General features: G+C 41.1%; 2 protein-coding genes and 1 long non-coding RNA gene across 3 annotated transcripts; 1 reads left to right on the top strand and 2 right to left on the bottom strand.

Annotated features, from left to right (window-relative positions):
- The first annotated feature begins 27233 nt into the window (after positions 1-27233).
- On the top strand, positions 27234-45723 carry LOC124278002. Its single transcript, XR_006898953.1, has 3 exons — positions 27234-27244; positions 29653-29664; positions 45645-45723. It is a non-coding gene; the product is annotated as an uncharacterized LOC124278002 (long non-coding RNA).
- Positions 45724-46227: 504 nt separating this feature from the next.
- On the bottom strand, positions 46228-48578 carry LOC124278001 (leucine-rich repeat-containing G-protein coupled receptor 5-like). Its single transcript, XM_046713728.1, has one exon. The coding sequence runs from the start codon at positions 48390-48392 to the stop codon at positions 46734-46736; it is 1659 nt and encodes a 552-aa protein (XP_046569684.1). The 5' UTR covers positions 48393-48578; the 3' UTR covers positions 46228-46733.
- Positions 48579-64872: 16294 nt separating this feature from the next.
- LOC124277913 (chaoptin-like) lies at positions 64873-108394 on the bottom strand. The gene is made up of 4 exons (XM_046713639.1): positions 104568-108394; positions 80188-80248; positions 71623-73151; positions 64873-67842 (listed from the first exon to the last, which is right to left on the bottom strand). The coding sequence occupies exons 1-4, from the start codon at positions 104678-104680 to the stop codon at positions 66174-66176; spliced, it is 3372 nt and encodes a 1123-aa protein (XP_046569595.1). The 5' UTR covers positions 104681-108394; the 3' UTR covers positions 64873-66173.
- Positions 108395-126384: the final 17990 nt, after the last annotated feature.

Below are 126384 nucleotides of genomic sequence, written 5' to 3'. Positions count from 1 at the left end.
TGGGGATCTAACGCCGAATGTCCATGGGTGTTGATTAACAAGACATTTCGATGGAAAAGGGGATGTAGATATGAGAGCCAGACTGGATATTGTGGTGGGTGACTGGATATCGTGGTGGGTGACTGGATATCGTGGTGGGTGACTGGATATCGTGGTGGGTGACTGGATATCGTGGTGGGTGACTGGCTATCGTGGTGGGTGACTGGATATCGTGGTGGGTGACTGGATATATCGTGGTGGGTGATCGTGGTGGGTGACTGGATATCGTGGTGGGTGACTGGATATCGTGGTGGGTGACTGGATATCGTGGTCGTGGTGGTGACTGGATATATCTGGTGGTGGTGGGTGACTGGATATCGTGATATATGGTGACTGGATATCGTGGTGGTGACTGGATATCGTGGTGGTGGTGGATATCGTGGACTGACTGATATCGTGGTGGTGGGTGTGGGTGACTGGATATCGTGGTGGGTGACTGGATATCGTGGTGGGTGACTGGATATCGTGGTGGGTGACTGGATATCGTGGTGGGTGACTGGATATCGTGGTGGTGGGTGACTGGATATCGTGGTGGGTGACTGGATATCGTGGTGGTGGGTGACTGATATCGTGGTGGTGACTGATATCGTGGAGGTGACTGGATATCGTGGTGGTGGGTGACTGTGACTATCGTGGTGGGTGACTGGATATCGGTGACTGGGTGGGTGACTGGATATCGTGGTGGTGGGTGACTGGATATCGTGGTGGGTGACTGGATATCGTGGTGGGTGACTGGATATCGTGGTGGTGGGTGACTGGATATCGTGGTGGGTGACTGGATATCGTGGTGGTGGGTGACTGGATATCGTGGTGGGTGACTGGATATCGTGGTGGTGGGTGACGTGGTGGGTGACTGGATATCGTGGTGGTGGGTGACTGGATATCGTGGTGGGTGACTGGATATCGTGGTGGGTGACTGCATGTATACGGATAATGCATTTAGTGGTTCATAAGTAGAAACACGGTTTTGATCGGGTCAGATGGGCCAGATGAATAACGTCATGGGCTTGTACTGTTTAAGAGAGTAACGTGTTGGTGCAAGTTTAGGGAATTTGGGTCGTTTGGGTTGTCTGTTGTTTGGGCCATAAACGCCGAACTCAGCAACATTCCATATGACGGTCTTACAATATGTCATTATCGAGTATGGACCAGTGCAACTGACTAACTATCACGAGCAACGCCCCACGCCGTCACTGAATCTGATCATCCTATCGACTGAGTTGGACGGGTCGTGGTGCAGGTGAAAGCAGCTGTGATAATCAGGACAGCTAGGACACAGCATAGATTAATTAGGTTAAGTCGGGAGTCTCTGATTATAATTTGGTTTCGAGATACAGACGTCAGTGGAGATGTCAGAAACTTCGATGCTGATTGGTTCGTTAGAAAATTCACCTGACCACGTGACCTCACCTGGATGCGTTCTCTGATCTTCACACAAAAAGGTAATGATAAGAGTTGACAGCCGGCAAGAATGAAAGTGGGTTCTGTCAGGTTGTGCATGGTTGGTTTACAATCACAGTTACAAAAGCACGTTATTAGATACAGGATGCGAATTATTGTTTATCGGGGATTTTTTATGCTGATGAGTGTGCCACAGTTGTGCTAAAGTCACGCCATGTTAAATCTTGGAAACGGAATCACATACTTGACATCAAGAGCACTGGTCACCGCCGCCAACGCCGTCGCTAACAGTAATACAGTCTCCACCAAACCACTCATTTTACCACCCGAGGCCCCAATAATTGTATAACATCTTTATGTATGTTTCACACTGGTATACCATGAGGTTAGACTTGCCGGGTGTTACTACTTGAATGTCATCTGTGAGTGAGAGTGAGTGAGTTTAGTTTTACGCCACACTCAGCAATATTCCAGCTATAGGGCGGCGGTCTGTAAATAATCGAGTCTGGACCAGACAATCCAGTTATCAACAGCATGAGCATCGATCTACGCATTTGGGAACCGATGACATGTGTCAACCAAGTAAGCGAAACTGACCACCCAACCACCCATCCCGTTACTCGCCTCTTACGACAAGCATGGGTTACTGAAGATCAATTCTAACTTGGATCTTCACGGTTGAATGTCATCTGTAACAAAATTCAACCTTATATACATAAACACGTTTAACATGTAACACGTCTTAACACTAATTGTTGTAACTACAGTGGCGCTAGACTCAAGAAATTGTCAATCTCTGGTAGTTTCAACTATTCAAAACTCTCTTTGATTGTCTGCTAACCGTAATGTTATGACGTCGAGCCATATATGCTACTCAACATTTGACAAGAATCGCCACACATTTGACGAAAGCTAACTACTTTGGTGCTTAGTAAATGTTGAGTAGTGTAGCAATGAATGGATGATGAGCGTCTCACACATACACACATACCTACATACTCACACGCATTGCACGCACGCACACACACACACATACATACATATATATTAACATGCACTGCCTGGTACTGGTACACTTCCACATAACTTCGGTAATAAAAGTTAAAATTAAAAATTAAAATATGTAGGTGAAGGGCACATACCTTAAATTAATTGTCTCTGAATGTGCATATAAAGTTATGGTCACTCTTTTCTCAGTCAAGATTCCTTACTTATCCAATAATGTGCTCTACACACATGCAATATAGTCAGGTCCTCTGCGACAATCGAAGTTGGGTTCGAGGTTCTAGACAAGCACAGTTGTGTCATTGTTTGCCGCACTCGGCCATATTCCAACTATATGGCGGCGATCTGTAAATAGTCGAGTCTGGACCAAACAATCCAGTGATCAACAGCAGTGATCTCTAGGCAATTGGGATATGATGACATGTGTCAACTAAGGCAGCGAGCCTGACCACCCGATCCTGTTAGTCGCCTCTTACGACAAGCATGGGTTGCTTTCGACCAGTTGTAACCCGGATCTTCACGGGTCACATAATCGACAGAAGCTAGCCCAGATGTGTTACAGTGTACTTCAGGGCTCTGGTTTGGTATCAGCGAACCATGGAGGATACATAGCCCATAACGTAAAAACCTTTGTTCCTTTACCCATGTGATGATATCCTTCTTATATACCAATAAAGGGCTAACGTTGAAAATGTCTGAGGCTAAGAAAACACCATAAGTCCGTCAAATCAATTAAGGCGTATACAAATCCGATTAAACATGCATATAGATCGTAGGCAGAAAGAAACTGGGTTGTACAGGCATGCTTCTATTGGAAGTGTTTTATCTTTTTCAGTGGCTCTGTCAAATATGAAACTATTTAATAGCGTGCATGCTTTAAAAACACTTACGATGCTAACATTGAATACAAAACTAGATAGTCTTAATCACATATAGATTCCACGTTGATTGTCGTGCCCAGTAGAAGGCTTTTACCTTTACGTTTTGTCATGGTCTGTCATGATGCACGGTGCATTTGCCAGGTTAATGATACGACATCGTTAGACTTCGTGATAAAAGCTTAGCATCTCTTATCACGAATACAGCGGGAAGATGAGGCGATGTGGAGCAGGAACAGAAGACGCTACTTCCCAGTGACAGAACTCGCCGTGCTAGTTTATTGTCGAGAAAGTAACCAGTGTGATTGAATATTTGTTCTAATCAAAGGATCAAGTTTCGGCATGAGATCTGAACACAAGTGCTGATTGTTTTGTGCCTTTCACGAAGCCACAGACTGATTGGGTTCTGCAAACGGTGAGACCTCCCATTAAGCTCTGCCAGGAAATTCTTTGGGAATTATCCGCGATATGATGACTGCGGCCGAAATATGACGACCTGCAAAGTAAGGAAAGGTCTCGTGGGGGATGAAAGGTTTATCTGGCTAGAGAGTTCATATTATTAGAGCCTTCGAAACTTTTTGAAGTTCTGTAGAATGAGGTTGTTAACACTGAATTGAAGCAAGGTGTACAATTTTGAAATACCGAACGTGCTGGTAAACTATCTAATACTGAAACTGCTGTGAGGCGAAGAATGAGCCCAAACCTCTGATGCCGGTCAGGAGGCCAAACTAAGGATGTTCATCTCGAGCTGTAACTTCGCTCGTAATTAACTACAACTAATCTATGCTTTCTAAATTTAAGGGTAGATTTAAGCTGATACTTTGAAACATATACTCTCCGAAAAAAGAAACGCATATAGGAATTTCAACTGTATTTTTATGTTTATTTTGAAACATCTTGTGGGCTTTATAAGTCAATGAAATATAGCGAAATTGCACACTGGGAATGCAGACTTATCCATCTTTGGCACCAACTCGAGGAAAGTCAGTTTGAGTGTCACATGGAGACGTGCGGTGGCGCTGAAGTCAATACCTCGTGTGACCACCGTGGGCATCCAGAACTGCACGGCATCGCCTCGGCATCGAACGAATAAGTCTCAGAATCTCGTGTTGCCCAATCGCAGCCCACTCTGCCTGTAGTGCCTGTGCGAGTTGCTGAAGTGTCTGGGGCTGAGGGTTACGGCGCCACACCCGTCTGTCCAGGGCATCCCACAGATGTTCGATCGGGTTTAAGTCCGGTGATCTTGAGGGCCAGGGGAGCACATTGATGTGGTGGTACTGGAGGAAGTCTCTAGTGTGACGTGGTGTGTGGGGCCTGGCATTGTCCTGTTGAAACAACTCCCTCTGGCGATCAATGATTGGAAGGAGGTGTGGGCGTAGGATTTCGTCACAGTACCGTTGAGCTGTCAGGTTGCCCTAGATCATCACCAAATCACTTCTCCTACGGCAGGTGATTGCTCCCCACATCATAACACTGTCCCGGCCGAGTCTGTCCACCTGGGGAACGCAAGCGTCGACGAAACGTTCACGTCGACGTCTGTACACCCGCATTCTTCCATCGCGTCGTTCCAATAGAAATCGTGATTCATCACTGAACCAGATTCTACGCCAATTCGGTAGGTTCCAGGCCTGAACGTTGGTGCACCATTGAACTCGATGTCGACGAGGTTGTTGTCGAAGCACAAGGCCAAAATAAGGTCTTCTGGCACGTAAACCAGCCTCATTCAACCTGTTCCTGACGGTCTGTGCAGAAAGCCTCCTCAATCCGGGTATTTGTCGAGCGGTACTGGTCGCCGTATCTGTTCGATGACGCAGGTGATGTACCCGGATGTAGCGATCCTGCGCCGCAGTGGTCGCTCGAGGTCGCCCACTACGAGGGGCATCTGCTACCGCATTCTGCCGGCGATATCTCTCCCAGAGCCGTGAAATGGTGCTTTGGTGAACATTCATGCGTTCAGACTGGCCAGCTTCAAGCAAACCAATGGCGATATGACGGTTGGCTTCACGTAGACGTGGCATTTTGCGTTCGTCAACAATATTCCAAATACAGTGAATAATCGACAGACAGCGATCAACCTTTTATACCCATCATTGAGACTATCTGATCCCCAACTTTCACGTGCATTGCATGTGAATTGTGTATTCTGTGACACTACACGCCGAAATTGAAAATCATGCTGTTAAATACGGGTATTTTACGGATGGTGTGTTTTGTTGTGATGTTTCAAAACATAAACACCATAGGACTCATAAACGGAGCAAACCTTTTGTAAAATGAATAACGTTTTAATTCATTGCTACATGAAATTACTATTTTCATGATGCGTTTCTTTTTTGGGAGAGTATATATTGACAGTATAAGTCGTATTTTGAATAATTCAGGAGTGGTCGAAAGAACTAAACTTGAATAATCTATAGAAAGCTCATAAACATGAATGTTTGAAAGTAAAGCTGATGCAGGAACTCTCCAACTGTAATCAACTTTCATATGGAGTTGTACATTTTGGATGACGAAACTAAGGGATGGTATCAAACTATTCCAGGATTGCTCAACACAGTTAACATGTGGTAGCTTCCTGATCTGTCAAAGCGTTCTTTAGTGAGGTCCACTAATCAGATGAATAGTGAAACTCCGTTTTTCCGGACTCACGTTAATACGAACACCCGGAAACAGTCGTGAAAGTCTGATGGTTTTATAATGAAGATATTTGATTGAATCAGACTTTTCATAATTCAGGTGGATGTCGGATCACCATGCTGGACACCCGGTGTTTACAAACTTAAAATAGTAGCTCGAGGTTATGTATCAGATATCCCATACCAAGGACCGACTATTAAATATTCAGGGATGAAGCTAGGATACTTGTTAGAGACTGAATAGCATTTCGGTAACAACCGCCTTCTTCCGACATATAAAAATACAACCGAAGAAACAGGCACATTTTTTTACACATTTCAGTGCGTCTACATTTTTCAGCAAAACAGTTTTTATGTTGGAAAAAACCTGATGCGAAAACATTTAAAAAAGAATTTCCTGCAGCTTCGAAACATTTTACTTTTTTCCAAGATAATCTCTGGTCTTTGGCATCGTGAGGTATCGGTTTGAAAACTAGGCGACACACTGCTCAGCCATTCGTCAATACATGGATACTTAATGCAACGTTCGGACTATGACAACTGGACGCCAATACAAACAATGAAGGGATGTGCATTAAACAATCTATAAAGGTGCCTCAGATCCCATGTAATGGACAAGACGTCCAAGACTGGTGCTGAAAGGTCAATGCGTTCCAGTCTGAGAATCTACATGCAGTATTGATTGGCCAGCGATTACATTGAACACTTTTGTTTCACAGCGGAGACTGGCATTAACGGATTTAAAGTCTCTGGCTATGTAAAAAGTGTCTAAATTCGAAATGTAAACCCTCAATGTGGAACCCAGCTGATATCAATTAATTGCTCCGGTCACAGTTATCTCCCCTTGGGCAATGCGTATTTCGTTGTTTTATGCTACACATACGAAATGTTTTATAGGTGAAGATTCATTACTCGATTCAACGTTGAATTATAAACGTGGCTGGATAATTCTTAGGTTATTCAGGTTTCTTTCTCAAAGCAGGATAAACTCTATGTTTGACCGTACAGTTTTTGCCGACATACGACCGAATAATAGCTACAGATGTTGCAAAACCCATCTCAGCTACTAAACACAAGTTGATACTGATCCAAATTCTTACAGAGAAGTGAAATAAGAATATTTTCAGTATCGATATATTTAAACCCGGTAATTACAAACAAAAAATCAGTTAATTATATACGGTTTGTGGTTCACATTCATTTATTACATGTTATTATAATTAATTATTAAAACGGATGGCATGTGTAGTTGCATTGTTTCGCTGTTGTGTAGGTCAAAACATTATCGCAGAGTGACTTGGCAGAATTCAGCATGAGGTGTATAATGTGAATATAGGAATTATTATGTCTTGACTAATGAGCTACACATCATTCAGAGAATCTATACGGTAACAGCGAGTATTGCAGTATTGTCTAAAATAACGATTCGTTACTTAGCGTTATGACACCTATAGCCTTAATCAGATACTACCTGGGCCGTCCTCATAATCACATTCACAACACAGTGTCCCTTCATCTGACACCCATTGTTTGTGTATACACAGGCAGGGAGTATAGATCTGGTATTCCAACGGAGGAGTCTACTAATGCCTACAGGGAATAACGCCTACAGGAAATAACGCCTACAGTCTTATATACACAAGTTTACACACCAATGGTTTTCAATTTTACTGCTTTCAACCTTTCATTAAAGTGACATATCTCCCATTTGAGTGTGCACTTTTGCCTACAGTGAGGTGAGGTGAGGTGAGGTGAGGTGAGGTGAGGTGAGGTGAGGTGAAATTGGGTTTAACGTCGTGCTTGAGAATATTTCGCTCATATGACGACGTGCATGCGTGTGTATGTGCGGCTGCTTGTACTAGCCCAGACTGAAGCTGGTTTTATAGTGCTAGCCCACTGATATACCATGCCGCAGTGAAGCATGAATACCCCACTCAGACACATTATACTGACTCCGAGCCTACCAGTCCTTGATGTACAAGTACTATATTTTAACGTCTGTTGGTATGACGCGGCCAGGGATCGAACCCGCGACCTTCCGCTCCCCGGGCGGACGCTTTAACCACTACACCACGGACACGGAGGCGGTCCTTTGCCTACAGTAAATACAGAGCAAAAACTTTCTATGTTGATGAACCATTCATTCGTCATTCATCAGTGTTCATTTTTTGTTTTCATTCATTTTTCGTACAACAATTTTATAGACCTATTTCACTCTATTGTGAAAATCATTTTTATCTTTTATTCTTACACATTTTTCACACTGTCATAACATTAATGTTTTACACAATTTACATATATTTACGCTAATTTAATTAAGTGTCCGGCAGCTGACAGGAATTCCAGTGGTGTCTTCACCCCAGATGTCAGCCGATCCTTAGAGTCGTATGAGCCTCTGGTCGAGTTCTGTGTACTGCCTCTTGCGGAGTGGAGGACGGGCACCATGCGCCATCTGGACCAGCTTGTTCCTTTCAGTCTTCCCCATCCTCTGTATCACTTCACAAAAGAGAAAATGTTCGGGTGTGCTCGTTGGACGATCTTGTTGAGGTGTGAATGCTATCCCTCGGGATGATTATTCGTCCTCATGCCTTGGGTCTCATGGTGATTCCACAATCCGGCACGAAACTTGGTATCTTCGTCAACCCAGGTCACGTAGTCATGGAACTCATCTTTCTGTCGAATGTCAGGGGCGTTGTCCATGATCTCAAGCCAAGCGTCTTGGAGGAGGGGAAGCATGGCTACTAGGAGGAGGGGAAGTGCTGCTGCTCTTCTTATCCATCTATGAATCTCCGGATTCTGCTGATAGGCTTCACTGAACCTTCCTCCAGAGAGCCTGTGTGTAGTGGAGGTAGCATCCACGGACGTCAAAGTTGGGGAAGACAGTCGCAACAGCGTTGATGGCGGCGATTTCAAAGTCCGTCTGGATGACGTCAGACTGAAGGGGCGATCATGTTGCCTGGGGCACCTTGTCGTTCAGGAGACGTAGTAGACGTTCATAGGTACGGCGTTGACGATTTGGCAGTAGAGAGAATACCAGCTGGGTCATCTTTCCCCTGACTAGTCCATGGACGACATGCAGCTGATCCCAGAGAGGAGGACAAGAGTAGAACGTGCCGTCCATGTAGATGGTGTCCACTTCTTGCAGGAGGTTGAGACAGTCACTTGTGGCGAAGCGGAAATCTTGTTATCGTCTCCGTCGTCTATGCAGTGGAAGGGCAGTCCTCTTTGAAGCACCCTAGTAGGTTCACCTCACCGAGCGTCTGCGGAAGTGGTGGCATCATCTTCCGTCTCTGCTTGTAGAGTGTGCTCTTCATGGAATGGAAGGACTTGACTGGTGCCGCTTCATCTCTGTCCAGTCTCGAAATCTCCTCATCGTAGATGACTTGTACTGGGGTCGTCTCAGCAAAGACCCGGCTTCGATTCCCCACATGTGTGAAGCCCATTTCTGGTGTCCCCCCGCCGTGATGGAATATTGCTAAAAGCGGCGTAAAACTAAACTCACTCATTCACATAGTGAGTAAACCGGCTTTACTTACATACCTTCACTCACGCACAAACTATTGGAAACAAGTCCTAGTGTCCTGCCAGCACCAGGTACCGGGGCTGTGGTCCTATGACACAACTACACACGTAATCGTATCTCAGTTGCGTAGTTCACTCACCATCATTCTAATCATAACCGACTCTTGAAATCTGGACTCATCTTTTTCTTCTTCAGTCTGGGTTATTTCCTGAGTCGACATGCACGTCGACACAAGCTACAACAATGATAATATGTGGAAACATTCTATGTTATCATGTGGTAAAATGTGGGTTTCTTGGCGGATGTTTTGACTGAGACAATACAAAAAATACAAGGGTTACAGGAAACGAAAGTATATTTTGCATGCTTTTATTGTATAACCATTTTGGTTGAGTTGAAAATGGTTTTGAGCTACTTTTGTTATGCATTTAGGGAGAAACGCTCAAACCAAGTCAAAACATTGATTACACAACAGGCTCGTTTCCTGCTGACTGGGTTCCGTCCTATTACGCAACTTAGAACAATAACCAGTCCAGAAATTTGAGACCAACTGATTGATACATAAACATTAATCAGTATTATTTGATACATCTAATCACTTGTATATTGCAACACAACGCTCCTTCTAATTCTTGCAAACACGTCGTGTAGTGTGTCCTGTCGTACAGCGTGCTCTGACAAATCTGGAAATCGTGCAAATCTCAAAACGAGGCTCGGCCGCTAGAAAAGTTTGGCGGTCTTGTACGAACTTGATATTATATCAAATCACATTGTACGTTACAAAACTACACTGAATAAGCGCAAAGAACACATAACAGGTGTCAGCCAGAATCATTTTGCGACCTCTTCAAACAGGGACTGTCAATGACGTCTTAGTTAAAATCATGCTGCCTTCACCTCGCCATAAAATATAGAAATACAATTTGTTTACAAGTTTAAAATTAAAGTTCATTTGTAAATACCATTTTCTTATGAAACAAGGAATTGGAATTTCGTGTGACCATAGTTGTTTGTAGTGTCTCTTTTCACTTTCACACGAGAAAATTCGGATCGGCTGAAACGTAGGTCATTGTCTGAATTGGTTCATGAGACTGATGTTTCTGTTTGATTGCTTTAAAGTAATGTTACTTAGATTACGTGGATGTTCCTGAGGATGATGGCTGTCAACTGAAGGGCTATCGTGTCAACTTCGTAAAAACGGTTCTGCGAGGGATCTAGTATAGACTAACAACTAGTCTCTGAAATGAACATATTTTACAGAAAATAAAGCTCACAGTGAAAAGAAAAAGTATAATGAAAAGGAGCCCTGAGACTTTCTTCATTACTCGAGTTGTGAAAATCTAGACTTGCCACATTTTCTAGACTTGCGAGGGCTTTCTTGGATATATTTACTTCAGAGTCTGTATGACAGACTACGAGGGATCCAGTGATCGGGCGATTGACCCAAGGGTTGAAAGACTTAGAACAGCAAATGACCATAATTCTATGCAATGGAATTTACATACTCCACCAAACATTGTGTTATAATTTCCACTTTGGACATTGACTAGAAAACTTTGAATGACGCACTTAACAAATTTGACGCATCAGTGACAGACATGAAGTCATGAACGTATTTTGACATGTACCATATTATATTCCTGTGATATTTTCTGATGTTTCTGGTGGGGAAGGGTTGTTGTTGTTGTTGTTGTTGTTGTTGTTGTTGTTTTCTTGGGTTTTCTTTGTCTTATTCAGGGGAAGAATTATCATCATGTCCTCAACTCTCCGTCTTTAATAACCCACTGGTTAAAGAATTCACCGTTCACGTTGTCCTGTATTCGATTCTCTACATGGTCCCGCCCGTGAAAATCCGGGTTAGAATTGATTTTCAGTAACCTATGCTTGCCGTTAGAGGCGACTAACGGCATCGAGTGGTCAGGCTTGCTAACTTGGTTGACACATATCGTATCCCAATTGCGTAGATGGATGTTCATGCTGTTGATCACTGGATTGTCTGATCCAGACTCGATTATTTACAGACCGATGCCATACAGCTGGAATATCGCTGAATGCGGCATGCAACTAAACTCATTCACTCTCTACATGGTCCCCAATTATAGGTGACTCCCACCTTGATATTGCGGGAGTATTGCTATCTGAGCAATCGTCTGTATGTTTAAGCGATCATGTTGTTCTCAGACACCGGGAGCAGGTGTTCCACCACTAGACGCTCCGATCGAGACAAGACAAAGACAGTAATAGCGTCACCGACACGTTACGTACAATGTGAACCCACTTGACCCATATACCCCAGAGAAGCATCGCACGGTGAAGAACGCCAAGTGGACCACAAAGAGGTGTCAAAACCTGACAATGCAACCTTTGCAAAAAATGTTTGACCTATATCCTGCTATGTGTGTCACTGGACTGAAAAACTCCTCGTCCCTCTATCACTTGCACTGATATTGTTCGTGGCAGTTTTGCCATCTGTAATCATTCTGACTGGAGAGCTCCAACTTAATTAAAATCAATTAGTTTGCACAGGCACATTGATAATGGTGATAAACGAACAGCTAACGTTGCAGTTTGATTAAAACAGACGGCGGAGGTTTGTTTGCCTCTGAAAAGAGGGATTAATCATGGAGACCAACACACGAATGCCAGGATACTTCAGAGAAACTCTAAGATTTGGACTATTAGAAACGAAAATAGATTTGAGAATTCTTGTCTGAAGGGGTTAGAGAAAATGTGTATTTGCCTTTCCTTTTAACGGATAGAACTAGGGTAAAATATTTCTAATAATTACTAACCCGTGGCAAGATCAACGATTTAATTATTATACTTTTTAAACAGTGTTTAATAATATCACACGTGGAAGGACCTATTTTTGGGCAGCACCAACGGCGTCCTCGGTAACACCTGTATAGTCTACCTATTAGACGGATAGACTCCCGAGAGACGCTGCTACTTCACAGAAGACCAGAGATACACAGGCACCTACGGAATGCTCTTAAGTTAATGTTATTGGCATATTGTCACTTGAATAGGCTATACCAATATATTGCAGTTGCCAACCGCAGATCTCGTGTATGAAGGACGATTGAAATACACACAGAATATGGACTTTGATTTTGCATTTGTACATGACATTGTATTCTCTTGTCGTGAATTTTTCGTGTTACGAAATTGAGCACATGGTATACGACACAAAAATCAACTCGTGTGAAATCACAGTGCCAACATTATTCGATGTGTCCACCTTCTCCCAGGCTACCCCCAGCGGCTCTGACCCAAGTTGGAAGCCAAATTACCCTTTGAAGGGATGGTCGAATCATTAGCTACGAGTAGTGAATACATACGCGACACTTTTACAAACGATATCGTTTTCAACTTGGAATATAGATAATATGCAAAGTTTAAATGAGTCTCAGAGAAATATATTGATAGCCTTACCCAGTAAGAAAGCAGTTAGAAATACACTCTAAATAAATAGCTTATGCGAGGACTCGTATGTTAATGTATACTTCATATTATGTCACCAACATAATATTTTTCAGTTAGAGTTATCCGCCCCTGTTACCTCTCAAACAGACATGGCGGCAAACACGGCATGCGACTCGGAGTGAATAATAACAAGTTTATGTTTTAACTGTTTACTTGATCTGGATTTCATGTTTTTTGTCAGTTATTCAAAGAGACTGAAACAACTTCAACTTGTTTTTATTTCATATAAACTATACATTCATTTGGGAAATGACTTTAAATGCGACAATTCAAGGAGAGAAAAATTCAAGGGAGATGGCTTTTGTCGTGATGTTAAAGCGTCGTCACTCACTGACGCAGCTGGCCCATGTTGGGGATCAAACCCGGGCCTACGTTTGACGAGCTCACCAACGACTACGTCAACGATGAAAATTCGCCGTCCAACTTCTGCAATGTGTGTAACTGACAGAGCGTTTCTCCGCACCGGGAACATTGGCCACTCGGTCTTGGTGCCAACCTGTACCAACGCGACCATTATTCCCTAACTAAAATAAACATGGCTGCTGTCGTTATCAACTCCAACCCCCGAATACCCTGAACTACCAACTGGGGCCAATGTTCCCAGTGCGGAGAAACGCTCTGTCAGTTACACTGCAGAAGTCGGACGGCGAATCTTCATCGTTGACGTAGTCGTTGGTGAGCTCGTCAAACGTAGGCCCGGGTTTGATCTCCAACATGAGCCAGCTGCGTAAGGAGTTGTTAACTGGCATTTATTGATAATTTTGGGTCATGCCCGAAGAATTTAGATGCACTTTGGAGATATATTGAAATAATTAAGTTTTTTGAATACATGAAGTTTTAAACATCTTATCGAATGGTTTGCACTATAACATTTCTAACAGCGGCATAGATATAATCACTGGCTTACTCTTTCAATGCGGTAGAAACCCGTGGATGAGATATGGCTGCTTGTGTCTTTGGTCTCTTAGTAAATTGTCTGAATTCGCGGAATTTATCCATTACAAAAACATTTCTTTCATATAAATGTTATTTGGTAATGAGAAGTTGAAAGAACAAGAAACTTGAAATTGTAACTTTATTTTCATCTCACCAAAATGCACTGTAAAACATTACACAATACAGCGGCCAGAATAATTAATGAAACGTCGTTGGGAAAGGATATGACATCCATTAAGTTCCGTGTCTTCATCAACTTTAATTTTTCAAAGAGGGGCCTACCCAATTGCCAAACCGCTTTCTGCAGGGAAAGTGAGACGTGTGCATTCTCGGATTATGATTCGTGATACTTCAATACTCCAGTGTTGTCAATAACAGGATCGGGTAACTTGCTTGATAACGGTGTTAGAACCCACACCGAAACGTGGCTCTCACAGCAATACAGAAGTTGTTCATCCATATGTTGTTATCCTTCCTAACATGATCGGGATACATCAGTATGGCAATGTAACCACTCTTCTGCCAGAACAGCCTAAGTAAACTTAGGCTCAGTATTATTCGTTACACTGCTATACTGAGTCTAACAAAACCTAGTAGAAGGTCGAGTCAGCTAACCTTTGAGCGACCTATGACCGCGCAATCAAACGTGAGACGGCCGAACTGATTTAACCAATCAGACAGCGACTACTTGTTAGGGTTCGGCGGGACTTACAAAAGGGTTTTGGGATTTTCTCTTCCCTGGTCGCTGACTCTGATCTATCAACAAACGGAAATCCGCATAAAACACAGATATTTGACCTGCAGTATACGTTTATGGGTTTCTAATGACATGGTTACTATTTGCTTATATTTTCGCAAAATGATATCCATGAATATTGACAAAAAAGCTATTTTCAGCGACTGTTTACTCATTGCATGTATCACTCGGAAGCGATCGTGAGGAAAATAGCATTCGGAATCGTTCGAGTTTTTTAGGTAAAGGTTCAAACGGTATGTGCGAATGTTAACTTTCGCGATTTGGTAAGCTGTGTTCTGATTGGTCAGTCCAAAAGGTTAGCTGTCGCGACATTCTACTAGGTTTTGTTAGACTCAGTATAGCAGTGTAACGAATAATACTGAGCCTAAGTTTACTTAGACTGCTGCCAGAACCGCGTACCTCAGAAACCATTAACGCTTTACTGCACCTTCTTAGACTCTCCTACCCCATACTTTTCAATATATTGTAAAAAGTTAACAGTATTGTCATATTTGTTAGTTTGTTTCGTATATTACGCGGCACTTAGTAATGTTTCGTATATGACGCGGCACTTAGTATTGTTTCAGCAATATCACAGAGGGACTCTAATAATCGGGATCACTAAACCGAGTGTTTATTGATATTGTGGATGACGTCCAACGCCATCTGTGCACTATGACAACTCACTACAATCCTGGCCATCTGATCCAGTCGTGACCATCTGATCCAACCCTGGCCATGTGATCCTTTCCTGGCCATCTGATCCAAACATGGCCATCTGATCCAAGCCTGACCATCTGATCCAAGCCTGACCATCTGATCCAATCTCGTCTCCTCCATTTAAGCAAAAGTATACTGGTGACTTAACCATGGTGAAATGTGGACCGGATATGATGTGTCTTCGTACGGCTCGTGCTATCAACCAGTGGTTTGCCTTGTCCTGACGACGGGATGAAGCCAGAACATTAGCAAGCATCTAACGACCCAGTCTATGCAAGGGGAAACGGAGAGCCCTAGACAGTAGGCACAACTTTGTCACGTTAGATGTAAAATTGAATTAATTTAGATACGAAGGGCAATATATGTATTAATTAATGGTTAGCAGGTCTGTTGTTTAAAAACTAACAACGGCCTTGTAATTCTGAAATGTTTCATTTTAAACACACACACCACAATTGAAAACGTGTGCCTCTTTTCATTAAAAATGTGGTGTTATTTCGAGAATAGTATCGATCCTGTCCGTGCAGCAACACGTGTGTGAGATGCGGCAAGATCCTTCCTCCTTTTCAAGATGAGAGCGAAAACCTTCTTTCCTGGAAATGACCTTCGTGAGGATGTATTGGGAAATAGTAATGAGTTTGGTATCATTGATTCACTTTGACCAGTGAATCGTTTAAAGTCCTAAAGGTGTTGGCTGTTAAACAAACCACCATAGTGATTATTTAGACATGGGAAAAAACGTCAAGCAGATTTGACATGAAGACGCGGATTATAGATTTGGAGACACCGTGGAGAGCAATAAACATTGATTTCAGGCTTTCAAAATACTCGTGTACGTCTTCTGTACACAGAAGGGCCCCAGAGGATCTATTTACGTTGTTGTAATTGCAACCACAGTTACATAATAATAGTGAACAATCAGGTTAGAATTGGACTTCAGCAATCAATGCTTGTTGTAATAGGCGACTATCGCAGTCGGATGATCAGGGGCCCGTTTCACAAATCGATCGTAGCGCTACGACTGTCGTAAGTGTACATGTATGTAAAAGTATGGGAGTTACGATCACCTCAGCGCTACGATCGCTTTGTGAAACGGGGTCCTGGGCCCCGTTTCACAAAGCGACTGTAACACTACAATAGTTGTAAATCACTACAATCCAATTGTAACTTTAACTTACAATCACTCCACCGTTCCTCAAAGCAATTGTAAGTTACAATAGTTGTAAGTTACAACCACTTCCGTACGTTGCTTATGACCGTCTATAAGTTACTTACGATCGATTGTTGTGTGTGAACAAGTTGGCAGTGTTTTGTTGTAATTCATAAACAAAGGAGACAGAAATTTGGCCCTGATAGGATATTTCAAGACCATAGTCGTGTTCTGGATGTTTACAATGACGCTGAAATATTTTCAAGGTACAGAATGACAGGGACTACATTCTGAAACTGGTAAGTATGCTAAAACCTGGGTTGTTCTAGGACACCCAGTATTTACATGCACTATCCGTAGAAAGCAAGGTTTTAATTACTTTGCGATATCTTGCTAAAGGTGGATTTTTTCTCAGAATTTGGAAAGGGGAAGCAACTATCGCCAACTGGAAGTAATGTAAACGCATTATTTCTAACTTTCGCGCAGAATATCACGATTGTAATATACGATCGAAAGATTTACAATCATGAGAGTTACAATTCCCTTACAATAGCTTTGAGGAACAACAATAAATTGTTATTTACGATAATTGTAAAGTTGATCGTAGGGCTTACAACTGGTGGTAGCTACGATCGCTTTGAGGAACAGGGCCCAGGCTCGGTGACTTGGCTGATGGATGTCATCGTATCCCAAATGCGTCAAGCGATGTTGATAATGTCAGTCACTTGATGGTCCGATCCAGACTCAATCATTTACAGATCGCTGGAATACTGCTGGGTTCGGCGTTAAACAACAAATAAACAAATAAATATACACTGTTCTATACCATCTGACCAAGAGTAAGAGGCGACTAACGGGATCGGGTGGTCAGGCTCGCTGACTTCGTTGACACATGTCATCGGTTCCCAATTGCGTAGATCGATGCTCATGCTTTTGATCAGTGGATTGTCTGGTCCAGACTCGATTAGTTACAGACCGCTGCCATATAACTGGAATATTGAGGCGTAAAACTGAACTCACTCACTGTGATATTCAAAGCAGCGTTCAATTCAACCCACGCGTGCATGCATCATGTGCCAAATAAATTTTGTTACAGTTAATCCTCTACGTATTCTGCATTCTGTGTATTATTCAACGACATATGGATCTAATGAAACATCTCAACAGTAAAATATAGTCCCTTTACATAAATTGAGTTTACCTTGTCATGCGTCATCTTCCATGAAATGTCTGGTGTCAAACAATTATCGAAAAATCAAATAAATCTTTCTTTTGAAGAAAACTAAGTTTCCAGATTCGTTTGAACAATGTGACGGTATAGAACAAATTAAATGATCTCATTTCTATATTTTTCATGACTTTAAGCTTTAAAATTTTTAATAAACAGGCCAACACTTATCCCGGTGTTTCGGAACATAATTCCGTAAGTAAACGGAGGAAGCAAGGAGATGATAAGTAGAAGGCACATGACATCTTCTTCCCTCAAGGGATGATGTGATGGGTTCAGGGTTAACCCAGTACTTCTACACTTAATCCTTTTGAAGAACACGAGCTTCACTTCATATAAATCATTACAAGGTCACACAGGGAAAAACGGTCAACTGTCACGTTCCTACAGTCTCCCTTTGGTCACATGCAAAGCGACATTCTGAAGACGCTCTGTCAAAGAGCTTTAAAATCGATAGAAATGTTGTGTCAGAACATCTTAGGTCTCATTAGTACCGCCGACACGATTGATGCCGCTGGTCAGAGGTCAGTGTTCCCCCTTGGCGTTCCCTTATATTTCGGTTAACGCTCCCCAGTTGTGCCTCTTCATCTTCAGATGCCATCGCTAAGTGATCACAGGGACAACCAGTCGCTAGTTTTCTTGTGCTTGCGTATACATGCTATATTATGTTTGGAAAACACTGACATTAAATTTTGTGCGTGTCATTGACAAGAAGTCAATTGTAGCTGGTTGAACACTTGCAAAATTAAACACAGATTAAAGGTTAAAATCATGATTAATGGCAATGTTTCGTGCCTCAGCCATGCAACCAATGCCTTTATCATTGAGGGTTCCTGGCACAGTCAGGCTGGTAATGCTCATCATCAGCCCAGGGCCCTTGCCCCTCTACACGCAGCCCAGACAGCGAATAGGACTTCTCCCAGGAAACGCTGCTTAGTCGAACCAACCAAGAACTTACAGGACAATATGTAGACTCCACAACACTGCAGCCTTCTGCATTACCCAGAGTGTCAGTAGGACTGTACTCCTGGTGGAGAACCCGGCCACTTTCCTGATCTGCACCAAGAGATCAGGAGGTACCAAACCAAGGCACCGAGAACAATGGGGAGCCTGACGACGGTGTACTTGGGATGCAAGTGAGACATTTCAAAGCCGAGGTCCGCATAAGAATGCTTTCCTTCTTATTATTATCATCGTCGGGGTTCGAGTCCGCTCGATCACTTTCGAAGTGGCACGGAACCAGGAACTGTGTAAAACTAACGAAGGACAGTTGTGTGGCTTCGTCAACATTCCAGCAATGTCAGGAAGCCTGTAAATACAGTATTCCGGTCGAACAACGACCAATTTGATCGAGGTACGAAGTACACAATCAGTACATTCAAATTGAGGAGACGACCATTATACATTCTGGGGGTTTGCATTTTTTACACAAAATATTCTGGTCTGGAAAATGGTCCAATAATGCGTAATTTCCCCACAGGTTTCACCCACACATATCAGTGGGTCACTAGACATTCGGGGATATCTATAAAAATACATCGCCTCAGGTGCAATCCATGTTTGGCAAGTTGAAAAATGGGCACGTTCTGGGGCACTAAGCAAACATATCACACCCACGCTCACCCCTCCTCTAACCTACACACTAACACACACACACGTACGCACGCACGCACAAACATGCAAAGTCTCTCGCTCGCTCGCTCGCTCGCTCTGTCTCTGTCTCGCTCTGTCTCTCTCTCTCTCTCTCTCTCTCTCTCTCTCTCTCTCTCTCTCTCTCTCTCACACACACACACACACACACACACACGAGATGACAGTCGTGAAGTCAAAAACTTAACCATGCCGATCCTCTCTTACAGCCTTATCACGCTGTTCCCATCACTGAATATTGCATACTAAATGACGCGTCCTTTCTCCTTCGATAAACACCCAACGCCCGTGGAGACTTTGTTGTCACTTTCCAGACGAAGATATGGATCTTCATATAGATTTCTTTATCCCATAATTACATGAAGACGGGGATATTGCAGTTGTTTGAAGGGTTTAGCGTTGTGAGCGTTCAATCAAACTATCATTAAGCAATGATTCTGGAACTGAAAAGGTTATAATAAACCGTGATTGATCATGATTACAAGCTGTTATTAATGCCCATTTTCGTTATATATTGTGAGAATACTGCGTGTTTGTGCGCAAAAACGACTATGTATTAAGCACTTCTTTGGTGGATACAACGTCAATATTCACAAGCTATCTAAGCTCTGATGCTGTTGAAAATATGTGATAAATTATAGGCTTACAGTAGGCGATAAGGTCTTGTCTTCGACCATGACTTAATTTTTGATCCAACGGTTTTCGAAGAAATCGGTATTTTTAAAATGATGGAATAACCTAGTGGCTAATCTCTCGTCCCTCGCGCCAAAGACTCGGTTTTCATCAAAAACATGGATACAATGTGTGGAGCATATTTCTGGAGTTCCCCGTCGTAACACGAGTGGAATATTGCTAATAACGGCGTAAAACAGTCATTACCCACTCATCCAAATGACACACAACACATCTTCTCTCTATCCGACTGTGCTTCTTAATTCCGGAAGGTCATTACTCTGAACAATTTCCACAGAGAAGGTAACAACTTGGATTAACCATTTTTACCGTCGACATTGGGGGAATGAAAGTGGTGGATTTTTCTGAAGAGTTTAAATTGTCGATTTTCCATAATACCGAACCGCGGGAGATTTATTACTCATTGAAGGGTATGAAACTGACCCATTTCCTCAGTAATTGCAACTATTTCTCTCTTGAAAAACGCCGTTTCCATCCTCTGGTTTAAAGGTTCGGCCGGGGAGCCGGAAGAACGGAACAGCTTGTTCTCGTGGGTTGTCAAGAGATTATCGACCTGAGATAACGAACCCGTTCAAAGTCAATCTGCAGCTCTTTATGCCATGCGTCGTATCTAACGACCTCATCTGGCGATAGCCTGTGAGTTCATAGTCACACGGATGTTTAAGGTATCCGTGACGTTTCCCATGGTAAGCTGGTATAACACATACGTGTCGACGAGTAGAAACACCGTTCGTCTTAAAGGAGAAAATGGTTGTAGTGAGTGTGTGTGGTTTTATGCCGCTTTGAGCAATATTCCAGCAATATCACGGCGGGGGACAGAAATGGGCCTCATACATTGTACCCATGTGGAGAATCGAACCCCGGGTATTCAGGGTGACGAGCGGACGCTTTAACCTTTAGGCTACCCCACCACGCTCTTCAGGAAGCAGTTGTAATTACACAGTGTATTATATTTAAGAAATACAGTTCGCTCTTCCACCCTGTACAGTGTAGTAAAGTACACTTTTGCCCTGAGCTGGTATAAAGTACGAGGAAGCTTTTCTAAGATGCCAAGGGGCGGTGGGGTAGCCCAATGGTTAAAGCGTTGGCTCGTCACGCCGAAGACCCGGGTTCGATTCCCCACATGGGTACAATGTTTGAAGCCCATTTCTGGTGTCCCCCGCCGTGATGTTGCTTAAATATTGCTAAAAGCGGCGTAAAACCAAACTCAGTCAGTCAGTCTAAGATGCCAAATTTAATACACACGGGAATTTATTTAGGCTAAAAACAAACAAAAAGGCGACGGTTTCGGTGACCTAAATTAACAATCCTCGTTCAGGGCTAACTGACGGGCTCTTCCAGTGACGTGTCTACCCTTACTACGTTGAAACGCACGTTGCCGTGAAAACAAATGATAAACAGTTTAATGAGGGTTTACGTTCAGGTTAAATATCTTCTCTAAAGTACTTTAATTACATCTGTGATTAACGTAAACCACGTGGGGAAATATGAACGTCGCATTTCCACTACCAACGTATGTTTAGAACAGTAAATCCAGATGAAGCTGACTAGTCATCCGACATTCCACGGTGCATAGAGGGAATGTTAGCATCGCCTTCGTTCGCGAACATGGCCGTGTCGCTGTTTAATTGTGAGTCGAGCTGAGGCATTTTATTCCGTCGAAAAAGTTAAACGTAATGTCTCCACCAGTGACGTTTGCAGTGTGAAGCAACTGCAAAGCAAGAAACAGGCGTTACGGAGTAGTTTACTGTAGGAGGCTGTACGAGGCGATGACAACTGGTTTCAAAATGATATTGGAGATGAATACCATTACTTGTAATCATTGCAACGATCTGAGAAAGAAACTACTTCCAACACTGTATATCAAGAGACCATCTGTATTTAAAATGATAAGTTTATTTCAAACTAAAAATGTCTCGTATTTTGATTAAATTGTCAACCTTTTGTTGCACAATGTTATCCAATTTTAGATAGACCTAATATATGGTCTCTGATGTTACATTTGACAACTTTCTAAATGGCAGTGTGTATTTATCAGTGGATAGCATGGCTACGGGGAGTCCTATGGCTGACTGACTGACTGAGTTTGGTTTTACGCCGCTTTTAGCAATATTCCAGCAACATCACGGCGGGGGACACCAGAAATGGGCTTCACACATTGTACCCGTGTGGGGATTCGAACCCGGGTCTTCGGCGTGACTAGCCAACGCTTTAACCATTAGACTACCCCACCGCCCGGGAGTCCTATGGGATGCAGGAAAACGAACATTTACAGTTTTTAGAACCAGTGATCATAATTAAATTTTAGCCATCGTAAGTAGCATCCACATACAAATCTATCTGTGTCCTGTTTTCTTTATCCCGCGATTAAATATAATTCTTAGGGCAGCAATTTTATTCCCTGTGTTTCTCATCTCCGTACCCATCCTTCTAAATGTATTGCCATTATTCAGATAATTTTGTCTTTTGACCCATGTTCAGAATTTGGTGGTTACGTAAAACACCTAAAAAATAATGCCCTAACAAAGAAATCCACATGCCTAGAATGGCTTCAGCTGCAGTTTGTTGACACAGCGGTGAATCTGGGCTGCCTATTGTCCTACCCGTCTCCTAAGTGGTGAATCTGGGCTGCCTATTGTCCTACCCGTCTCCTAAGCGGTGAATCTGGGTTGCCTATTGTCCTACCCGTCTCCTAAGCGGTGAATCTGGGCTGCCTATTGTCCTACCCGAACAAATAGCTAAACAGCCTTCAACAGTGCGAATGTTACAGGGGTTAAAACCTATCTGCTACCTAAAGAACGTATATACTTCCTGGATAACCTAACTGCTACCTGAACAACCTAACTGCTACCTGAACAACCTATCGGCTACCTGAGAACCTATCTGCTACCTGCAGAACCTATCTGCTAACAGGAGAAACTATCTGCTACCTGAAGAACGTATGTGCTACCTGGAGAACCTATCTGCTACCTGAAGAACCTATCGGCTAACTGGAGAAACTATCTGCTACCCGAAGAACCTATCTTCTAACATCAGAACCTATGTGCTACCTCAAGAACACACCTGCTACCTGAAGAAGCTATCTGCTACCCGGATAACCTATCTGCTACCTGAACAACCTATATGCTACCCGGAGAAACTATCTGCTACCTGGATAACCTATCTGCTACCCGAAGAACCTATCTGATACCCGGAGAACCTATTTGCTACCCGGAGAACATATCTGCTACCTTGAGAACCTACCTGCTACCTGAAGAACCTATCTGATACCCGGAGAAACTATCTGCTACCTGGATAACCTATCTGCTACCCGAAGAACCTATCTGATACCCGGAGAACCTATCTGATACCCGGAAAACATATCTGCTACCTGGAGAACCTACCTGCTACCCGGACCACCTATCTGTTAACAGGAGAACCTATCTGCTAACAGGAGAACCTATGTGCTACCTCAAGAACACACCTGCTACCTGAAGAACCTATCTGCTACCTGGAGAAACTATCTGCTACCTGGAGGAACTATCTGCTACCTGGATAACCTATCTGCTACCTGGATAACCTATCTGCTACCTGAAGAACCTATCTGCTAACAGGAGAACCTATCTGCTACCTGGATAACCAACTGCTAACAGAAGAACCTAACTGCTACCTGGATAACCTATCTGCTACCTGAAGAACCTATCTGCTACCCGGAGAACATATCTGCTACCTGGAGAACCTACCTGCTACCCGAAGCGGCTTCCTGGAGAACCTATCTGCTACCTATAGAACCTATCGGCTCATTGAGAACCTACCTGCTACCTGAAGAACCTATCGGCTTCCTGGAGAACCTTTCTGCTACCTGAAGAACCTATCGGCTCATTGAGAAACTATCTGCTACCCGGAGAACATATCTGTTACCTGGAAAACCTATCGACTCCCTGGTAAAACTATCGGCTACCTGAGACCCTATCTTCTATTTCACAATCGTCTACTGATGCTTGCACCCGTTCTGTGGGTGTTGCTGCAACATCAGTATATTCCACAACGTACTTGGTGTAGCAACAACCCCGCAATTTTGTAATTGACTATAATATATATAGTTGGAAGCAATTCTGTCAAAATAAACTACCGGGCAAAGAGAGTGAACACTTTTAAAGTAACTGCATAAATCTCACACGCACGCACGCTCGCACGCGCGCGCACGCACACACACACACACACACACACACACACACACACACACGCCGGTACAGGTTTGTCCCAAGCAGATAACATTCACCAAAACGCAACATGGTCCCGATAACATCGCAGCTGTCCGAACACTCCTTACGAATCGTGCATTTTTCGAAACGTGAAAACGTGCATGATTGTGGCATTAATACCGATGTTGAAGAGAGCAAGCATGCAGTAACCAAAAATCCACCACGAATGCCCAGTCTTCCACAAGCGCAACGAGACAGGGCGATCGGTATGGCCAGTATGGGTCTTTACAACATTGGCTGACAAGAACCTTCAACTCCAGTCAGGCCACCATCAGCAAATTGATAAACCGCTACTAGCAAACAGGCCAGACCCAAGCCCGCCCAAGATCGGGAAGACCAAGTCTTAAAGTCACGACACCGGCCGAAGACCACTACTTCCGGCAGATCCACCCCCCGAACAGATTCGTGACGGAGACGTCAACGGCGGGGACAGCACTAGGAAACGCCATCAGCAGACGAGAAGTCCTTCGACTACTTGGTATGGTTGGTATACGAGCCTACCGCCCGTTCCGTAGAATGGCCTTGACCCGTCTACACCGTCAACACAGACTGAAACGGACACGAGGCGGCAGCGACGTGACTGGGAGAAAGTGTTCTTTACAGATGAAAGTCGGTTCATTTGGTTCAGAAACGATGACCGAGTTGGAGTTTTTCGACGTAGAGGAGAGCGAAGGGCGTCAAACTTCTTTCATGAAGATCATCCGTTCGATGGAGGAGGCATCATTGTATCGGGCGGCATTTGTGTCTAAAGAACAGCGAGGCTGGGCATCAACGGAGGAAATCTGAATGCTTAACGATATGGGGGTGAAGTGTTGATACGTTTTGTGATGCCCTTTATTCGACAACAGCCAAGAGGAGTAATTTTTCAGCACGACAACGCAAGGCCTCACACCGCCAGAATTGTACGAGAATACCCGTACAACGTTAACGTCAACGTATTGCTTTGGACAAACTGTTCTCCAGACATGAACCTCATTGAACAGCACTGGGATCATCTTGATCGTCGGCTGAGACAGCGTGTACCACCTCCAGCGAACCGACTGGAACTTGAACAGACTCTCTTGGACTTATGGAACATGATTCCTGCTGATGTCATCCTCCGACTGATGACGTCAATGACGAGATGTGTTTGGGCGTGTATGGATGTCCAGGGTTGACAAACTCACTATTGATGACATGTCCCCCGATGCCTACCTCATTATGTGACTCTTTATTCACTTTTTGAATAAACTCAGATTTGTGTAATGTTATAATTTGAACCCCTTGACTGTTTCTTAATGAATTGCGGCAAATGCAAGACCAGCATTACAATGAATTTTCAGTCAAATTAATCTAAAATAATTGTGTTTGTAAAATAAGTATCATAAATCTCACATACGTCTTTGTTTCTATTTTTTGGTGAAGTGAACTCGGTGATAACGTTCGTTTGCCCAATAGTTCAGATAATTTTACGTCTAACGCTTAAATGTCGGTTGCTTGGGACGTACTCATTTTACCCTCACCTTTAGGTCTGTTAAAAAATGGACGTGTTGCGACTTGGGTCTGCAGTATATTAGGTTATTCATAAAAAGACTGTCCCCAAAGTCGTGATACAGATTATATTGAAACAAACAGCATTGCCCATACACGATATCGTGTTTCTTAATTACGTAGCATGATGCATCATATGCAAAAACAATATTTGATAATCATTCATACGATCCGAGGTCTTTATTCCATTCCCTTGATCCACACAACCCAAGTGTTTGAAAGTGATTGTATCATCAATCCAAACATTGATCCCTTCAATACAGGGTGTCGTTCACACAACAAGTATCCGGGCTCCCAGGCCAGAAATCCATCCATTCCATCGATGATATCTTCCAGCTTAGCTAGAGCGGTGTTTCTGCTGTAAACTAGATCAGCATCTGTCGGTTTGATTTCGGTAATAGCTACTGGCGAGATGTGGCTCATAAATTCACCCATCTAAGCGGAGGATAAATTTGATTGACCAAATTGATTTTGATTCGGTGTCATGTGTGATGGGTGAAATATAAGCGGTAATATCCACTCCACATCCAACTTACCAGCGCTTTGGGAGATGAAATCAAGCTCAAATTACAGGCCCTATCAGCGCTTGGGTGTCTGCAGATGACCTGGTATGAAAAACGTAAATCAACAGATTATTAATAGCGGGGAATCGATGCCAGAGTGGGGAGGGTTTCTACTCATATTGATAGCATTACACTGATTTTGGATGGAACATACCTGCTTGAATCGCAGCCAAGAGCTGCAAGATTGCTAAATCCATAATCAATAATCACAGATTTACTCATTATCTTCTTATAACACATAATACCCTACAACCTCAGTTTTAACCAGGCGTGCGCCCCCATGGATTTTCCAGGGAAAATAGTGTTCCAATACCCAGTGTCTGGCGTTCGGAAGCAATGTCACCGCGACGGTTGCTCATGCTATCAACCACTGGTCTGCCTAGTTCAGATTCGATATATACATGCCGCCATGCTGAATGTGCTACAAAAAACATTCACTAAAAATCTCTGATGCAAATCTGCATCCCACTTTACTTCTTGTTGCAAAGTGTATGGGTCCTGACTCATGAACATGCCTTATATCCCCAGAGTTCAACGACGAATACTTATGTTAAGCCAATCCAATGATCAACAGCATGAGCACCCATTACGTACATCGATGGTCACGTTGTTGATCACTGAATTGTCTCGTTACTTCCATCTCCATAGGTCGGTATATTTAATGTTGACAAAAAGAATCCGTGGTAAACATTCAATTAAAGTGCAAGCAAAATTTTTATCGGTGCTCCTTATGTGTCGAATAAGGATACAATCAACATATTTTGTCGGTCCTCTTTTGAGTTAAGAGACCTTCCCATTTCAATTATTCCGGCAAGTCATCTGAACAGTGTAACTAAATTTTCGCACCAGTGTAATTCTATATTGGCTCCTAACAATACATAGTTAATATTAGTTCACGTGACTTCTCGTAACGTCCACCACTTTTTATATTGTACCTGAACTAACAGTTGAACTAACTGCAATAAGTTCCGCCAATAACTGGCTGAAGTACATCTTGTGGTGAATAAAAGGTATTCCTCTTTAATAAATACATTTAGAACGTAAGTGCAAAGGAATGCCCAGTGTTTACTATCCTCAGAAACAAATTCCGTTTTGTGTAAATGAAACTTTAGCTATGAAAACTGTATGAGTTGATCTATGAAAACTGTATGAGTTGATCTATGAAAACTGTATGAATTGATCTATGAAAACTGTATGAATTGATCTATGAAAACTGTATGAGTTGATCTATGAAAACTGTATGAGTTGATCTATGAAAACTGTATGAATTGATCTATGAAAACTGTATGAGTTGATCTATGAAAACTGTATGAATTGATCTATGAAAACTGTATGAGTTGATCTATGAAAACTGTATGAATTGATCTATGAAAACTGTATGAGTTGATCTATGAAAACTGTATGAATTGATCTATGAAAACTGTATGAATTGATCTATGAAAACTGTATGAGTTGATCTATGAAAACTGTATGAATTGATCTATGAAAACTGTATGAGTTGATCTATGAAAACTGTATGAATTGATCTATGAAAACTGTATGAGTTGATCTATGAAAACTGTATGAATTGATCTATGAAAACTGTATGAGTTGATCTATGAAAACTGTATGAATTGATCTATGAAAACTGTATGAGTTGATCTATGAAAACTGTATGAGTTGATCTATGAAAATCAGTGACGGCATTATTAGTTTCACGAAACAATGTCCCACATTGTCATCATACTCTTTAACACAAACAACCCATGATATGATCTAAGGTTCATTTGTAGTGCTGGTTGTAGTTTATAATCAAGGAGACGGATATGACCATGTCTGGAAGGAAGACGTCTCAGTCTGACAAACTGACGTCAACATGGCGTGGCTCAGCTCCTGGCGCTGGCGAACTAGATTTAGGCTCTCCAGTTGGGTTACATTGTTTCCCCGGTGGCCAGGTCTGCCATTATTTTCAAACTTGACACTCAGCTCGGGGGCTCCCGTTTGTGGTGTAAATACAACTTGTAAACATGTTATTGTCTTTGTGATAGATCACATTTTTTGGTTGGAGAGAGAGAGAGAGAGAGAGAGAGAGAGAGAGAGAGAGAGAGAGAGAGAGAGAGAGAGAGAGAGAGAGAGAGAGAGAGAGAGAGAGAGAGAGAGAGAGAGAGAGAGACAGACAGACAGAGAGAGAGAGAGAGAGAGAGAGAGAGAGACAGACAGACAGACAGAGAGAGAGAGAGAGAGAGAGAGAGAGAGAGACAGACAGAGAGAGAGAGAGAGAGAGAGAGAGAGAGAGAGAGGAAAGACAGACAGACAGAGAAAGAAAGAGGTGGGTACAGACAGAGTGTGTGTGTGGGTGTGTGTGGGGGGGGGGGGGTTCAGGTGTGTCTTCTTGTGTGTTTGTTCTTTTTGTACATAGTAATAACGTAATAAGGTGGAATAATGTTTGCCAACAGATATAGTATGTGTACAATATGCGTAATCTCATTTCAGTAACATGCACAATCTGAATAAGGAGAAACACAATTGGAATCAACTCACTCTGTCCAAACCAGTTGCCATTCCAAACTACAGCTGCCCGACATATAGTTTCTCAGGAAACTTTTCACCAAACCAAATCCAGAACATACGTAAACAGTGTCATTCATGTAACGTCCATATGTTTGTAGAAACTATATAAACTAGCATGCGTCTCCGGGGCGCTTGTAAATCTACACTAAGGCCTTGAACTATTCCCGTGGGTCTCGCGATCTTAAATTAACCGCCCTAGTTTTTCTTTGACATTTTACCAATTGTTGTTTTTCTTTGACATTTTACCATTTGTTGGTTAACGCCCCATTCAGCAAAACGTCAGCCAATTGACGTTATGGCGGCTGTTTGTATATAATGTGGACCTGGCAGTTCTGTGATGTTCATTAGGAGCATCGATACACGTATTTTGGGATATGATGACATGCATCAACTAAGATAGGAGTCCTTGTTAATGTCGTCTGCTATGAACTCTGCTCGGCGCGTGTTACAGCGTAGCTATGGGGTTTATGGGTAATTCCCGGGTATAAGCGAGTGAGCATGTATACAAGGTGACATGACGGATAAAGAGCGTATGTGAATGAATACAGTGTTGGTTATCATGGAGATGAATTAACAGTCCTGTCCACCCAATCCCCGTCAGTCGCCACTTACGACAGAATTCAGGCCGACCATACAAACGGTAAACAAATCATGCTCGGCGACCGCCCTCGCGCGCTCTTGTAGCTGATACATGAGGTTTGTTTCCATGTCAAACGATTACTCTTCCATTACAGATGTATTGTTTCGGTTTTAGAGGATATTGGTACAGTTTGGGAAGTATATTTTTTGTTTGGGTGATTTTTGTTCTGTTTTGGTGTATATGAGTTCAGTTTTGATGATTTGTTTACCGTTTGCATGGTAGGCCTGGAGTTGCCTTTTAAGACATACCCGGGTTGCTTAAGTCCAGTTCAAGCCCGGATCTTCACGGATCAATTACCGACTAATTGCACGTCGAGATAAGGAAAGTGAAATGACTAAGGGAGGTGAACATGACGACATCCTTTTCTTCCATCAAAAATATTCTGAGGCTTCTCGAATCAATCATTACCATTCCGAAGGATGCAGTTCCAACGATCATAATAAATTAGTCAGTTTCAGTTTCAGATACAACATATGTTGCCAACATGCACTATCAAGATGAATATGAGCTCAATGTTTGACTAATCTGAGAAGAACACTTGATGCACAACCATCTGATATTGTGAACGCAAAATTGATAAAAGTTCTCCTCCTCCCACACTGTCCCCGCGAAGATCCGGGTTGGAATTGATCTTCAGTAACCCATGCTTGTCGTAAGAGGGTAACCGGATCGGGTTGTCAGGCTCGCTGGCTTGGTTAATTGATGCATTTCATCGTATACCAATTGCGTAAATCGATGCTCTTGATGGCAATCACTGGTTTGTCTGGGCCAGATTCGATTTTTTACAGACTTCTGGAGTATTGCTGAGTCCTACAAAAAATCTTACGACGTGTATCATCACCTGTGAGGCTCACGGGAATACGGTTCTCCAACGGCTCTCAAAAATGACACGTGCTCTAACCTACTTGGTTAATATAACAACACTCTAATACAATCATCTATCCAACGTAACTGCTGAATACTACATACACTTTAAATATGTGGTCCAATAAGTCGTCACAAGCTCTCCTGTGTGAGTGAGTGAGTTTAGTTTTACGCTTTTAGCAATATTCCAGCGTTATCACGGCGGGAGACACCAGGATGGGCTTCACACAGTGTACCCATGTGGGGAATCGAACCCGTGTCTTCGGCGTGACGAGCGAACGCTTTAACCACTAGGCTACCCCACCGCTCTAGCTCTCCTGAAGTTACATTTAGTGTAATTCCCCTAATGATATAATAATAATAAATGGATATGTCTTGTGCGACATAGTCCATCCTGAGCATGCTCAAAGCGATACAGAGAAAAGAGTCACTAGAGTTCATGAGGAAAATATGACAGTTCGTCAAAAATGACCATGAGAATATTTGGCAGTTATAGGTTGTAGAATGTTTTTGAAGAAGGAGGTTTTGAATGCCGATTTGAATGCTTCTAAGGATGAAGCATTTTTTTATGGGAAAAGGAAGACGGTTCCACAGGGTTGGTGCTGCAAATCTGAATGATCTATGGCCAAAGTGTTTGGGATGAACTTGGGGAACTGAGAGAAGATCTTGATTCTGGGAGCGGAGAGAGTGAGTGAGTGAGTTTAGTTTTTACGCCGCAATCAGTAATTTCCAGCTATATAGAGGCGGTCTGTAAATAATCGAGTCTGGACCAGACAATCCAGTGATGAACAGCATGAGCATCCATCTGCGCAATTGGGAACCGATGACATGTATCAACCAAGTCAGATAGCCTGACCATCCGATCCCGTTAGTCGCCTCTTACGACAAGCCTGGGTTACTGATCAATATTCTAACCCGGACCTTCACGGGTGGAGCGGAGAGAAAGGGCAGGCATATATATATATATATATATGTATGTATGTATGTATGTATGTATGTATGTATGTATGTATGTATGTATGTATGTATGTATGTATGTATGTATGTATGTATGTATGTATGTATGTATGTGTATGTATGTATGTATGTATGTATGTATGTATGTATGTATGTATGTATGTATGTATGTATGTATGTATGTATGTATGTATGTATGTATGTATGTATGTATGTATGTATGTATGTATGTATATGTATGTATGTATGTATGTATGTATGTATGTATGTATGTATGTATGTATGTATGTATGTATGTATGTATGTATATATATATATATATATATATGTATATATCAGAGAGGTATGAAGGAGCTAGGCCGTGCATGCAGCGGAAAACAAGAGTGAGGATCTTAAACTGAATTCTGGGTTCAACCGGCAGCCAATATTGATTGAATACAGTATTTCCACATGTTGCATTCAGAAAATGGTATCAACATTAGGTCAAGTATTATTTGAATGGCTTTAAAGTTGAGACAACCTCACGAACATATATCTCCAATGGCTCTCAAAAAAGAAACTTACTTGTTGAAAATAACAACACTCTAATACAAAAATCGCACCAACGATCTATCCAACGTAACTGCTGAATACAGAATAGCGTAACTTTAAATGTGTAGTCCAGTAATTTCACGGAAGAATCTTCCTTCAAGTCGTAACAAGCTCTCCTGAGTGTGTGAGTTTAGTTTTACGCCGCTTTTAGCAATATTTCAGCCTTATCATGGCGGGGAGACCAGAATGGGCTTCACACAATGTACCCAGGTGGGGAATCGAACCGTGTCTTCGGCGTGTCGAGAAAAACGCTTTAACCACTGGGCTTCCCCACCACTAAGCTCTCCTAAAGTTGCATTTAGTGTAATTCCCCTAATATTGATTGAATACAGTATTTCCACATGTTGCATTCAGAAAAAGGTATCAACATTAGGTCAAGTAATATTCGAATGGCTTTAAAGCTAAGAAAACCCCACGAACAAATCAAATTCTCACTTTTAGTTCATGCTGAACAGTTTTCGCGAATAACAGAAAATATCTTGTCACTAATAAGAGACAACAGCCAGCGATTCCATCGTCATCCCCTGGTATTATGCGATTCTCCCACTCAGATCATCCAATGCCTCTCATTTAACACGATCACGTGGCAGGGGTGTTTTTTTTACAAGACCTCTCGGTACATCTGCACGTATGCCCTGCAGAATACTGTCAAGTAGTATCGGCATAGCATCCCACTTAATTTTCAGTCCTGCATGTGTCATAATCCAATCCAGTTTCAACACCTTCACTTTTCAGTGGCTGTGTGAGGTTAACTTTAGTCAGAAGGTTTGACAATACCTACGGACCGCCGCTAAATAGTTAACCGGGTTGTTTAACATCGGCAAGATGGCGTTGATCATTCAACCGAATGCTGCGTTCATGGTGCCGTTAAAGAACCAAGGACAAGAGAAAGTTTATAGAGCTTACGATTTAAACATTCTAGGCTATTCGGACAGTGAACTGCGTCTGCGTTACAGGTTTGGAAGGAGGTCTATCGAGTATTTGGTGGATACTTTAAGAGACGATCTTAAAAGACCAACAAATGGCGGACACGCACTTACAGTTGAGCAACAAGTTTTAATTGCCTTGCGATTTTATGCGAGTGGGAGTGCTCTCCAAGTGGTTGGGGATACCTTGGGTGTGGACAAGAGTCTTATAGAGAGTAGGGCGTAAGAAGTGACAAAAGTGTGAATGAATGAATGAATGAATGAATGAATGAATGAATGAATATGGCGGTATTTTACCATTGACTTAGATTTAAGCAAAAACAACCATATATATCAATACGTGATAATAGAAATAAATGCCAAGAAATACAACATGGCTTCACTGTACATTTATAAAATGTCCGTGTGTTTTCTGAATAAAGTACCCTTCAAATGACGTTGTAAAACACATTTTATTGGCACTGAACATGACTGAAGCAAGGCAACAACAAACAGTGTTTGTAATCAGAGTCTATACTATACACTTCGACTACATGACAAGCATAATGCGTCTTTTAATCACTATCAAATAGTGACGATACTTGGTGCTGCACCGGTCGCCGTGACACTGTTGTGACCATGATCACAGGTAACCTAATTTGAGGAACAGTCACATGACGCTCCTTGAAATCTTCGTAGAAAGAGTATGCTGGATTGTATCTGTAAAACGTTGAAATGCAGTCACCAAAGGCTGGAGGTGATAGAATATTGTTTGATATAAAGTGGTAGGTTTCTGCATGTCGTCAATTTCACAAACTCTCTTTGTGTTGTCCAATGATAGTCTTAAATATACATACCCACATCACATGTCTCACACCATCTGAATATTTTTTTAAAATATGACGTCAATATTCAACTTTATAAAAATGAGCTTCTGTGGCAAACACTCGTACAGATCTAACGGAAACGCGTGGTAAAATACATTTCAAAGGGATATGCTACTTGAACTACATCACAGAAACTCCAGGATTGTTGTTAATCCATATATAAAAAAGAGCACACGAACGGTTGTTTGTTGTTTAACGCCGCACTCAGCAGTATTCCAGCTATATAGCTGCGGTCTGTATATAATCCAGTCTGGACCAGACAATCCAGTGATCAACAGCAAGGCCATAATGGAAAGTGTGAAGCAAGAGTCAGCAAGTTTGACTACCCGATCCAGTTAGTCGCCGCGTGTGTGTGTGTTTGTGTGTGTGTCTTAGAGAACATATTTTACTGGATTAACTAATTTCTAATCTATATTCATAAATAAATATATAAGGATTCCAGATACATTCTTTATTTCCTGAAACTGTGGTAATCTGGACCTACCTATTTTAGACTTTCATGGGCTGAATTCGGTATATTTGTTTCATGATCTGTGTGGCTGACTATAGTCCGGCCAAGTACCATCCTACCGAGGCACGGCTACGGGTCTCACCGCGATAGGAATACAAGGACATAGCTAATGTGCCTATTTGGTACATTACCAGAGCGCCCCTCCCCGAGTCCATATGCCTATAATGGGATCCAGCTGAAGGATTGCACTATTAACGGGGGATGAGATGTCATTGAAACCATAGAATGGGCACACGACGGTGGGACGTAACTGGGGTCATTGACCAGCTATGAAGGATTCCGCTATTAACGGGGGGTTGAGATGTCACTGAGCCTGAAGAATGAGTCCACGAGGGTGGGACGTAACGGGGGTCGGTGACCTGGGAGTGGGTCAAGTTGGTGTTGATGGCCACTCTATCCACGAGGGAGGAGGAACATGTCACAATTGACCATTACATCATGTTTACAACGTTCGAATGAGTAGAACGTTTTGGGAGTTAGGAATGCTCTCAACGCTCCTGTCGACAGAGCGAGTTAAAGTCAAACGTCACATCGCCCGTATTTCTGTCATAGATCGACCACGCCTTCTAACCAACAGTGTGTATTGAATAAACTGTTCCATTTAGAGGGGTAAACAAAACAATATTTTTGGGCACCAGGGAGGATTCCATAGGTTCTGTGGTCCTAAAAACATGAGGCACAATGCCAACGCTCGAATTGCAGATGAACAATAACATCAGCTTTAGGTGTTCACAACATCATGCCCAGCTTTCAGATATTTAACCATTTCTACTGGTGTTACTCGTAAGTGGACACGCACTTCGATAGTCCAATTCACCGAAAGCAATCAGTAATTAATCCAGTTAGATTGAAACCAATCTTTTACCAAACGCCATTAACTCGGTGTATAGTTTAAGATGAGATGATTTTATTGAGATGTTTCCCGTTAAGCGAGCCTAAGACAGCCACTAGTGTGTGCTACGCCATGGAATAGATGACTATCTAAATAGGATGGTTGGATAGCTTAGTAGTTAAAGCGTTCGCTCGTCAAGCCAAAAGCTCGGGTTCGATTCTCCAAATGGGTAGTATGTGCGAAGCCCATTTCTGGTGATTTTGCTGAAATACTAAAACCTGCCTAAAATCGTACTCACTCACTACAACAATAAAACAAGTAATCCCTTCTAATAATGACTTGTTTCTATTTTCAGAGTGTGGTAGTGTAGTTTGCCACATAATCTAGAGCTGCATTGACTGTACTAGCTATATTGGTTTCAGAGTCTGCATGACAAACTATATATAATCGTCAACAGCGCGAAACTCAACACATGCCGATACTCTAAGTAGCTGAATAAAGGATAGTTTCCTGTTTGGGATTTGGTGTTTGGTGGAAGGCTACGCTTCGCCGATGTACTGACCCGTGAAGATACTTGTTAGAATTGGTCTTCAGTAACCCATGCTTACCGTAAGAGGCGACAATCGGGGTCGTGTGGTCTGTTTCGCTGACTGGGTTGACATATGTCATCGTAGCCCAGTTGCGTAGATCGATGCTCATGATCACTGGTTTGTCTGGTCCAAACTCGATTTATTTACAGACCTCCGCCATATAGCTGGAATATTGCTGAGTGCGGCGTTAAACCACAAACCAACCAATCGATGTACTGACATTCCAACACGTTCGAATAAGTTTGAAATGAAATATGCTCAGAACATTATTTCTTTCGTACCAATCTTCGAAATGTTTTGGGGTGCTGAACGATCTTAAATCCGGATATTATTCCCAGAAGAAGTGTTGAGGATTGTGCTCCTTAATGGAGAAACCACATGATAGGAGAACACGAGTACATTTGTGAACGGTTTGTCTGAATGGATGAATATAAAAAATGCAATGCAGACCAATAAAATGTAAAAACAGTTGTCACAACAACTCGTACGCGGAGCTGTGGAGACTTTCTGTGAATGGCAATGTGCAATAACATCTCTTTAATACTCCCTATGCTTACAAAAACTATTTCGTTTAACACTGAAGTCATATTGAACCACATGGAAGGTCTTGCGTTTAACACACTGGGGAATAAAAGAAATCTTCTTTAACCAGAACCTGCAAGTCTGACACGCGGGATTAATAGGCTACTTCATGATGATGATCAGATAAGGGGTTCATGAAAATCCACAGAGTGACTAGTAAATGTCTATATGGCGGTAGTCTGTAAATAGTCATGTCTGGGCCGATGAAATGTTTGATTGTATTGAAAGGTAAATGGTTTGGGTACCATAAGATACAACGTTTCAAAGGTAATCCTTAATGCCCACTCAGAAGTGTTCGTCAAGGGCAGAGCAGAATCAGCATCGGAGTCTATTTGAACGTTATGTAGGCGTGGACGGATCTGTTTATTATAGACCAGTAGATGTCTGATAGTAAAGGCCAAGCGTACATAGCTACGACATACCTAATAACATCTGACAGACCTACTCAGTTTGTATAGTACGTCTTTTCACAAGGGCACATTCCCCTGGAGAGGCCAGACACCATTCAGACAGGGTAATTGTCCTGTGACTAATTCAGTTGGTCATTGTAACTGTAGGGGTGTATTTTGGCTGTTCCAGAGGTGTATTTTGGCTGTTCCAGAGGTGTATTTTGGCTGTTCCAGGAATTGTTTGTTTTGTTAGATGCCGGGATTTGCTGATTGCCAACAGATGAGCAGTATCTGTGTGGAAAGTGAAACTCATTGGCATCAGTGCAATTCTTCGACATGGGAGAGAGTTTGTGGCCGATGTCATACATCACAATCTGGTACAGAACCAGGGACGTGCCCGTTGACATCTGGGGCGGTGGGGTAGCCTAATGGTCAAAGCGTCCGCTCGTCACGCTGAAGACCCGGCTTCGATTCCCCACATGGGTACAATGTGTGAAGCCCATTTCTGGTGTCCCCCGCCGTGATATTGATGGAATGTTGCTAAAAGCGGCTTAAAACCATACTCACTCACTCATCCTTGACATCTGCAACACGTCACTGTGGATGAGGAAAGTACACAGTCTCTCTTTACCATCATATGGCTCATTTGAAGATGCAATAGTTTATGTCTTGTACAAGGCACCAGGGGTGATTCAGGCTGAGTATAGTTCCACAGGAACCCGTGTCTGACATTCACGGACCCTGTCGGTCCAACGGTCACGTTAGGTGTTGTGGCAGATTGTGTGTCACCCCGACAGTGTGGGACGTTGTCAATGATACCAATCACAGGTCTGTCTGGTTGAGATTCGACTGTTGAGACCCCACCGTCGTGTTGTTTTGGGGTAAACTAAGCAACCGATATTTCGCACAAAACTAAAATGTCAAAACTATTGATCTGACTTATTTTAGCCTGGTTTCGTAACGGATTTTCTCAAATCCAGGCTGTTGAAGAACTTTTTATTTAAATGCAAAATCTATTTTTTCTAAGCTGTGAACAACTTTGAGTTCTCTATCATCAAAAACAGTTCGCCATCATCGATCAACCAGCTCTGGAAAACAAGTAAAAAATACTCAACCACAAGAACGGTAAATGTCGTTAATGACCCTGACGCATGAAAACAACCTAATGTCACGTGGTACCATTATCATTTTCTGGAAATGCAGATTCTGACAGTTCTTAATATTTAAAGATTTCATTTTGTAAAGAAATGAACACATATATAAGAAATATATGGTTTGAATGCTTCAAAGTAATGATAGGGGGTTAATATTATGTTTTGAACAGTCATGCCCATTCTACAAATATTTACTTTATACTAAAATGAGATAGCGTTTGTCAGAATTGGTAATACTTAAGAACACTTGCATCCATTTAACGATGCTTCGCATTCAATCAAACGCTAACTGAACATTTGACAACATATCTCGACATTTACTCAAAGAGCCGTCTTCTATGACAGTACGGCCTAGAGGGGTAGACACTGTGAACCTTCGTTCGTTCGTATATGCTAGTGGCGTGGCATCATGCCTTCCTGTCAAGTTCCAGCTCGGGAAATTTCTTCAAATAGCTCCAAGGCCGTGTTGGCCTCTAATGGAAATAGCCACAGATACTTTATTAACCAGCTATATTATTAAAAGCGAGCTTGTAAATAAAATGTAATACCTTTGGGAGTTCAGGTGGAAACGTGTTGCTGTGTGATGTTTAATGGTTGATCTGTAAGGACAACATGACCTCCGAGTAATATTTCATTTCACTATAGTTTTATTTGAAGAACAGAACACATCAGAACTATTACTCTCAGGCCGGGAGACTCGACATAAGAGGTACAAATATACATTTAAGTGTACATAGGATGGCGGGATGGTTTCCATGGAAGATTGTACAGTTTTCCTGATGCTATTACGAAATATACACACACAAAATAATAACACTAATTCGTTTACAGTTAAACAATTCGTTAAATCTTAACACACTGGGTTTTTAACATAATAGTTTTGGATATAAGTTTTCCGATGATGTTTGAAGAAAGGGCAGAGAAAAATGTAATGAAATTCGTCGCCAGCATCATACGTGTCGCAGAGGAACAGCGTTATGGTAACAAACATAATAATAATAATGTGTCCATTTATATAGCGCCAAACTCCACACTAGGTATGCTCATAGCGCTAACAATCAAGGCACAGCATTCATGTAGAGATACCTTCCATAATACAGTCTGGGCTATTTAGTTGAAAGAAGATGTCATGATGGTTCTTGAAAAGATTTACGATCGTAACGGCTCCACTATTTGCTATTCTGGAGGTTGGGGGTGGTCTTGGGGTTTTAAGGAAGACTATAATATAAGCGACAACCAGATTCTTTTGGTAATTAAACTATCAACCTAAATATGTTTTTACTAAATTACACCTTGCGACAATCCATAATTAGTGGTTTTTAATGTTGTTTTTAAAACAGTCTGAAGCACGATTGTATTTAAGCATTTCGGGGGCAATTTTATGGGTTTTTTATGAAATCGTATTACAGTTTTAGATCTCCAGACCATAGTTAGATTTCTACGAAAAAGCTTTTGAAGCATTCTTTTACATTATCTACATTTTTTCCTTTGTGAAAAATACAAATTTCCAGTTCAACACTCTGAACATGTTGGACATCCACTACAACTTCATGTCAATTCCTACCCGTGAAGGTCCGGGGTAGAATATTGATCTTCAGTAACCCATGCTTGTCGTAAGAGGCGACTGACTTGGTTGACACATGTCATTGGTTCCCAATTTCCTCACTCACTCATGTCAATTCCGTTCAAACTGACTGACTGAGTATGGTTTTACGCCGTTTTTAGCAATATTCCAGCAATACCAAGGGGGGACACCAGAAATGGGCTTCACAACTTGTACCCATGTGGGGAATCGGACCTGGGCCTTTGGCGTGACGAGAGGACGCTTTAACCACTAGGCTACACCACCGCCCCTCGGTTCAAACGGTTAAAGGTCGAACACTTCAAGTCTCGATCCGAGTTAACGGACATATTTTACCGCAGCTTCAATGACCAACCTCGGCATAACACCAAACGAGCGAGTGTGGGCAGTATTCCAGCAATATCACGACGGGGGGCAACCAGAAATGGGCTTCACACATTGTACCCATGTGGGGAATCGAACCCGGGTCTTCGGCGTGACGCGCGAATGCTTTGACCACTAGGCTACCCCACCGTCCCTATCACACCAAATCCTTACTCCAGTACTAATACTGTTTTCATCAAAACATCACCACAATTTTACGTTATGTACAGCGTTAATCCGTACCGGTATCGTCGGTTCAGGCTTCAACTGATTGAATAATATAACTTTGATTTTTTTCAATAGCTATCATGACCCTTAATCCGACATCGTCGAACCTTTCAAGATTGTCAGTGAAGGTTTGTCGTGGTGTATGCCTGAGATCAGCATCTCCGGTGACTGTCTCCCACACCCAGCTGACGTGCTGTATAGTGTCTGAAGCAGCGTTATACCCACGTCATCTCCATCATCATTAGCATCTCTAGCAGATACGTGACTGGTAACACTCTGGTGAGTGTAACTTCCGTAACATATCGTGACGAGCGAACGCTTTAACCACTAGGCTACACCTCCGCCCACTGTGCAGCAGAGAATCTCTAAATAACTATTTTGTAGCATTTGTATATATTACATACCATCACAATACGTACTGACTTCAAACATATATAAGTGAGTGGGTGAGTTTAGTTTTATGCCGCAATCAGCAATATTACAGCTATATGGCGGCGGTCTGTAAATAATCGAGTCTGGACCAGACAATCCAGTGATCAACATCGTGAGCATAAATCTATGCAAATGGGAACCGATGACATGTGTCAACCAAGCCAGCCAGCCTGACCACCTGATCCCGTTAGTCGCCTCTTACGACAAGCATGGGTTACTGAAGATTAATTCTTACACGGATCTTCACGGGTATCAGATATATAGTAAGAAACCAGAGTCAACAGAGGTACGTGAGCTGGGTATTCTACCATTGGGGCATGGTATATCATTGGTCCTGCACTATATAAACGTCATAACTGCTGAAAAACTGTGACACAAGTAAAGGGACATAACTCTGTTGATACTAGAGTCGTGGACCTGTCAGTTGTGTTTAGCACAATCTAGTACTATTTGTGTTTGTTTGTTTGCCAGCAATATTCCAGCTATATAGCGCCGGTCTGTTAATAATCGAGACTGGACCGAGCAAGCCGGAGATCAACAGCATGAGCATCGACTTGAGAGTGTTGGAATACAATGACATGTGTCAGCCAAGTCAGCGAGTCTGACCACCCGATTCCCTTAGTCCACTCTTTCGACCAGCATCGTTTGTTGAAGACCAAAGTTTTTAATTAAAGCATAACAGGTAAGGGACGACTAACGGGATCGGGTGGTCAGGCTCGCTGACTTGGTTGACACATGTCGTCGGCTCCCAATTGCGTAGATCGATGCTCACAATGTTGATCACTGGATTGAGAGGGGGGTGACTGCCGTGAAGCCAAATATGACCCTCAAACCCGGTCCGACTGCAAGTTTATTTTGTTGAGTTTTATTCCTATTTATTTTAATTTATATGTTATATGATATACGGAGAGTTTGGTCGATACCCGATGTATATTAAATTAAACAAAAGACTTATATGTCTTTGGCACAAAATGGTAACAAACACCCGCCAAGCTAAAGAAATCAATGTGTTTCCCTGGATTGAATTTGTAAGAAAGACACTAAATGACTGTGGTTTAACTGAAATATTTTACAATCCATTTCTCTGTCCAACTAAGTTTCTCTCTTTTAAGATGGAACAGATCCTCAAAGACCAATGTTTACAGAAATGGCACACCTCCATGACACAGAGCTCCAAATCTTCTATTTATCGTATCCTAAAAACCAACATAGAATTTGAGAGATACCTCTTTCTGCCAAAACATATCTATTTCCGGATTTTAAGATTCAGAACAAGTAATCACCACCTCCCTATAGAAGTTGGCAGTTGGGCAAATGTTCCTAGAGAATATCGTCTGTGTAATTTATGTAACTCTCATGCAGTTGGAGATTAACTCCATTATATGTTCAAATGCGATGCTTTATTACTGTATAGACAAACATATTTACCTTCTTACTTGAATTCAAAAACCTTATCGAAAGTCGTCAAACTGTTCTCGTCTAAACAAAGGCGCAATCTTGCTATGTACATTAATGTAATATTTAAGTCTACAAAGATACATTAACCTTTGGTTCTATTTCGCTTTTATCTGCCATCTTGACATGTATATATTTATATGACTATAGTAATATTGTATTCTCATGTACCACCGTTCGTGGTGTTTTCAGCAATAAATTGAACTTGAACTTGAACTATTTCTGTTCCTTTCAGTTGTCATGTCATAGGTACAGTAAGTAGGGGAAGTTTCAATAGGGTTTTTTTGCCCAGCAGTCTCGAACCAATCTGAATAAACAAACAAAAAGTAAATTCCCACTTTAGTGGAATTCCCAAAGAAATACATAAAAACACTACATTTGCATTTGGGGGGCATTAATAATTCCCCCTCCCACACTTGCGGGACACCCAGAGAGTAGCGAGGTTGGAATGCACTGGTAAGGAAATTCCCGCGACTTGCGTAAAGGGAGATAACTGCGTAAGTACTGGCGTGTGGGCATTTTCCTCAACCGGCGCAATTTAAATGATCACCGAAAGGGGTTTTGTACAACATAAAATTATGGGAGTGATTCGCTGTACATGCATTACGATAAAGCAGTCATTCAATTTCTTCCAAACTACTATTAAAATTGATATTGTGTACTGTGTTCGTAACACACGCCATCAAAATTCCATCCGTATCATGGCGCACCTAGCCTGAGACAGACACATCAGTACATACTGTGACATATTATCCATCCAATCCTCATAAGATATCTCTAATGACAAGCGCTGGGTGCCTGTTTGTGCTGTAATACCATATGGATGGGTTGCTACTGGAGAATCACTTGTTTCTTTCTACCCACCCACTCCGACAAAACTACAACCATATTGGACACAGGAGAGAGTTTGTGGCCGATGTCATACCATCACAATCTGGTACAGACACAGACCCAGGGACGTGCCCGTTGACATCTGGGGTGGTGGGGTAGCCTAATGGTTCAAGCGTCCTCTCGTCACGCTGAAGGCCCGGGTTCGATTCCCCACATGGGTACAAAGTGATAAGCCCATTTCCGGTGTCCCCCGCCGTGATATTGCTGGAATATTGCTAAAAACGGCGTAAAACCACACTCACTCAAATAACGTTTCTATTTTATTTTGCCCGTCAAAATGCAAAATGAAGTAATCAGGCCGCGTGATACATTAGAATCAGGGTTACTTTGTTATGTCTCATCATCTAAAGGAATGTAAATAAATATACAAGCATTTTATATCCCCCAAACAATCAAGTTTTAAAAAACAGTCTCCTTGGAAGTGTTTGTAATTGGCTTGCCCATGGGAATTGGATTGCTCCCCTTGGTAGTCGTATTTAAAGAACATCAATATCAATAAAAAAAAACTAAAAAACACGGACATAATTCGGGATTTGATTTTATTCTCAATAAAAAGCAAATAACGAAGAAAACAGTTTTCGTGTAATGCGTCTCGCACCATTAGAGACATAAAAACCCAAAGAAACACACTGAACTATGTAACAATGAACACTCGTGGTAGGGTATCTTCACCATGGACAGGTAGAAGTGCTGTGTGGTACACTTAGCGATCTAAGCGTCCAGCTGGATTATGCACATCATAACTATAACATAATCAACATACATATACATCTATAATGTGGACAAAACAAGGTAACGCTATGTACCGGTATCAGTATTAGACACAACAAAATCTCGCTAAAAAACAAATTGAGTCCCTTAGCTGAGCCAGGATCCGCGATCCGTACAGGTGCAGATTTGAATTCAGTTTGATCCCTGATGTTTCCCTTCAAAAAGCTTGTTAGTTGGTTTCTGTAAAGTGTTTAACATTTACGATTTCCGTCCGTTTGGTCATTCCATACATAATATAGTTACTGGTAGCACATAATTACTGCTCGTAACGACGTTAAACGTCACTCATTCTGCACTGCTAAACACAGACATCACAGAACACATCTTTAAATATATTACGGAGTCAAATAGAGTCGTATATACATATGCCTTTTAAAGCATCAAACATTTGAATATATACATCGCTGCCCCCAAAAATAATAAAATAAATAAATAAATAAATACATAAAAAAAAATATATATAAAAAAAAAAAATAAATAAATATATAAAATATAAAAAAAATAATAATAGTTAGCACAAAAGAATATATTTCATAAAAGTTAAACATATGAACGTGATCGAACACTTCCCTTAATATTTAACCGATGACGACGGGGTTTATACGGAGTAGGTTTCAATTGTGTATACTTGTGTAACAGTGACTAATTTTTCTTGCGAAATAAACTAGGTCACCAGCTCAATTTCCGTCCTGTTTCCTTGTTTCCCCTTTATGACTAAACAGAATACATGCATGTAACCTTCATGCCGAACCACTGCTGATGTGAAATAGCTGTACATGCACGACAGACAGTGTGAGTCAGTCACAGTCCCTTCAAAAGATAAGAGTTACAAATATTCATATGGTACCACCATGTCAGAATGATGAGATCAATTTAGAGTACATAGACTTGATAAAATACAAAGAAGGTCGCCTGGGAACGAAATACATTTCTGAGCGGGAGAAATAAATCCCTTATACACTGTTTAGAAGAAAACAGTTTGGATTCTTGAGTGGGAGATTAAATGACTCGTGCCTCGACTTAATTTAAGTCACGTGGCACGGCACATTTCTACCTCAACTCAGTCGAACCGCAGCCTTCTATCAATTTCAATTCATTTTTACTTTTTAACAACGGAAGATTGAAACATGCAAAGATAAATTCCGTGATGGGTATACAACCTAACGAGAAACCAGACGATATATAACTGCTACAACTTCCAATACACAACATCGGGCCCAGTTGCACACGTAGAGCGTTTATAATGCAAACGCTTGTTGAACACCTGCTGTTATCAGTGACTTCAGCGATTTTCATGTACTTGTCACTGCAGTTTTACGTTTTGTGTCCAATGGAAAAAGTTTAATATTTACAAATATCGCTGCACTGCGATTGCTCTTTATGCGAGTGCGTGCGTGTGTGAGTGAGTGAGTTTAGCTTTGCGCCGCTTTTAGCAATATTTCAGCAATTTCACAGCGGGGGACACCAGAAATGGTCTTCACCCTTATGCAAGGTCCCGTTTCATTTAACGATCGTAAGACTACAACTGCCTTACGTATATGAAGGGTAGCCTAGTGGTTAAAACATTCGATCGTCACGCCGAAGACCCGGGTTCGAATTCCCACTTGGATACAATCTGTGAAGCCTATTTCTGGTGTCCCCCGCCGGGATGTTGCTGGAATATTGCTGAAAGCGTCGTAAAACCAAACTGAATCACTATGTTAAAGAATGTAAGTCGGGTCGTGTGGTTTGAACTCATTCGACCAAGTGATATTTGTGCTACTATAATCACAACGTATATTCTTCAACACATGTGCGATACTCGTGGCCCTAAAACGACGCCTTTACATTTGTTAGCTCTAACATATTGTCTCCGTTCCCACACAGCATCAGTATCCCACTGACACACCACAACCATTCAGTATTATACACGGACAGCAAACTAGTAGCATGTTGTATACATCCGGACCCAGTTTTACAAAGCTCTGTCAGTATTTATATGACTTTCTCACAGCCCCATTAACAGAAAAATATTAATAGTCATAGCACTGGGAGCGCTTTGTGGTATATGAGGATGTGAGGCAAGTGCAACAAGGAAAAGTGAGGAAAGAAATTACATCTGTAACAAAAATGAGAAAATAAGGAATGCATCGGCATTGGGCCTGTTTTACACATAAATTGGAATGAAAACAATCCAGTTTATGTAAACGGGTATGGCAAGAATATCACTTAGGATATTGTAAAACAAGAATACAAGTGTACTGTATATTCATCAACATACTCGGTACAGTATATAGCATGGTTCTGGCAGAATTCTCATATCAACTATGTCATGTCACACTGACCATATTATTAAATCATACAAACCATCATACTGACCATGGCATTACGCCATATGGACTATCATGTAATAAGTAATATGTTGGGTAATTTTCCATTAAGACCAAGAAAATTGTAATAAATGCATTTTCAGCCATCTACCCTATTTGAAATGTTGTAAAGTTACTGCTATTAAAGGTAACCACCGGGAGGTATGAGTCATGCATAAAATATTATGAAATTTAAAAGTTAAATTCAATTTATATATCTTTTTTATTCACATAGGAATATTCCTTGATAAAGCGCCAGAAGGGTTAACGTTTATCTTTATCTGAACTTCCCTCACTTAATTTTCAATCGAAAGTCAAACATATTGTAAAATCAAGAGATATAGTTTCTTTTTCCCGAAGATAATCATAAAATTTATGTCATTATACATGTATTTAGGAAATGCGTTGACGAAACTTTGTCATTTCCGAATTACCTATACACCAGTTCTAGAAGAAGTGATTCTTGACACATTGTTCGGGGAACGAAGAAAAGAAACTCTTCTGTCAATAATGTCAAATATGTGAACGGTCATATATTTAGTGATCAAATATAAGACAGAGAGGCTTAATATGCCACAAATGAACATTTGTTTGAGCTGTGAGACAACGGAATACCGTTTAGGAAAGTTTATGTCTAAGGGACGAGGAAATAAGCGAGAGTAGGTCATGGAAAAGAGAGAAAAAGCCATTGGAATACGATAGTATGTCATGGAAACAAGATATTAAGTGTTGCAAAGGCATTGATTAACGTTTATAACCTCTTCTTCTCATGTGATCAGTAAAGCGTGTTATGTTATTTTTCCGCCAACAATGCCAAAAAAAGTAACGACATTATCAAAACTACCCAGTTAATAGAAAACCTACTCACACCATTAGTTTCTTTAATTTCGGTCACTACTTGGTCTACTGTTTCTGTCTTCTTCTCCTCCACAGTACAGTTGTTCTGGAGGAATTTTTTAAACTCATAGTCCTTTAAGTCCTTGGACTCCGAGTTCAGCAGACACTGTCCTTCCAGTGTCCACGGTTCAGACACCCACATGGCATCAAACACAGAACAATCGCAGTTCAGATCTAGTCCTTCTAGCCAAATCTGTTGGAATGTTTTCTCTTTATATTGTAAAACAAAACGTACATCAGTCATGTTGGTTCGTTTCAAAGCCAACGAAATACCTCGACCCTTTCCATCAAAAACATTGTCTTCGATCCTATAGAGGCAGTTATCAGAAAAATCGTAGGAATTTGCTCCGATTCCCTTCAGTGAATCAGTTTTCAAAACACATATTCGGTTTTTGTTTAGTGAAACGTGATGAAGCTTGGTCAAATTGGACAAGAAATCTCTAGGTACTTCTGTCAAACCCCTGTCGTTAATAGATATTGAAACCAAGCAGTTTTTCTGTGGTTCAAGTATGGACGCTTCTAGGGGCACTAGCGTCTTGCTGATGTCCAGGGTTTGGAGACAGTAAGATCCTTTTAGCGACGTAGATGACATGTCTACAAGTGGGTTGTAGCCTACGTTTAAGATCTTCAGAGCTGCGAGACTCCACATCCCCGCTGTGGGCACATCATCCAGTTCGCATGTCCTCAGTGCAAGAGACTCGAGACTCTTCTCAAGCCCAGCGAGAGATCCTTCTTCAATTTTCAGGCCACCATTATCACTGAGGTCAAGGTCACGTAAGCTTGACATTCCTTTAAAGCTATTGATGGATATTGATTTAATGTTGTTCAATCTCAGGGTCAGTTTCTTGAGATTATACAGATCCTTGACGGCAGAAGGGACCTCTTTCAACCAGTTAAACGTCAGATCTAACTCCTCCAGACTCTCAATACCAACAAACGCTTTATCCCCAACACCTGCAATGTGGCAATTGTACATGGAAACGTCCTTCAGGGCGGTCAGACCAAGACCTTTGAAGATGTTTGGCGCAATCACACCGTCATTTTTCTGGCTGTTGTAGTTCAGTATCAACTTCTGCAGCTTTGAGAGCCCTCTGAGGAAGGTGAAGGGAGAAGTGAATTGCAGGCGGATGCTCTGTAACCCCAAGAACTGTAGCGACCCCGCAAGGTTTATCAGGGCACTATCTTGCAGCTTCACGTTGTCATTAGCTTCGAGAAACAGCATGGCGACATTCAGATTGCTGGGGAAGTCGCTCCGTGATATGGACATGAGCATATTTCTTGACAAATCCAAACGTTTTGGGAGAGCATTTTCACTTAAAGATGAAAGATCTGGAACCTTCATGAAAGCTCTGCCCTTACAATTTACGAAGTAGGTATTACCTAGTTTGGGCACTCGACGAGTCCTACACACACATCTCTTAGGGCAGCTTATATCAGATGTATACACACAGGAAAATAAGGAGAAAAATAGAGTTGCATAAATTAAAATATGTTCCATCTTGCTCCGAGGACCCACGAGGATTCTTAGCATATTCCCGTTTGGTATTTTGGTCATTTCTGTTTTTCTTCAGGTTAAGAGAAGAGTGGTCGTCTCACATGGCCATGGTTTCAAGAAAAATCTGAAAAGACATTTGACATGGGTATTAGAAAAAAATATAACATGCGGCGTAAAACACAACTCACCCACTCACCACCCACATGAATAAAAGACACGTTCACGAGATACAACCAGATGGTCCAAGAACTGCTTCAAAACATACAAGGGGCGGTGGGGTAGCCTGGTGGTCAAAGCGTTCGCTCGTCACGCCGAAGACCCGGGTTCGATTCCACACATGGGTACAATGTGCGAAGCCCATTTCTGGTGTCCCCCGCAGTGATACTGCTGGAATTTTGCTAAAAGTGGCGTAAAACCTTACTCGTTCACTCACTCATAACACACAGTTTAGTAGTACCCCCTGACAAGATGGGAGAAACCAAATCATTTCTTCGTGCCGTATTCTGTTTTCAGGACGAGTATATTTAACGAACTTTCCTTCTATTTTTCAAAATTGGGCAAACATATCTATTCAAGTACATTATAATTATCAACCCTATGTTGTTGATAGGGCATGACCAGGTTCATTCGTCGTCGGCCAGGAAAATAAGTGTGAAAGTACTTGATATTGTTAAGCGAAATCGAAACAGATCTGAAATATCAACGAGTATGGTTATAACAGTTTCACTCAAGAAAACTTGAATAGATCTCATCACAAAGTACAGCGCAAACTCATCTCTGATTGATACATAACACAGGCGTATTTTTGTTTTCTCTCGTTACATAACATCTTCACCACACTGAGTGATCTGACGAATGTTGTCAACAGTGGGTCAGTCACGAGAAACAAGAACATTTCCAGGTCGCAATCGCACCTGGCTTTCAAAATAGAAGTAACACTAAGTTATATTAAAACGTAGTTTAACCTCACGTGAAACAACTTAACTTTACTGAAATATCAAATTTATTTAATGTTTGATAAACCGTCCTACCGTCCTGCTCCAGCAGATATGTGAAAGGAAATAACAATTAATTCCTGGTCCGTATTCCGGCTGATTCATGTTGCAGTACACTTTACTCAATGTCATTTCCTCTGTTTATGGGTCATTTTAACAAGTTGATATTAATGTCTCCGGGCTTTCCCCCGCAAAAACAACAACAATAACAATGAGAGTTTTCAAAGCTGTTTCAACAATGAAACAACGTATTTGGGATCATATGCTTAGTTTTACTCCATCGAATAAAACTTGTTCTTTTCAACACTTGTAATTCTAAAGAGTTTCACAACAATAACCGGTGAAGATCTGGGTTAAAAGTGATCTTCAGCAACCCGTGCTTATTATAAAAGGCGACTAACCAGATCGGGTGGTCAGGTTAGCAGACTTGGTTGACACATCGTATTCCCATGGTTTACTCCCTACATTTGAACTACACCCCAAATTAACTACAGGGATTATTAGGGATTAATTATCTGAGCAGAGACACCCCATGGCATGTAATGAGCACAGCCCATCAGCTCTCCCAGAAGAACTACATGCTTAAAAACTCCCATTTGTTACACACCCCAATACACATAAGGTCACAGACCGCTGCACACACCTATTACCTATTAGTGAAAATGGGATAGTCCATACTCGTTACAGACATAGAAAGATAACGCAACACAATTGATTAGCACTGCATATAATTTTATTGCATTTTATATGCATTTGTTTGCAAATCCATGTATATGAAGTTCATCATTCTTCGATGTCTTTTATCATTTATTTCCAAACCACTGACCGCCTCCGTGGTGTAGTGGTTAGAGCGTCCGCCCGGAGAGCGGAAGGTCGCGGGCTCGATCCCCGACCGCGTCATACCAAAAGACGTTAAAATATGGAACTTGTTGCCTGGCGCTCGGCATTAATGGGTACAACAAGGACTGGTCGGCTCGGAGTCAGTATAATGTGTCTGAGTTGGGTATTCATGCTTCACTGCGGCATGGTATCTCAGTGGGCTAGGCACTATAAAACCAGCCTAAGTCTGGGCTAGTACAAGCAGCCGCACATACACATACATATACACACACATGCACGTCGTCATATGAGCGAAATATTCTCAAGCACGACGTAAAACCCAATTTCATCTCACCTCACTAAACCACTGATTGGAAAATAGAAATTTTGAAAGAGGGGTGTAACTACACAAAAAAAGCATTAAGGGTATTAAGGGAAATTTGAATTGGAGGACGAATCAAGAAGGTAAAAAATATGAAATAGGTAAAGAGTAATAGAGGAATTTGGAATTTGTAATTTAATATAGAAATAGTGTAATAAATGGTTATTGTTATTGTGTTCTTTGTTTTGTGAACCAACCCATGTTTAAAAACATATTTATCAGGTGAATAATGATAAACATATAAAATGTGCAAGGGTCAACCCCAGCCATTTATAGTAGATGATGTACTTTCTCAATATAATTAAGTTAACTCTACTAAATAGTTAATCCTGCCTTGAGAAGATGAAATCATCTCAAGAGAGAAACAACTGAATGTACATATTAAATGCTAACTATGAAAAACATCTTTAATCAAACAAACATTTCTTGAGTAAAAACATCAAAACTGCTTGCTCTTAATCCCTTTGATCCATTTGACAGTTTGGGCTAGTCCATTATTGTTGTAGGCATAGCAGTAATTAACCCCCAACCTGACTGTGTAACAACTGGCAATATCAGAGTGTGTACTGGCATGTGTAACAAATGGGAGACAACCGGGTGAATGGGCTGAGGAAAGGGATCAATTAATTTGGTGAGATCAATTACCAATGAGTCAGTGGTGTGAACTTGAATTGTCACTGTAGACCATTACCGATGCAAAATGGAAACTCCACCACCAATCACCAACTATTATTGTGATAGTAGTACAGGTATATAGATTGTACTGAAGATAATAAATCCAATGATATACATATACATGTAAATACAGAATTATTTTTGCCCCATTTACTTACCAAGAAAATAGCTATTAAGCATTAATTTCATGATATAAGCCAGTTACAATGTATAGTACTGTTTGAAAAGTATTCAAGCAAGGAGACATTGAATAATCCGACACTCTGTATAATCCGAAATATTTTCCCGGTCCCAGTGAGTGTCGGATTATACCGGCTCTCAGAAAAGATATTACAATACGTATCGTTTGAAAAGCGTATTTCGGTATACCGGTTATACCGTGCAGTTCTCCAAGGAGAGGTCACATTCGCTATTGACTTCTCCTGTTCCAACAGTTTTATCACTGTGAAGTTTATCACTTTTCGTCGTCCTTATTGTTAACTGAATGACAGAAACATAACACGTATATATTTTTATGATAATGGACACAATGCGTTCAGTTGACCAAGTGTTCAATTTTAAGTGTTTTCTTTCAGTTGAGTATATGTTGTCGGCCTTTTGGTAGGTGATATATTTACAGTCAAACGACGATGCGACTACTTAAACACTTCGAGGTTCGACACAACCGAACAATAGAGCCCGTAAGTAGGTCACGGCAATTCGCGAGACCTTAGTACTTCCGGTGAGAAACAACGTTTCATACTTTTTCAGTCTCATGGTTGTCAGCTGACAGTAAGGAACTGATAATTCTTGCAGGAATAACAAAAATTTCCGCAAATTAGCTAATTATTACGACTGTCAACAGCTGTGACAGCCATGCATGATTGTACACTTGGTCCGGTCTAGTGAAATCATATTTGGTGTTCTTGAACATACGCTTGTCACCTGAAATCTGGTACCGGAAGTAAGCTGAGCCCCGCCTCCTATATTGCAAGTTGGCGCGCACAAAGGGAGCCGGGAACCAGCACAGTACCGGAAGTAGGGCCTCGCGAGACTTACAGCTCCTATGATGACGAAATAAGGAATACGTGGGAGCTAATTGTTTACTTTGAGACACATCGAGATTCCACACAAAATTGTTTGACAGTATTTAACTACCACTCATCTTGGTAGAATACAGTTACACCCAGATATATTCCACAAACCACGATTTACACATTTGTAAAGCTCAGGTGTCGCTAGTATATTTCTTAAAACAGATTGTTTTGATTTTGAATAATGTCCATTTCATCACAAAAACTCAGAATACAACAGTGCGGACAACCAACAAACAAATGACAGTCAGCAAGTATGCGTGTCCACGAACACAATGAGCTTCAGATGTGGGACATTCAGACAAATATCCTGGAAGTTTGGCATCTCTAAGATCCATCTGGGTGACCGTGGCATTGCAGGCCCCGGTCAACGACACTCCCTGATGGATCAGGCGGGCGATTGTACAATCACATTCTAGGGGCACTCCTCTTACGTTTATGGAACCAAATGTCCCAGCATCGTATTCAAGGGTGAAGCGTAAATCTGTCAGGAGAGTTTCAGAGAGTTCGAGGTACAACGGGTAGGTCAGATTCTGAAAAGCACCTTTTTCAATTCTGGCTAGAGGGTTTTTGGCCAACACCAAGAGGCTGGCTTTGATGCCTGCGAGAGAGTCTTTGCGGAGGACTTTGATCTCATTTTCATCCAGAAACAAATAGTGAAGTTTCTTTAAGGATCTCAGCGATTCCGCGGGAATATCATCTAAACCCATGTCTCTCAGAAACAAGTCTTTAATACAGTTTTCTTGGCCTTTGAAAATGTTGCGAGTTAGTTTGATATGTGTTTGGCTGATATACAGACCCTTTAAACAGAAAGATCCAGACAAAGAACCATCAGGAATTGTTGCCAACGGATTCAATTTTACGTTCAACTTCTTAAGAGCAGTTAAATGTTTTAGAGCATCGGTGGGGAATTTTGACAGTTTACAGTCACGCATGTCTAGAACTTGCAATGATTTCTCAAGACCAACCAATGCGTCGGCGTCAATCGTAGTAACTTTTGAGTACAACATGTTCAACGTCATCAACTTTCTGTTGTTCACGAAACTCTTCCTTTTTAAAGTTGTGAAGCGTGAATTACTTAAGTCCAGATCTGTCAGGGCAGTGAGGCGGGCAATACCGTCGGGTACACCAGGCAGTAGGTTCCCCGCTAGGTCCAACTCTTCCAGTGTTTCAATACCTAAGAACACATCTGTCCCAAGAGACTGAATGTTACTGTTGTACATTTTCAGTTTTTTCAAAGACGACAATCCCAAGCCATAGAAAAGACGGCTGATAATGTTCGGGTCTCCAGATTGATAGTGGTACTTGTTGTTGAAACTCAGATCGAGATATTCAAGCCTGCTAAGTCCTCTGAGAAATGTTAGGGTCTTGTTGAAGAATATTTTTGTAATTTCAAGGTTTAGATATTCCAAAGAATTGTGTAGGTTGCTGAATGCGCCATCTTCAAGTTCCATTTCCCTGTTGTCGCTTAGGATGATGCGCGTGATTCTAATTCCCTTAGGAAAGTCCGTTTGTTTGACTCGAGTGATGGCTCTTTTTTTTAACCTCAGGAGTTTAGGTTGAGGGTTCGAGATTAGTCCAGAAAGATCCGGAATTCGGGTCATGTTTCTCAAGTTGCTTTGGATTATGTACCCATTTTTCCCGATTCCGATGATTCCGGTGTAGCACTGACATTCAGCCGGACAGAATGTTTCCCGGGGAATAACAGAACTAACTAAACACGCTGCGTAGATGAAAAGGAACCACATTATCGTCACGAGGACCTGCAACGAGAAGAGTACTTACATTACATAAATAACAGATTCTTCATAAGCGGATATATCACGTCATTGTGTTTCATTGCATACACTGTAATCAACGTTTAGTGTAATGTTTGGATCATCTAATAATGATGTAATAAAGATGATAAGACTATATTTTTTAAAGAGTACTTTTTTTTCATTGTTCGTACTTCCAGCTATTACCTCGGTATATATCAGCTTAAACAGAATCGCATTCCTTATATTTACATTCATTACGTTCATTCATTAACTGTAGCATCTTCCCGTCCATCTATCTGTTCCACAATGTAATCATCAATGGCAAGTATCTCATACTGCCTTTTCTTGTCACTTCGTAAGCTAATTTGATTTTTTTATTGAATATTGATTTAATTCAAATCAAATGAAACTATTCAATTGTTCTTCTTGGGTGAGTCTTGTGATGAACATAATCTGAACTTGACGTAATAACGTTAGCCTGCTCCTCACAGTTTCGTCGAAAAGAAGTGCGGTTTGAAACATGGCGACTGGCTCCCAAAAATCTCAAATTGACAAAAGAGATTCAGCGTTCAAGTCCAAGACACTACGTCTTGTGTGAGTGAGTGAGTGAGTGAGCATGATTTTACGTCGCTATTAGCAATATTCCAGCAATATCACGGCGGGGACACCAGAAATGGGCTTCACACATTGTACTCATGTGGGGAATTGAACCCGGGTCCTCGGCGTGACGAGCGGACGCTTTAACCGCTCCTTGTGTCTTAGACTTCCACATGCATCATCAATTATTTCAAAATGTACAGAATGTTTAAAAGACAGCTGATCTATCTTTTCAGCATATAAAGAGAATGACGTTTGAATTTACTCGGGAAAACAGAAAGGAAACATTTAACACAACACTGTGTGACCGCCAGTGAAGGGGGATAACTCTACAAGTGTGTCCGTTTTCATTCAGTTAGTTGCACTTACATAGTTTCGCTTTCAGTGGACTACGGTTCTCTTTAACTATGCCCTTTGCTGCATGGAAATACTTGGAGTTCAAGAAAGGGTTCTAGAAGGAGAAATCCCATGTTTACATGGAGTCGTGATTCTCAAAGTGAGTTGGGTTTAACGTCTCGTTCAACAGCCTTTCAGTTACACCAAAGCGTGTCACCCACCAGCACGGGTGTGGTGCAGACAAACCTAGAAACATAATCAGAGCAAACCGGGATTCGAACACACGATCGCACACAGAAACCTACGTCCTAATCATGTACAACACTAACCACAATCTCTATAGTGAATCGGTATGTTTCAGTTCGTGTAATACGACTAGTACTGACATAAACTAAACCATTGATAATAACAGGGGTAATTTCATACAATTCACCGTTATAACAGGGGTGATTTCATACAATTCACAGCTATAATAGTGGCAATTTCATACAATTTACCGTTATAACGGGTGATTTCATACAATTAACAGCTATAATAGTGGTAATTTCATACAATTTACCGTTATAACAGGGGTGATTTCATACAATTCACAGCTATAATAGTGGTAATTTCATACAATTCACCGTTATAACAGGGGTGATTTCATACAATTCACAGCTATAATAGTGGTAATTTCATACAATTTACCGTTATAACGGGTGATTTCATACAATTAACAGCTATAATAGTGGTAATTTCATACAATTTACCGTTATAACAGGGGTGATTTCATACAATTCACAGCTATAATAGTGGTAATTTCATACAATTCACCGTTATAATAAGGGTGATTTCATACAATTCACAGCTATAATAGTGGTAATTTCATACAATTCACCGTTATAATAAGGGTGATTTCATACAATTAACAGTAATAACAGTTTTGGTTTCATTCAATTCACCGTTATAACAGTCATGGCATACGAGTTCATGCAATAACCCATGTGAGCACATGCCAATTTCTCTATACTGTTATGGGGTTTGTCTGCTATAACTGTTGTGGTGGTGTATATATATATATACAATATTGTAAACATCAACGCCCGATGTGTACAGTAGCTCTGTTAGTGGTCTTGTATAAGTGCCTTTGTCACAGTCATAACACTAAACATGCAAACAAGAATTCCGCATTCGTCCATCAGAACAAGCTATGGAAGTGGGAGGAAAGACTAAGCTCGATATATACTCAACATGAAATGTAAAACAAGGAATGGCGAGCAAGGCCCAGTTCCAGAAATCGCTCTTTGGTTTACAATTGTCTTGAGTCTATATCAAGCACAGTCTATTCAACATGGTCTTTCCACATAATAAAACCATGTACAAAACACTATAAACTGAAGAATAAAAGAAACTATACAACCATGGTCGAAATTGTCTAAAACAACAAATGGTCATTCCATGGTGATGCATTTGAAACTGGAGTCATAACTGTATTTGGGGCTATTAGTCTCCAGTGTTTCACAGTCCGCTTTTAGCCTAGTAAAGTTTTGATAACAATAAAGGCAAGATACTATATGGACAATAACTTATATATCATAGATGCACTACTGTTTTTGGATGAATGCTCCACAACAATTTAAGAATCTATATCGAAATGTCGCAACATAATATAATTTTCCCTTAAATTGTTACTCACCAACTTCTAAAATGTCAGTTAAACAGTTCAACGTTTTGATAATATTTGAAATAACTTGCTTAAATTCCATTTCCAAGTGTTTACTTTCTTTTGTACGGCAGATGTCATTCACAAACCATGGCTACTCATTCTCTTCCCACAGAGGTTACTTGTCATATCTTCCTACGAAGAGGCCACAAATATCCCTCCTCTGCTGGGGCCTTCGGTTTATGAGACACACAAGACATTTAATGGCTAGCTTGTCCGTTGTCACCCAGGGCGATGGAGACGCCATTGATCCGCCATTACATGACTGAGTTCTGTCTAGAACAAACGTTTGCGCATCGCGCAGGGGAAGAGGTTCTTGTTTTCCCGAAGCATACAGAAATTACCGATCACATTTGAAACAACGTCGCTGATTGCACAACCAAATCTGATTGCAACCAATCACGAATCCTGAACACTCGCACCATGAAAGGGCCGTATTAGAACAGAAGTTCGTAGGAAGATACAGTACAACCAGAAATTTTTGAGAATTTAAGATTGTAATTTTTTTTTCACTCATTACTCACGTATTAATATGTGAATATTAGCAGAAGACAACTCCAGATTCAAAGACAGGTGAACAGTTAGTATTTTGTCAAGTCACCATGGGCAGCAATGCATACTACTGATCAAAGAAGTTAGAAAGTCGTGGTCCATGCTGTCCCAATATCAGACCACCTCTTCTTTCATTTCAGCAATATTTGTCAGATTTTTCTTATTGACACTTTCCATCATAAGTCCCCAAACATTTTCTATTGGATTTAGGTCAGGGCTATAGCTTGGCCAATCTAATAATGTCATATTTGGGTCCGAAACCAGACCTGTGAATGCTTTGAACGATGTTTTGGGTCGTTGTCCTGCTGGAAAATCAAAAAAATTCCATAGAACACGTGAGCAGATGGAAGTAAATGTCCCTCGAGAATATCTGTGTACCGCTCACTGTTCATATTCCCTTCAAATACACAGAGGGGCGTTGCCCCTAACACAGAAATGCCACCCCACACATTAAATTTCGGAGTGTACTTTGGGCGCTGATACAAAGGTTTTTCAGTTTGTTTGGTCCAGAATTTCAGTGTATTAGGAAACAGCCACACAGAATTTTAATCTGAGAAAATCGCATTGTCCCAGTTAAAATTTCTATGCTGTAAGCACCAGTTCAACCTTCGCTCCTTTTGTTCAGGTTTCATGATCGGTGATGGAATTCCTCGACTTTTCTGCCAACCCATTGCATGCAGCTCAGTTCTAATTGCCTCCTTACAGACAGCCACAGTTCCTCTATCAATCATATCCAGCCTTAAGTTTTCTAAACTCCTTTGTTTGTTTTTAGAAACAAGAACACCAAGCCGCCTCCTGTCACCGACAGTCAATTTTCTGGGCCTACCTGCGCCTCCCTGGTGCTCAATGCCATATCCATCTGCAATATTTTTCCAAACACGATAAACAGTGGACAAAGGGATGCCTGTTCTACTTGAAATCACTTTAGCTGATCTGATGTCCTTGTTATAATACTCTAAAATCAACTTCCTCTTCTCTAAATCATCCATACTGAGGATCACTGAAAAAGTCGTCTGCTAGCAAGTAAACAAAGGGGGATAACTCTGCACAAACTAATGACAAAGGATTAACGGAGTTGTCTCTCTTGAATGAAACCAAGCACTTGATAGCTGGTCAAGGTTGTTTATACTAGAAATCCAATTAAACATATTTCCTAAAATTCTCAATAATTTCTGGTCATACTATATGACAAGTAACCTCTGTGGGAAGAGAATGGTGGCTACTGTAACAGTTAATGAAATGTACACTGCTATATCAACGTTATTATGTATACATGTATATAATAATTTAAAACGTATGTAAACATGCATATAATAAACGCAAATGCAGTTGTACTTACTCCAATGTTCTTGCGTCCGCTGGGATCTACAACAAGGCAGCAATAGTCGCAAATATCCACCAGGAAAGTACTTGAAACTAGGGTAATGGTTTCGGTGACATTTGTGCGCCTGTCACCCCATAACCCCAAAGAGAAGCCATTTTGCAATTAGTATGTGTGAATAAATGGCAATGCTGAAAGGTTAAAGTGTACATATTTAGATAATCTACTGATATGTACAGCACTATTAGTATCGATGAAAATGTAACTATCCTCATACTATCCTCCAATATGGGTTTTCGGAGGCTCAGGAAATATTCATTGTTTTCTCACTAATCACATGAACAACTGTAACACCTAACTTGTTTAAACAGCAAACCATCATCCAAGTAGTAACACTTTCTACGTGACTCAATATGTCCAATTTCAGCGCGAGCAAACACTGCCGTCCGAAAACACATAATTCGATATTAGATAATTCACAGTTGACGTGGCCGAAATAAACATTCCGATAAATCAGCTGTCAAAATAATGAAATCTTAGGTTTTTGAAATCGAAAAACTCGTTATCTTTTGGTTTCTGAAAAAGTGCAAAATCCTTAAGCGTAGCTTTGTATGCAATATTTCAAATATATATACATGTGCACAAAATATGTCTTACCTTTTTAAAAGTTATTTTTTGCCTAAATGTGTGCATTTGTGGAAAGAGGTGTGTACGTAAAAAGCAATCTACCTGATATTCCTATTCAGGGGGTGTTTGATGGAACGGCTCGTTGATCAACCTTACTTTAAGATATCAAGAGCTGTAAATGACGTGGCAAGGGGCTTCAATGTACTGAAGTGGCTATTGCAACACTAGACGTAAAACTGTTATCAATGATAATTATACAAATAAATATCCAGCATATTATCGGCACATTACATATTTGCAGCGGTATCTTTCATTAACGTCTCTCGTCACTGAACAGGATGAACTAATCTATCTCCCAGACCGTACAGTATTTAAAAAGGGACTCCAACTCAAGCCTAGAATGAGTGGGGAAGTCTACATTGGCTCAGCTCTATGCATTAAAGGCATTAATCAAGAATTGTTCTGGATTTGATTTGACTTTTTGTAGGGATGTATTTTTTAGATGATTGTATTTCTGAAGCTAAATGCCAGTCTACATTCAGAGCAAAATGTCATTAAAGATGAGTTGCGCCATGGATGCACTTGGGGGTCATCTTTGTCTTCTAGCCGCAACTCCTTGTTTCCGGGAGATTTCGCTGCCTTACATCTTCACTGATTCATTTATCTTGTAATTTAAACCGCTTCACAGCTGTTTACGCGACCCACGTGAAGTCTTCGCCTCAGCGGTAATAGGCTACTTACGTAAATTTGCTCTCCCATGTGTCTTGTTTTCCAATGTTTTTGCAAATAACTGTCATAACAGAGCTATCTGAATCGATCGTACATCCATTACGCTAAAAGATTGGATATTTTAGTTCTCTCTCAACTTAGTCTTATTGGTATGTAACGTTGTCGGCAGCGACGATGTTGCACCAGCACCTCCGTTACATTTACACAGCAGGCACCGAAACTATAGTTACAGTTCTGACATTCAACCCAAATAACAGGATGGGATTATGTGTCTGGGACTTCAAGGGGAATTCTTCAAGAGTTCCAGGAACATTCAAACAAATCTGACCACCCGATTCCCTTAGTCCACTCTTTCGACCAGCATCGTTTGTTGAAGACCAAAGTTTTTAATTAAAGCATAACGGGTAAGGGACGACTAACGGGATCGGGTGGTCAGGCTCGCTGACTTGGTTGACACATGTCGTCGGCTCCCAATTGCGTAGATCGATGCTCACAATGTTGATCACTGGATTGTCTGGTCCAGACTCGATTATTTACAGACCGCCGGAATATTGCTGAGTGCGGCGTTAAACGTTACTCACTCACTCACTCACTTCTACTACTGCTGCTGCCGCTGTCACTGACCGCCTCTATGATCTATGCTGGTAGTTCAATTTCCTGCTACGTAATATGAAATGACGTGAAGAGTTGGTACTTGTTGTTACCCTGTCTGCCAATCTGTATTAGGGGGGACTGTTCCGTTGGGAGAGAGAGAGAGTGTGACTGCCGTGAAGCCAAATATGACCCTCAAACCCGGTCCGACTGCAAGGTTATTTTGTTGAGTTTTATTCCTATTTATTTTAATTTATATGTTATATGATATACGGAGAGTTTGGTCGATACCCGATGTATATTAAATTAAACAAAAGACTTATATGTCTTTGGCACAAAATGGTAACAAACACCCGCCAAGCTAAAGAAATCAATGTGTTTCCCTGGATTGAATTTGTAAGAAAGACACTTAATGACTGTGGTTTAACTGAAATATTTTACAATCCATTTCTCTGTCCAACTAAGTTTCTCTCTTTTAAGATGGAACAGATCCTCAAAGACCAATGTTTACAGAAATGGCACACCTCCATGACACAGAGCTCCAAATCATCTATTTATCGTATCCTAAAAACCAACATAGAATTTGAGAGATATCTCTTTCTGCCAAAACATATCTATTTCCGGATTTTAAGATTCAGAACAAGTAATCACCACCTCCCTATAGAAGTTGGCCGTTGGGCAAATGTTCCTAGAGAATATCGTCAGTGTAATCTATGCAACTCTCATGCTGTGGGAGATGAACTCCATTATCTGTTCAATTGCGATGCTTTACTACTGTATAGACAAACATATTTACCTTCTTACTTGAATTCAAAAACCTTGTGGAAAGTCGTCAAACTGTTCTCGTCCAAACAAACGCGCAATCTTAAAAACCTTGCTATGTACATTAATGTAATATTTAAGTCTACAAAGATACATTAACCTTTGGTTCTATTTCGCTTTTATCTGCCATCTTGACATGTATATATTTATATGACTATAGTAATATTGTATTCTCATGTACCACCGTTCGTGGTGTTTTCAGCAATAAATTGAACTTGAACTTGAACTATTTCTGTTCCTTTCAGTTGTCATGTTATAGGTACAGTAAGTAGGGGAAGTTTCAATAGGGTTTTTTTGCCCAGCAGTCTCGAACCAATCTGAATAAACAAACAAAAAGTAAATTCCCACTTTAGTGGAATTCCCAAAGAAATACATAAAAACACTACATTTGCATTTGGGGGGCATTAATAATTCCCCCTCCCACACTTGCGGGACACCCAGAGAGTAGCGAGGTTGGAATGCACTGGTAAGGAAATTCCCGCGACTTGCGTAAAGGGAGATAACTGCGTAAGTACTGGCGTGTGGGCATTTTCCTCAACCGGCGCAATTTAAATGATCACCGAAAGGGGTTTTGTACAACATAAAATTATGGGAGTGATTCGCTGTACATGCATTACGATAAAGCAGTTGTTCAATTTCTTCCAAACTACTATTAAAATTGATATTGTGTACTGTGTTCGTAACACACGCCATCAAAATTCCAACCGTATCATGGCGCACCTAGCCTGAGACAGACACATCAGTACATACATATTATCCATCCAATCCTCATAAGATATCTCTAATGACAAGCGCTAGGTGCCTGTTTGTGCTGTAATACCATATGGATGGGTTGCTACTGGAGAATCACTTGTTTCTTTCTACCCACCCACTCCGACAAAACTACAACCATATTGGACACAGGAGAGAGTTTGTGGCCGATGTCATACCATCACAATCTGGTACAGACCCAGACCCAGGGACGTGCCCGTTGACATCTGGGGTGGTGGGGTAGCCTAATGGTTCAAGCGTCCTCTCGTCACGATGAAGGCCCGGGTTCGATTCCCCACATGGGTACAAAGTGTGAAGCCCATTTCCGGTGCCCCCCGCCGTGATATTGCTGGAATATTGCTAAAAACGGCGTAACACCACACTCTCGCAAATAACGTTTCTATTTTATTTTGCCCGTCAAAATGCAAAATGAAGTAATCAGGCCGCGTGATACATTAGAATCAGGGTTACTTTGTTATGTCTCATCATCTAAAGGAATGTAAATAAATATACCAGCATTTTATATCCCCAAAACAATCAAGTTTTAAAAAACAGTCTCCTTGGAAGTGTTTGTAATTGGCCTGCCCATGGGAATTGGATTGCTCCCCTTGGTAGTCGTATTTAAAGAACATCAATATCAATAAAAAAACTAAAAACACGGACATAATTCGGGATTTGATTTTATTCTCAATAAAAGCAAATAACGAAGAAAACAGTTTTCGTGTAATGCGTCTCGCACCATTAGAGACATAAAAACCCAAAGAAACACACTGAACTATGTAACAATGAACACTCGTGGTAGGGTATCTTCACCATGGACAGGTAGAAGTGCTGTGTGGTACACTTAGCGATCTAAGCGTCCAGCTGGATTATGCACATCATAACTATAACATAATCAACATACATATACATCTATAATGTGGACAAAACAAGGTAACGCTATGTACCGGTATCAGTATTAGACACACCAAAATCTCGCTAAAAAACAAATTGAGTCCCTTAGCTGAGCCAGGATCCGCGATCCGTACAGGTGCAGATTTGAATTCAGTTTGATCCCTGATGTTTCCCTTCAAAAAGCTTGTTAGTTGGTTTCTGTAAAGTGTTTAACATTTACGATTTCCGTCCGTTTGGTTATTCCATACATAATATAGTTACTGGTAGCACATAATTACTGCTCGTAACGACGTTAAACGTCACTCATTCTGCACTGCTAAACACAGACATCACAGAACACATCTATAAATATATTACGGAGTCAAATAGAGTCGTATATACATATGCCTTTTAAACCATCAAACATTTGAATATATACATCGCTGCCCCCAAAAATAATAAAATAAATAAATAAATAAATAAATAAATAAATAAATAAATAAATAAATAAATAAATAAATAAATAAATAAATAAATAAATAAATAAATAAATAAATAAATAAATAAAATTTAAAAAAAATAATAATAGTTAGCATAATAGAATATATTTCATAAAAGTTAAACATATGAACGTGATCGAACACTTCCCTTAATATTTAACCGATGACGACGGGGTTTATACGGAGTAGGTTTCAATTGTGTATACTTGTGTAACAGTGACTAATTTTTCTTGCGAAATAAACTAGGTCACCAGCTCAATTTCCGTCCTGTTTCCTTGTTTCCCCTTTATGACTAAACAGAATACATGCATGTAACCTTCATGCCGAACCACTGCTGATGTGAAATAGCTGTACATGCACGACAGACAGTGTGAGTCAGTCACAGTCCCTTCAAAAGATAAGAGTTACAAATATTCATATGGTACCACCATGTCAGAATGATGAGATCAATTTAGAGTACATAGTCTTGATAAAATACAAAGAAGGTCGCCTGGGAACGAAATACATTTCTGAGCGGGAGAAATAAATCCCTTATACACTGTTTAGAAGAAAACAGTTTGGATTCTTGAGTGGGAGATTAAATGACTCGTGCCTCGACTTAATTTAAGTCACGTGGCACGGCACATTTCTACCTCAACTCAGTCGAACCGCAGCCTTCTATCAATTTCCAATTCATTTTTACTTTTTAACAACGGAAGATTGAAACATGCAAAGATAAATTCCGTGATGGGTATACAACCTAACGAGAAACCAGACGATATATAACTGCTACAACTTCCAATACACAACATCGGGCCCAGTTGCACACGTAGAGCGTTTATACTGCAATCGCTTGTCGAACACCTGCTGTTATCAGTGACTTCAGCGATTTTCAGGTACTTGTCACTTCAGTTTTACCTTTTGTGTCTAATGGAACAAGTTTAATATTTACAGTTATCGCTACACTGCGATTGCTCTTTATGCGAGTGCGTGCGTGCGTGTGTGAGTGAGTGAGTTTAGCTTTGCGCCGCTTTTAGCAATATTTCAGCAATTTCACAGCGGGGGACACCAGATATGGTCTTCACCCTTATGCAAGGTCCCGTTTCATTAAACGATCGTAAGACTACAACTGCCTTACGTATATGAAGGGTAGCCTAGTGGTTAAAACATTCGATCGTCACGCCGAAGACCCGGGTTCGAATTCCCACTTGGATACAATCTGTGAAGCCTATTTCTGGTGTTCCCCGCCGGGATGTTGCTGGAATATTGCTAAAAGCGTCGTTAAACCAAACTGAATCACTATGTTAAAGAACGTATGTCGGGTCGTGTGGTTGGAACTCATTCGACCAAGTGATATTTGTGCTACTATAATCACAACGTATATTCTTCAACACATGTGCGATACTCGTGGCCCTAAAACGACGCCTTTACATTTGTTAGCTCTAACATATTGTCTCCGTTCCCACACAGCATCAGTATCCCACTGACACACCACAACCATTCAGTATTATACACGGACAGCAAACTAGTAGCATGTCGTATACATCCGGACCCAGTTTTACAAAGCTCTGTCAGTATTTATATGACTTTCTCACAGCCCCATTAACAGAAAAATATTAATAGTCATAGCACTGGGAGCGCTTTGTGGTATATGAGGATGTGAGGCAAGTGCAACAAGGAAAAGTGAGGAAAGAAATTACATCTGTAACAAAAATGAGAAAATAAGGAATGCATCGGCATTGGGCCTGTTTTACACATAAATTGGAATGAAAACAATCCAGTTTATGTAAACGGGTATGGCAAGAATATCACTTAGGATATTGTAAAACAAGAATACAAGTGTACTGTATATTCATCAACATACTCGGTACAGTATATAGCATGGTTCTGGCAGAATTCTCATATCAACTATGTCATGTCACACTGACCATATTATTAAATCATACAAACCATCATACTGACCATGCCATTACGCCATATGGACTATCATGTAATAAGTAATATGTTGGGTAATTTTCCATTAAGACCAAGAAAATTGTAATAAATGCATTTTCAGCCATCTACCCTATTTGAAATGTTGTAAAGTTACTGCTATTAAAGGTAACATATCTTAAATAACCACCGGGAGGTATGAGTCATGCATAAAATATTATGAAATTTAAAAGTTAAATTCAATTTATATATCTTTTTATTCACATAGGAATATTCCTTGATAAAGCGCCAGAAGGGTTAACGTTTATCTTTAACTGAACTTCCCTCACTTAATTTTCAATCGAAAGTCAAACATATTGTAAAATCAAGAGATATAGTTTCTTTTTCCCGAAGATAATCATAAAATTTATGTCATTATACATGTATTTAGGAAATGCGTTGACGAACCTTTGTCATTTCCGAATTCCCTATACACCAGTTCTAGAAGAAGTGATTCTTGACACATTGTTCGGGGAACGAAGAAAAGAAACTCTTCTGTCAATAATGTCAAATATGTGAACGGTCATATATTTAGTGATCAAATATAAGACAGAGAGGCTTAATATGCCACAAATGAACATCTGTTTGAGCTGTGAGACAACGGAATACCGTTTAGGAAAGTTTATGTCTAAGGGACGAGGAAATAAGCGAGAGTAAGTCATGGAAAAGAGAGAAAAAGCCATTGGAATACGATAGTATGTCATGGAAACAAGATATTAAGTGTTGCAAAGGCATTGATTAACGTTTATAACCTCTTCTTCTCATGTGATCAGTAAAGCGTGTTATGTTATTTTTTCGCCAACAATGCCAAAAAAAGTAACGACATTATCAAAACTACCCAGTTAATAGAAAACCTACTCACACCATTAGTTTCTTTAATTTCGGTCGCTACTTGGTCTGCTGTTTCTGTCTTCTTCTCCTCCACAGTACAGTTGTTCTGGAGGAATTTTTTAAACTCATAGTCCTTTAAGTCCTTGGACTCCGAGTTTAGCAGACACTGTCCTTCCAGTGTCCACGGTTCAGACACCCGCATGGCATCAAACACAGAACAATCGCAGTTCAGATCTAGTCCTTCTAGCCAAATCTGTTGGAATGTTTTCTCTTTATATTGTAAAACAAAACGTACATCAGTCATGTTGGTTCGTTTCAAAGCCAACGAAATACCTCGACCCTTTCCATCAAAAACATTGTCTTCGATCCTATAGAGGCAGTTATCAGAAAAATCGTAGGAATTTGCTCCGATTCCCTTCAGTGAATCAGTTTTCAAAACACATATTCGGTTTTTGTTTAGTGAAACGTGATGAAGCTTGGTCAAATTGGACAAGAAATCTCTAGGTACTTCTGTCAAACCCCTGTCGTTAATAGATATTGAAACCAAGCAGTTTTTCTGTGGTTCAAGTATGGACGCTTCTAGGGGCACTAGCGTCTTGCTGATGTCCAGGGTTTGGAGACAGTAAGATCCTTTTAGCGACGTAGATGACATGTCTACAAGTGGGTTGTAGCCTACGTTTAAGATCTTCAGAGCTGCGAGACTCCACATCCCCGCTGTGGGCACATCATCCAGTTGGCATGTCCTCATTGCAAGAGATTCGAGACTCTTCTCAAGCCCAGCGAGAGATCCTTCTTCAATTTTCAGGCCACCATTATCACTGAGGTCAAGGTCACGTAAGCTTGACATTCCTTTAAAGCTATTGATGGATATTGATTTAATGTTGTTCAATCTCAGGGTCAGTTTCTTGAGATTATACAGATCCTTGACGGCAGAAGGGACCTCTTTCAACCAGTTAAACGTCAGATCTAACTCCTCCAGACTCTCAATACCAACAAACGCTTTATCCCCAACACCTGCAATGTGGCAATTGTACATGGAAACGTCCTTCAGGGCGGTCAGACCAAGACCTTTGAAGATGTTTGGCGCAATCACACCGTCATTTTTCTGGCTGTTGTAGTTCAGTATCAACTTCTCCAGCTTTGAGAGCCCTCTGAGGAAGGTGAAGGGAGAAGTGAATTGCAGGCGGATGCTCTGTAACCCCAAGAACTGTAGCGACCCCGCAAGGTTTATCAGGGCACTATCTTGCAGCTTCACGTTGTCATTAGCTTCGAGAAACAGCATGGCGACATTCAGATTGCTGGGGAAGTCGCTCCGTGATATGGACATGAGCATATTTCTTGACAAATCCAAACGTTTTGGGAGAGCATTTTCACTTAAAGATGAAAGATCTGGAACCTTCATGAAAGCTCTGCCCTTACAATTTACGAAGTAGGTATTACCTAGTTTGGGCACTCGACGAGTCCTACACACACATCTCTTAGGACAGCTTATATCAGATGTATACACACAGGAAAATAAGGAGAAAAATAGAGTTGCATAAATTAAAATATGTTCCATCTTGCTCCGAGGACCCACGAGGATTCTTAGCATATTCCCGTTTGGTATTTTGGTCATTTCTGTTTTTCTTCAGGTTAAGAGAAGAGTGGTCGTCTCACATGGCCATGGTTTCAAGAAAAATCTGAAAAGACATTTGACATGGGTATTAGAAAAAAATATAACATGCGGCGTAAAACACAACTCACCCACTCACCACCCACATGAATAAAAGACACGTTCACGAGATACAACCAGATGGTCCAAGAACAGTTTCAAAACATACAAGGGGCGGTGGGGTAGCCTAGTGGTCAAAGCGTTCGCTCGTCACGCCGAAGACCCGGGTTCGATTCCACACATGGGTACAATGTGCGAAGCCCATTTCTGGTGTCCCCCCCGCAGTGATACTGCTGGAATTTTGCTAAAAGTGGCGTAAAACCTTACTCGTTCACTCACTCAAAACACACAGTTTAGTAGTACCCCCTTACAAGATGGGAGAAACCAAATCATTTCTTCGTGCCGTATTCTGTTTTCAGGACGAGTATATTTAACGAACTTTCCTTCTTTTTTTCAAAATTGGGCAAACATATCTATTCAAGTACATTATAATTATCAACCCTATGTTGTTGATAGGGCATGACCAGGTTCATTCGTCGTCGGCCAGGAAAATAAGTGTGAAAGTACTTGATATTGTTAAGCGAAATCGAAACAGATCTGAAATATCAACGAGTATGGTTATTACAGTTTCACTCAAGAAAACTTGAATAGATCTCATCACAAAGTACAGCGCAAACTTATCTCTGATTAATACATAACACAGGCGTATTTTTGTTTTCTCTCGTTACATAACATCTTCACCACACTGAGTGATCTGACGAATGTTGTCAACAGTGGGTCAGTCACGAGAAACAAGAACATTTCCAGGTCGCAATCTCACCTGGCTTTCAAAATAGAAGTAACACTAAGTTATATTAAAACGTAGTTTAACCTCACGTGAAACAACTTAACTTTACTGAAATATCAAATTTATTTAATGTTTGATAAACCGTCCTACCGTCCTCCTCCAGCAGATATGTGAAAGGAAATAACAATTAATTCCTGGTCCGTATTCCGGCTGATTCATGTTACAGTACACTTTACTCAACGTCATCATCTCCTTCTTTTGTGGGGCATTTTAACAAGTTGATATTAATGTCTCCGGGCTTTCCCCCGCAAACACAACAATAACAATGAGAGTTTTCAAAGCTGTTTCATATGATTAGTTTTACTCCATCGAATAAAACTTGTTGTTTTCAACACTTGTAATTCTTTATATGCCTTTAACAACAATAACCGGTGAAGATCTGGGTTAAAAGTGATCATCAGCAACCCGTGCTTATTATATCAGGTTAGCAGACTTGGTTGACACATCGTATTCCCATGGTTTACTCCCTACATTTGAACTACACCCCAAATTAACTACAGGGATTATTAGGGATTAATTATCTGAGCAGAGACACCCCATGGCATGTAATGAGCACAGCCCATCAGCTCTCCCGGAAGAACTACATGCTTAAAAACTCCCATTTGTTACACACCCCAATACACATAAGGTCACAGACCGCTGCACACACCTATTACCTATTAGTGAAAATGGGATAGTCCATACTCGTTACAGACATAGAAAGATAACGCAACACAATTGATTAGCACTGCATATAATTTTATTGCATTTTATATGCATTTGTTTGCAAATGCATGCATATGAAGTTCATCATTCTTCGATGTCTTTTATCATTTATTTCCAAACCACTGACCGCCTCCGTGGTGTAGTGGTTAGAGCGTCCGCCCGGAGAGCGGAAGGTCGCGGGCTCGATACCCGACCGCGTCATACCAAAGACGTTAAAATATGGAACTTGTTGCCTGGCGCTCGGCATTAATGGGTACAACAAGGACTGGTCGGCTCGGAGTCAGTATAATGTGTCTGAGTTGGGTATTCATGCTTCACTGCGGCATGGTATCTCAGTGGGCTAGGCACTATAAAACCAGCCTAAGTCTGGGCTAGTACAAGCAGCCGCACATACACATACATATACACACACATGCACGTCGTCATATGAGCGAAATATTCTCAAGCACGACGTAAAACCCAATTTCATCTCACCTCACTAAACCACTGATTGGAAAATAGAAATTTTGAAAGAGGGGTGTAACTACACAAAAAAGCATTAAGGGTATTAAGGGAAATTTGAATTGGAGGACGAATCAAGAAGGTAAAAAATATGAAATAGGTAAAGAGTAATAGAGGAATTTGGAATTTGTAATTTAATATAGAAATAGTGTAATAAATGGTTATTGTTATTGTGTTCTTTGTTTTGTGAACCAACCCATGTTTAAAAACATATTTATCAGGTGAATAATGATAAACATATAAAATGTGCAAGGGCCAACCCCAGCCATTTATAGTAGATGATGTACTTTCTCAATATAATTAAGTTAACTCTACTAAATAGTTAATCCTGCCTTGAGAAGATGAAATCATCTCAAGAGAGAAACAACTGAATGTACATATTAAATGCTAACTATGAAAAACATCTTTAATCAAACAAACATTTCTTGAGTAAAAACATCAAAACTGCTTGCTCTTAATCCCTTTGATCCATTTGACAGTTTGGGCTAGTCCATTATTGTTGTAGGCATAGCAGTAATTAACCCCCAACCTGACTGTGTAACAACTGGCAATATCAGAGTGTGTACTGGCATGTGTAACAAATGGGATAAGCCAGTTACAATGTATAGTACTGTTTGAAAAGTATTCAAGCAAGGAGACATTGAATAATCCGACACTCTGTATAATCCGAAATATTTTCCCGGTCCCAGTGAGTGTCGGATTATACCGGTTCTCAGAAAAGCTATTACAATACGTATCGTTTGAAAAGCGTATTGCGGTATACCGGTTATACCGTGCAGTTCTCCAAGGAGAGGTCACATTCGCTATTGACTTCTCCTGTTCCAACAGTTTTATCACTGTGAAGTTTATCACTTTTCGTCGTCCGTATTGTTAACTGAATGACAGAAACATAACACGTATATATGTTTATGATAATGGACACAATACGTTCAGTTGACCAAGTGTTCAATTTTAAGTGTTTTCTTTCAGTTGAGTATATGTTGTCGGCCTTTTGGTAGGTGATATATTTACAGTCAATCGACGATGCGACTACTTAAACACTTCGAGGTTCGACACAACCGAACAATAGAGCCCGTAAGTAGGTCACGGCAATTCGCGAGACCTTAGTACTTCCGGTGAGAAACAACGTTTCATACTTTTTCAGTCTCATGGTTGTCAGCTGACAGTAAGGAACTGATAATTCTTGCAGGAATAACAAAAATTTCCGCAAATTAGCTAATTATTACGACTGTCAACAGCTGTGACAGCCATGCATGATTGTACACTTGGTCCGGTCTAGTAAAATCATATTTGGTGTTCTTGAACATACGCTTGTCACCTGAAATCTCGTACCGGAAGTAAGCTGAGCCCCGCCTCCTATATTGCAAGTTGGCGCGCACAAAGGGAGCCGGGAACCAGCACAGTACCGGAAGTAGGGCCTCGCGAGACTTACAGCTCCTATGATGACGAAATAAGGAATACGTGGGAGCTAATTGTTTACTTTGAGACACATCGAGATTCCACACAAAATTGTTTGACAGTATTTAACTACCACTCATCTTGGTAGAATACAGTTACACCCAGATATATTCCACAAACCACGATTTACACATTTGTAAAGCTCAGGTGTCGCTAGTATATTTCTTAAAACAGATTGTTTTGATTTTGAATAATGTCCATTTCATCACAAAAACTCAGAATACAACAGTGCGGACAACCAACAAACAAATGACTGTCAGCAAGTATGCGTGTCCACGAACACAATGAGCTTCAGATGTGGGACATTCAGACAAATATCCTGGAAGTTTGGCATCTCTAAGATCCATCTGGGTGACCGTGGCATTGCAGGCCCCGGTCAACGACACTCCCTGATGGATCAGGCGGGCGATTGTACAATCACATTCTAAGGGCACTCCTCTTACGTTTATGGAACCAAATGTCCCAGCATCGTATTCAAGGGTGAAGCGTAAATCTGTCAGGAGAGTTTCAGAGAGTTCGAGGTACAACGGGTAGGTCAGATTCTGAAAAGCACCTTTTTCAATTCTGGCTAGAGGGTTTTTGGCCAACACCAAGAGGCTGGCTTTGATGCCTGCGAGAGAGTCTTTGCGGAGGACTTTGATCTCATTTTCATCCAGAAACAAATAGCGAAGTTTCTTTAAGGATCTCAGCGATTCCGCGGGAATATCATCTAAGCCCATGTCTCTCAGAAACAAGTCTTTAATACAGTTTTCTTGGCCTTTGAAAATGTTGCGAGTTAGTTTGATATGTGTTTGGCTGATATACAGATCCTTTAAACAGAAAGATCCAGACAAAGAACCATCAGGAATTGTTGCCAACGGATTCAATTTTACGTTCAACTTCTTAAGAGCAGTTAAATGTTTTAGAGCATCGGTGGGGAATTTTGACAGTTTACAGTCACGCATGTCTAGAACTTGCAATGATTTCTCAAGACCAACCAATGCGTCGGCGTCAATCGTAGTAACTTTGGAGTACAACATGCTCAACGTCATCAACTTTCTGTTGTTCACGAAACTCTTCCTTTTTAAAGTTGTGAAGCGTGAATTACTTAAGTCCAGATCTGTCAGGGCAGTGAGGCGGGCAATACCGTCGGGTACACCAGGCAGTAGGTTCCCCGCTAGGTCCAACTCTTCCAGTGTTTCAATACCTAAGAACACATCTGTCCCAAGAGACTGAATTCTACTGTTGTACATTTTCAGTTTTTTCAAAGACGACAATCCCAAGCCATAGAAAAGACGGCTGATAATGTTCGGGTCTCCAGATTGATAGTGGTACTTGTTGTTGAAACTCAGATCGAGATATTCAAGCCTGCTAAGTCCTCTGAGAAATGTTAGGGTCTTGTTGAAGAATATTTTTGTAATTTCAAGGTTTAGATATTCCAAAGAATTGTGTAGGTTGCTGAATGCGCCATCTTCAAGTTCCATTTCCCTGTTGTCGCTAAGGATGATGCGCGTGATTCTAATTCCTTCGGGAAAGTCCGTTTGTTTGACCCGAGTGATGGCTCTTTTTCTTAACCTCAGGAGTTTAGGTTGAGGGTTCGAGATTAGTCCAGAAAGATCCGGAATTCGGGTCATGTTTCTCAAGTTGCTTTGGATTATATACCCATTTTTCCCGATTCCGATGATTCCGGTGTAGCACTGACATTCAGCCGGACAGAATGTTTCCCGGGGAATAACAGAACTAACTAAACACGCTGCGTAGATGAAAAGGAACCACATTATCGTCACGAGGACCTGCAACGAGAAGAGTACTTACATTACATAAACAACAGATTCTTCATAAGCGGATATATCACGTCATTGTGTTTCATTGGATGCACTGTAATCAACGTTTAGTGTAATGTTTGGATAATCTAATCATGATGTAATAAAGATGATAAGACTATATTTTTCATATTTTTTTCATTGTTCGTACTTCCAGCTATTACCTCGGTATATATCAGCTCAAACAGAATCGCATTCCTTATATTTACATTCATTACGTTCATTCATTAACTGTAGCATCTTCCCGTCCATCTATCTGTTCCACAATGTAATCATCAATGGCAAGTATCTCATACTGCCTTTTCTTGTCACTTCGTAAGCTAATTTGATTTTTTATTGAATATTGATTTAATTCAAATCTAATGAAACTATTCAATTGTTCTTCTTGGGTGAGTCTTGTGATGAACATTATCTGAACTTGACGTAATAACGTTAGCTTGCTCCTCACAGTTTGGTCGAAAAGAAGTGCGGTTTGAAACATGGCGACTGGCTCCCCAAAATCTCAAATTGACAAAAGAGATTCAGCGTTCAAGTCCAAGACACTACGTCTTGTGTGAGTGAGTGAGTGAGTGAGCATGATTTTACGTCGCTATTAGCAATATTCCAGCAATATCACGGCGGGGACACCAGAAATGGGCTTCACACATTGTACTCATGTGGGGAATTGAACCCGGGTCCTCGGCGTGACGAGCGGACGCTTTAACCGCTTCTTGTGTCTTAGACTTCCACATGCATCATCAATTATTTCAAAATGTACGGAATGTTTAAAAGACAGCTGATCTATCTTTTCAGCATATAAAGAGAATGACGTTTGAATTTACTTGGGAAAACAGAAAGGAAACATTTAACACAACACTGTGTGACCGCCAGTGAAGGGGGATAACTCTACAAGTGTGTCCGTTTTCATTCAGATAGTTGCACTTACATAGTTTCGCTTTCAGTGGACTACGGTTCTCTTTAACTATGCCCTTTGCTGCATGGAAATACTTGGATTTCAAGAAAGGGTTCTAGAAGGAGAAATCCCATGTTTACATGGAGTCGTGATTCTCAAAGTGAGTTGGGTTTAACGTCTCGTTCAACAGCCTTTCAGTTACACCAAAGCGTGTCACCCACCAGCACGGGTGTGGTGCAGACAAACCTAGAAACATAATCAGAGCAAACCGGGATTCGAACACACGATCGCACGACTGAAACCTACGTCCTAATCATGTACAACACTAACCACAATCTCTATAGTGAATCGGTATGTTTAAGTTCGTGTAATACGACTAGTACTGACATAAACTAAACCATTGATAATAACAGGGGTAATTTCATACAATTCACCGTTATAACAGGGGTGATTTCATACAATTCACAGCTATAATAGTGGTAATTTCATACAATTTACCGTTATAACGGGGGATTTCATACAATTCACAGCTATAATAGTGGTAATTTCATACAATTCATCGTTATAACAGGGGTGATTTCATACAATTCACAGCTATAATAGTGGTAATTTCATACAATTTACCGTTATAACGGGGGATTTCATACAATTCACAGCTATAATAGTGGTAATTTCATACAATTTACCGTTATAACAGGGGTGATTTCATACAATTCACAGCTATAATAGTGGTAATTTCATACAATTCACCGTTATAATAAGGATGATTTCATACAATTCACAGCTATAATAGTGGTAATTGCATACAATTTACCGTTATAATAAGGATGATTTCATACAATTAACAACTATAATAGTGGTAATTTCATACAATTCACCGTTATAACAGGGGTGATTTCATACAATTCACAGCTATAATAGTGGTAATTTCATACAATTCACCGTTATAATAAGGGTGATTTCATACAATTAACAGTTATAACAGTTTTGGTTTCATTCAATTCACCGTTATAACAGTCATGGCATACGAGTTCATGCAATAACCCATGTGAGCACATGCCAATTGCTCTATACTGTTATGGGGGTTGTCTGCTATAACTGTTGTGGTGGTGTATATATATATATACAACATTGTAAACATCAACGCCCGATGTGTACAGTAGCTCTGTTAGTGGTCTTGTATAAGTGCCTTTGTCACAGTCATAACACTAAACATGCAAACAAGAATTCCGCCTTCGTCCATCAGAACAAGCTATGGAAGTGGGAGGAAAGACTAAAGCTCGATATATACTCAACATGAAATGTAAAACAAGGAATGGCGAGCAAGGCCCAGTTCAGAAATCGCTCTTTGGTTTACAATTGTCTTGAGTCTATATCAAGCACAGTCTATTCAACATGGTCTTTCCACATAATAAAACCATGTACAAAACACTATAAACTGAAGAATAAAAGAAACTATACAACCATGGTCGAAATTGTCTAAAACAACAAATGGTCATTCCATGGTGATGCATTTGAAACTGCAGTCATAACTGTATTTGGGGCTATTAGTCTCCAGTGTTTCACAGTCCGCTTTTAGCCTAGTAAAGTTTTGATAACAATAAAGGCAAGATACTATATGGACAATAACTTATATATCATAGATGCACTACTGTTTTTGGATGAATGCTCCACAACAATTTAAGAATCTATATCGAAATGTCGCATCATAATATAATTTTCCCTTAAATTGTTACTCACCAACTTCTAAAATGTCAGTTAAACAGTTCAACGTTTTGATAATATTTGAAATAACTTGCTTAAATTCCATTTCCAAGTGTTTACTTTCTTTTGTACGGCAGATGTCATTCACAAACCATGGCTACTCATTCTCTTCCCACAGAGGTTACTTGTCATATCTTCCTACGAAGAGGCCACAAATATCCCTCCTCTGCTGGGGACTTGGGTTTATGAGACACACAAGACATTTAATGGCTAGCTTGTCCGTTCTCACCCAGGGCGATGGAGACGCCATTGATCCGCCATTACATGACTGAGTTCTGTCTAGAACAAACGTTTGCGCATCGCGCAGGGGAAGAGGTTCTTGTTTTCCCGAAGCATACAGAAATTACCGATCACATTTGAAACAACGTCGCTGATTGCACAACCAAATCTGATTGCAACCAATCACGAATCCTGACCACTCGCACCATGAAAGGGCCGTATTAGAACAGAAGTTCGTAGGAAGATACAGTACAACCAGAAATTTTTGAGAATTTAAGATTGTAATTTTTTTTTCACTCATTACTCACGTATTAATATGTGAATATTAGCAGAACATAACTCCAGATTCAAAGACAGGTGAACAGTTAGTATTTTGTCAAGTCACCATGGGCAGCAATGCATACTACTGATCAAAGAAGTTAGAAAGTCGTGGTCCATGCTGTCCCAATATCAGACCACCTCTTCTTTCATTTCAGCAATATTTGTCAGATTTTTCTTATTGACACTTTCCATCATAAGTCCCCAAACATTTTCTATTGGATTTAGGTCAGGGCTATAGCTTGGCCAATCTAATAATGTCATATTTGGGTCCGAAACCAGACCTGTGAATGCTTTGAACGATGTTTTGGGTCGTTGTCCTGCTGGAAAATCAAAAAAATTTCCATAGAACACGTGAGCAGATGTAAGTAAATGTCCCTCGAGAATATCTGTGTACCGCTCACTGTTCATATTCCCTTCAAATACACAGAGGGGCGTTGCCCCTAACACAGAAATGCCACCCCACACATTAAATTTCGGAGTGTACTTTGGGCGCTGATACAAAGGTTGTTAAGTTTGTTTGGTCCAGAATTTCAGTGTATTAGGAAACAGCCACACAGAATTTTAATCTGAGAAAATCGCATTGTCCCAGTTAAAATTTCTATGCTGTAAGCACCAGTTCAACCTTCGCTCCTTTTGTTCAGGTTTCATGATCGGTGATGGAATTCCTCGACTTTTCAGCCAACCCATTGCATGCAGCTAAGTTCTAATTGCCTCCTTACAGCCAGCCACAGTTCCTCTATCAATCATATCCAGCCTTAAGTTTTCTAAACTCCTTTGTTTGTTTTTAGAAAAAAGAATACCAAGCCGCCTCCTGTCACCGACAGTCAATTTTCTGGGCCTACCTGCGCCTACCTGGTGCTCAATGCCATATCCATCTGCAATATTTTTCAAAACACGATAAACAGTGGACAAAGGGATGCCTGTTCTACTTGAAATGACTTTAGCTGATCTGATGTCCTTGTTATAATACTCTAAAATCAACTTCCTCTTCTCTAAATCATCCATACTGAGGATCACTGAAAAAGTCGTCTGCTAGCAAGTAAACAAAGGGGGATAACTCTGCACAAACTAATGAAAAGGATTAACGGAGTTGTCTCTCTTGAATGAAACCAAGCACTTGATAGCTGGTCAAGGTTGTTTATACTAGAAATCCAATTAAACACATTTCCTAAAATTCTCAATAATTTCTGGTCATACTATATGACAAGTAACCTCTGTGGGAAGAGAATGGTGGCTACTGTAACAGTTAATGAAATGTACACTGCTATATCAACGTCATTATGTATACATGTATATAATAATTTAAAACGTATGTAAACATGCATATAATAAACGCAAATGCAGTTGTACTTACTCCAATGTTCTTGCGTCCGCTGGGATCTACAACAAGGCAGCAATAGTCGCAAATATCCATCAGGAAAGTACTTGAAACTAGGGTAATAGTTTCGGTGACATTTGTGCGCCTGTCACCCCATAACCCCAAAGAGAAGCCATTTTGCAATTAGTATGTGTGAATAAATGGCAATGCTGAAAGGTTAAAGTGTACATGTATGATATGTAAAGCACTATTAGTATCGATGAAAATGTAACTATCCTCATACTATCCTCCAATATGGGTTTTCGGAGGCTCAGGAAATATTCATTGTTTTCTCACTAATCACATGAACAACTGTAACACCCAACTTGTTTAAACAGCAAACCATCATCCAAGTAGTAACACTTTCTACGTGACTCAATATGTTCAATTTCAGCGCGAGCAAACACTGCCGTCCGAAAACACATAATTCGATATTAAATAATTCACAGTTGACGTGGCCGAAATAAACATTCCGATAAATCAGCTGTCAAAATAATGAAATCTTAGGTTTTTGAAATCGACAAACTCGTTATCTTTTGATTTCTGAAAAAGTGCAAAATCCTTAAGCGCAGCTTTGTATGCAATATTTCAAATATATATACATGTGCACAAAATATGTCTTACCTTTTTAAAAGTTATTTTTTGCCTAAATGTGTGCATTTGTGGAAAGAGGTGTGTACGTAAAAAGCAATCTACCTGATATTCCTATTCAGGGGGTGTTTGATGGAACGGCTCGTTGATCAACCTTATAATTACTTTAAGATATCAAGAGCTGTACATGACGTGGCAAGGGGCTTCAATGTACTGAAGTGGCTATTGCAACACTAGACGTAAAACTGTTATTAATGATAATTATACAAATAAATATCCAGCATATTATCGGCACATTACATATTTGCAGCGGTATCTTTCATTAACGTCTCTCGTCACTGAACAGGATGAACTAATCTATCTCCCAGACCGTACAGTATTTAAAAAGGGACTCCAACTCAAGCCTAGAATGACTGGGGAAGTCTACATTGGCTCAGCTCTATGCATTAAAGGCATTAATCAAGAATTGTTCTGGATTTGATTTGACTTTTTGTAGGGATGTGTTGTTTAGATGAAATAATTGTATTTCTGAAGCTAAATGCCAGTCTACATTCAGAGCAAAATGTCATTAAAGATGAGTTGCGCCAAGGATGCACTTGGGGGTCATCTTTGTCTTCTAGCCTCAACTTCTTGTTTCCGGGAGATTTCGCTGCCTTACATCTTCACTGATTCATTTATCTTGTAATTTAAACCGCTTCACAGCTGTTTACGCGACCCACGTGAAGTCTTCGCCTCAGCGGTAATAGGCTACTTACGTAAATTTGCTCTCCCATGTGTCTTGTTTTCCAATGTTTTTGCAAATAACTGTCATAACAGAGCTATCTGAATCGATCATACATCCATTACCCTAAAAGATTGGATATTTGAGTTCTCTCTCAACTTAGTCTTATTGGTATGTAACGTTGTCGGCAGCGACGATGTTGGACCAGCACCTCCGTTACATTTACACAGCAGGCACCGAAACTATAGTTACAGTTCTGACATTCAACCCAAATAACAGGATGGGATTATGTGTCTGGGACTTCAAGGGGAATTCTTCAAGAGTTCCAGGAACATTCAGACAAACCGTTCTTCTCCTGTTGTCATTCGACCCAAGAACCTGCTTATTCAGCAATCCCCGAAGATCACTTGAAGAAGCACAGTCATGATTGTCTCGACAGCCTACTGTTAACACCTCGAGTTCTGTTATTACAGAGTTGTGTTTGCATACAGTGAACCAAACCCGTGATCCTATCTATCATAAATATCCATGTATACCTCTGGCTATGTCTCATACACAGAGGGCATTTGTCTGTGTTTTCAAATAACATGGCATTTTGGTTTAATCTCGTCCAGTGGTTTCATATTTCATGAACGTTGTATTAATATTGACTTGTGAGTACACGGTATATGTATACAGTTGATGAATGGGATGACTGGATGATTTGTCCTTATGGGAAGGTGGAATGAATGCTGCAGTGCATGGCGCTTACTATGGGAAGGCATGCTTCGACTACCGTGAATGAGGGAAGAGGATGGTTAGATGGGTGGGTATCTAGTGACAGAGGGGAACGCAGGTGGATTGGGATCTTCTTCCTATGAAGAAATTGGCGGTGATTTATCCACGGTAAAACCGTCAATACATAGCCATGGGGTGCATGTCACAGTCCGTGGTAAAACCTGTCAGGTAAAACCAAGAATGTCCTGACAGATCGCGAAAGGTGTGTCTACACGCTGAGTCCCCAAATACCAGTAGGAGGCCCAGCTCCATCCTCAACCCGCTCGTATCATCGTATCACTTTAACGTACGTTTATAGTCAACTACGGGACAAAGGTAATAATCAATCATAATACGTATATGGTAGGTATACATTAAATCTGACCTCAGTCGGTATCACCTCCAGCCAGTTGCGCCCATTTTCTTTTACAGAACACTCGGTAGAGCTGGAAAAGACATCAAGATGGAACTCAAATATGTGAAAATAGAAAATACCACAATCGGCCTGATGGGCTCAACGATAATGGAAATTAAATACAGGACAACAATGTACATGGACTAGTGTGACAGCTGTTGAGGTTATTTGCATAATATATCATTTATTCAGTTTTTCTACTGTGCAGCTGCTACCGCACTGGTGAATATCCGGGTTGAAACACGTCAATTGAGGGGGACTAGCGGGATTGGGTGACTTGGTTGACGCAAAATGTCGTTATTAAATTGTAGTAAGTGAAAACAGATCGATGTCGATGATGACAACCACTGGATTGTCTGTACCAGACTCGATGAAGTTTGAATATTGCTCAGTGCGACATTTATCAACAAACAAACAAAAAACACAGATCGCTCGGTATAATCTACGTAATACCTCGGGGTAGACAGTGGGTCAGATGTTCAGAGTGAATGAGTGAGTTGGGTTTTTATTCCAGCAATATCACGGTGGGGGAACACCAGAAATGGGCTTCACACCTATGTGGGGAATCGAACCCGGGCCGTCGGCGTGACGAGCGAACGCTTTAACCACAAGGCTACCTCACCGCCCCTCAGATATTCAGAAGTGAGCGGAGTGTGGCTAAGCGAAAAGAGGACGGAGTTCCCTGAGCGGTCCCATCTTTCTTCCCCCCGAAATCCAATTCTATATTATGTAAAGACAGTCGTCATTTTGCAGGAGTATTTTGTATATGAGTGCGGCGTTACACATCACCCCAAGAAATGTTTGAAATCTCCAGCTGGAACTTTAGTTCTTATAATCAAAGCAAACTCTGAGTTTTCGTCTTCAAAACGTCAAACAAAATTAATCACATTCTGGAACATATCGCTTGTCAAGTTCCATTCTGTATCATACCAGTCAGCCTCTGGAACGGTATTGATTCATGTATGTACGGCATCATCTTAATTCAAAATTTTCGCTACATAGCATCCCATCACGCAATAGGTTTCAACTGGCACTGATCCGGCGACGTGTCTCGCCCAACCACAGATCACAGGATGGACAACACTAGACACAGTTAACGGTAGGCTGAAGTCGGAATATTGCTCATATTTACACATAATTCATGTTACGCAATAAATCACACTCACGCAGCACTTTTGGGGTTAATCTGTAAAACTTACGTCATATTTAAATGAAGAGCCAATTTCATCTACTAGAAAGTAATTTACAGCATATGTTCTCGGCACCAGAGCAAGTTTCCAGTGGCCTGCACTCACACGTGTTCTGGCAAAATGTTCATGTTTTTAACTTAAGGAAGACTGGCATGAATCTGCCTGATATCACTCATATACGCATGTAACTGCATCATATATAAACCTAAAAAACCTCAGCACCTTTCAGCACGTTTTCATATACGAGTTATTTCTGTGTCACATATATGACTCGGTTTTCACAAGGGTGCCCCTGTCGTGTAAGGCGCCGCGCTTCGCACTGCAGAGTTGCGTCCCTTCGACATGGCCGACACGTGATCATTGGTTCGAATCCCTGTTCGTCAGGATTAAGTTCCCAGGTTTGCCAGCACCATTTCGACTGCGTCACATAAAGCTTTCTTCCCACCTTAATCTCGCGTGATGCATCGGGGATGCTGCTCAAGTAAGTAATAATCTCGCGTGATGCATCGGGGATGTTGCTCAAGTAAGCATTAATCTCGCGTGATGCATCGGGGATGTTGCTCAAGTAAGCATTAATCTCACGCGATGCATCGGGGATGCTGCTCAAGCAAGCATTAATCTCACGTGATGCATCGGGAATGCTCCCCGTCAGTCAGTCGCTGCGGCCATATATGAAGATAGTGTTGTACCAGCTCTAGAAGACGTATCACTGGTTTGTTGGTATATATGTTAGAAGTAGATATTTCCCAAAGCTGCATGGAAATTCGGAATGTATGAAAAGAGTGGGTGAAAGCTGGGTGGTTCATTTACCGTTATAGGGTCTGTATCCCAGCACCTGGAAGATAAATTACAATCCGTAGTCCTCATCAGTTTCAGAATGATTGTCTTGGACTCGACTGTCCAGTTAAAAACCTTAATGCACCTGGATATATAATCCGCAGATGTACACACAGATTTGTGTGTTGCTCTCCACTCCAAGTGTGTGTTGCTTTACCGTTGTGTACAACATATGTAGGCAGTCCTAGGGCTGACCCGTGACACGGTAATGGTTCTATCACAGGACGACCTATACACGCATGTTAACACTGCGCCTTTAATAGATACAGTTGTCTGTGCAGGATGACCGTTTATGTCTGCTAGTGTAACAGTTTCCGTGTGAGGGAATATCTAATTGACCGATTACACTAACGACTTAGGCAGGATTTACACTGCGTCCGATTTTCTCTGCGTTGTGTCATGCGTTGCGTCCGAAAAAACGCAAGCAGTATATTTTCCATTTAGACAATACACTAGGTGCGAATTTTGCATGCGTTGCGATCCGAAGCAATTTAGATAGGTAGGCCTCCTATTTTTGACACAACGCAAATGAACTCGCATGAGGAATTCCCCTGATGACGTCATTCCAATAAGGTATTTCCCCAACATGTTGACAATCAGGTAAGGTTATTTCCTCATCTTTTGATAAAAATACACGATTCCAATTGCAGACAGGCTGTGTTTTTGATGAGATATTATTTACAATGTGTTTCTGCGCCTGTCTGTGCATAACATATACAATAATATGACAAACCTTTGATAAATTTCATTCTCAGAACAAGTTACTTCAAGATGCTTCTAAAAGTCTTATGAAAAATAAAATTGCCCAGATATTTCATGAGGCTCAATTTGATTCACGTCAACAGAACCCTCAGAACTATGTTCCCCAGGGAAGTCAGTACTGCTCATATTCTATATATGTGGAATTTGTAATGCCTGAGTGTATGAGAGAACAATGTTGGAATGAAAGTAAATATGTTCTACATACTTTTAGTTCAGTATTTCGAAAACACATAAAAGATTGATGTTATTTAATTCCCTTATAAGACTATTAGAAATTATAAGAAATTGTATATGGGGTATGCAAATTGATTTCTCAGAGAACTAAACAGTATAACGAACAAAAAACTTCATTTATTAACAACGTGTATATATACTCTCTGAAAGACTTTAAAATCCAAATCCTACTCGACATAGTTGCTGAACACCAAAAAAGCAACTTACTGCTTAAGTTTTGAAAAGAGTCCACCTTGGTAATGTAAAGCAATCTTTTATACATCCCTACGTCTACACCATACAATACGTAAAACCCATTTACATGCAGTTATTTATCAGCAATAAATTAACATTAATAAATATTTATACTATAAATTCTGTGAGTATTAATCCGATCATCAGTAATATATATACACAGCAATGATCAATATGAACAATATTCGACAAACACACGGGAGGAGACAGTTCCACCAAACATTTCTCTGACAAATAGTTTCTAAACTCATCGTTACGCAAGTCCATAACAGAAACATTATGCTCTTTGGAACATGAGCCAGTTAGTGCACATCCAAGTTCTCTTAAGGGTTTTACAAGGTCACAGTCACACATAATTGATCCTTCAATTTCTATTTCTTCGAAGGTTCCAGGTTCATATCCGATCAAAAAGTCTAAATTAGTGAGAGATGTCCCAACAATAGTAACGTTCACTGGTACATTCAAACCATTGAATGCACCAGGTTCGATCTCCGAAAGAGGCAAATAAGAAAGATCTAATGATTTAGCTTTAATCCCAGATAAACTATCGTTTTTTAAAACATTTATATCAGCGCCGTGAAATTCCAATCGTTTCAACTTGCTCAACGATGCCAAGATCCCTCGAGGAATATACGTAAGTTTCGTCTTGTACAAGCTCAGTTCGTGGAGGCAATCCTTTTGGCTGTCAAACATATTAGGATGAAACTCGACCTGTGTGTAATGCATATCTAACCTATGTAAACAGTATTCTCCACTGAAGGAATCTGCCAGCATTGACGTGAATGGGTTTTCACTGATGTTGAGATTCTTTAGCGCCTTCAGCCGACGAAGCGCGCGCGTGGGTATCACTTTCTGGCCTGTTAATTGGAGATCTAGTGTTAAGACTGAACTCAAGGCCACTGAAGGTATCAGGAACAAGTTCTCCAAATTCGTTGCCAACGAGAAGAAGGGATTGTAATTTGCGTAGTTTGCTAAAGGCGCCACTTTGTAGAGATTTTATATGATTAAAGCTAAGATCCAGCTTCTGGAGACGAATCAAGCTGTTCACTGCCTTGGGAACATCGCTAAGACGGTTACCGGATAAATCCAATGAAGTGAGGCTTTCAACTCCTCGAAATACATCCACTGACATTTTATACATGAAACAAGATGACATATCTATTTGCTGTAGTTGGTACAATCCAAGGTCACGAAACAAGCTTACAACTTGGGATCCAGGGCTCCGGGTCCAGTATTGTTTGTTATTTCGTAACTCAAGTCGAACCAAACTGGACAGTCCTCTCAAGAATGTCAATGAAGTATTGAATTTCACCTCATTTCCAACTCTTAGTGAGACCAGGGAATCGTCAAGGTTGATAAACGCAACATCCTGTAGTGACATTTTAGGTCCTCCTATTATTACAAGTCTCCTAATTTTCAGACCAGATTGGAAAATGCTTTTCCGGATGTCGAGAGAGTTGTCGTTCCTGTATGCGTCCAGGGTCAACTCCTTGGAATGTGTGTCCAGCTTCAGTGGGGACAGATCTGGGACTGAACCGGTAGAGCATCTGATGACGGTCACGGTCTCATGCCCTGGTCCTCTCTTCTTGCCACAGTGACACGACGGGGGACATGGGTCATCTACCAGCATTACAGTTGATACGTGCACTAGTAGATATACCATCACAACGAGAGACACCATCCTATAAACAAGTGAATAAAACTTTAAACATAACAGAAATGCTTCCGATATTATATTTGGACCACCTACCATGACTAATTTCTGATATTTACTTTCATGTTAATTATGGACACACGAGGCAGCACTTAGCTAAGCATCTGATGTGAAGTTAGTTACAGCCATGAAAGCGTTAGTAGACACTTAAATGTCTGTAAGCCACATTGCTGTTTAAATATAGAACCAAAATTACGAATATGCTTAAGACCTTGACAACCTCTAAGAAGCATCGCCTATCAAGATTCAACAATATATAATATCAAATCTAAACAAGCCAAAACGTAGCGCTACACAAAACGAAACTAACAAAATGTAAAGTACCTACCTGTTTACGTAGGTTGGTGATGTGATAAAGCTCCACTGTAGATGGTATCCCTCTATATTTATCTTTCATGTAATTTACACTATTTACATAGAAGCATCATCCCTCCCAGCATCACCGCACGGTAGACAAGTGATGCTCTCGCTCCCGGGCTGTTGTAGTGAACCTGTTGCGTAACGCTCACATTTCTCGCCAGTTCTCACAGTCACGTGATTAGCTCCTCTTCCGAGATGGATTGCGCTCACTATCCCATCCTCTAGGTTAGACAGATGTCGATTGTTTTTATGAGCTCAATTTTTCTTAATTCAGGACCAGCCTGTGCAGTTGAATATTCTATTCAGATCGTTTATCCTTCTCCTTATTCTGACTGCTTGTGTTTTACGGTTGTCCAACGGCATCATTTTTTTATTAACCATATCCACTGAAGCAAGCTTCAAAATGAGTAGTGCTCCGTATTTTCGCATTTATGGTTGTATTTTAAAGGTCAGGAGCCATAATTAGGATAAACAGATGGCATTAACTGCTGTTGGCATATTCTAAAGTGTCTCTGGACACGCTCCTAAACCGTTCTACTGTCACAGTGAGTATATTATAACATAGCAGTTATATGGTTGGCTAGTAGTTATGTTGGTAACACGTTCCCTCAAAGAGAGCGGGCTGATTCCGAATGGATGATGATATGATAAAAACTACAGTGCAAGTATGAACTCCTTATATGCGTATCGTCAACAATGTAATGAGGTTTTGAACATATAAATAAAAGTGAGATACAGGGAAAGACGATTATTGGATTAATTGGAGAATCATTACAATATGTATGTGCTATCCTATTTTCCGTTATTCTATTTCTCATTGAATGTTATTTTCCGATAACTGAACATTTGTGACTGTTCTCCTTCGAAAAAGGTACAAAAATGTACACCAATAATTAGATAACAATCGAGAAACGAGGAATAACGGATTATCTGCCTCGAGTGATTTAATTTTGGGTCGATCAATATCATGTCCTCTCTTTTCGCCGAGTTGATCGTAATAACCCCATACTCTCTTTGCAGTAAAATGTGGAAGAAATGTGGCTTTCCCCAGCTCAAGCGGAAACATCAATCTATTGTTGGAACGATGTCATGTTAAACTACAGTAACTTTATCTTCAATAATGGGCAACATAGCGTTTGTATGCCGACACACTGTGTTTGGCACGGCGAAACTAGGCATCAAATGCCAAGAAACAGCCTTACACAATGATATATACACTATAATGATCAGTGAGAATTACTGGCAGTAATTGCACCGATTCTCTTGCTCCTTTGAGTAATATATTCAGTATCAGAAAACAGTTGACATATGGTGTTTCTTCTGAAAACGGCAGAGCAAGAACTATCGTTTTGATCATCTGCTGATCCAATTTGTCAGTAAGACCTTTTTAACGATTCCGTTAATCTGACCGATACCGTTAATGGTGAATATTTCGGAAGACAATATTCTGGATTTACGAATGGAATTGTTCAACTGTCCGAGCAACGCTTGACCTCAAACACCTACTACCGTTACATACTGTTCCCTTACCTCCTTAATTTGTCTCAAGGCTATATTCATCATTGAGTGATATGCATTCCTTTTCGCAACTCTCCCGTTATGGTGACCATGAAATACATCCTGAAAACAAACTAGACACACGTTTAAGAATTATCTTAACATACACGTGTGGTTATATTACCAATCACTGCATTGTATACAGGCAAAACCTCAACGAAAAGAACTAACAGCGTGCTTCCACTCCAAGACTTCATTCCAGTAAGCTTTTGGTTTACGGAGGTATGCCATCTTTATCTTGTGTTGAACAGCTGCCAATTCTTGCTAAACATTTGGACAATTATTTTGTGTTTTCTTTTTGACAAAAAGATATTAGCACGTACTTACTTCGTCATTTTCAAAACTGACGTTGGCTACACGCGAGTTCATTTCTCTGTTATTCAAAGAACTTGCTTCTTGTGGTAATTGTGTGAGTATACCAGCTCCCAGCATTCTGCTGTTCTCTTATTTATTATTGATGCTTTGCTTGGCTTGTTTTTTACTGTTGTTTGCTTTTGTTTCTTTTCTTCCTGTCTTGTAAGTGTTAAACCACACAGTTCTGTGATAAGTCAAGCTAGTTTCTAAAAGTTGTAGTGTCATCACATTTGAAGGTTACCTTGTTTCAAATGAACATGCCGTTCTATTTTTAGCAGGCTAATTCAGTCGATTCATCTTGTAGGGAGTAAACGCGTGTGTGAACATAGACCATGTTTCTATAAGAAAAGGACAGGCTTGTGGTAAACAGGCGAGTCTGGCATTGTTGGTTTGGATGTTGGTATGGATGTTTGTGTGTGTGTTTAACGCGGCAACGATACTATTCCAGCTACGTGCACATGGTGGCTGTTTGTAAAACGTATAATCTTGAATAAACAAACCAGTGAATAATATTATGATAATAGTAACCGCGACAAAATTTTGCATATTTATAAGAAATCTGTTCCCAAAGTCGATTGTTGGATTCCGGTTTATGTCTGACTATCCCAGAGCGAGCTATGTCCAGTGCCGTCGGGGAATGGTAAGCATAAGTTGTTGATGAAGCCTCGCCCGAACTCCCAATAACATCAGTTCCATTTACATGATTGTAAAGCCATTCAAACGATTTCATGTTTATCACGCAACGAATTAGGGCTGGGACGGGTAAGAAAAAATGGAATCGAGTACCCGCATGTACTTAACCGAATGGGAATCGAGTACCCGGAAATGTCAGGAATACAGCGCTTCTGTCAACTTTCTGAATATTCAATCACGAGTTGACAGAGATTATTAAAGAAAGCTTGAAATGATAGCAATAAGACACTGAAACTGAACTTAGGCTATTTAATTTACGTCTATTTAACAAATATAGAGAGTAACACCATTACATGCATTCCTCGTTAAAACACAGGACTTTTCGTTACCACTGTTACTGTAACTTGACACCTCACTGCTCATGCTCAGATATATTACAGTCGTTAATAATGACATCCATTAATCGGACAATACCTTTTCCGGGTACTCGATTCCTAGAAATAGTACTCGATTCCACCTGTACACGACCCGGATTCGAGTATCCGAGTACCCGTCCCAGCCCTACAACGAATCAATGATTACCCTACTTTAATAGAGACGTGGAAACTGGTGTTGGAAAATAACAGATGAGTGTATTTCATCTTCACATGCAATACACTTTTAAAGTCACATAATGATTGCGAGTAATGAATAATAAAAAGACACTGTTATTGTAGCTCCACTTGTAATCAAAATTATATATGTACAACATATTTTACCTAGAAAACATCATTTGTAAAAAGATACCTTTTTTCAGATTTTGAAAGAGGGTTCTTTGCTTTGTGTTAATCTTTACCCTTGCATTGGTTCTTCGGTTCAACAGTTTCAGGGGAAAATAAATTTATAGAATCTGAAGTATTTGCATAGTAGTTACAGATGTACATAAATCATTGGTTATTGTCACAAACTAACAATGCAAATTAAGCTAATTTACTGTATTCAATTAAATATGCAGTTTTAGGATGAAACTTAGTATGATGTCTGACACATATTCTACAGACAATAGTGTTTGCCATGTCACAAGACACTCACGTTCACGAGTACCTGTCCATCAAGTTCATCCTACAGATGCTCTATCCGGTTCAGATCCGGAGATATGGAAGGTCGTGACGACACATTCACATTTTACAATATGAACAGTCAACAGTGGCACGAGATGTGTGTGGTGTATGGTGTCATGTTGAAACAACTCCCTCTGTCAGTTGATAATGGGAAGCAGGTGGCGTTAAAGAATTTGGACGATGTACCGATTTTGATGTCAGATTCCCCTGAATCACCACCAAGCCAAGATCCCAGTCTGTAGAAATATGCCCCTCCGCACCATAACACTGTCGCCACCAAATCTGTCGACCTGCCGAATGGAGGGTTTTGAAGTTGCTAGACACGCTGTCTTCCTCTTCGATGGTGGACTAGAAATCGTGAATCATCACTGAAGCAGACTCCTTGCCCTAGACTAACGCTTACATTTAGTCTCTGAATATATACTAGCCACATAAAGAAACTGTGCATTGTCAAAATATTATCCCAGTTGATAAGTACGATAACAATGTCAAAGGTACATATAAACTTTAATGGAGGGATCATGACACCATAACAAGTCGGGAGAATTTCAATTGAAAAGTCAATCACAATGACGTCACGAGTCCACAAGCGGGACGGGGGTCAAACGACCATGTCACAAGCTCAATAACGGGTATGTCCACCATCGGCATTGAGAACAGCAGTGCATCGACGACGCATAGAGACTATCAAACGTGCAAGGAAGGCTTGTGGGATGTCACGCCAGATTCTCTCAAGTTCTGTTGCAAGGTCAAGGACGTTATCTGGCGGATGAGGAAGACGGCGTAGACGTCGATCCATCTCGTCCCAAACATGCTCTATCGGGGAGAGATCCGGTGAATTTGCAGGCCAAGGCAGTAAGTCAACGTTGTGGTGTTGCAAGAAATCCATAGCAACCCTTGCCGTATGAGGGCGGGCATTGTCCTGTTGGAATGTTAACCCAGGGCCATGACGTTGCAGAAAAGGAATTGCCACAGGTCGAAGAATCTGATCCCTGTAGTCCACACCAGTTAAGTTGCCCTGAACAATCACCAAAGGAGTTCTTTGGCGTGCTGTTATTCCACCCCAAATCATCACGGAACCACCACCAAAGCGATTCCTCTCCAAGACACAGGCCTGTGCATAACGTTCTCCCACACGTCTATTGGCACGTTGACGTCCATCACTATGGGAAATGTTAAACCTGGACTCATCTGTAAAAACAACATTTCTCCACCAAAACAAGGGTCTGCGGTCATGATTTCGGCACCACATTCGGCGAGCTTGTCGATGACGTTGTGTCAGGATAGGCCGTATGGCGGGACGTTGTGGTCTGATCCCGTGATGACGTAAACGTTGTCGAACTGTGTTGGGGTGGATACGGCGAAGTCCTGGGATGGTTCGGGCAGTCATCATTGCAGTCTGAAACCTGTGGCGAAGATGGGTCACCCCTATCCATATGTCCTGTCTTGGCGTTGTTACACGTGGACATCCAGAACGTGGCCGATCGATGACGTCATTTGTGTTCTGTTAGCGTCTCACCAGTGCAGAAATGGTGTTCCGGTGGCAGTGGAAATGTGCAGCCACTTGTCGTTGAGACATTCCCCCACGGACCATCCCAATGGCCTCATGACGTTGTGCAGACGTGAGCCTTGGCATGCTATGCGTTTCAGTAGCCGTTTAATTTTTTGAACGATCGCAAGGACAGGGGTTGAGCTTTCCAAAGTGACAGTATTGTGTGGCATTCATTTGCTCTGTTTCTCTTTCCCGGAATGCACGTGCAACAACGTATTGCACGTCTCAAGGACGAACCCACTGACGTCAAGGGACGTGGCACGTGCATGCATGTTGGATACATGTCACTAATCTCTGAGTTTAAATCCTTATGTGTCTACACAGGTTTGATAAATTTAGATTTTAAATTTTTCTATGCACAGTTTCTTTATGTGCCTAGTATATAATTTTTATTGTAACAAATATACCCATTTAAATTGAAAAGGATCCAAAGGCAGACCAGAGATTAAGAGCCTGGGGAAATCTAGACTTGCTTCATTTAGGGCTTTAGCATTGCAGGGAGGGATTGTAGGGAAATAATATGGTTCAGGGACTGCGAGACAGACTATTCATGCCTGTACGGTGCTCCTGAGCACACGTCTCAATATTGGTCAAATACCGGTCTTTTGGATCTAAATTCCTGGGTCTCAGAGACGATTCCTGATTTTTTGTTTGTTATCCTCCTCAATCCAGGCACATGTTCTCAACCAGGCAAAAATGAACGTGAGTTTCTATATTTAGCAAGCATAATTCGGTGGTAGAGTAGCATGTCGATGACGAAGATGAAAGACTGGAATGTAGCGATCTTGCGCAGGGATGGTGGCTCTTGGTGTACCACTGGGCTCCAGACAACAACTATCTTCCTTCTTTGCTATCTTCAGTGACATGCTAGTTCACCATAATTAATATCGGTCGTAGGCTGCCCCCCTTTGCATACTGACCAACCTGCTACTTGTCACTTAACCGTCAAAATATCGTCCTTGATCCACATCTCAATTTTGCTGTATCCACTGTCAACAATGGTCACCGGAAGTTGCGAGGAAACTGGGAAGGCTGGGGTCAATGCCATGAGCAGGTTGTGGACAAAGATGTTATTGCAAAACAATACAATATGTGATCTTTCTCGGACTATCGTGGGTTGCACTGAGAGTGGTTCACCGATGCCATATACGGGATAAGGTGCTCTGGAGTGCCTGGGGGAATCATCCAGCTGTAAGACGTCCTATTGTGATGTTGCAGTTTACAGTTGTTCTCTTCCAACAAGTAAACACACACATGGCAAAGTGTTGACTGACCTTTGACCTTTCATATTTATTGTCACAACACATAATTGCCATATCTTGTACGTGTATTCTGCATATTATATTCCATGGTATTGCCATGCAGTCTTATAAATATAGCTAAAAGTTTGAGTTTGTGCAATCACACTGTTCAGTGAAAAAATGCATTTATCATTTTTAAAGAGCCCATGCCAACTTCACAGGGGAAGGTTCTAGAGGTGGTAGAAGACGGTCAAACATAACGGTCTCTACCCAGTGAGCTAAGTACAACACAAGTAATAACACATTGCCTTTTACACAAAACTATTCTCTGCTTCTTACACGCACAGAATGAAAGCCGTTTGACGTATTTACCATTACATAAGCCAAACATCGCTTGAAATGAGGCACTTCATTGCTATTGTGCAAGCAACCGATTTATACAGTCAAGGGAGAAAAACATAGCTGTATCTCCACAATACAGACGGTTCTTTGTTTACACGGCTTTTTCTTCATCGCCATCATCTGACCTGGGTAACATTTGGAATGTTGTATACCGAGAATTACAGACGTCCCACGTACATCTCTGGGTCTTCGGTCATCACGTTTCACTGTTAATGACAGCGTTGGGTATATTTCAAAATAAAAACAGAATAAAAAAGTGATGATTTCAGATGTATGACTTAATAGTTAAAACAGAAATGTACAATAATAGGAGTTGTGTTGCAAAGCGCTTGTGATGTCGACCTGCTTGTAAAGTCATGACATTCCATCTATTAAGGGTTTTTGTTGTGTCGTTATTTTCTTGGGTTCTGCTTTGTTTTGTATTTTTGTTTTCGTTTAAGAACTATACTATTGTACTAAATTATCGTACTAAATGACATTGAAGACGGTCATTTAAAACCATGATAATTACCTAGTTGTATTCTTTGGGGAAGGGCAAGTCAAAACATTGATTACACAACTGTCTCGTTTCCTGCTGACTGGGTTCCGCCCTATTGCGCACCTTAGTACAATAACCAGTCCAGACTTTTGAGACAAATTCATTCAACTGGATACATAAATATTAATCAGTATTATTTGATACATCTAAGCACTTGTATATTGCAACACTACGCTCCTTCTAAACCATGCTAACAAGTCGTGCAGCGTGCTCTGTCGTACAGCGTGCTCTGACAAACGGAAACCTGGAAATCGTGGAAATCTCACAACGAGTCTCTGCCGCTAGAAAAGTTTGGCGGTCTGGTACGGACTTGATATTATATCAATCACATTGTGCGTTACAAAACTGAATAAGCGCAAAGAACACATAACAGGTGTAACCAGTGAGCCACATGAATTGTGAATCATTTTACAACCTCTTCAAACTGGGGCAGTATGTGACGTCTTAGTTAAGATCATGCTGCCTACACCTCGCCATAAAATATAGAAATACGATGTTATTAAAGATTAAAATTAAAAATAGTTTGTAAATACCATTTTCTTATGAAACAAGCAATTGGAATTAAGTGTAACCATAAGAGTTTGTGGTATCTCTTTTCACTTTTACACGAGAAAATTCGGATCGGCTGAAAAGTAGGTCCTTGTCTGAATAGGTTAATGAGACTCATGTTTCGGTTTGTAGGACCCGTGATGGAAGCTGATGGCAGGGCAAAAGGAACGCCACTTTGTAGTGCCATGGCAAAATGCAAGATTTGCTCCGACCCTGGGCCTCCCAGTACAATGACCGGACTCTTAATGATGACCAATGTCAACAGCCTGTCTCCCTTTGGGCTTACTAAAATCTGAATCACGGAGTGCTGGTATGTTAGACAGCAACAATGCAACATGAGTAAAACAGATATCCGTAGTGCGCAAAAATGTCTCCAGACACCTTTCCTATGTTAAGGAGCCTAGTGGGGTAGCTTAATGGCTGAAGCATTCGCTCGTCTCGCTGAATAGGTGTTTAGATTCACTGCATGGGTACAATATGTGAAGTCCATTTCTTGTGTACCCCGTCGTGATATAGGACCAGTAAGTAGGTCACGGTACTTCGCGAGACCTTAGTACTTCCGGTGACAAACAACGTTTCATACCTTTTCGAAAGATCTCATGGTCATGGTGGTTGTCAGTTGACAGTAAGGAACCGATCATCCCTGCAGGAATAACAAATTTCCGATCTAACCAACCCCACATTTGCCAACTACTACGACAGCTGTGTCATAGATATTTCTTGACATGACCATATAAAACATGCTGATTCAGATAATACTAGTTGTGAAAACAATACGTGTGATATGAATTCAAATGTACATAGTATTTTTCGGAGTTATTGTAAATGGGATAAGAGGTATCCTCAGCAGCATAGTGAATCAGATGAAGTGAAAAGAGTTACACTAAAGTGATTGTTACTTACATATCAAGACTGCCCTGATATCATTACTGATGGCGTTGATATCCAACATGTTCAAACACCAGATGTCAACACATTCGACCTTCACCCTATGAATCCACCCAACCATGACAAAAAGCGTGCAAATCGCCCTTGTTTTGGAAAGGAATGCAAGAGAGCACGTGGGAAGTACTTGCAAGGACGAACACACAAAGATGTAGAAAACATAAGTAAATTAAAAACCGACGTCATCTGATTAATTGTATTCTCAGCTATAAGAAAGCCAGTATAAAGTATGCTGAAAAACAGCAAGTTTGCTTGCATAAAAGATTTGATCTCTTATCAGTAAATGACACTCGTTCATTTTGGAAGATACTACGGAAAAACAATAAGTCAAAACAGTATACCTGGTATGGCAGATTTATATGAACATTTCAAGAGTCGTAATGACAGCACTACTGACTCTGAATTCAATGATGATAAAGCAACACTATGGATTAAGATTTAATCAGGCTATTAAAACAGAGGAAATACTTAAAATAATAAATAAGTTAAAAAATAACAAGACCCGTGGATGAATGGAGCTACAAATGTATATGAAGATTCTATAATAGATATATATGTATTACGTTTTAATGCTGTTTCAGAAACAGGCATTTTCCCTGGAGGTCCAGGCTATCTTTAGAAAGAGCTATGTAACTATTGAAGAACTACATAGTTTTGCTCTTTATGTCAAAATTAACCTGTTAAAAGGTAGAAAGAAACTATATTAACTGCAAATTTATCGATTGAGAAGACCTGCCAACGTGATATATGGGAAGTTTTTGTAAGAACACTTCTGTTTAAAGTATGCTCACATGTGGTAACATACTGGGCTGGACTTGTATCAGAGAACTCATCTAACATTTCATATTTGTCGTAAAAATTGTTTTTCGAAAATCATGATCTGTTAGGAAACTTAAATAAGCAGATGTTCTTCATTAGAAGCTATCTTTACAAAACAACGGTCATATGTACATTTTTCAGTCTCAAAATTTGAATTCAGTTTACTTTATACACAATTTACGTTAAATTGTCCAAACCTGGTCTTCTGATGTTTATAACTCAAGCAAAGCTCTTACATACAGAATCCTTAAATCCAAACCTATGTTAGAAACGTATTTCAGCAAGATTCCGAGACGCTAGTGATATTCATTAAGTCAGTTTCGGACATCATTGTCACAGGTTGACCTGGAACAGATGGAGTAATATGCTTCTTATCGAAACAACTGTGGCAGAATAACTTTGTTGGTGATGAATACCACGCATTTTTCTGTTTTGAGGGTTTGTTGTGTTAACTTTAGAGAATCTAAAAAGAAACTGTCTTTATACTTTTAATGTATCCCTAATTTGGTCCTACTTTATTTCAAAGTAAAAACAAATCTGTTCTTAGATACTAAGTAAACTTTGTTCTCTCCTATTGCAAAGCTATGGGTTGTCTAGATATGTCCATGGACCTTTTTCACATGTTATTGTTTTGAGTCAATGTATGCCTCTTGTCCATAAATATAACCAAATGTCCTACCATCATGCACGTATTTTGAAAAAATATTGTACACTAAACTTCATATGCCACGGTTAGTGGCCTGAAAATTTAAAAATACCCCAGTTGTTCTGTTCAATCAAGTTCTGTTACGCTGATACAGTGGAAATACAAAGAATATAAAACGTTTAGTTTTACGCCGCAATATTCCAGCTATATGGCGGCGGTCTGGAAATAATCGAGTCTGGACCAGACAATCCAGTGATCAACAGGATTGACATCGATCTACGCAACTGGGATACGATGACATGTGTCAACCAAGTGAGCGAGCCTGACCACCCGATCCCGTTAATCGCCTCTTACGACAAGCATGGGTTACTGAAGATCAAGTCTAACCCGGATCTTCACGGGTCACACCCTCAAGAAGAGCTTGAGGAGAAGTGTCAGAAAGTATGGGAGTGCTGGATTCCTTGTATAACTTCTGAAAGTAATCGTACCCGGATTAACAGAAGCGTAATCGTTTAGAATCAGTATATGGAATGAAAATGAATGCACAAATGAAAATGACATTTTACAGCGTGATCCTTGTTCGGTTATTTTCCGGTGAATATTTTAGCATTAACCGTACCGTTGTAAAAACTGTGACTTTGATGGTCTAGAACTGGTCGATCTTAACGACCTACCCCTGCAAACGGACTTAACCAAATAAACGTCAAAGTTCCTGGTAATCAGGAAAGAGGTCTTTCCAGTACGCTGTTCCTACTCTGTGGAATTCTCTCCCCCTCCACATAAAGCAGTCTCCCACATTGGAAACTTTCAAAATTATGTTGAAGACTTTCTTTTTTTCAAAAGCCTATCCCTAAAATCAATCTTTCTGTCATCAATTTCAATGTATACTTATTTTACTATTTGATCATCTGTATGCATTGTATGTATGCTTTTATGTAGCGCCTTGAGCATGTATCGGTGGGTGGAAAATGGCGGGCTAAAACTATCCATTATTATTATTATTATTATTAATCAGTGTAAGATTAATTCTAGGACGAATCCATGCTTCAAGCAGTATACATGTTATCCATGTTGGACTAGAGCATATGTAACCGGTGACACACTGCAGTCTTTTAACACAAACACACCCATATTGAAAACATTGAGACAACATGCCAGTTACCACTTCATTGAGAGAGTCATACATTATCAAATTCAGAATAAATAACTTAACCACGAACATTCAAGATACGTGTGTTTTGGAATGTTTGGCTTGAAGTGTAGGGCGAGTAATACACCCAATGCAAACAGGGCACCTTTCACGATCATCCGCGTGCCTCTCTCTCTCAGAGTCGGTGAACACGTTGACTTGCAGATAACGGGAAAACCCATCAGTGTGTTCAGCTGTTTACACAGGTGGAACACAAATCTCTAACGCTCTTACAGCGATATACGTATATTCGATAAAAATGGGATATGCAATTAACAGGATGCTTTAAATACGATAAACAAATTGTTCATATGAAAGATACGTGTAAGTTTCTACAAGGCTCTTTACGTTCAGTCTCAAGAAATATGTCTCTGTATTTTAAGTGTAATATTCAAGACCAGCACATACGGCTGGCGTTACTTGTGGATTGTCGTTTTCCTGCCCGAGGTGTCTTCACCAGAATCTTTGCTTGGTTAATTTGGTATTAGGTTTCTGCCAGACATCTTCCACCAACCATTCATGTTCAGTAATCCATGACTATAATGAGATGAAGAGGGAACAGGATCGGACCAGGGGAAATTCCTAATACGTTTGATTCAATCTGAGAGAGTGAGTGTGAATGTTACCTCACCTCGACAAAATTATTCAGTACATGAAACAACATGTTGTACATTTATGAGATATAAAAGATAGTACACTATCCAACAATACGTCGCATATTTGGACCAGATCGTCAACAACAAGACATGTCACCTTACTTGGATGCCATACTTACTTCCTGAAAATTGTCTATAGTATTAAGCGCTGTTTGATGTGAAGTCGATTTGGACAGTATGTATTGAGATCACTGAAATAAACTTGTGACAGAAAAACTAAAAGGGACTCTGCAGCAGACATTTACAGATTTGGTGAAACCGAATATAATATGCGCTAAACAAAACGTTCATTAACTGTTGTTTACTTTTGTCTATACAGCAGCTATTTTAACCGCCACGACTCTCATCAATCCAGGTATCGATGTGGTCTGACAGACAAATGAGCGAATTTTGGATTCGAACCCACAATCGGCGGATCCTGGCCCACTACACAAGACTCCCCGCCGACGTTTTACACCACTGAGCCACCCATGACCCTTCTGATCGTATGAGATCAAAACATCGTCAACGTAGTACTGTCGGAAATGCTAGAAAAATGCTTTTTAGCCTTAGTATCTTTATAAAGGTGATAAATGTACTATGTTGTCAATATATCAACTCGCCTATTGTCTACCTAATTTTACTTTCAATCGATTTAACATCCCCATGCATTTAAAGGGCAGTTTACAGGAGAGAATTTGGTACCAAAACAGCAACTTAAGATTTATTCAGAGTTCAACAACAGAAATCTGAAATAGTCTTTACATTTATGCTAATAATACAGGTGGTGTAAAAATATGAATTAACGTTTTTCCTAAACAAATTAATGTTGAATGTTTGTGTTAATTTACTTAATTATCGTTTTCTGTATTGAAGAAATATTAATATAAATGTTAAGTCTTGATAAATAGGTTTCCCGTCATGCATGCACATCTTTATCACAGCGTGCACTATGGCCAACGATTTGCAGTCGATTGTTGCAAAGGTTTATAGTTTTTTTCTGCTTAAAAAAGACAGAGGTAAACCTTCCATTAGTGTAGAGAGGGTTTATTACAGAACTTGTAGAGCTGTTGGCATGTCTTACCAACAAGTTTACAATATTGTAAACAAATCAGACAAGACAGGGACCGTCTCATATGCAAAACCGAGACGTAAAACCATCCTTGACAACTTTGACAAGGGAGTGCTTAGACGGACGGTCTACAAACTTTATGAGAAGAAAAATATATATAATATATCTTTGGCCAATGTTCACAACTAGATTAAACTGACCGAATTACATCCATATTTTTTCAATGAACTATACTGTTGACATGCAAAACATTTATTAAAACGTTGCACATTTCTACAATCAATCGATAAGATACCACAAGTGATAGGATTCTTTCCAATGTACAGTAATTCGTATGTTTATGTCACAACAAACACACATACACAAATGATCCCTTACATAACTGATGCGTATACTATACGTACACATATTCAACATTTTGCAGAAAACATCTATTGAGATGACCCCTCGCCCGAGCGTGTGCTCAGGTGTCAATTTCACCTGTCGATACCGTGCATGCTGATGACGTAACACAGGCAGTTAATGTTTGTTTCAAATAACGTCCAACTACCCCTTATTTTTCTAAGTTTTTGGTATTTTCATCAGTAAAAACACAGTTTAGAGCATGTCTCTAAATTTATTCCCCCGGTCTACATTAGGTAGATGTTTCTTGAAGTGATATTTGTTATTTAAGTAACTGTAATACCTCTGAATTTTAAATATAAGTCAAAAAGCATTTTTCTAGCATTTCCGACAGTACTTTTTTTTTTTTTTTAGTGATGTTTTTGCTTCACCCTGACATATCAGTAGGTCAGATTGCAAGGGACCAAACATTATCAACACTTACACAATGTTTGTGATGTAGATGTAGCTAGCATCTTTGTTCCTTTGATGCATACATGAAGTATGAAGTTGGTATGTGTATGTATGCATGCAGAGCTCCCGTAAACAAAGGGAGACAATCCACTGGAATCGCCTGTTCATGACTGTAAACAGTGAGTGTGTGAGTATAGTTTTACGCCGTTGTTAGCAATATTCCAGCAATATCACGGCGGGGAACACCAGAAATGGGCTTCACACATTGTACCCATGTGGGGAATCGAACCCGGGTCTTCGGCGTGACGAACGAACGCTTAAACCGATTTCAGACACGATTAACACGTTTTGAAATTATGTGCAATATAAATTATGATAGCCATAAACTTTAACGACCAACAACTCTTTGTAAAGATTTTGATTTTCTCGTTTCTAAAATAATTACAGTAATTTGTTAGACTATATACTTGTTTCAGCTGTATGGGGGCATACATATGGGAAGAGATGAGTGGTACTTGAGGTTGTTCACTTTTATTACACTTATACAGCAACGCGCGTGCGTGCGTGCGTGCGTGCGTGCGTGTGTGCGTGCGTGCGTGCGTGTGTGTGTGTGTGTGTGTGTGTGTGTGTGCTTGTACTAGTCTTGACGAATGCCAGTTGTTTAGAGCTAACCAGCTGAGATACCATTCCGCAGATAGACATTGATACCCTACCCAGACAGAGAATATTGACTCAGAGCCTAACACTTATGTTTTAATCACCTTAATGCTCAGCTCCACACAGGGTGACAACTGTAAGTATCATTCAACTCCTATTGCATGACGCGGTGAGGAGATCGTATCACCGACCTTCCGTTTCCGGGCATGGAGTAACAGAACCAGAGTGAGCAATAAGTAGACAGGCACTTCGTGGGTACTGAAACCTATACCTGTCATCACAATACCCAATTACTTAATGAACTGATCAGAGACAGACGGCCACGACCAACCGAATCACCATGCTGATGATATATTTGCTTGCGTTACACATAAACCTGTCCAATATTTTCAAGAAAATACAATATTGCAATTTTGAAGACCTAACTTTTCCTTTTGTTTGTTCAAATATATATGTTTGCATCATCAATAAGAATGTTAATACTGAGTTATTCATTTTATTGCTTCTTCCAGTGCTGCTCTATTTTCTATGTCTGCCCATAGCCTGTATCCTCGTTTATCCAGCTTATTATATCTCAGTTTATAGTGTGGAGATGTGATACAGTGGATAATCGAGGGCGAATAGACATGGGAATTCGTGAAACCGCCATGCTGTCAATTCCTCATTAAAAAACACAGTAAATCAGGACGATCGTTGAGGATTGGGACAAGCAAAACATTTGGATTTGTTTTTGCAAGATGGAGTAAGATGTATTGACAAACATGCAAACAGACAATTACACTGACGACAGGAACTGCCAGTCAGAATTACTCCGGCATGCATTCGTTGCACTGATTGGCACATGGGAGAAGGAAAACAAAATGGCCGCCTCATATAGAACCTCCGGGGCCTCTTTGGGGCAAATTGATATGTAAGGCGTTGATGGGAGGGGTAATTGGCAGGTGGAACCACAGTGAGACGAGACCTGAATATACCCCCCTTAACAGACCTCGGGGGATTCCATCAAGTCAGACTGAGAATTACGGTCATGTTAGTTCCATAATGTTAGTGACATCAGTGCCATGAACAAGTTATTTGTGTGCCAGATGTGGAACGATCGAAGGCACTCGAGTTGCCAATCGAAACTCCGTTCTTGGAGATGCATTATAAAATAGTAAGGTGCGAAGTTTTGGTAAGGATATTTACGAGAAAGCGGGTCCAAGAAGGTTCTGAGCTGATTATATCTTAAAATCGGTTAACAAAATATGTCCAGAAATACCATGAATGGCCATAAAGTCATTGCACTTCACGTGAGACATTTATATATATATTAAAATGTTTCTGCGAGAAATATCAATACCCTTACTGGGGATATGTTAAATCGATGCTATAACACGTCATGTTTTTCTAATTGTGCTTTGTGGTTCTGGACACAGGAGCATTGTTTCCAAACCTATGTGGATCGATTGTTCTAAATATGTTCAGGCTGATAGAGAGGCTGGATGCCTGAAGGTAGATTGTTGATGATGTCGTGAGACATGTAATAAATACCTCTAAAGCCTGGCATCGCTTGTTACCAGATTCAGTCACTATTTACATGTCGTTATGTCGAGGTATTGTCACGTGATAGTACACGGTATTTAAAGATAAGGAAATGTCAAACGATGTAACATTAGATGCTGCAGACAAGTCTGGTCGGAGTTTATTCATATGAACTAGGGTCATACTTGTACCGACATAGTTTTGTATGAAATCAGTGGGGTTTGTTTTAAAAAATGAGCAATTTCCATCATAAGATCAACATGGATTCGAATCATTTTGTCAAAGGATCATACGGGTCAGAAAGTCTCATGTTCTTCCATGGTAGTCACCACGAGAAGTTTTAGTACGTACAGAAAGCCTATCATTGCAAATATACATTGGGTTCTTAATTAAGTTCCAACCACACGTGATTACAAAATCTAATGTTACATCGTTTGACATATCCTTGTCATAAAATATGATATATATATATATAGATAGATATATATATATATATATAATATATATGTATATATCTAATACAGACAGCCTTGTTTACATCCTAGAAACTGACAAATCTGTACACGTTAATCTAAACGATCATCTCTCTAACATGCAAATCTATGATGACTCACTTATGACCAACTACTGTACCTACGGTGTTGCTATGTGTATGTCACGATAGGGGCCGACTATATAAGAATTTCATAATATAGGCATGGATTAAGTTGACTTGAACCTTATACCTTGAACTGTGCTGGGCCCTCCCTACCATGTACTATAGATCCCGAACTGTGTGTTGTAAATAAATCATTTCTTGGTATTTCCAAAAGATTGCCACTGCGACTCCATCGGGGCTATCAGTTTTGACCATCTTCACGTATCGATTGAAGAATCGCCTGGACTTGCCAATCGCACTGTGCATTCGTTGTAAATGACGTTATCTCGATTTCCTTATTGTGGGAATGCATGGTAAGTGCATGAGACAGTGCGTAAATTATGTATGTGATAATATACAGATGTAATAGATATCTAGGTTGCATAGTTACATATTATTTCCGGTCTTTACACATGTTAAGGTCATACATATTAACAGTGCCTCGTGAATGACGCATAAATGATATTACATGTATAATGAAATAGTGTTCTTGCATGAGTCAACAACTTGAGGAAAATCCTCTTCAATACAACCTAACTCCTATTAGCGGAGTCAAATGTGTATTCTCTCATCAATGGCAATCAACATGTACACCCCGTTACTGTTTCCCGATTAATCGTCAAGGTAACGACAGTTAGTATTATCTTACCTCACTCATAAATGTCCTTTTCTGATTGGCTGAGCCAATCAATGTATCCCGCTTACAAGCAAGTAACATTTGCTATGTTACTCGCTGGAAGTGTCGTACTGTGGAAATTCGTTTAGTACTTCGTTTTAGTAGTGTTTGGGCTGTTGCTTAACTCCGGTACTCATTATGATCCAATACCCGTGCTTCAAACAGTTCAAACTTAACATTGAGGTGTTCGGTAAGATAAATATACATAAACACGGAGGGTACATCAACCCATGTTCCCGTCGTGACTAGTGAACAACTTATAATATCGACCACTGTTGTGCAGTAGTGTCTGTTACAGACACACATATAGACGCGTCCTTGACAACATGGAACATGGACTAACGTTTTACTGTCACGCTTGCTTCTCTCGGACAGGTATCTGAGGAACTAAACGTTATCTTCTTGACATTCTGCTGCATGATTCAAAGCCAGGAACCCGAATCGGAGACATGAATCGTGACACCTTGGTATCTGCATGGCTACCAATCGGGTAAACCAGTGTTTGCTAGTCACTGAGCTACTTCTGTTCCTGGGATCCTTTGTTGGTATTTTGTAAGACTGTCATAATTCAAGATACTGATTCTGTTGATATAATGTTTAACTCTAGGATAAGTGTAAAGGTAGATTAAGACCACTGGCAGACTCGAACCTTGACCATGCTGTACAAGCCAAATCCGTTACCGTTGACCTCACACCCATTGTATAAGGCGATAGGTTCCTGTCAGCACTCTCAAGAGACCATTCCACCATCATAAATCTATGCTTACTGTCAGTATAATTATGTCAAAGTATGTGAATTATAGCAGGGTGGAACTCATCTTAACCGAACTGAGATTCGAACCTCGACGTATGTTGTCCAAGCCAACACTCTTACAAATGACCTCCTCACCCATCCCTTGGAATAAGATGACGTGATAGTCAGTAATGCGCATGACAGTAGATGGACACTGTAAGCATGACGTAATTTACAGTAGGCCTGCCATGACATCATGTCAGTAATGCATGACAGTAGATCAGCCTGACACTGTAAGCATGACGTAATAGTCTGTAATGCATGACAGTAGATCAGCCTGACACTGTGATCATGACGTAATAGTCAGTAACAATCGATGTTCTACTATAACTGTTCTATTTCTGAACACACATCACCACCTACTGTTACAGCTATTGTTTCGGTAGACATCGTCACACAATCATAAACAACAGATGTCAGAGTGTAACGTGTATTATGTATACGTGTCTATACCATTGTCTTGTGTACCAAGCTCAGTGTAGATTATTATACCATACCAACCGATGAAAAACAACAGTAAAATGTCCGCTAACGTCTATGTTGGTCACGAGGCGTGATATCAGCATAGCCATTATTGATCAAAACACTATCGGACGGCGAAATGCCGATGCGTTCTGTGCAGGGGAGGCTGTTTCAGCTACAGACTATATTGTGTCGCGGAGGGATAAAAACAGTACGAGTGATATGGACACTGAACAACAAACTAACCTTTTTGTGTAGGGATCTGTTGGCACTCTGCGCTGTGTCGACGCGAGGCCACCAACCTGTTTCCATCGACTCCATACACAACGACCTTCAACTTTGACTGAATTGATTAGCATAACATCACTAATTTTGTCGGATACAGTGCTGTGAGGCAAGCGTGTTTTATTGTGGGCCAAAGAGCAGCAGCCTCAATACGAACGGGCCGATGCCATGGATGCTGAAATGTCGGCCGGTAGTGCAAGGCTGAATATTTATATCACTCGACCCTGCATTAGCGATTTGTAGACGTGAAGTCGAGCATTCAACGAAGTTGTGTCGAGTCTGGTAGGTTGTTGTAGAGGGTGCAATGTGAAGGCTGGCGATGTCAATGTTATGACAACGTGTCATCTAACAATAACAAGAGTATATATGTTCCTACATGTACATTTCCAATGATGTATTAAGTTTTATGTTTTAACCAGATAACTGATTACGACCAGAACGAGTGACTGAGTAATGTTTTACGCCACCTATCGCAATGTTCAAGCAGTATCACGACGGGGACATCAGAATATTCTTCATACATTGTACTCACATGAGGAATTGAACGAAGGCTTGGAATTGTCGAGAGACGCTTTAACCACCAGGCCGCCCCTCAGATCCTATGGAGTCTAAAGATACTGTGACCTTGCAATCGCATCCTACATTGGTAGATATTGGGAAACGGAACCTAGGGTTGGATGCTCAAACTGTATAATGAGGTAGAATTTTAGAAATAAAACTAAAAATACTTTATATATTAATGTATTTTTTCATTACCGAAAGATTAAAAAAGTCAATCCCATTATATATTCGTGGTTAGGCATATCCATTTGTTTTAAATCTCCTAACTAAATCCCCTTAGAAAATGCAGACGGAACACTGACAGACACATCATCAAACGTCAAGCCAAGCAGGCACAAAAGAGACAGTTATATAAGCTGGTCTGTCGCAAAAATGACAAATATCAGACATTGGAGGAACATGCAGATTACAGAGTCAATCTTGGTCTTCTCTTCACTTGTCACGTGTTGTTTTCAAATGGTCATTGTTCGTCCAGGACTTCCGGTGTAGATGGCACCAGTGAGAATATAACATGAATGGCTGATGGTGAGTCGGATCGATACATGGGTCAGTTTGGGAATCATCTGCCTCGCGTGACACACAGCAGCCCTTAATTGAGCTGTCCATACAAAGCAGGCACCACTTTTGGACGGCCATGTCTTGCACTGATCTGGAATCAACTGCTATAGACACAATACACATGAGGGCCTTTGTCCTGTTAACACAGGGCCTCGTGGACAGGACATTAGCAGGACAATACCCTGCAACACAACACAAAATGAAGTAGATCTGTCTTAACTCATACTTTAACATGGGACAGCGGGGGTGGGCTTGCTTTGTGAAACTGAACAAGGACCACGACCTCGAGGATGGGTCAAGAGCATCACAGGACCTTCTATCACAACTCACAACACCAACTATATCTATCGTACCTCATATACCTTAACATGGGACTGAGGGGTGTGAAACCGAGCCAGGGACAGGTTTAATTATATTTTTCGAAAAAGAAATTCATCTCTACTTCTTGTGTATCTACCTCTGAAAAGAGCAGTATCCTTGGCCTGGAAATGTCAAGGCGCGGAAATGTTCTGGATAAACAGGTTTACTGAATTAAAACAAGGTGTTTGGTAAAGCCATTGAAATGCTAGTCAAATATATGTTGTCATGGATAGGGAACAGTTACACAACATCTCATTAGATGACTGATTATGGATTGGGCCACTTCGTGAAGGAAGGCAAAGTGTTTCGTCAGACAGACAGATAGACAGACAGATTTATTTCTGTAGTTCAAGGCCAAAGGCCCATAATACAAAATGCAGACACATTAGTACATCGCATTATACATGCGAGTGTATTAGATACCATGTATATAATGGATAAGACATTATGATATCAGATTTCCTTTTTACCTACTTTATGTGACAAGGGAGACGTCCAAGACAAATTATTATGCGTTATGTTGAATTACACATTTTAATATCAGATTTACTTATTACTTTCTTTATATGACAGAGGAAACGTACAAGGCAATTTAATGTATTTATGTTGGTACAAAAACTTAGCATAATAAAATTCTCAAGACAATAGTTAATATGGATTAGCCTGACAAAATTATCAAGACTGCAGTAACAGGTGTACAGGAAAGAAGGCATTCTTGTCAAAAACTTACATGTCTCTCATATGTCAACATATTGATACAAGTGCGGGCAAACAGGTAACATCGTGTTGTAAATGCTTAACTATTGGTTCTGTGAATAAAATAAATAAAACATTTTAATATCAGATTTACTTGTTGCTTTCTTTCTATGACAGAAGAAACGTATGAGGCAAGTTAATGTGTTTATGTTATTACAAGAAGTTAGCATTCTAAAATTTTCAAGACTGGTTAAAAGTGTATATGTCTAATATCTTCATATCTCTCATATATTAAGATATTGATACAGAAATGCAAGTACAATGGTAACATCATATTGTACATGGTTACGTATTAGTACTGTGACTATAGTGAGTTACAGATTGTAATTTCAGGTTTGCTTCTTACTTTCTCTGAGATGACGGAGGAAACGTCCAAGACAAGATAAAGTGTGTGTGTTGTTACAAGAGATTATCCCAATAAAGGTATCAAAACTGCGATTAGCAAGTGTACATGAAGGAAGGCATTCTTGTCTAATATCTTCATATCTCTCACATATTAAGAGAACATGGAATTCATCCTCCACTAAATGTAAGCCTTTAGTACAACAATAAGTACAAATCCTGTCAGCATAATTGATGTTTTTGTGCCTACCTAACTCAACCGCTAAACGGAAATTATTACACCTAAATTGGGAAATGACATGCTTGTAATAATATGGGATATCTACGCTTAAGTATCTTTCTACATTCAGCAATGACTTAAATTTACTATATACATTACACTTTGATGAATTGGATATTAAAGAATGCCAGTCTTGACATAGACTGTCATACAACCTTTGTTTGAAAGTAAACATAAATAAATTTACATTACCTACATCTTGGGATAACCACACAATACCAAAACCAAACTGATACAGAATGTTTTCAACAGATGTGGCCCAAGTATTTCTACCAGCTTTATCCAATAACATAAGCATTTGATAACACTGACATGGCAACCTGTGAGTATTTAACTGAAGCAATCTACACATATACTGTGAAACATCTAGACATATACTGATATTGTAGGGGAACTCTGCCACATTCACCCAGCACCATAACATTGCTGGTATATTTACTAACTTTCAAAAACCGTTTACAGAAGTATATTTGCAAACTTTCTATCTGTCTACAGTATGATGTGCCCCAGATCTCTGCTCCATAAGAAAGGATAGGACAAATAGCTGCATCAACATTTTTGAATATATCTAAACTTGAAATTGCTCCAAATTTATTTTGATAGTTATACAATGACATACAAGCTTTTTGTGCTTGAGCAGAAAGACAGCACTGAGCCTTAGTCCATGAGAGAGATGGTGTAAACACAACACCTAGGTATCGATATTCATTTACTATTTCTCTTTTCCTGCCCTTAAAAAAACATTTCTCATAGTGGCGTAGAGGACCACCTTTACGAAAAACCATAATTTTTGTTTTACTCAAGTTTATACTCATGCCTGTATCATTACAAAATTGCTCGAGCACATTTATCTTCCTCTGCAACTGTACAGCTGTGTCAGATAAACACGACACATCATCTGCAAACAGGAGGGCTGCAACACTGGGGAATTCATTTGGAATAAAGATACCATTACCACCCTTGCAATCAAACATTTGAGATAACTGATTTATAAAGATTACAAAAAGCAACGGACTCAAGATACAACCCTGACGGGTACCGATATTACACTTGAAATGCCTGGATAGGCCCTGACCTGTCCTAACACAAGCAGATAGATTTGAATACATAGAGACAATTAGATTAAGAAATTTCCCTTTGATTCCCATGTTGATTAGACTTTTAAGTAATACTTCATGGTCAACACTATCAAAGGCTTTTTTAAAGTCTACAAATATACAGTACACTCTACCACCCTTTTTTGATAAATACTTTTGTATCATCGCTTGTAAACAGAATATCTGGTCCACCGTTGAGTAGTTTGGCCGAAAACCGGCCTGGGTTTCAGACAAGACAGAGTTTATATCACACCAGCGTTGAAGTCTACTTTTAAGAATAGCACAAAGCACTTTACAGAATGAGTCAATAAGAGATATTCCTCTATAGTTATCCGTCACATGGATACTGTTAGATTTGTGAATGGGACAGATTATACTAGTGCCCCACTGTTTGGGGAATGTTCCATTGTTCAACAAAGAGTTGAATATTCTTGTTAGGATAGGTGTTAAGTAATTTTTAGTTGCTTTAAGTAATTCACTTTGCAAACCATCTGGTCCGGGTGACTTATTGAGTTTAAGATTCTTTAGCCCCAAGAGTACTTCCTCCTCTGAGAAGGGTCTGTTTATACAACTGTCAGAGACCACTTCTGTATTTTGGTCAACAAAATATAATGTTGAATAATCAAGAGTAGCATTTTGCATGAAGAGCAGGTGCTCAAAGAGGTCACACCAATCATCCTGACTAATGTTTGTAGATAGTGAGTTGGGGTTTTTCCCCTTCTGGGAACTTTCCAAAAGGATCTGGGATTATTTCTAGAATTAACCAGTAACATTTTTTGTTGATTAAAGTATTCTTGTCTATTCCTATTGTAGAGAGATTTAAACTCTTTACGTAGCTGTTTATAAATATCAAAACTATTTCCCAAAGTTCTGTGCAGCCTCAGTGCTGCATATTTCCTTCCTTTAGCAAACTCTAAGTCTTTGTTCCACCACGGTGGTTGCAAGTCTCCAGCTGGGTTAATTAAAGATTGTTTAGGTTTATGAATTTTCCTCAAGTCACAGGCAGCAGTCTGGTACATGTTTATTAATATTGAGACACAATTCATTACATTTTCTTCTGATTGTCTATATAACTGAAAGACATCCTGAAACTTATTTAAAAATGGCTGCACGGAGTTGCTGTTCCACACATATTTTATCCATGGATCATATTTAGTTTGCATAGATTTCTTGTTGCTACAACTATTTCGGTGGCTTGGACATTGAACATTACCAAGATTTTCCACTGTCAAGGTGCAAGCAAGAGGAAAATGACAAGAGTCATCTCTATCAAGTATTTTAAAGTCTGTGAAATATTGAAATAAATCAGAAGATGCTAAGATATAATCAACGACGCTTGTACCGTTATATGTAGAACATGTAAAGTTACCATCAGCATCTTCGAATAATCTACCATTAAGTGAGTGAATTCCAAAAGTACAACAAAGATTTGCTAGTTTGATACCGTAAGAGTTATAACACCTATCTCTACTTTTTCTATAAATATTAAATACATCCTCTGGATAGTCAACACAGTCATCCTGGATGTGAGTAAGATCATCATTGGGATAAAGTCAAGAAAGTCGCTCATTCTGGCATTAAAATCGCCTGCAAGAATTATATAGGTATCATGATAGCTGTCTTTTATAGATTCAAGATATTGACCAAGGCGAGTAATCCCATCAGTCTCCATTGTATCATAAATAGGTGAGTTTTGAGGAGATATATATATAAAAACATCAGAATTAGATCTTTCCCAATAGTGCTATATGAGGTTTTCAGGTGTAGAACTACACAGTCCTGGAAATCACCAAAGATACGAGTCACATTGCCATGTTGCACAAGACCATCTTTGATAAACACAGTCACACCGCCACTGTATCGGCCGGATTTATGCTGTTTAGGACGAACACTGTTGTAAGTATAGTAGCCACATAGGTAATCGGAAAAGTCTTTTGCGTCACGAACGAAAGATTCACATAATCCGTTAATCTCAAATCGTTCACATAGTTGCTTGAGATCAGAATAACTCAAACTTACGTGTTTATATAGTCCTTCGACGTCCCAGTCCACCACGCCACAAATGACCATCCTATTCAATCGTCTATGTAACGATATTGCCAGCAAAAGGGTTTATTGGACCTCATTCTAAGTACATGGGCCTTCTAAGGTTGACGTGTTATGTCACTGAAATTGTGTCCAACCCAACTCATTCCTTCAAAACCCGTTTGCAGTTCCTAGCAACCTTAACGTCCAACCGACATATGGATCGGGTGATCACTCTCGGTGACGTGGTTGGCTGCATGTCATCTTATGTCAACCTACCTGCGTGTATATATGCCCATGGAGTAGTATATACAATGATAGTCCGAGATCAATTTCAAGAAAGGCCGCTGTAAAGCTTTATTTCATAAATAAAGCTTTTGTCAGGCCCTTAGATCTCGCCGCCATTGTATATACTACTTTTGAATCCCCAGTTAACTTCCTGGTCACTATGGCCGCGAACTAGCACTTTCCTGATCACTCTATGTCGTGTTAACCTCGAGGAAACAGTTTAAAGGTCACATAAACCCTAGGGGGTACAAATACATAAATCACTAACTGGCATCGTTATAAATGAAACCCCGTCATTAAAACTACTCATATCGACCTTTAATTGACTTAAATCGACCTTTTTGACAACAGTGCACAATTCTCACCCGCGAACGAAATTTCAACCAATCAGAGCGGCGCGTCTCTGTGACGTCATATGAGGAATAGCTTTGAGGGCCGATGCAGAATTCATCTACATTTTAGGGGGTAAATTATCTTGTTTACAGGCTTGTATAAACCTGAAATCGTGACAAATGTTGTGGAAAATGAAAGTTATATGTTCTCACAATCTACTGTCATTTAATTTTGTCTCCTGCTTAAAACTTGTTTCCTTAGACGATAATAACTGATCCAAATTGATCCAATTTCTGTGTTTTTTTACCTCGATATTTAATCATGTCATGTAAAAATCTGTTTGTATTCTCAAAACAGTGTCGGCCCATAAGTTTTCACATGCAATACAGCAATTAATACTCCCTTGTTGTAACCCATGTTAGGTGGTATAAACCTACACATGTTATTTGTCATCATTCACTTGATGGTCAGTTAATGAATTTATAACAGGTATAATTAGTGGAAACACACTTAGATTACCCGACAAAGGTTCCCATTTGGCATTTCTTGTGTCTGGAGTAAATATTCAACATTATAAACATCGATCAAAGGATTAACCGATAACACGCTGATTGATTAATTACTTTTATCTTACACAGCGGAATTGTCAAAAGGTAGTGTTTATGTATGTAGATTTACTAATCTATACTAAATACACTCTGTCGTGTCGGTGTCTGCGTAAAACCAACGTCCTTCTTTCAAAGGAATAACCGGCAATACATTGATTGATTGCCCATTATTGGCTTACTAAATTACTGTTTAAAGAAAGGCGGACATTATGCAAATAGTTGCCAGGAGTGCTATCTTGGGTGACCAATGAGACTATACACCAATACCTGAAAAGTTTTATCACTTTTTCGTATATTATACTGTTAAAAGACACATCATTTGGAACAGTTTTGTGGATATTGATGGATACTTTCCTCGAACAAGGTAATGGCCTGATATTGTTCCTATAACTTTAATCTGTTTTAATTTTAATATTTGCATTTTGTTTTTTAATCATTTGTCGTAGCATTCAACAGAATCATTGTTTTCGCCGTGAAGTGTAATGAGACAGACAACACTAGGGTGTGTGTGCGAATTATGATTCACATTGGCAAACTGTAAAATGTCTAGATATTACAGTTCTGTTATAAATTCACTATAAGTATCAGCAGATCGTCTGCTTTTTATTTAGTTTCAAAATGCACACAAGTATGATAATAAACTAATTAGGATTATAAGACCAAATATAAAGACGCACATTGACTAGTATCTACATACTGGTGAGTGGACATTAACCATGTGAATGTAGCAAGAAATTTATCGCGAATTATTGTGACTTCGACCCCCACCTCGCTTCCGTGGAAGAAATCGTTATGTTATAAGTTGTGTCATGCAAAATCCGTTTGGTTATGATTCCAATACATATTTAACTACGAGTAGAAAGTAGATTTGATTTTCTAACTTGATGAAAACAAACTATAATCTCATTAATTCTAACAGACTTTACGATTTTCAAAAATGGCGGCGCCCTGTCGGGACATCCGCCAGTCTGAGGATAAATGCTATTTAGGTTTTTTTTCACCGAGTTACAAAATCAAAACTACTTTCTACTGGTAGTAAAATATGTATTTTATTGATGGCCAATGGGATTTTGCATGACATAGCGTATAACATAACAATTTCTCTCCTGGCAGCGAGGTGGGTGTCAATATAATACCACTTACAATATTATTGTTACTTCGACCACAAGCTCACTTCCGAGGAAGAAATCGTTATGTTACAAGTTGTGTCATGGAAAATCTTTATGGCCATCAATCATATACATATTTTACTACAACTAGTAAGTAGTTTTGATTCTTTAACTTCCGTGAAGCGATCTGAACACAAGTAAGATATCGTTTCAGGCTTCCACAACAAACATAACCCATTTAGCCCGAACTGCGGGGTCCTGTGGAAATCTGTGCATGGTGACACCATCGCCCGACCCCTAGGAGCAATTGACGATGAAGCAACGATTCGGCATGTCGTCGTTGATATCGAGAAATCATCAAAATGATGAGCGTGCTACACACTTTCTATACAACTAACTGAAAATCGTTCCTCATATGACGTCACTGCAGTGCTCTGGCGACAGAGTTACGTAACCTGTCTGTGGTTTCGTTGGCGGGCGAGAGGGAAGCAGGCGACTTTTTGGCCACTTTTAACCGCTCGGTATCAATTAACCACCAGGTTTTTAAAGAATAAATTTGTAATGGTTAAAAGAGTAACAAAAAACAAAGTTTAGTGGTTCTTTAATGTGATCTCTTTGGTGTTCGTAATGAAGGCTTGCTGGGCTTTTCGTACCCCTTGGTCTACGTACTTTTTTTTCTCGTCTTCACTGATAGCAGACTTACGAGACTTGGACCGGATTTCTTGTTTCATCTTACGGTACTTGTCGAGTTCAGAGAGGATTGAACGAAATTCCTCCTCTGAGATCTTACTGTCAGTGAGTGCCGTGGAAATACGCTCACTTACCATGTTCAGCTTTGCTTCGGCCAGAACCCTGATCTCGTCGTGTTTCAATGCCTTATGATGCAGTCTGGGGGATGCAAGCTTAAACACCAACCCTACCACCCCAGCTGTTATTTCAATGCCTAGCACTATAGGTGCGGCCACGATGGTGGCTAACAACCCAACACCTGCCGCCCCTAGTCCAATGCTGGTTTTTGTAAGGACAGTATCAGCCCCATCCACGATATTGAAAGCTCTATGGTACTTCTTACATAGTGCTTTCCGCGTGTCGCGGTCTTGTTCTAGTTGGCGTTTTACATCACATAACTGTCTCAAGCAGAATCTGTCTACGGTTTCCAGTGTCTTCGCTACTTCCTCTACGACTGGGTACATCCCCATCCTGTGTATATAATATATTCTAAAAAATATCTTTAAAATGGCATTTAATCTTTGCAAAGTGTATTTGAAGCTTATAAGGTTTAGCTCATTGTACAGGGAAATAGGTGAGAGGCCAATAGGTAACTCTGCGCCCACACGAACATCATCGAGGCTTACTGAGGGGACTATAGAACCCGTTGAGGGGTTCGGTCGTATGACGATACGGCAACGTTCGTTCCTGCTCATGATGCCCCAGTGTATTGTCACCCTGGGTAAATGTTGCCGTTCTGTATCATCAAAAATCACCCCGAGGTAGACTTCTATGGCGAGTGTGGAGCCTGGTTTCACAGTCATAAGGTCCAATTGGGAATCGGGGCAGTCAAACCTTAACGCGTCCTCCCACCCTAAACCAACTAACATGTTACCCGTGTGATCCGGTATTAGCTGAGTACTTATACCATACTTCGGAACGAAAACCCCAAGCAACCATTTATATCAACCATTTGGGTTCTATAAAGTCGTCTGCCAGACGACGCCGTATGTACACGCCGTTTTTAAGTACAGGACGTACGAGCCTTCCACGCCGGGCAGATCGACCCCCCTTGTGCCTCTTAGGTCCCCGAGTGTGATGTTGGGACGATGATCTGCCATTGCCGCCCGCCTATACACGTTGTCTTTCAAGTGTAGGACGTACAAGGCGTCTTCCTCGCCGGGCAACTCGAATCCCTCCGTGTCTCCTAGGTCGTTAAGCGTGACGTTGGGCCGGTGACTAGTCATTGTTATATTACTACCATAAGATAGTTTCCAACTGTTTTTCTAATAACTTCTCAGGGGTGCACTTCACCCCCATGAAGTGTATGTTGTCGGCTAAGAAGATCTTGGTGAGTGATATCGTGTCTCCCACGGTCACGGTGACCCCCTGCAGACTGGTGTGGGAGTCAACACCCACCCGTACGTAAACAGTGCAAACCTGATACTGGTGTTGTTTCCCCAACCGGAGTTTGATCCCCTTCACGACTTTGACTTAGCGCTGTGGTTCACCTAGGTAGACTTGGATGACCAGCGTGGAGTTCACCGGTAGACTCTCCAGGATGTTGACCACGCCTTCGAATTCAGACACCACCTGCAATGCCACGTTTTGTATCCCGGGCTTGCTCGACAGCATGTGGGCCACCTTACTGGAGAGTGGGCTGATGATTACACTACGTCTCTGCGCCGGGATGTAAGCCACGAGCAGGGTTCCGTTGTTCACGACTTTGTTTAGGTAGTTGTCTTTGTTCTCCGTGAACACATAGGGGGAGCCGAGACTAATGTTGAGAAACCAATCCACTTGAGAGGGTAACAACACCCACTTGTCATCGTCGGTGAAGACAAGCGTATATGGCTTGTTTAGGGCGACAGTCGTGCTCTCAACATCTTCTTAGTCAAACAGTTTGCCTCCAAACGATGGGTATACTGACCATCTATCATCACCGATGCAGACTAGGTCGAACCGAGTGTTGAGGGACGCTCCTGAGGTATCTACTATATCACCTAGGGTTCTACCGATGGAAGGGACTTCAACACATTTGTAAATACTGTTTTTAAGCTGCAAGGCGTAAAGTTTACCATCTACTCCGGGGTCGTCGAATCCGCGTGTGTCCCCGAGGTCGGGGTCCCCACATTGATGCATTTTTTCAACCTCATTCCGGGGCCTTGTGCGCTAGTCATTTTATGTGCAGCGTTATGATGGGGTATCCTATATTCACAGGATTATGCTTTATATCTAAAACCGATATTACCAACTCAGGGATGGTGCCCCGAGTAAACCTCTTGTACTGCCGCGATGAAAACGACTCGGTTATGCCGTCGTTGTACTTCTCCGTTTTCACGGGTATGGCTCTCAGTATCGTGGAAGGGTGCCCACCTTGAATGTTGTCCATCGTGCTCAGCTGAACAAGATGAATGCACAGCTCTCGGTACGGTACTAGGTCGGGTACTAGGTCGGCCAAGCCTCAAGGGGTTTATTCCGTTGTTGGTTAACACCACTGTGCCGTTTGAGTCATTTATCTTGAGTTCAGCTCCCAAGGGTTTGAAGACCTCGTCGCTTAGCGAGCATAGTAGTAGCCGTCAGTTATCTGGTTGCAGGTGCTACTGACGAACAGCTTGTTGTTGCTGGCATTGATGTTGGTCCATCGCGGAAGGCAGGTGATATCGCAGAGTGCAACTTCGAAGTTGGCCCGACGTGTTATCGATCGCGTGCAACAGCTGAACGGACTCACCGCTCATTATTCCTGGAAGTGTTACGTACATGTTAGAGTATATATACCCATTATATAATACTTTAAAAATGTACAAACCGGGAGTCTTTTACCCTAAACTGGACATAGATTTCCCGCACATGAAGATTGTGGTCGCGGTTGGGTTGTATTTCGGAGCCCAGTTTATAGATGTGTTTGACAGGTATAGGTTTTCGGTGACTAACGCTAAGGTAGTCCACGCCTGGTTCAACACCCCTATGCAGTTCTGGCAGAATCAACTCAACTTCGCCGTGTGGTGCGCTACAACGGGGTGCGGCTTGATGTTGAGCGACACTGGGCGGGGTCCGCTGGGTAGGTCTGTATTCACGTTTCACGTGTACTACCAGGTCAGACGTATCCTCAAAGAGATCAGCACTCCACTCCCACAGGACAAAGCATGGGGCGCAGTAAATAACCCGTACGATCGACGGGACTACGAACGCGTTTGCAACGAATTCAAGCTAGACCTGAAGACGGATTGGCGTTTGCTGGGTCCGAACCATGGGTTGGGTATCCCCATCGTTCACAATATGCCCCTCGTGGAAGCCAGCGAAAAGATGAAAGAATGGAGGTACAAGTCGTATCATCACATCACAACAAACGAGTGGGATGACCGTTACATGGCTTTCGATGACAGCAAGGATTACCGAGTCTGGAGGTTCGAGCAGGGGCCCGCGGATAACTGGGAAAAGTTCATGCTGGACACGTCGAAAAGGGTTTACTCATGCCGGCACCGAACGCTGGAACGACTCGATTCGAACGTACGTGTGGGCCGTGCTGGGCACTCAGAATCAAACGAATCACTTGATCATGCACGCCATCGCGAGGGTCGACGGAAAACCTGACGTGCATCCCCAACAACATGGAGACATACATCTCCTTCTCCCTGAACGGCCTGAGGTTCATCGACTCGGTTCAGCTCCTCCTGTCGTCATTCGACAGTCTGGTCAAGGCCAACGACACCTTTCCCATCACTGATCGATACACCGACGCCGAGACTCGACCCCTGCTGATGATGAAGGGCGTGTACCCCTACGAGTACATGGATGGCTGGGCCAAGTTCGCCGAGACCCGACTGCGTCCCATCGGCCGATTTTACAGCAACCTGACTGACTCGGCCATCACCCAAGACGATTACTGGCACGCGATTAACGTATGGAATAAACTGGGCTGCAAGAATCTGGGTGACTACCACGACCTGTACTTGAGAACAGACGTACTCCTGCTAGCCGACGTGTTCGAGACGTTTAGGAGGACGTGTTTTAAGCAGTATCAACTCGACCCCGCATGGTACTACACCAGCCGAGGTCTATCTTGGGATGCCTTGCTGAAGAGTTAATTTGGAATTGCTCACCGATTATGACATGCACCTGTTCATTGAGAAAGGCTTGCAAGGTGGGATCTCCATGGCTACCAAACGCTACGCAAAAGCCAATAATCAATACGTGAAGGGCTACGACTCGAGCAAGCCAACCACTCACATCCTCTACCTTGATGCCAACAACCTGTACGGCTGGGCCATGAGCCAGTATCTACCCACAACGAGATTCGAATGGGCATCACCCAAGATCGATGTTATGAGCATCGCGCCGGATTCGAACAAAGGCTATATCCTCAAAGTGAACTTGGAATACTCCAAGGCATTGCACACATCGCACAACAGTTATCCCCTGGCCCCCGAACGTTTGAGATCTAGGTCTAGATGTCCGAGTACCAACATAACTTGCTGGGTGGGCGGGTGTCAGACGTTGAAAAACTAGTGCCCAACTTAATGAATAAGACCAAGTACATCGTATAACTATCGCAACCTACAGCTGTACCTGTCGTTGGGTATGAGGCTGACCAAAATACACAGGGTGCTCGTGTTCGACCAGATACCCTGGATGGAGCCCTACATCAGAATGAACACGGACCTGCGAAAGCTGGCCACCAGTGACTTCGAGAAAAACCTCTACAAATTTATGAACAACTCGGTGTTCGGTAAGACGATGGAGAACATGAGGAAACGCGTGACCGTGAAGTTAGTCCAGTCAAAAGGGGAAGACAAGCTCAGGAAACTGATAGCCAGCCCGGCATTCAACCGGAGCAAGATATTCACCGACGACCTGGTGGCCCTACACATCAAGAAGAGCCACATCAAATTCAACCGGCCTGTTTACGTGGGGATGAGCATCCTCGATTTATCCAAACACCTGATGTACGACATTTACTACAACGAGCTCAAGAAGCAGTACGGCGACAGGTGTGAAGTGCTGTACACGGACACGGATTCCCTGCTGATGGAGTTTCGAACCGAGGAAGTGTACGAGGACATGAAGAAACGCCTCGATTTGTACGACACCAGTGACTACCCCAAGGACCATGCCATGCACAGCACGGTAAATAAAAAGTGCTCGGCAAGATGAAGGACGAGTGTGCCAGCACGCCCATAGCCGAGTACATAGGCTTGAGACCCAAGATGTACTCCATCCTGAAGGCTGACAACGGTGAGATCCGAAAGGCGAAGGGGGTCAAGAAGTATGTGGTGAAACAACACATCAAACACGAGAGATTCAAGGAAGCCCTGTTCAAGACCCCCACCTTCAGACATCAAATGAACACGCTTAGAAGCGACGGGCACAGGATATACGGACTGACGATACACAAGACGTCCCTATCGCCGATGGACACGAAGCGTTGGATAGCCATCGACGGGATCAACACGTACACGTACGGGCATGAGAAAATTGAACCAAGAACATAAGTGTATATATACGATGTCATGGAACCAGAGAAAGTATGAGGCTATTTACTACAGCCCGCATGGGTACTGGAAAGGAGCTAGCGCTGTACATAAGCTACCCCCGGACGAGGCCAAAGCGTGGCTTGAAAAACAAGCCCTGTGGCAGATCTATTTACCGGCACCACGCTACGTGCCCCGAAGAAAGTTCCGTATTAACATACCCAATAGCGCCCACCAGGCCGACATCCTGTTCCTACCCCACGACAGGAGGTACAAGTATGCCCTAACCGTCGTTGACGTTGCCAGCAGCTACAAGGAAGCGGAACCCTTGACCGCGAAGGATGCGGCCCAAGTCACCCGCGGATTCGAACGCATATACACACGCAGTCCACTGACATGGCCCACAGAGCTGCAAGTCGACCCCGGACGGGAGTTCATGGGTGCCGTGTCACAACTGCTGGCCAAACACAATACCAAGATCAGGCGTGGGGCGGTCGGAGTCCATAGTCGAGAGATTCAATCGGACTTTGGCCGAGCGCTTATTCAGGCACCAGTATGCAAGAGAAATGGTCAACCCAGAAAAACGATCGACGGAATGGGTAGCGCGGCTACCTCAGGTGGTGTCGGCTATCAACCACGAAACCATCCGTCTCACCGGCAAGAAACCAGCTGACACTATCAAACTGAAATCAGTGGTGGCTGAGTCGGCTGCACCATCGCGTGGAAAGGAGAAACAGATACCTGATAGGGCCCTCGTGCGGTACCTCTACCAGCCGGGGAACACGAAGGGGACACTCGGAAACGAGCCACCGATCCGATATGGTCAGTCAAAACTTACAACATTGATAAAGTAGACATCAAAGCCGACGAGCCGAACTTAGCCTACTTGAAAGATGGGCCAGGGAGAGGTTTCGTCAGAGAGGAATTATTGGTCATACCATACGGCACAATGTTGCCACCCAAGCAAAATATTTAACACTTACCTTACCAAGTAATCCCAATAGTATCCTATCACTAACTGTTTCCTGTCAACACGACATAGGGCGATCACAATAGTGCCACGTTATCAGGAAAGTGTTGGTTCGCGGTCATAGTGACCAGGAAGTTAACTGGGGGTTCCTGACATCCTCCAAATAGTTGGAATATTGCTGAGTGTGGCGTTATACAACAAACAAACAAAACAACGCTATGCTCATTCCAGTCAATTTTAAGGGGTCGCCATTTTAATAATCGGGGGTTATATAAGCATGATAATTTGCAATTTCAAGTGAACGATAATTAGTTTTGTGAAATCCTTGTTTCTATTTTTGCTCTATCCTCCCCGACCTTACACCTACCAGTTTCTCCCCTCCATAAATATTTGGTTGTCAGCAGAGTTGTCACCATCTACAGATCCATGCTAGTGCATCTTCCAAGATGGTAAAGTACTTGGGCCTACACAACTTTGGGCACGGCACCCGTTTTTAGTTGTCATGAAATCTGTCAAAGGAGCTGTTAACGCAAGAGTGAAGCGCTACTGATTTACAGGGCTATAGATAACGTTAGGGGGTCAGCCCCGATAGTACTTGTAAACATTTCGATAAGCGCAAAAGATTTCCGCCACAAAAATGCAATCCTAGATTACCTACTATATATCGTATATCCACTGTTTGGGGAATATTAAACTTGCACAAGTGTCTTAATGTAATATTAGATAATTTATTTTAAAATATACAAATAACAGACTGGGGTCCTTGTAGTGTCCGCTTATCTAGACTTGCCTCTTTAAAGGACAGAATTGCTATACATGCACGGGCTTAGCACTCAGTACAGCCTTGAAGCAAGGCCAGGGGTATATGTAGTACATGTATCATGGAAAGCAGATATATTGGATGATCGATGACCAAGAGATATTTCCCGAAATGACTGACATGTATGTAAATGTTTATTTTCATAGATATAACAACACACCCAGACTCGCCCTGATTGTGTTTCTAGGTGTTAAACATGTAAACTGCATTACAAGGTGCTTTCCTCCCAAAAGTTGACACACAGCGATATCAGTGAAATACGGTTGCGAGCGAACGTTTAACCACGTAAGTAACATTGTATGGGCGTTTCAATCACCTTCTGCACGTACACTGTCAATATAAATGATGACTGACTGAGTTTGGTTTTACGCCGCTTTTAGCAATATTCCAGCAACATCACGGCGGGGGACACCAGAAATGGGCTTCACACATTGTGCCCATGTGGGGATTCGAACCCGGGCCTTCGGCGTGACGAGCCAACGCTTTAACAGTTAGGCTACCCCACCGCCCCGTCAATTTAATGAGCTTACATTTATACATCACGTTCAAAAACACCGATCACTATAAACGTCCTGAATACCTATTTAAGGGCAAAGTGTATCTTATCAACATGTACATCAAATTGTCGACAACAGAGTCATGTAACTGATTGCATTCAGTGAAGCACAACGGCAAAGTATCGTCCTATTTTGATCACTTAAATGCCTTGGGGGAAACGTACTGTGAATACCGGTACTCCGATTGTTGGGGGAAACGTACTGTAAATACCGGTACTCCGATTGTTGGGGGAAACGTACTGTAAATACCGGTACTCCGATTGTTGGGGGAAACGTACTGTAAATACCGGTACTCCGATTGTTGGGGGAAACGTACTGTAAATACCGGTACTCCGATTGTTGGGGGAAACGTACTGTGAAGACCGGTACTCCGATTGTTGGGGGAAACGTACTGTGAAGACCGGTACTCCGATTGTTGGGGGAAACGTACTGTGAAGACCGGTACTCCGATTGTTGGGGAAACGTACTGTGAAGACCGGTACTCGATTGTTGGGGAAACGTACTGTGAAGACCGGTACTCCGATTGTTGGGGAAACGTACTGTGAAGACCGGTACTCCGATTGTTGGGGAAACGTACTGTGAAGACTGGTACTCCGATTGTTGGGAGAAACGTACTGTGAAGACCGGTACTCCGATTGTTGGGGAAACGTACTGTGAAGACCGGTACTCCGATTGTTGGGGAAACGTACTGTGAAGGCCGGTACCGATTGTTGGGGAAACGTACTGTGAAGACCGGTACTCCGATTGTTGGAAACGTACTGTGAAGACCGGTACTCCGATTGTTGGGAGAAACGTACTGTAAATACCGGTACTCGATTGTTGGGGAAACGTACTGTGAAGACCGGTAATCCGATTGTTGGGCGAAACGTACTGTGAAGACCGGTAATCCGATTGTTGGGGAAACGTACTGTGAAGACCGGTACTCCGATTGTTGGGGGAAACGTACTGTGAAGACCGGTACTCCGATTGTTGGGAGAAACGTACTGTGAAGACCGGTACTCCGATTGTTGGGAGAAACGTACTGTGAAGACCGGTACTCCGATTGTTGGGGGAAACGTACTGTGAAGACCGGTACTCCGATTGTTGGGGGAAACGTACTGTGAAGACCGGTACTCCGATTGGCTGAAACTGGTTGATGTTCCGCATACTTAAGTTCATTATTTTATATAAAGCTTGGAGTGTAAAAAAATGACCTCAAAAGCTGGTGATACAGAGTATATGCATCCGTTCACGTAGAAATATCGTCGATTGTTAACGGATGTTTTTTTTCTACCGTCAACTTACTCTTTGCTTAATCAGACGTAAAGAAAATATCTTACACGAAGGTTTAGAAAAATCAAATATAGGATCAGTATTACCTTTCGTAATATTTCACCATTTCAGTAACATTATTGCAACACATGTTCTACCTGGGATGGCACTGTCTCAGTAAAGTACGGAGTCACCTAATCGCCGGCGCACACAGTCAGCGATGTTACCCACTCCGACACCACATAAATCGAAGCTTGACGACTGTCAGATATTTCTGTTTTTGTAGTTCCTGTTTAGTTTAATTACGTCATGGCCATAGTGCTGGAACCATTGTTGAGGAATGTCTTGAAAGAGGCTTTATGATTTCAAAGTGTCTCCATGGAAAGGATACCGACTGCTTCCTTGTCAGAAGTATTAAATGTTTAATTAACGCTGATCGTGATCTCTGATGCCGTTCTAAACATGACAAACCAAGATTTATATGAAGTGAACTTATAAGACAAGGGTTTCATTTTCACTAGTCTGCTAGCCATATCTGCTATTTTGCTGCAATCTACATAATGGTAATGGTGATGTTAAACTCAACTAGAACCCGCAGAGAGGCTATAATGAAACTTTGAAAGTAAGCTGACCACCCACGTTGGGCATCCTGACTATAAGGGGCTGGGACCAGACCACCCACGTTGGGCATCCTGACTATAAGAGGCTGGGACCAGACCACCCACGTTGGGCATCCTGACTATAAGGGGCTGGAACCAGACCACCCACGTTGGGCATCCTGACTATAAGGGGCTGGGACCAGACCACCCACGTTGGGCATCCTGACTATAAGGGGCTGGGACCAGACCACCCACGTTGGGCATCCTGACTATAAGGGGCTGGGACCAGACCACCCACGTTGGGCATCCTGACTATAAGAGGCTGGGACCAGACCACCCACGTTGGGCATCCTGACTATAAGGGGCTGGGACCAGACCACCCACGTTGGGCATCCTGACTATAAGGGGCTGGGACCAGACCACCCACGTTGGGCATCCTGACAGGGGCTGGGACCAGACCCCACGTTGGGCATCCTGACTATAAGGGGCTGGGACCAGACCACCCACGTTGGGCATCCTGACTATAAGGGGCTGGGACCAGACCACCCACGTTGGGCATCCTGACTATAAGGGGCTGGGACCAGACCACCCACGTTGGGCATCCTGACTATAAGGGGCTGGGACCAGACCACCCACGTCGGGCATCCTGACTATAAGGGCTGGGACCAGACTATTGAAACCAAGAGAAACATTAGCCACAACGGAGATTACGTTGATGTAGTAGTACCGCAAATTAGATTGAGTGTCTGAACTAGAGCTAAGACTTGGGACATGAAATATAAACTGCCGGACAAAAGAAAGTTATCACTTTTAACGTAATTGTATAGAAAACAAAAACGCTAGTACAGGTTTGAACCCATGCAAAACACATTCGCCTAAACGCAACATGGTCCGCAACTGTCCGAAAACTTTGTACAAATCGTTCATTTTTCAAAACGTGAAAAACTGAGGTGTTGGACCATGGTCCAAATGCACGTGTATGATTGTTGGATGAATACCAATGTTGGTCGGAGCAAGCATGCCGTAGTAAAAAATAACCCACCACGAATATGCCAAGACGTACGCAAGCGCAAAGACACAATGCTAATGGTATGACCAATATGGGGGCTTCACAACCTCAGCTGGCAAGAACCTGGCCACCGTCAGCAAATTGATAAACCGATACCAGCAAACAGGCCAGACCCAAGACTGCCCAAGATCGGGAAGACCAAGAGTCATCACACCGGCCTCGGACAACGCGTTCTCCAGACATGAACCCCATTGAACATCTCTGAGATCATCTTGATCGTCAGCTTAGACAGCGTGTACCACCTCCAGCGAACCGACAGGAACGTGAACAGACTCTCTTTGACTTAGGAAACAACTGGGCCTAGATTTTCGAAGCTCTCTAAGCGCTAAGATAGTCGTAAATTAATGTTAATGTATGGCACTTACGACTATCTTAGCGCTAAGAGAGCTTCGAAAATCTAGGCCCAGGATTCCTGCTGACGTCATCCGCCGACTGATGACGTGAATGAGACGACATGTGTTGGCATGTATGGATGCCCAGGGTCGTCACACTCGTTACTGATGACGTGTCCCCCAACTCCTGTACGTCTCAAAATTTGACTCTTTATGCTATTTTGAATGAACTCTGATTTGTATTATTTTTAAGCATTACAATGAATTTTCAGTCAAATTATTCGAAAATGATTTATGTTTGTAGAATAATTATCATAAATGTTTGTTTCGATTTTTTGTCAAGTTAAGTTGACAGTTTAGTTGACGGGAGTGAGTGAGGTTAGTTTTACGCCGCACTCAGCAATAGTCCAGCTATATGGCGGCGGTCTGTAAATAATCGAGTCTGGACCAGACAATCCAGTGATCAACATCATGACCATCGATCTGCGCAATTGGGAACCGATGACATGTGTCAACCAAGTGAGCGAGCCTGATCACCCGATCCCGTTAGTCGCCTCTTACGACAAGCATGGGTTGCTGAAGGCCAATATTCTAACCCGGACCTTCACGGGTGCGATAGTTTAGTTGAAATAAAATACGCTTGAACATATATACATAATCACATACACACTGCTAACATTGAGGAGGATAGTCAACTATAACGCTGCGTGGATCGTCAACTATAACGCTGCGTGACACCACTATAACGCTGCGTGGGTAATAAACTATAACGCTGCGTGGATCGTCAACTATAACGCTGCTTGGGTAATCAACTATAACGCTGCGTGGATAGTCAACTATAACGCTGCGTGGATCGTCAACTATATAACGCTGCGTGGGTTTTAAACTATAACGTTGCGACACCACTATAACGCTGCGTGACACCACTAAAACGCTGCGTGAATGACACCACTATAACGCTGCGTGGGTAATAAACTATAACGCTGCGTGGATCGTCAACTATAACGCTGCTTGGGTAATCAACTATAACGCTGCGTGGATAGTCAACTATAACGCTGCGTGGATCGTCAACTATATAACGCTGCGTGGGTTTTAAACTATAACGTTGCGTGACACCACTATAACGCTGCGTGACACCACTATAACGCTGCATGACACCACTATAACGCTGCGTGGATCGTCAACTATAACGCTGCGTGACACCACTATAACGCTGTTTGGGTAATCAACGAAAACGCAGCGTGTTGAACTGTCGTACTTTCATAAATAACAAGTTGAGAAATGGAAAATATCCAAATGAAAACGAAATCAGCTTTCTGCAAAATTCCAGCCATATTAGGGCGAGGCACTACAAATTGTAGAAAATGTCCTTTATACCTTGCATCCATTGGTGAATCGAACCCCGGCATTCGATGCTATTAGGGATCGCTTTACCACTATCCCCACTAACACTTCATGGAAACAAGAATGTTTATCCTATATATAAAACCTAGGCTAGAACTCTGCAAACTATGGGTGAGTGAGTGAGTTTTAGTTTCACGCCGCTTTTAGCAATATTCTAGCAATATCACGGCTGGTGACACCAAAAATTGGCTTCTCACATTGTACCCATGTGGGGAATCGAACCCGGATCTTCGGCGTGACAAGCGAACGCTTTAACCACTAGGCTACCCCACCGCCTTCT

Source organism: Haliotis rubra, unplaced genomic scaffold (assembly GCF_003918875.1).
Source record: "Haliotis rubra isolate DU_JTF1 unplaced genomic scaffold, ASM391887v1 Scf23, whole genome shotgun sequence".
Taxonomy (NCBI): Eukaryota; Metazoa; Mollusca; class Gastropoda; order Lepetellida; family Haliotidae; genus Haliotis; species Haliotis rubra.
Note: the sequence above shows the minus strand (reverse complement) of the source record. Positions and strands in the feature narration are given on the sequence as shown.

Bases quoted from the DNA above. Each gene is read 5' to 3' on its own strand.
- LOC124278001 (XM_046713728.1), bottom strand. From the start codon at position 48,392: ATGACCAAAATACCAAACGGGAATATGCTAAGAATCCTCGTGGGTCCT.
- LOC124277913 (XM_046713639.1), bottom strand. From the start codon at position 104,680: ATGCTAATCAATTCAGTCAAAGTTGAAGGTCGTTGTGTATGGAGTCGA. The intron at 73,152-80,187 runs GTCAGATTTAAT...TTCTCGTTGCAG, and splicing joins TGGAGGTGATACCGACTGAG to GTCCTCGTGACGATAATGTG. The intron at 67,843-71,622 runs GTTGGTTGTCCG...CTTAACCTGAAG, and splicing joins TTGCTGACAGTCATTTGTTT to AAAAACAGAAATGACCAAAA.